The 125,970-nt window shown below is 48.8% G+C and overlaps 1 long non-coding RNA gene across 2 annotated transcripts; it reads left to right on the top strand.

Moving 5' to 3' along the window:
* Window positions 1-7,857: 7,857 nt before the first annotated feature.
* On the top strand, window positions 7,858-119,571 carry LOC132809403 (uncharacterized). 2 transcript variants are annotated; one of them, XR_009642291.1, is made up of 7 exons: window positions 7,858-8,275; window positions 8,540-8,646; window positions 15,114-15,220; window positions 17,052-17,142; window positions 21,170-21,375; window positions 72,931-73,143; window positions 119,293-119,571. It is a non-coding gene; the product is annotated as an uncharacterized LOC132809403 (long non-coding RNA). The 2 variants fall into 2 exon arrangements; XR_009642290.1 differs by lacking the exon at window positions 119,293-119,571 and adding an exon at window positions 80,881-81,820.
* Window positions 119,572-125,970: the final 6,399 nt, after the last annotated feature.

The raw sequence follows: 125,970 nt of genomic DNA, 5'->3' as shown, positions 1-125,970 counted from the left end.
GGTAGCGGGTGTAGAGGGAGTGGGGTAGATGAAGGGGGTGGGAGGGGCAGAGGAAAGAGGTAGATGGAGAGGGGGAGAGGAAGGGTGGAGAGGGAGGGGTTTGGGGTGTAAGGGATAGATGGAGGGGTAGAGGGAGGGGAGAATGGGTGCGGGGGGACGAATCAGTGTGCAAGGGGGACGAATCAGGGTGCGAAAGGGTGGCGCGGGGGTGTGGGGGGGTGATGGGGGTTGTGGCGAGGGGGTCGGGGGGGAGAGAGGGGTCGAGCGGGGGTGAGGGAGACGATTAGAGGGTGAGTGGGGGTGAGTGGAGACGAGGGGGTTGCGAGGGGGAGGTGAAGCGGGGGTTCGAGGGGGGTGCGAGGGGAGCGATTGGAGGGCGAGTTGGGGGCGAGGGGGATCGGGGAGGGGCGAGGGTGGCGATGGGGGGGGGCGAGCAGGTTTGAGGGGGCGGGGGCGAGAGGGTGTGAGGGGGGGCGAGGTGGGACAAGGTGAGCCAGTGGGGGCGAGGGGGGCGGGGGGAGGGGTGGGTAGAGGGGTGGGGCATAAGAGTGGTGTGCCGGGGGCCCGAGATGGTGGGGGTGGGGGTGGGAGTGGAGGAGAGGTTGAAGAGAGTCGGGGAGAGACAGAAGGAGAGTGCTGGCTGTGTCATTTCATCGTCTGTGAAACACATTAAGACCGGCGAAGTCCCTCATCCTGATAACGTTCTGGTCAGGACTCCAGTCACTAATTTGCTGCCAGGTTCTGATAAATAACCAAAAACACAACAGGAGTTGCACTTGCAGAGAATAAGGGAGCCACGGTTACATCAACATCAGAACATGAGGAGGCTATTTAGCTTCGTGAGCCTACTCCACCATTCACCCAAACCATGGTCATCTTCATCATCATGACAAATCCCTGTCTTTGTCCCATAATCCTTCAGCATTTTCATTCCAAATCTACCAACCTCAAATTTGAAATTTGCAAATAATTTCCAATCAATCGCTGTTTGTGGAACTTTATCAAACTATCCATTTCTGTGTATAAAAGTGTTCCCCGTTATCACACCTCAATGTTCTGACTCGAACACTTTATCTGTTTAATCTTTCTTCTTAAGTTAAACCTTGGAATCCAAGTATCACTTCAGTAAATCTACACTGCACTTCCCCTCAGAGGGATACTCTCCTTTAGCCATGGTACCCAGCCCTGACAGCTTGGTCTAACTAGGTTCAGATTTGCTGAAGCATGACTTCTAATCCTTTGGGATCTCGTCTTCTGTCGAGATCAATGTCAACATTCCACCGGCCCCTTGGTCACTTTTCTGAACCTGTTTGAGACATTTTCGTGAACTATACAGCTGGATCAATCCCACCAAGTTCCTTTGGAGTCCACTCTCTCTATTTTCACAATCACAAAATATCCGATTTTGATCCAGCCTCTCACTTGCCGACACAAACTCATCTGTTGTTGTTTTTTTTCATTTACTGAATCTATCAAGATTGCTTCCTAATGCTGTGCTTCCATCTACCGACACTTGGAATCGCTGTCATCTGCAGAGTGGCCCCAAATGTTGAATGTGGCTTTCCTTTCATTATGAATAGCGAATAATAAGATCTCCAACATCGATCCATGCAGGATATCACTAAACATATCCTTCCAATTAGAATACCTCTTACTATCTGCACAAATGTCTCTTGCTCAAATCAAATTCCTCTGCAAAAATATCTTTTGCATCTTATTACCTTTAATGAACAGTAGAAAGGTGTAAATTCAGGGACATTCTTCACAGTCAAATTTGCCTTGTGTTTATCTGATTGGGGGAGCAAGGAATCCCAGTAAATATTAATCGTTGTCTTCACTATGTGGGAACTCGATCACAAAGATTAACAATGTCAAGTATTTATTCTCCTTCATGATTTATAAACTCTGGGCACATTGTGACCGAGTGGTACTCGCTTTTTTTTTCAGAAACACAGGCCCTGCCCAACTGTTGGCTCACACTTGTTACACCATATGGTCCTTGTCCTCTCCATCTGAATCTCATGGCAAGGTACCTCGAACATGGAGAGGAGCAACTATTCCAAGCACTGAGATCCCTCTAATTGGTAACACCACTCACCCTAATCCATAAGAGAAGCCGACTGGTCCCACACTACGTCCTCATCTGAACCATCCTGCTGGCTGCGTTTCTTCCCCATATGAAAGTGGTGTTGGCTCTCTGATGGCAGAAGAGAACGGAAGGATTTCTCTTCAATCTCATCTTTAGTTATTGGCTCGTCAACCTTATGGGAGTACTCAGTGGCAACAGAAGCAGAGGCTGGAGAGGCAATAAATGACTGACATTGTTCTTTGTTATTTTCCATTGCTAACTGAAAGGTTTCGAACTTGAACTTGAAGTTAAGGGCTGAGCTAGAATCCTTGGATTAACTATCTGCTCAAGGAGCAGAGTGGGGTTACAATTATTGATTCAACACAACTTTGATATTGAATCATACATTGTTTAAGTTTCCTTGTGCACAACCACAGATCCAGGGGAAACAAGGAACTTGGATTGAATAGGTGAAGCTCATGACTGAATAAAGGAATCTTGAATTAATGCAGTGCAAGACATGTGCCTATTTGACCCACATACCCTTTGGGTAGGGAAGGAGTGCTCACGTAGCAAAGGATTTGATTGATTCAAATCATCTAACTGAAGAGACACATTTCCCTGCTTAAGTCATGAGATCATTGGAAGGACAAAACATCATTTCTGGTTAAAGAATTCACCTTTCTCACCAGGTAATGAAGGCACACTGTCTCTGCAGATTGAGTTGTTGGCCACTGTTTGAACCACCTCCTCAGTAGAGCTATTTCCCTTTTGTGTGGCCAGAGGTTCTGCTTTTCTCCAAGAATGGTAAGGGTGAGCTGTCTTGTTTACTGCTGCCGCTGCTGCTCCTAGAGAAATGGCACAGAACAACACAGATGCATCGTTTCAGGACACAAAAACAGGTTCTCAGTATCTGTGATTTACACAGGCTTCCTTCCCAACCTAAACCCATCAACATAGTTTTCTTTGATTTTTTGTATTCCAAGCTCCTCCTTGAATTCATCTGTTATTTGCTTCAATTATTCCTGATGAAGTAAGTTCCACATTCAAACGCCTTTTTGGTCCAGACTTTGTCGCCCTCTGCAAATTCCCTGTTAGATTTAATAGTGATTACAATTATATCCACAGATCCAGTGGATTCTGTCATTCGCAAGCAGAAACATCTTTTCCATGTCTACCCGATCAAACGTAACTGGACCATGTCACTCTTTTACAATGAGACAAGACTGCCCAATCTTACTTGATGAATTCAAATTCAGTTTGAATATAATTCCAGTAATTTTCTTTATCTTACCTACTGCCTCTACATCCATATTACAATATGAAGATCGGAACTGCTTGCAGTGCTCCAAGGGTGATCTGTCCATGGTTCTACACATATCGAACACATTTCCATTCTGTCGTCCCAGAAATAAACCCATGATCTACTTTTCTATTTAACCACACAAACTGGTGCCATTTGCTGCCAGTGATTCATTGCTATCTCCAGATCCCTCTGCTCTATTTAAGGACATATTTCCAAAGAGGAAGTGGTCTCTTTATTCTTTTGACCACAGTGTACTACCTCACACATGGGTGGAGGTTAATCTTCCACAGCTTTGACTGCAATATTCCCTTAACCAAATCTCCCCAACAGTAAGTCTTCCTAAAAACAAAACGCCAACATATTAATGTACTTAATCTCGTCAACTATTTCTTATTTGAAAAGCACTAACTGTCGAGCTCAGTTTTGAACAAACATCCTCTGCCACAGTTATCAAAATGCCACAAGCTGAACGACAACCACTATTTACATTCATATTCATTGCAGCCTAAGAATGAGAGGTGGTATCATTGAGGGTCTATAAAATGGTCAAGGGATTGACCAAGTAGAGGCAGAGAAGATGATTCAATCTACAATGAGTCGTCCTAAGTTTACAATGAAGGGAAAGTTGGAGGAATTACTTCTCTCAGAGGATGGTGAACCTGGGGAATTCCCCATCTCAGAACACTGTGGATTCTGGGACATGAAGTAAATTTAAATAAGAGACACACAGACGTTTAATCAGTAATGGGTTGAAGAGTTAAGGAGGGCTGGCAGGAAAGTGGTGTTCAGGCCAAGGTGAGATTCACAATCAAGCTGCCTAAATTTTAAACATGAACACTTCTTAATAGTTCACTCGATCCTAACGAAATATTTTGTGCAAAACAAATCACATGATACATAGTTATTCAGAGAACAAAACAAGTTTGTTCATTGAAGAACCCAGAGGAAAAGGTGATGAAACAATGTGAGTTTGATATACCTCAATCATCATTTCAAGTGCATTCTCGGCATAAATTCTCCTTTTCCTCCTCGAAGTATTCAACTTCTTGAATAATTGAGAGAATGAAGTCACAGTTGTACAATACATAAATCAGACCCTTCAGTCCAACTTGCCCACGCTGACCAGATATCCTAAATTAATCTCGTCCCATTTGCCAGCATTTGTTCCATATCCATCTTAGAACATAAGACCATAAGACATAGGAGTGGAAGTAAGGCCATTCGGCCCATCGAGTCCACTCCGCCATTCAATCATGGCTGATGGGCATTTCAACTCCACTTACCAGCGTTCTCCCCGTAGCCCTTAATTCCTCGAGGCAACAAGAATCTATCAATCTTAAACCCTCTCTACTGATTATCAGTTTATTTTACTTTATCAGCACTTGAAATACTGACTTTTTTTTCTCTAAACATTGGTGAAAGAAAACATAACTTCATTCATCCAAATTAATTTTGTAATCTTTCACGAGAAACAAGTGAGAACAACATATAGCTGAGTGCAAACCAAAATACTGCAGCTGCACGATATCTGGGAACACTCTAAAGGTGAGGCACTCATACTTTGGGGTAACTTGCAGTCTGGCCAAATTGCAGCAAAATGCTGTTCAATTTTATCAGCAAACTATTGAATAAAATCCTCCTTGCACAATAATGAGGCAGCATTTTGGGATGTCATTTTTAAAATATATTATTTTCAAAGTTACTCACAATTAAGAGTGATCACTTGGTGCAGTCTGCATAACACAGTACGAAAAGGAATGAACAGAAAAAAACACAATAACCCAAATTCAGTCACAAATTCATTGATGTTGCATGGGTCCAGCGTTTATAAGTAATCAATTTTTTAAAATAAATACAGATACATTTACTAACTATATTGGAGTACACTTCAGTTTCTTAGTGAACAGTGACGGGATTGGACAGAGTCCGCATGGATTTAAGAGAGGGGAATCATACTTAGCAAATTTACTCAAAGAATCTACAGAGTCGAATTTGAATATTAAAGTAAGAAATTGCAGGACAGTTAGAAAAGCTGATCATTAAACATGGTCGACTGGGTTTTGTGAAAGAGAAACTATATTTGACAAATTTGCGACAGTTCATTGAGGAGATAACTAGCAGGGCAATCCAATGATGTTCTGTATTTGGAATTTAAAAATGCAAATGATAAGGTGCTACATAAAAGTTAATTGCACAATTGAGGAGCTCATGGTATCGGGGTAATGTATCAGCATGGATTGAGGATTGATTAACCATACTGGCTGTTGCTGAGTCCTCACTTGCAGTGCTGTATACAATGTTAGCTCCCATATTTAATAAAGGATAAACCAACATTGGAGACCATTCAAAAAAGATTCACTTAGCTGCTTCGAGCATGAAAGGGTTGACCTATCAAGAATAGATAAGTGGGGTGATCTCATGGAAACAAGATCCTGAGGAGCTTGATAGGGTAGATGTTGACTAGATCTTCCAGCACCAGTGAAGTTTCAAACCAGGGGACATTACAGAGGGGAACATTCATTTTAGAAAAAGTCAAGATTTTTTTCTCTCAGTGAATGGCTAGAATTTTCTCACCCAAACTTTAGTGGAAGTTAAATGTGGGAGGGGAATGGTTGGGTTACTCTTCGGAGGGTTGTTCTGGCTTGTTGGGCTGAAGGGCCTGTTTCCACACAGTAGGGAATCTATGATTCTATCTCAAATTATTTTAAAAGAAGGCAGATAGATGTTTGAAATATTGAGCAGTTGAGGGCTATGGGGATCAAGCATAAAAGAGGTGTTGAGGCCTGGGTTGGCCCAGCCATGATCTGATAGAATGGGGGAACAAGTTGAAAGCGATGAATTGCCTACACCTGCTCCGATTCCTTGAGGCTCCATGTCATATTTTTTTGTCTCCAAAGAACAGCGTGATACAATGTGCTAAAGATTTTAGATGTTGTGAAAATGGGGTGTTTTTGTGCTAATTCAGATGGCATTATTTCATCAATCACAGCTATACAGTCATGAGTAGGAAGGCAATTCCCTCCATGAATAAAGGAAATCTACTGCAGAGCTCACGCAAAGGGAATTCTTACCCTCAGTAAACTCTCAAACCATCCTACCTCTTGCAAAAATGCCATCCCGTTTTCCAATTCCTCCACCTCCGACGTATCTGCTCCCAGGAGGACCAGTTCCACCAGAGAACACACCAGATGTCCTCCTTTTTTAGAGACCGCAATTTCCCTTCCAACGTAGTTAAAAATGCCCTCCAACACATCTCATCCACATTCCTCACCTCCGCCCTCCACACCCCACCCCTCCAACCGTAACAAGGACAGAACGCCCCTGGGGCTCACCTTCCACCCGATAAACCTTCGCATAAACCAAATTATCCACCAACATTTCCGACACCCCCAAAAAGATCCCACCACCAGGGATATATTTCCCTCCCCACCCCTTCCCGCCTTCCGCATAGACCATTCCCTCCGTGACTATCGGGTCAGGTCCACGCCCCCTATACCCACCCTCCCATCCTGGCACTTTCCCCTGCCACCACAGGAACTGTAAAACCTGTGCCCACACCTCCTCGCTCACCTCTAACCAAGGCCCTAAAGGAGCCTTCCACATCCATGAAAATTTTACCTGCACATCCACTAATTTCATTTATTGTGTACGTTGCTCCCGATGTGGTCTCCTCTACACTGGGGAGACTGGGGGAGCCTCCTAGCAGAGTGCTTCAGGGAACATCTCCAGGACACCGCAACAAATCCATCACACTGCCCCGTGGCCCAACATTTCAACTCCCCCTCCCACTCTGCCGAGGACATGGAGGTCCTGGGCCTCCTTCACCACCGCTCCCTCACCACCAGATGCCTGGAGGAAGAACACCTCATCTTCCGCCTCGGAACACTTCAACCCCAGGGCATCAATGTGGACTTCAACAGTTTCCTCATTTCCCCTTCCCCCACCTCACCCTAGTTCAAACTTCCAGCTCAGCACTGTCCCCATGACTTGTCCGGCCTTGCCCCACCTGCCTGTCTTCTTTCCCACCTATCCACTCCACCCTCTCCTCCCTGACCTGTCACCTCCATCCTCTCCCCCACTCACCCATTGGACTCTATGCTACTTTCTCCCCACCCTCCTCTCGCTTATCTCTCCACGCTTCAGGCTCACTGCCTTTATTCCTGATGAAGGGCTTTTTCTCTGCCCTTTGGATGCTGCATGAACTGCTGTGCTCCTCCAGCACCACTGACCCAGAATCTGGGTTCCAGCATCTGCAGTCATTGTTGTTACCTCCCATCACATGACCCAACATCTCAGCACAAGCAGGACACACTGCGCATGCTCCAACCAACAGTGATCCCGGGTGATTGATGTCAGCACCGGACCAATGAAAGGACGGTGGGCGGAGCTGGAGGACCTAGCAGGAGGTTGATCCTCCAACCAATCACAGTCAATGAGGGGCGGAGCTAAAGTAAACCATGTGATCACCCTCGCGCCCGTCACAGAGTCGCTGTAATTAAAGCTCGGGAAGTTATGGAGCGAAAGGATACGGTAAAAAAGAAATAAACAAGGAAACGGGAGAAAAACTGTGTTGCTATGAGCTGAAAGGTTTTATAAAAAAACTGTGCACGTCGGAAAACACAAATGTGAACGTCCCAGTCCCGTGTTTGCAGTAAATGGGGATTTGCCTCAGCGGCTGCAGGCCTGAGTGAGCGCCGCCATCTTTATTCGGGTCAACGATTCACTGGACACGTGCGGAGCCGCCATCTTTGTAGGGGGCAAGGTGCAGCCAGGCGCATGTGCAGCCTCTCTCTGGTACAGAGTCATTGTGATGACAGCAGCCAATCCTGCTCTGATTCACCTCTGGGCTCCCTCAGGACCACTTTGTCAATGTCTAGCTTCATCAGTCTCCAACCATGGGGGTATGTTTGGTCTGTTTAATACTGTATTATTACTGTTATAGACCCTTTGTAAATGAGTTTTTCACTGTGGCCCAGCCCCTGACCATGTGCTGCTCTATTATCAGATTACTTCTATCTTGAATATTTTTGACAGTCAAGAATTCTTTATTCCAATAAGCAAGTGTATTTTCCTTCCATTTCTGACTATCAAATTCTGCACCATTTTCATTCCCTGTAATCCGGTTTGCACTCCCTGAAACATCAACTGTGTTTCTCCTTCCACAGATCCCAGTGATTAATGCCAAAGCCCTGTTGCCTGGGGAGAGGGTGATGTTTGACTTTCTTGTACAGCTGCAGTTTGTGTGGTGAAGGTGCTCCCACAATGTGGTTGGGTAAGAGACAATACAGATTATTCATTACAGCAACAGTGATGATTTGAAGATAATGTCCAAATCAAGAACAGTTTGTAATTTTATTATCATGCTTATAATTTCACAAAAATACTATTGAGAACTTTAGATATAAGGCCAGAGATGGAGATATTAGGTCAGGTGATCAAAAGCATTGCCAAAAAGTAGGTTTTGAGGGATGTCTTAAAAGTGGAAAGCAGACCTGTGAGGTTTTGTCTGCAAATTCCAGACCATGCTGCTGTCGCAACTGTAGAATCAGCAAAACAATTGAAGTAATGAATTAACAAATCATTGGGAGTCTCGAAGAAAATGGGTTGTCGAGGTCTCAAAGGATGTGTGGTGAAGGGAGCTAGGGATGATCACAGCCAGGAATTATATAAAGAGTGAGTTTTCTAAATTGTTGTTGCTTATGAATAGGAGCCTTTTGATGGATCAACATGTTTTGGGAGAAGTGAGCACATGGGCGACAGTTTTCAATTTTTCTTGAGATTACAGGGAGGTTGAATTTGGGAGGTTGGCTAGGAGTGTGTTTGGATAATTAAATCTGGAGATAACACTCAATGGATGAGAGTTTCAGTATATGAGCTGAGACAAGGATAGAATCAGCTAGAAATAGTGGTGTTGGAGTGGGACTGGGCTGTCCCCCTCACCTCACCTCTGGGATTCAGCTGGTTGTCAGGTTGTGAATCAGGGCAGTAACACAATCGGGAGCTGAGTGGCCCTGGTGGAGCCTAAAATGAGTGTCACTCAGCTGGCTGTTGCTGAGCAGCTGCTGCTTGGTCATCCTGCTAATGACTACTTCCATCACTTTACTGCTGATCGAGTTGGACTGATGGAGGGAAATTGCCTGGATTGGATTTGCCCTGTGTTTTTATTTGAACATCACTGGGCAATGTTCCACATTGTTGGTAGATTCCAGTGCTGGAGCAGTACGTGGCTTGGTGGGTGGCAAGTTCTGGAGCACAAGCTATCAGTATTATTGCCAGAATGTTAGCAGGACCCTAGGCCTTTACACTACTTAACCATTTTGTTGATATTATTCAAACTAGATTGAACTGGCTTAAAGCTCACATCTGTGATGTTAGGAACCACTGGAGAAGGCTGAGATGGATCATCCCACTTTGCATCTGGCTGAAAATTGCTGCAAATGCTGTCATCTTATCTTTTGCATGGATGTGTGAGACCCCTCCATCAGTAAGGGTGGGGATATCTGCAGTGTTTCCTGCAACTAGTTGTTTAATTGTCCATTACCATTCACAACTGGGTGTGGCACAACTGCAGAGCCCTGATCCACTCCATTGGATGTAGGATCACTTAGCTCTGTTGCTTGCTGCTGATGCTGTTTGAAATGCAGATAGTCCTGCTTGGTAGCTTCACCAGGTTGGTACTTCATTTTTAGGTATGCCTGGTGCTGCTCAGGGCATGCCCTCCTTTCCTGTCCATTGTGATGGGTAAGTGCAGGATGTACAAATCCATGAGATTACAGATTGGGCTTGAGTACAGTTCTGTTGCTGCTGTTATCCCACAGTGCCTCAGAGAGATCCAGTTTGAGTTCCTAAATCTGTCCCATTTAGCACGGTGATAGTACCTCTCAGCACAAGGGAGGTTTTTCTCAACTTTAAGGTGAGTATTTGTTTCCAAAAGGACTGTGTGATGGTCGCTCTTACTGATACTGTCATGGACAGATGCATTTGCAGCTGGTAGATTCATAACGATAAGATGTAGTATCTTTTTCCCTCTTGCTGGTTCCCTCACCAGCTGCTGCAAACCCCATTTGAACAGTTCTGTCCTTGAGGACTGAGACAGCTCAGTCTGAGCTACTCCATCAGCTACTGAGTTAGACTCACCTTCCCAGAAGTCCTTCGCTCCTACCTCGCACCTCTAATATTTCATGTCTTTTTTTCACTGGAGAAGGATGTGGAAGCTAGAGAGCTTGGATAAAAGAATAGTGAGAACATGAAAAGTGTCTGTTACAGAGGAGGAGTTTCAGGATGTCTTAAAGGTGGATAAAGCCTTGGGACCCGATCAGGTGTATTCCAGAAATTTGTGGGAAGCTCGGGAAGTGATTGCTGGGCCCCTCCCTGACATATTGGTATTATCGTCCGTGACAGGTGAGGTGCTGGAAGACGGGTGCCATTTTTTTTATAAAAAGGTGGTAACAAAAGGCCAAGGAACACGAGAACAGTGAGCCTGAAGGCAGTGGCAGGCAAGTTGTTGGAAGGGATTCTGAGGGACAGGATTTACATGTATTTGGAAAGACAAGGAACGATTAGAGAGTCAGCATATCTTTGTGCGTGGGAAATTGTCACTCTAACCTGATTGAGGTTTTTTTTGAAGAAGTGCTAGGAAGATTGATGAAGACAGACTGTGGACATTGTCTGTATGGGCATTGAACAAGGTTCCACAGAGCAGACTGGTTAGCAAGGTTAGATAACATGGAATGCAGGGAGAACTATCTATTTGGATACAAAACAGGCTTGAAGGTAGGAGACAGTGGGTGGTGATGAAGGGTTGCTTTGTGGACTGGAAGCCTCTGAGAAGCAGTGTGCTGCAGGAATGGATATTGGGTCCTTAAATAAATGACTTTGATGTGAATATATGAAGTAGGTTTACAGAAAATACAAAATTGTAGGTGGAGTGGACAGTGAAGAAGGTTAGTTTAGAATACAACAGGATCTTGATCAGATGGGCCATTCGAGTGAGGAATGGCAGATGGAGTTCAATTTAGACAAATGTGAGCTGCTGCATTTTGGTAAGGCAAATCAGGACAGGACTTAATGTATTTAATGGTAAGTTCCTGGGGAGTGTTGCTGAAAAAAGAGGTACATTGTTCCTTGAATGTAGAGTCGCAGGTTGACAGGTAGTGAAGGTGGTGTTTGGCATGCTTATATTTATTGGTCAATGCATTGAATACAGAAGCTGGGACGTCATATTGTGGCTGGATAGGACATTTGACAATGAGAATCTTTTTCCACGTATGGAGTCAGCTATTAAGAGGGGGCATAGCTTTAAATTAAGGGGAGGTAGGTATAGGACAGATGTTAGGGGTAGATTCTTTAGTCAGCGAGTCGTGAGTTCATGGAATGCCCTGCCAGTAGCAATGGTGGACTCTCCCTTTTTATGGGCATTTAAACGGGCATTGGATAGGCAAATGTAGGATAGTGGGCTCGTGTAGGGTAGGTGGGTTTGGGTCGGTGCAACATCGAGGGCCAAAGAGCCTGTACTGCGCTGTATTTTTCTATGTTCTTTGTTCTATGATAAAGCCATTTCAGGAATTCCGTTTTCAGTTCGAATTTTCCTGTTCTGAGAAGGATGTTGTGAAACTTGAAATGGTTCAGACAAGATTTACAAAGATTTGCTACAGTTGGAGGATTTGGGCTACACAGAGGCTAAATAGGCTGGGGTTAATTTCCTTTGAGAATCAAAGACTGAGAGGTGACGTTTGGGAGATTTATAAAATCACGAGGGGTGTGGATATGGTGAACAGCTGGGGTCTTTTTTCCCCCAGGTTAGGTGAGTCCAAAACAAGACCACGTGGGTTTAAGTTGAGAGGGCAAAAGATTTAAAAGGGATCAAAGGGGCAACGTTTTCAAGCTGAGTGTGTTGTGTGGATGGAATGAGCTCCCAGATGGAGTAGTGGAGACTGATACAATTACAACATTGAAAAGGCATCCGATTGGGTACGTGATTAGGAAGGGTTTTGAGGAATTCAGACCAATATCCGGCAAGTGGGACTCCGTTAGTTTAGGATTCCTAGTTGGCATGGGCGAATTGGTCCAATGTTTCTCAGCTGTACATCTCAGCACAGATAATTCTTGGATCTGAGAAGGTTAAGCAGTGATTGCGACCAGGTGCAGATTTGTTTCTAGGATATTTCAATTTGCAGAGAGAGGGGAATTGTTAACAATGCCACAATATTAGTAACTACCTTAATTTAAATGGAAAATAATGTGAATATGTGACCTATATTTTACTGAGTACATTCTGAGCATCTGGAACAGTCTGAACAGCGGGTGGACACAGATTCAGCAGGTGTTCTCAAACAGATTTGCAATTTTACTTTTTACGGAAAGATTGGGAGGCTGTGGGTAAATGCGAGGGGAGTTGGGACGGATTTGCAGCATCTCCAGAGGGAGAGCATACAGCCTCAATGGGCTGAATAGCCCCCAGCCCCTGTGCTCTGTGATACTGCCCCATTCACTGTGAAGTGTGAAGCTCATCCCAAGGCAGAGAGAGGGGAGCCCACCACTCACCTCAATGGGGGATGGCTTGATTGATGGCAGCTCCAGACCAATGGGAGGAGAGTCTCTGTGTTCCTGCAGCCAATGGGAGTGCATGAGGGGTGTGGCCAGCAAGACGACACCTGTCCATGAGCTGTGCAGGTGCAGTGTCACTGGGGGTGGGTGGGATAGACAGCAGAGACTGGGACAGAGGCTGTTGGACCTGAATTATAAACTCCCAGTAAATTAAAACCAAAAGAACTGCAGATGCTGTAAATCAGAAACAACAACCAGGAGGGTCTGGAGAAGCTCAGCAGGTCTGGCAGCATCTGTGACGAGAAATCAGAGTTAACGTTTCAGATCCGGTGTCCCTTCCTCACAGCTGATGTTACTGTGTGAGCAAATGTTGGTTTATATGCAGAAGGTAGGGTTTAGGGAGGATGTAAGGAGTAAAGGGTAGGTAGGGATAGAGCGAGAAGAACGGTTAGATAAAGGAGTAGACAACGATCTGGCTGGGGGAGGGTGACTAGCTGTTAATGGAGACTATTAGTGGCTAACCATAGGTAGTGTGTAATGACAGGCTGTGAGAACAAGGTCTAGTGTGTGGGGTAGGGGGCTAGGACATGAGGTTGTTAAGCTATGGTTAACCACTAACTGTCTCCGTTGTAAGCTGTTCCCCACATACATCACTCCACGATTGGAGCTATAGATGGGTGGCACAGTGGTTAGCACTGTTACATCACAGCGCCAGAGACCTGCGTTCAATTCCCACTTCAGGCAACTGTCTGTGTGGAGTTTGCACATTCTCCCCGTGTCTGTGTGGGTTTCATCCGGGTGCTCCGGTTTCCTCCCACAGTCCAAAAGTGTGCAGATTAGGTGAATTGGCCATGCTAAATTGCCCGTAGTGTTAGATGTAGGGGATTGGGTCTGGGTGGGTTGCTCATTAGAGGGTTGGTGTGGGCTTGTTGGGCCAATGGGCCTGTTTCCACACTGTAAGTAATCTAATCTAGAAAAAAACTCTTGAATATCTTTCCTAACCCCCTCTGTCCTCCTTAAATATGTATCTTAAAGTTGTTCTCTTTAATCAGCATTCGTGAACCACTTTAGGAGAATTGTCAGTGTGAAAGGCTCCATAAAATGCAGGTAGTTGTTGTTAATGTCTGACATCAGGAGAAACAGGAATGAACCCTCACTCTTATACCTCTTATAAGAAGATGGGGCTGGGACTGGAAGACCAGGCAGTGCCTGTCGGTCCTCCAACCAATCGGAGTGAATGAGGGGCGTGGCTATAAGCAACCACGTGATCAGCTTCACTGGCAGCACAGTGTGTGTTGTGTCCAAGGCATTGGGAATGTGTGAAGGAGCAAGGCAGGGGGAAGGAAAGACATATTGACCAGGAAGGGAAGGAAATTTTAATGGAACGGGCTGAGACGTTTTACAGAACTTAGTGCACATCGGAAAACACAAATTTGAAAATCCCAGGACCGTGTTTGTGGCAAACGGGAAAATGCTTCAAATGGTGAATGGTGCGAGTGAGCGCCGCCACCTTTATTGGGGGCAGTGGTTCATGGGACATGAGTGTGGCATCCAACTTTGTGAGGGGCAAGCTGCAGGGGGACACATGCACAGCTTTGCCTGGCAGGGAGTGATAGGGCAGGATTTACAGAGTGTCAGAGTCAGGGTGTTTTCAATGTCAGAGTGTGATGCTGGAAAAGCACAGCCGGTCAGGCAGCAGCCAATCGGTGGGATGGAAGATGGACAAGAAGGTGGTGCCGAGTTGGAAGGCTGGATCTGGGATAAGGTGGGGGGAGTGGAAATGAGGAAACTGGTGAAATCCACATTGATCCCATGTGGTTGGAGGACCCGAACACAGAAGATGAGGCGTTCTTTCTCCAGGCATCAGGTGCCTGGGATTTGGCGGTGGAGGTGGCCCAGGCCCTGCATGTCCTTGGTGGAGCGGGAAGGGGAGTTGAAGTGTTGGGAAACAGGGTGTTTGGGTTGTTCAGTGTTTTACTGTTCCTTTCACACACCTTTTGTAAGTTAATTTTCCTCTGCTGCCCAACCCCTGACAACGTGCTGCTCTCTAAACGGACTGAATTTTCCACAATCACTTTGCCAGTGAATAATTCATTTTTACAACAAAAGAGGGCATTTTCCTTCCATTTCTGACCATCAAATTCTGCAACATTTTCATTCCCTGAAATATCAACTGTGTTTCTCCCTCCACAGATCCCAGTGATTAATGCCAAAGCCCCATTGCCTGGGGAGAGGGTGATGTTTGACTTCCTTGTACAGCTGCAGTTTGTGTGGTGAAGGTGCTCCCACAATGTGGTTGGGTAAGAGATGTTACAGATTATTCACTCAGCGACAGAGAAAAGTTGACAATGTATGTGCAAATCAACAACAGTTCGTATTTTTATCATTTTTATAATTTCACGAAATACTATTGATGATTTCTGACATTAGACAACAGATGGGTATATTAGGTCAGGTGATCAAACGAATTGCCAAATAAGCAGGTTTTCGGGGATACCTTTAAAGGAGAAAAACAGATATGAAAGGATTAGGATAGGAATTCCAGACCGTGTTGCCTTGACAACAGTAGAAACAGCCAATCCGGTGAAGCAATGAATAAACACATCGTTGGGAGTCTGACAGAAAATGAGTTGTTGAGGTCTCACAGGTTGTGTGGTGCAGGGAGACAGGGATGTTCACAGCCAGGAATTACATCAAGGGTGAGAATTTGAAGTTGCTTGTAAACGGGAGCCTTTTGTTGGATCAACAACTTATAGAACAAGCGAGCACTTGGGCAATAGAGTTTTAGATATTCTTGATATTATATGTAATTTGAATGTGGGAGGCTGGCCAGGAGTGTGTTTGGATAATGGAGTCTGGAGATAACACAGGGATGGAGCAAGTATTTCAGTAAATGAGCTGAGACTAGGGTGGGGTTGGGTGATCTCACGAATGGAGAAATAGAATGTAGAGTCAGGCTCCTCCTCATCATCATCATCATCATCATCATCATCATCATCATCACTCCCCCCTCACCGATTCACAGATATTGTTCCTTGTTCTGTCTGTCTTTTCTGGTTATGTCCTGCTCACACATTCTGCTACCAACTAATATTTTACTTCAAGGTTGTTGGAAAATCCTTCTCCATCTCCACTCTCCCTTTCCTTTCTGAAGTCCTTGTATTCGGTGTCCCTCAAGGATCTATCCTTGGTCCCTCCAGTTTCTCACCTACATACTGCCAGGAGGTGACATCGTCCAAAATCACTGTTAGGTTTCACATGTACACTGACCATGTCCAGCTCGACCTCCCCATCATCCCTCTCCATTGCTCCACTGTTATTCTGTTATCAAACTGCTAACCATGCTCCCACTACTCGATTAGCTGCAATTTCCTCCAATGAACCATTGCAATGGTTAAACCCATTGCCTTCAGTTGATGTTACAAATTCCTTTCCCTTACTGCTGAGCCCCCCTCTCTCACTGGGAACTGAGGCAGAGCTACACTCTTCACAATATTGCTCTCCTATTCTGACGCCAAGGTGCCCTTCTGATCAGACATCTACACAATCACAAGCACCAGGAATTCCAATCTGTAAAATGTTACTTGTCTCCCCCTCGCCCCAGCTCCATTGCTACTGAAACCCCTTACTCGTGTTGGTGTTGCATTAAAGTTGACAAAACTAAAACAGAACCCTTGATTCTGCGACTGAACCAGAGCCTGGTTCTAGGTTCCCTCATGCTGGGACACATCCTGTCAGTCTTTACCTTGTCAAACCCCTGTTTGGTCTGCCTGTTTGGTCAGAAAGGTGACAACTTGCCCCTGAAGCTGCATGAGCCTTTCACCCCCCCCCCCCCCATGTCTTATTGATGAGGCACAGCGGCAGCACAGAAGGAAAGAAGCAGCAGCAAATCCTGCTCTCCACATCTCACTAACACTTGGAACATTCTCTCCCATGTGTCAAAGATCTGCCCTGTTTAGTCACATGAAGTCCCAAGATGGAAACTGATAGAAACCCAAGTAGATTACCCCTTGTGGAGGTCAGCAGTCATTCAGGGGGCAATGTGTCCGGTCATCCTGGGCCAGGAGGAGGGGATGGTGTGAGTTTCTAACCTGATCTGACAGTGACGGATTTTATAAACTTGTATTACAGGTGGACATTCAGATGGTAACCTTAGTCATTGTAACACCAAACTCTGACAGAATTACTCAATTCATCAGGACCTGGATATTTGCATTTAGTTGTGAGTATTGTGTTCCAGCTCATTCCTATTTGATGCATAAAAGTTCTCCTTTGAATCAAACCATCCAGTCAACAGATCTCCCTCCAAGTCTTTCATATATGTCTTGTCAACAGTTTATGATGAGCTGATGAGTGTAAGGTTGATTATTCTAATGTATAATTTCTGTAAACCCCTCTGTCACAGGGCACCCACAATTTCCTCTGCTACAAGGAGAACAACCTCAGTTTCCCCAAACCCCTGATTCCCCAATGTCTGTTTGCTCTCTATAAGGCACACATCAGGATTGTGTTGGAACATTCTCCACTTGCCTGCATCAGTGCAGCCCTCAACAATATTAAAGAAAGTGAACATCCTCCAGGACAAGGCACTGTGCCTGAGTGGTGTCCCATCCTCCCCCCCTTCAGCATTCCCTCTCCCCACCCCCGGGGTACAGTGGCATCACTGTGTAAAAGGGAAAGGCAGCATTGTCCTCCCAGACCATAGGGCTGCTCTCTCATTAGGGAGAGATGGCTGGTGGTGGGTTTAACCTGAAGGTTACCACAGCCCAGGCAAGGGGAGAGGTTAGAAAGGAGAGTCCATCTATTGTAGATGGATATTTTCTCAGTATTAAAATCACCAATATCATAAAAATGAATAGTATAAAAAAAATCCAAAACACACTACAAAAATCCCCCATTCCTTGAACCATCCTGGTAAATCTCCTGTGCCCCCTCTCGGGGACCCTGCCATCCTTCCCAATGTGTGGGCGATCTCTGGTTTGCACAGACCCAGCTGCTCTGTGTTCCTGTGGGTGATGGCATCATCGAGCACCAGTTGCACTAAACCTCACTGTCTGTCAGGGTGGGAGACACAAATCCCGAAAATATTTGGGATGTATTTAGGTGCATGCTTGCGATGCCATGATAGATGATGCGAATGACTGTGTATTGGAAAATGGATTAGGATAGTTCGGTGATAGTTTTCTTTACTGAAATAGACTCAATGGCCCACAGGGCCTTTTTCTGTGCTGTAAACCTCGAGACAATTAATATAGGGATATGACAGGCCACATGGCTTGGAAAGGGTGGATACTAGGAAATTGTTTCTGTTAGGCGAGAAGACTAGGACCCGTGGACACAGCCTTAGAATTAGAGGGGGTCAATTCAGAACAGAAATGCGGAGACATTTCTTCAGCCAGAGAGTGGTGGGCCTGTGGAATTCATTGCCACGGAGTGCCCAGCCTGACCCTCACTACCACGCACTCACCGCACCCAGCCTGACCCTCACTGCCATCCACTCACCACACCCAGCCTGACCCTCACTGCTGTCCACTCACCGCACCCAGCCTGACCCTCACTACCACCCACACACCACCCCCAGCCTGACCCTCACCACCACCCACACACCGCCCCCAGCCTGACCATCACTGCCGTCCACTCACCGCCCCCAGCCTGACCCTCACTACCACCCACACACCGCCCCCAACCTGACCCTCACTACCACCCACTCACCGCACCCAGCCAGACCCTCACCACCACCCAAACACCGCACCAGCCTGACCCTCACTACCACCCACTCACCGCACCAGCCTGACCCTCACTACCACCCACTCACCGCACCCAGCCTGACCCTCACCACCACCCACACACCGCCCCCAGCCTGACCATCACTGCCGTCCACTCACCGCACCCAGCCTGACCCTCACTACCACCCAGTCACCGCACCCAGCCTGACCCTCACTGCCGTCCACTCACCGCACCCAGCCTGACCCTCACTGCCGTCCACTCACCGCACCCAGCCTGACCCTCACAGCCGTCCACTCACCGCACCCAGCCTGACCCTCACTACCACCCACTCACCACACCCAGCCTGACCCTCACTACCACCCACACACCGCACCAGCCTGACCCTCGCTACCACCCACACACCGCACCCAGCCTGACCCTCACCTCCACCCACACACCGCCCCCAGCCTGACCCTCACTACCACCCACTCACCGCCCCCAGCCTGACCCTCACAGCCGTCCACTCACCGCCCCCAGCCTGACCCTCACTACCGCCCACTCACCGCCCCCAGCCTGACCCTCACTACCACCCACACACCGCCCCCAGCCTGACCCTCACTACCACCCACACACCGCACCCAGCCTGACCCTCACTACCACCCACACACTGCACCCAGCCTGACTCACACCACCATCCACCCACTGCCCCCAGCCTGACCCACAACGACATCCACACACTGACCTCAGCCTGACCCTCACCGCTGCCCACATCCTGGCACCAGCCTGGTCCTCACCACCATCCACCCACTGCCCCCAGCCTGACCCTCACCTCCTGCTAAAACCGTCCCCAGCCAGACCCACACCAACGTACACACACCGCCCCAAGCATATCCCTCACCGTCGTCCACACACCCCCCCAAACCTGATCTTCACCGCCGTCTACACACCGCCCCCAGCCCAACCCTCACCAGAGGGCTGGAGGGAGGCAAATGTAGTTCCTCTCTTCAAGAAAGGAATTAGGGAAATTCTGGGCAATTACAGACCAGTCAGTCTCACGTCTATCGTCTGCAAGGAGTTAGAAAGGATTCTGAGGGATCGGATGTGCGACCATCTGGAAGAGCATGGTTTGATTAAAGGCAGTCAGCACGGCTTTGTGAGGGGCAGGTCATGCCTCACAAATCTTATTGAGTTTTTTGAGGATGTTACTAGGCAGGTTGATGAGGGTCGAGCTGTGGATGTTGTGTATCTTGACTTCAATAAGGCATTTGATAAGGTTCCCCATGGTAGGCTCATTCAGAAGGTCAGGAGGAATGGGATACAGGGAAATGTAACTGTCTGGATACAGAATTGGCTGGCCAACAGAAGACAGCGAGTGGTAGTGGAAGGAAAATCTTCTGTCTGGAAGTCTGTGGTGAGTGGTGTTCCACAGGGCGCTGTCCTTGGGCCTCTACTGTTTGTAATTTTTGTTAATGACTTGGATGAGGGGATTGAAGGATGGGTCAGCAAGTTTGCAGATGACCTAGAGGTTGGAGGTATCGTTGACAGTATAGAGAGGGATGTTGTAGGCTGCAGCGGGACATTGACAGGATGCAGAGATGGGCTGAGAGATGGCAGATGGAGTTCAACCTGGGTAAATGTGTGGTGATGCATGTTGGAAGGTCGAACTTGAAAGCTGAGTACAGGATTAAGGATAGGGTTCTTGGCAGTGTGGAGGAACAGAAGGATGTTGGTGTGCAGGTACATAGATCCCTTAAAATGGCTACCCGAGAGGACAGGGTTGTTCAGAAAGCTTATGGTGTTTTGGCTTTCATTAACAGGGGGATTGAGTTTAAGAGCCGTGAGATCTTGTTGCAGCTCTAGAAAACTTTGGTGAGACCGCACTTGGAATACTGGGTTCAGTTCTGGTCGCCCTATTATAGGAAAGGTGTGGATGCTTTGGAGAGGGTTCAGAGGAGGTTTACCAGGATGCTGCCTGGACTGGAGAGCTTATCTTACGAAGAGAGGTTGACTGAGCTCGGAGTTTTTTTCAGTGGAGAAAAAGAGGAGGAGAGGGGACCTAATTGAGGTATACAAGATAATGAGAGGCATAGATAGAGTTGATAGCCAGAGACTATTTCCCAGGACAGAAATTGTTAACACGAGGGGTCATAGTTTTAAGCTGTTTGGCGGAAAGTATAGAGGGGATGTCAGAGGCGGGTTCTTTACACAGAGAGTTGTGAGAGCATGGAATGCATTGCCACAGCAGCAGTTGTGGAAGCGATGTCATTGGGGACATTTAAGAGACTGCAGGACATGCATATGGTCACAGAAATGTGAGGGTTTGTACATTAAGTTTACGTTCCATAAGGATCAATGGTCGGCACAACATCGTGGGCTGAAGGGCCTGTTCTGTGCTGTACTGACCTATGATCTATGAAGTGTATCTGTACCTTTCGACCATCTGCACCCTGTACTGACAGATAGTGCTCCCTCAATACCTTAGAAACCATCCCCCAGTATGTTTATCCCCAGAACACCTCGTAAACCTGTTTGTCAACTTTCAGCAGAAGCAGCCGCAGGGCATTGAACACAGACTGAATGACTCGGTGACGCTTGGATCAGGTCAGATCAAATTCTCAAGCAAACAGATGGCTGGGGATATTCAGTAGCAACGTGAAGAGAGAGAGGAACAATTCACATTTCAAGTGACCCTTCCTCAGAAACGGCCTGTTCTGAAGGAACTTTCCCGCAGAAATCATTGGATTGAAAGGTGAACTCTGTCTGTCTCTTTTTCCCTCTCCCATCAGAGATGCTGCCGGACATGCTTAGCTTCTTCAGCAATCTCTGTATTGATGTTTCAGGTCTCCAGCGGGTCCGTACAGATTGGTTTTAGTGTTGAATTCTCAAGCTTGCTCTGTTCAAGGGATTGAATCCCCCCTGCTACAAAGGGGGGTCAGTTACATCAGCTAACTGGTTCGTGATGCCAACACTGTTGGCTCAATCTCTATCATGTCTGAAATTACCATGAAGGCCCCAGCTTCTCAACCTCGCCCCTCACCTGAGGTGTGTGACCCACCAGGCCTCTCTCTCTGACAGGACAGCAGCTCTCGGGTCCTCCTGGTCAATACTAACTTCCCAACTTTAAAAAGGTACTCCAGTAAGAGAGCTCTTTACATGGTTCAGGTCAAAATCCTGGAGCTCCCTCCCTAACATCACTGTGGGACACCCAAGGACTGCAGCAGGAGAGTACAGCTCACCCCCACCTTCCAGGTAACTATTAGAGGGGGTGGGAATCACATGCAAGCCCCATTTGAAAATAAGTGTATTACCGGGTGACGGTGGATGGTCACTAAGACTATTTCTGTCCCTGTGCTGAAATCAGCATAACGATGAAGCAAAGGGTGGGTTGAAGATGACAATGATAGCCTTTCGTAGGTTGGTGTTTATTGGAGTTTGTATTGACAGTATGAATGTTTGAGAACTTATTCAAGGGCATGCAGGTAGCTGCCAGAGGAAGTGATGGGGGCTGGTACAATTGTGACATTTGAAAGCCATCAGGATGAGTATGTGAATAGGAAGGGTTTAGAGGGATATCAGCCAAGTGCTAGCTAATGGAACGAAATGAGATGAGAATATCTGGTTGGTATGGTCGCGTTGGACAGGAAGGACTGTTTCCAAGCTGTGTATCTCTGTGACTCTGTGCCTCTGAATAGTCTATTACAGAGAGTTTCAGATAGGGCTTGGACTGTGCGTCTCGCTCATGCTTCCTCAGAATCTGCAAACCCTATGACTCTAAATTTCCACAACACTACATGAAATAGAAAAAAGAGGGTCAGTGCTGAGGGAGTGCTGCACTGTCGGAGGGTCAGGACTGAGGGAGTGCTGCACTGTCGGAGGGTCAGGACTGAGGGAGTGCTGCACTGTCGGAGGGTCAGGACTGAGGGAGCGCTGCACTGTCGGAGGGTCAGGACTGAGGGAGCGCTGCACTGTCGGAGGGTCAGGACTGAGGGAGCGCTGCACTGTCGGAGGGTCAGGACTGAGGGAGCGCTGCACTGTCGGAGGGTCAGGACTGAGGGAGCGCTGCACTGTCGGAGGGTCAGGACTGAGGGAGCGCTGCACTGTCGGAGGGTCAGGACTGAGGGAGCGCTGCACTGTCGGAGGGTCAGGACTGAGGGAGCGCTGCACTGTCGGAGGGTCCGGACTGAGGGAGCGCTGCACTGTCGGAGGGTCCGGACTGAGGGAGCGCTGCACTGTCGGAGGGTCCGGACTGAGGGAGCGCTGCACTGTCGGAGGGTCCGGACTGAGGGAGCGCTGCACTGTCGGAGGGTCCGGACTGAGGGAGCGCTGCACTGTCGGAGGGTCCGGACTGAGGGAGCGCTGCACTGTCGGAGGGTCCGGACTGAGGGAGCGCTGCACTGTCGGAGGGTCCGGACTGAGGGAGCGCTGCACTGTCGGAGGGTCCGGACTGAGGGAGCGCTGCACTGTCGGAGGGTCCGGACTGAGGGAGCGCTGCACTGTCGGAGGGTCCGGACTGAGGGAGCGCTGCACTGTCGGAGGGTCCGGACTGAGGGAGCGCTGCACTGTCGGAGGGTCCGGACTGAGGGAGCGCTGCACTGTCGGGGGGTCCGGACTGAGGGAGCGCTGCACTGTCGGGGGGTCCGGACTGAGGGAGCGCTGCACTGTCGGGGGGTCCGGACTGAGGGAGCGCTGCACTGTCGGGGGGTCCGGACTGAGGGAGCGCTGCACTGTCGGGGGGTCCGGACTGAGGGAGCGCTGCACTGTCGGGGGGTCCGGACTGAGGGAGCGCTGCACTGTCGGGGGGTCCGGACTGAGGGAGCGCTGCACTGTCGGGGGGTCCGGACTGAGGGAGCGCTGCACTGTCGGGGGGTCCGGACTGAGGGAGCGCTGCACTGTCGGGGGGTCCGGACTGAGGGAGCGCTGCACTGTCGGGGGGTCCGGACTGAGGGAGCGCTGCACTGTCGGGGGGTCCGGACTGAGGGAGCGCTGCACTGTCGGGGGGTCCGGACTGAGGGAGCGCTGCACTGTCGGGGGGTCCGGACTGAGGGAGCGCTGCACTGTCGGGGGGTCCGGACTGAGGGAGCGCTGCACTGTCGGGGGGTCCGGACTGAGGGAGCGCTGCACTGTCGGGGGGTCCGGACTGAGGGAGCGCTGCACTGTCGGGGGGTCCGGACTGAGGGAGCGCTGCACTGTCGGGGGGTCCGGACTGAGGGAGCGCTGCACTGTCGGGGGGTCCGGACTGAGGGAGCGCTGCACTGTCGGGGGGTCCGGACTGAGGGAGCGCTGCACTGTCGGGGGGTCCGGACTGAGGGAGCGCTGCACTGTCGGGGGGTCCGGACTGAGGGAGCGCTGCACTGTCGGGGGGTCAGTGTGGAGGGAGCGCTGCACTGTCGGGGGGTCAGTGTGGAGGGAGCGCTGCACTGTCGGGGGGTCAGTGTGGAGGGAGCGCTGCACTGTCGGGGGGTCAGTGTGGAGGGAGCGCTGCACTGTCGGGGGGTCAGTGTGGAGGGAGCGCTGCACTGTCGGGGGGTCAGTGTGGAGGGAGCGCTGCACTGTCGGGGGGTCAGTGTGGAGGGAGCGCTGCACTGTCGGGGGGTCAGTGTGGAGGGAGCGCTGCACTGTCGGGGGGTCAGGACGGGGGGATTGTTATGCAGTGAGAGAGTCAGTAATGATGAAGTGCGCACTCTCTGAGGGTCAGTGCTAATGGATGGCCATGCTGTCAGAGTGTCGCACTGTGAGAGGGTTACTACTGATGGAGCGCCACACTCTGAGGTGGTTAGTACTGAGTGATCACCGCGCTGTGCGGGGGTCAGTACTGATGGAGCGCCACACTATGTGTCGGACAGTCAGTACTGAGTAATTGCCGCATTGCCAGAGGGTCAGTACTGAGAGGGTGATGGACTGTCAGAGGGTCAGTACTGAGGGAGTGCTGCACTGCCAGATGGTCAGTGTGGAGGGAGTGCTGCACTGTCAGAGGGTCAGTACTGAGGGAGTGCTGCACTGCCAGATGGTCAGTGTGGAAGGAGTGCTGCAATGTCAGAGAGTCAGTATGGAGGGAGTGCACCATTGTCAGAGGATCAGTACTGATGTAATACTGCACTGTCGGAGGGTCAGTACTGAGGGAGAGCTGCACTGTCGGAGGGTCAGTACTGAGGGAATGCTGCACTGTCGGAGGGTCAGTACTGAGAGGGTGATGGACTGTCAAAGGGTCATTACTGAGAGAGTGCGACACAGTCAGTGTGTCAGTTCTGAGGGAGTGTTGTTTCAGAGGGTCAGTACTGAGGCAGTGCTGCACTGTCAGAGGGTCAGTGTGGAGGGAGTGCAGCAGTGTCAGAGGATCAGTACTGAGGGAGTGCAGCAGTGTCAGAGGATCAGTACTGAGGGAGTGCAGCAGTGTCAGAGGATCAGTACTGAGGGAGTGCAGCAGTGTCAGAGGATCAGTACTGAGGGAGTGCAGCAGTGTCAGAGGATCAGTACTGAGGGAGTGCAGCAGTGTCAGAGGATCAGTACTGAGGGAGTGCAGCAGTGTCAGAGGATCAGTACTGAGGGAGTGCAGCAGTGTCAGAGGATCAGTACTGAGGGAGTGCTGCAGTGTCAGAGGATCTGTCCAGAGAGTGCTGCACTCAGAGGTTCAGTACTGATGAATTGCTGCGCTGTCAGAGGGTCTGAACTGTGGGAGAGCTGCACTGTCGGAGGGTCAGTACTGAGGGAGTGCTGCACTGTCAGTGGGTCAGTACTGAGGGAGTGCTGCACTGTCAGTGGGTCAGTACTGAGGGAGTGCTGCACTGTCAGAGGGTCAGTACTGAGTGAGTGCCACACTGTCAGATGGGCTGAATGGCCTAATTTCTGCTCCCATGTCTTGTGGTCTACGAGGAATATCGGGAATTGTTCAGTACATTGCTGCTTCTGCTTCCTACAGACCCTGCTCAGCAATGATTCCCGTGTCCAGATTCCAGAGACTGTGTTCAAACAGACCGTCTTCATTTGGTTTTTGAACTTGAAGAGGTTACATCCTCTTTTCCCAGGGTTGGAGGTTTCGGTTCACGTGACTGCCCTGCCAGCTCAAAGGGATATTTTCATGCTGCAGGGCTGAGGTTTATTCCTCAGCTTCCGTCTGCTCATCCCAAATGGATCCCACTGCCCCACACTCAGCACAGTCATGTGTTCCTTATTTCTGAGCTTCCCAATGCTCATCCACTTCCAGAGTGATATCCCACACTCCTCCAAACCGTATCGCAGGGTAATTGCCTGGGAGAGAGGAGGGCTAAGAGGGGAAATAAAAACCTGAAAGTTCCTTACAGTGACATTAAGGGTGAATTGATAATGAGAGAAAGAGTAGGCTGTGGAAGACAGTGAGAGTCTGTGCATGGACCCAGAGGGTGTAGTGAATGGATGCATTTTGTCAGTGCTCACTGGGACAGGGTTGATAATAAATCGTGGAAATGCTCTGTGATATAATTAAATGAGTAAACATATATAGAGAGAGAGATGGTTCTGAGTGGTCTGGCCTTCTTACAACCCAATAAATCTCCAAAGACGGTGGAAATGTGTCTCAGTTTACCGAATGAGGTGATGGAGGAAGTAGCAGGTACACGAGCAAACATTTTCAATTCCTCTCTGGCCACAGGAGAGTTGTCTGCAGACTGACCATGTGGTACTGTTATTCAAGAGGGAGCATGGGATATACCAGGCAGCTCCAGGCCAGTCAGGCTAATATCGTGGGTGGGACGTCTGTTGGAAGCAATTTTGGGAGATAGAATTAATCAGCATTTAAAGAGACTGGAGTTCAGGAAGAACAGTCAGAATGGCTCTGTTAAGGGGAGGTCAGGTCTGACCAATGGGGTTGCACTGTTTAACGAGGTGACCAGGTGCGTAAATAAGGGCAATACTTTCCTGTCGCCTGCTTGGAGGTCAGTGAGGCTTTTATCAGGATCCATACCGGAATCTGATAGTGAACACAAAAACTCCAGATCCAAGGAATTTGGCGCAGAATGCTGAGTGGCAGGAAGGAGACAGTGATGGCCCAATGAGAAATCTCTGTCCGTTCATGTCTCACTGTTGGGGTCTTGCTGATGTGGCTGATAGAAAAGATGTAGGTTTGAATGGTGGATGGTTAATCATTGGGTTCATGAATGATATGAAGATTGGTTGGGTGATAAATACTGAGGAGGATAGCCTTAGGTTACAGAAGGATGGAGATGGCCTTGTCAGATGGACTGATCAGTGACAACGGGTGAGGTGCCTGAAGACTGGAGGGTGGTTAATGATGGGCCATTATTGAAGTAAGGCTGCAAGGTACAGTCATTGACCTATGGAGCTGTGAGCCTGATGGCAGTGGTGGGTCAGCTGTTGGAGGGCATTCTGAGAGACAACTTACATACATTTGGAAAAGCAAGAATTGATTAGGGATGGTCAGCTTGGCTTTGTTTGTGGAAATGATGTGTCCAACTTGATGGAGCTTTTGAAGGGATGACCAAGGAGACAGATGAGAGGTTTTCACATGGGAGATTACTTAGTAAAAGGTTAGATGAGATGACATCCAGGGAGAGAGGATAGCACGGTTCCTCAGTGGTTTGATTCTAACTCCCGGTGACTGTCTGTGTAGAGTTTACACATTCTCTCTGTATCTGTACGCGTTTCCTCCGGGTGATCCAGTTTCCTCCCACAGTCCAAAGATGCCATGGGAAATGCAGCATTACAGGAATAGAGTAGAGGATGTGAGTCTAGGTGGGATGCTGTTCAGACAGTCAGAGTGGGGCCAATGGATGGAATGGCTTGCTTCTACACTGTAGGAATTCTAAAATTAATCCAGAGAGACAAGTCATGTTCTGGGAACATGGGCTCCAATCTTGGAGAGGGATGGATGTGGGTCCTCACCGTCTGAAGGGGTTTGAACACAGTCTGAGGGGGGAGCTGGGCTGAGCCCTGAAGTGTTGAGGGTGTGAATGTTTTGTGGAGCTACTGTCTGAGGGACTTTGGGGGTTAAACACAACAAAGTGGCACTCTGAGGTACTGAGGGGGCACTCTCTGAGGTACTGAGGGGGCACTCTCTGAGGTACTGAGGGGGCGCTCTCTGAGGTACCGAGGGGGCGCTCTCTGAGGTACCGAGGGGGCGCTCTCTGAGGTACCGAGGGGGCGCTCTCTGAGGTACCGAGGGGGCGCTCTCTGAGGTACCGAGGGGGCGCTCTCTGAGGTACCGAGGGGGCGCTCTCTGAGGTACCGAGGGGGCGCTCTCTGAGGTACCGAGGGGGCGCTCTCTGAGGTACCGAGGGGGCGCTCTCTGAGGTACCGAGGGGGCGCTCTCTGAGGTACCGAGGGGGCGCTCTCTGAGGTACCGAGGGGGCGCTCTCTGAGGTACCGAGGGGGCGCTCTCTGAGGTACCGAGGGGGCGCTCTCTGAGGTACCGAGGGGGCGCTCTCTGAGGTACCGAGGGGGCGCTCTCTGAGGTACCGAGGGGGCGCTCTCTGAGGTACCGAGGGGGCGCTCTCTGAGGTACCGAGGGGGCGCTCTCTGAGGTACCGAGGGGGCGCTCTCTGAGGTACCGAGGGGGCGCTCTCTGAGGTACCGAGGGGGCGCTCTCTGAGGTACCGAGGGGGCGCTCTCTGAGGTACCGAGGGGGCGCTCTCTGAGGTACCGAGGGGGCGCTCTCTGAGGTACCGAGGGGGCGCTCTCTGAGGTACCGAGGGGGCGCTCTCTGAGGTACCGAGGGGGCGCTCTCTGAGGTACCGAGGGGGCGCTCTCTGAGGTACCGAGGGGGCGCTCTCTGAGGTACCGAGGGGGCGCTCTCTGAGGTACCGAGGGGGCGCTCTCTGAGGTACCGAGGGGGCGCTCTCTGAGGTACCGAGGGGGCGCTCTCTGAGGTGCCGAGGGGGCGCTCTCTGAGGTACCGAGGGGGCGCTCTCTGAGGTGCCGAGGGGGCGCTCTCTGAGGTGCCGAGGGGGCGCTCTCTGAGGTGCCGAGGGGGCGCTCTCTGAGGTGCCGAGGGGGCGCTCTCTGAGGTGCCGAGGGGGCGCTCTCTGAGGTGCCGAGGGGGCGCTCTCTGAGGTGCCGAGGGGGCGCTCTCTGAGGTGCCGAGGGGGCGCTCTCTGAGGTGCCGAGGGGGCGCTCTCTGAGGTGCCGAGGGGGCGCTCTCTGAGGTGCCGAGGGGGCGCTCTCTGAGGTGCCGAGGGGGCGCTCTCTGAGGTGCCGAGGGGGCGCTCTCTGAGGTGCCGAGGGGGCGCTCTCTGAGGTGCCGAGGGGGCGCTCTCTGAGGTGCCGAGGGGGCGCTCTCTGAGGTGCCGAGGGGGCGCTCTCTGAGGTGCCGAGGGGGCGCTCTCTGAGGTGCCGAGGGGGCGCTCTCTGAGGTGCCGAGGGGGCGCTCTCTGAGGTGCCGAGGGGGCGCTCTCTGAGGTGCCGAGGGGGCGCTCTCTGAGGTGCCGAGGGGGCGCTCTCTGAGGTGCCGAGGGGGCGCTCTCTGAGGTGCCGAGGGGGCGCTCTCTGAGGTGCCGAGGGGGCGCTCTCTGAGGTGCCGAGGGGGCGCTCTCTGAGGTGCCGAGGGGGCGCTCTCTGAGGTGCCGAGGGGGCGCTCTCTGAGGTGCCGAGGGGGCGCTCTCTGAGGTGCCGAGGGGGCGCTCTCTGAGGTGCCGAGGGGGCGCTCTCTGAGGTGCCGAGGGGGCGCTCTCTGAGGTGCCGAGGGGGCGCTCTCTGAGGTGCCGAGGGGGCGCTCTCTGAGGTGCCGAGGGGGCGCTCTCTGAGGTGCCGAGGGGGCGCTCTCTGAGGTGCCGAGGGGGCGCTCTCTGAGGTGCCGAGGGGGCGCTCTCTGAGGTGCCGAGGGGGCGCTCTCTGAGGTGCCGAGGGGGCGCTCTCTGAGGTGCCGAGGGGGCGCTCTCTGAGGTGCCGAGGGGGCGCTCTCTGAGGTGCCGAGGGGGCGCTCTCTGAGGTGCCGAGGGGGCGCTCTCTGAGGTGCCGAGGGGGCGCTCTCTGAGGTGCCGAGGGGGCGCTCTCTGAGGTGCCGAGGGGGCGCTCTCTGAGGTGCCGAGGGGGCGCTCTCTGAGGTGCCGAGGGGGCGCTCTCTGAGGTGCCGAGGGGGCGCTCTCTGAGGTGCCGAGGGGGCGCTCTCTGAGGTGCCGAGGGGGCGCTCTCTGAGGTGCCGAGGGGGCGCTCTCTGAGGTGCCGAGGGGGCGCTCTCTGAGGTGCCGAGGGGGCGCTCTCTGAGGTGCCGAGGGGGCGCTCTCTGAGGTGCCGAGGGGGCGCTCTCTGAGGTGCCGAGGGGGCGCTCTCTGAGGTGCCGAGGGGGCGCTCTCTGAGGTGCCGAGGGGGCGCTCTCTGAGGTGCCGAGGGGGCGCTCTCTGAGGTGCCGAGGGGGCGCTCTCTGAGGTGCCGAGGGGGCGCTCTCTGAGGTGCCGAGGGGGCGCTCTCTGAGGTGCCGAGGGGGCGCTCTCTGAGGTGCCGAGGGGGCGCTCTCTGAGGTGCCGAGGGGGCGCTCTCTGAGGTGCCGAGGGGGCGCTCTCTGAGGTGCCGAGGGGGCGCTCTCTGAGGTGCCGAGGGGGCGCTCTCTGAGGTGCCGAGGGGGCGCTCTCTGAGGTGCCGAGGGGGCGCTCTCTGAGGTGCCGAGGGGGCGCTCTCTGAGGTGCCGAGGGGGCGCTCTCTGAGGTGCCGAGGGGGCGCTCTCTGAGGTGCCGAGGGGGCGCTCTCTGAGGTGCCGAGGGGGCGCTCTCTGAGGTGCCGAGGGGGCGCTCTCTGAGGTGCCGAGGGGGCGCTCTCTGAGGTGCCGAGGGGGCGCTCTCTGAGGTGCCGAGGGGGCGCTCTCTGAGGTGCCGAGGGGGCGCTCTCTGAGGTGCCGAGGGGGCGCTCTCTGAGGTGCCGAGGGGGCGCTCTCTGAGGTGCCGAGGGGGCGCTCTCTGAGGTGCCGAGGGGGCGCTCTCTGAGGTGCCGAGGGGGCGCTCTCTGAGGTGCCGAGGGGGCGCTCTCTGAGGTGCCGAGGGGGCGCTCTCTGAGGTGCCGAGGGGGCGCTCTCTGAGGTGCCGAGGGGGCGCTCTCTGAGGTGCCGAGGGGGCGCTCTCTGAGGTGCCGAGGGGGCGCTCTCTGAGGTGCCGAGGGGGCGCTCTCTGAGGTGCCGAGGGGGCGCTCTCTGAGGTGCCGAGGGGGCGCTCTCTGAGGTGCCGAGGGGGCGCTCTCTGAGGTGCCGAGGGGGCGCTCTCTGAGGTGCCGAGGGGGCGCTCTCTGAGGTGCCGAGGGGGCGCTCTCTGAGGTGCCGAGGGGGCGCTCTCTGAGGTGCCGAGGGGGCGCTCTCTGAGGTGCCGAGGGGGCGCTCTCTGAGGTGCCGAGGGGGCGCTCTCTGAGGTGCCGAGGGGGCGCTCTCTGAGGTGCCGAGGGGGCGCTCTCTGAGGTGCCGAGGGGGCGCTCTCTGAGGTGCCGAGGGGGCGCTCTCTGAGGTGCCGAGGGGGCGCTCTCTGAGGTGCCGAGGGGGCGCTCTCTGAGGTGCCGAGGGGGCGCTCTCTGAGGTGCCGAGGGGGCGCTCTCTGAGGTGCCGAGGGGGCGCTCTCTGAGGTGCCGAGGGGGCGCTCTCTGAGGTGCCGAGGGGGCGCTCTCTGAGGTGCCGAGGGGGCGCTCTCTGAGGTGCCGAGGGGGCGCTCTCTGAGGTGCCGAGGGGGCGCTCTCTGAGGTGCCGAGGGGGCGCTCTCTGAGGTGCCGAGGGGGCGCTCTCTGAGGTGCCGAGGGGGCGCTCTCTGAGGTGCCGAGGGGGCGCTCTCTGAGGTGCCGAGGGGGCGCTCTCTGAGGTGCCGAGGGGGCGCTCTCTGAGGTGCCGAGGGGGCGCTCTCTGAGGTGCCGAGGGGGCGCTCTCTGAGGTGCCGAGGGGGCGCTCTCTGAGGTGCCGAGGGGGCGCTCTCTGAGGTGCCGAGGGGGCGCTCTCTGAGGTGCCGAGGGGGCGCTCTCTGAGGTGCCGAGGGGGCGCTCTCTGAGGTGCCGAGGGGGCGCTCTCTGAGGTGCCGAGGGGGCGCTCTCTGAGGTGCCGAGGGGGCGCTCTCTGAGGTGCCGAGGGGGCGCTCTCTGAGGTGCCGAGGGGGCGCTCTCTGAGGTGCCGAGGGGGCGCTCTCTGAGGTGCCGAGGGGGCGCTCTCTGAGGTGCCGAGGGGGCGCTCTCTGAGGTGCCGAGGGGGCGCTCTCTGAGGTGCCGAGGGGGCGCTCTCTGAGGTGCCGAGGGGGCGCTCTCTGAGGTGCCGAGGGGGCGCTCTCTGAGGTGCCGAGGGGGCGCTCTCTGAGGTGCCGAGGGGGCGCTCTCTGAGGTGCCGAGGGGGCGCTCTCTGAGGTGCCGAGGGGGCGCTCTCTGAGGTGCCGAGGGGGCGCTCTCTGAGGTGCCGAGGGGGCGCTCTCTGAGGTGCCGAGGGGGCGCTCTCTGAGGTGCCGAGGGGGCGCTCTCTGAGGTGCCGAGGGGGCGCTCTCTGAGGTGCCGAGGGGGCGCTCTCTGAGGTGCCGAGGGGGCGCTCTCTGAGGTGCCGAGGGGGCGCTCTCTGAGGTGCCGAGGGGGCGCTCTCTGAGGTGCCGAGGGGGCGCTCTCTGAGGTGCCGAGGGGGCGCTCTCTGAGGTGCCGAGGGGGCGCTCTCTGAGGTGCCGAGGGGGCGCTCTCTGAGGTGCCGAGGGGGCGCTCTCTGAGGTGCCGAGGGGGCGCTCTCTGAGGTGCCGAGGGGGCGCTCTCTGAGGTGCCGAGGGGGCGCTCTCTGAGGTGCCGAGGGGGCGCTCTCTGAGGTGCCGAGGGGGCGCTCTCTGAGGTGCCGAGGGGGCGCTCTCTGAGGTGCCGAGGGGGCGCTCTCTGAGGTGCCGAGGGGGCGCTCTCTGAGGTGCCGAGGGGGCGCTCTCTGAGGTGCCGAGGGGGCGCTCTCTGAGGTGCCGAGGGGGCGCTCTCTGAGGTGCCGAGGGGGCGCTCTCTGAGGTGCCGAGGGGGCGCTCTCTGAGGTGCCGAGGGGGCGCTCTCTGAGGTGCCGAGGGGGCGCTCTCTGAGGTGCCGAGGGGGCGCTCTCTGAGGTGCCGAGGGGGCGCTCTCTGAGGTGCCGAGGGGGCGCTCTCTGAGGTGCCGAGGGGGCGCTCTCTGAGGTGCCGAGGGGGCGCTCTCTGAGGTGCCGAGGGGGCGCTCTCTGAGGTGCCGAGGGGGCGCTCTCTGAGGTGCCGAGGGGGCGCTCTCTGAGGTGCCGAGGGGGCGCTCTCTGAGGTACCGAGGGAGCGCTTTCTGAGGTACCGAGGGAGCGCTTTCTGAGGTACTGAGGGAGAACTATCTGAGGTATTGAGGGATCACTTTCTGAGGTATTGAGGGATCACTTTCTGAGGTATTGAGGGAGAACTATCTGAGGTATTGAGGGAGAACTATCTGAGGTATTGAGGGAGAACTATCTGAGGTATTGAAGGGGCACTTTCTGTGGTACTGTGGGAGCACTTTCTGAGGTACTGAGGGAGAGGTATTTGAGGTATTGAGGGAATACGATCTGAGATATTGAGGGAGCACTTTATGAGGTATTGAGGGAGCACTACCTGAGGTACTGAGAGAGCACTATCTGATGTACTGAGGGATCACTTTCTGAGGTAATGAGGGAGAACTATCTGAGGTATTGAGGGAGAACTATCTGAGGTATTGAGGGAGAACTATCTGAGGTACTGAGGGAGCGCTTTCTGAGGTACTGAGGGAGCGCTTTCTGAGGTACTGAGGGAGCAACTGTTGAGGTATTGTGAGAGCAACTTTTGAGGTATTGTGAGAGCAACTTTTGAGGTATTGAGGGAGAACTATCTGAGGTATTGAGGGAGAACTATCTGAGGTATTGAGGGAGAACTATCTGAGGTACTGAGGGAGCGCTTTCTGAGGTACTGAGGGAGCGCTTTCTGAGGTACTGAGGGAGCGCTTTCTGAGGTACTGAGGGAGCGCTTTCTGAGGTACTGAGGGAGCGCTTTCTGAGGTACTGAGGGAGCGCTTTCTGAGGTACTGAGGGAGCGCTTTCTGAGGTACTGAGGGAGCGCTTTCTGAGGTACTGAGGGAGCAACTTTTGAGGTATTGTGAGAGCAACTTTTGAGGTACTGAGGGATCACTTTCTGAGGTACTGAGGGAGAACTATCTGAGGTATTGAGGGATCACTTTCTGAGGTATTGAGGGATCACTTTCTGAGGTATTGAGGGAGAACTATCTGAGGTATTGAGGGAGAACTATCTGAGGTATTGAGGGAGAACTATCTGAGGTATTGAAGGGGCACTTTCTGTGGTACTGTGGGAGCACTTTCTGAGGTACTGAGGGAGAGGTATTTGAGGTATTGAGGGAATACGATCTGAGATATTGAGGGAGCACTTTATGAGGTATTGAGGGAGCACTACCTGAGGTACTGAGAGAGCACTATCTGATGTACTGAGGGATCACTTTCTGAGGTAATGAGGGAGAACTATCTGAGGTATTGAGGGAGAACTATCTGAGGTATTGAGGGAGAACTATCTGAGGTACTGAGGGAGCGCTTTCTGAGGTACTGAGGGAGCGCTTTCTGAGGTACTGAGGGAGCAACTGTTGAGGTATTGTGAGAGCAACTTTTGAGGTATTGTGAGAGCAACTTTTGAGGTATTGAGGGAGAACTATCTGAGGTACTGAGGGAGCGCTTTCTGAGGTACTGAGGGAGCGCTTTCTGAGGTACTGAGGGAGCGCTTTCTGAGGTACTGAGGGAGCGCTTTCTGAGGTACTGAGGGAGCGCTTTCTGAGGTACTGAGGGAGCGCTTTCTGAGGTACTGAGGGAGCGCTTTCTGAGGTACTGAGGGAGCGCTTTCTGAGGTACTGAGGGAGCGCTTTCTGAGGTACTGAGGGAGCGCTTTCTGAGGTACTGAGGGAGCGCTTTCTGAGGTACTGAGGGAGCGCTTTCTGAGGTACTGAGGGAGCGCTTTCTGAGGTACTGAGGGAGCGCTTTCTGAGGTACTGAGGGAGCGCTTTCTGAGGTACTGAGGGAGCAACTTTTGAGGTATTGTGAGAGCAACTTTTGAGGTACTGAGGGATCACTTTCTGAGGTACTGAGGGAGAACTATCTGAGGTACTGAGGGAGAACTATCTGAGGTATTGAAGGGGCACTTTCTGTGGTACTGTGGGAGCACTTTCTGAGGTACTGAGGGAGAGGTATTTGAGGTATTGAGGGAATACGATCTGAGATATTGAGGGAGCACTTTATGAGGTATTGAGGGAGCACTACCTGAGGTACTGAGAGAGCACTATCTGATGTACTGAGGGATCACTTTCTGAGGTATTGAGGGAGAACTATCTGAGGTATTGAGGGATCACTTTCTGAGGTATTGAGGGAGAACTATCTGAGGTATTGAGGGAGAACTATCTGAGGTATTGAAGGGGCACTTTCTGTGGTACTGTGGGAGCACTTTCTGAGGTACTGAGGGAGAGGTATTTGAGGTATTGAGGGAATACGATCTGAGATATTGAGGGAGCACTTTATGAGGTATTGAGGGAGCACTACCTGAGGTACTGAGAGAGCACTATCTGATGTACTGAGGGATCACTTTCTGAGGTAATGAGGGAGAACTATCTGAGGTATTGAGGGAGAACTATCTGAGGTATTGAGGGAGAACTATCTGAGGTACTGAGGGAGCGCTTTCTGAGGTACTGAGGGAGCGCTTTCTGAGGTACTGAGGGAGCAACTGTTGAGGTATTGTGAGAGCAACTTTTGAGGTATTGTGAGAGCAACTTTTGAGGTATTGAGGGAGAACTATCTGAGGTATTGAGGGAGAACTATCTGAGGTATTGAGGGAGAACTATCTGAGGTATTGAGGGAGCGCTTTCTGAGGTACTGAGGGAGCGCTTTCTGAGGTACTGAGGGAGCGCTTTCTGAGGTACTGAGGGAGCGCTTTCTGAGGTACTGAGGGAGCGCTTTCTGAGGTACTGAGGGAGCGCTTTCTGAGGTACTGAGGGAGCGCTTTCTGAGGTACTGAGGGAGCGCTTTCTGAGGTACTGAGGGAGCGCTTTCTGAGGTACTGAGGGAGCGCTTTCTGAGGTACTGAGGGAGCGCTTTCTGAGGTACTGAGGGAGCGCTTTCTGAGGTACTGAGGGAGCGCTTTCTGAGGTACTGAGGGAGCAACTTTTGAGGTATTGTGAGAGCAACTTTTGAGGTACTGAGGGATCACTTTCTGAGGTACTGAGGGAGAACTATCTGAGGTACTGAGGGATCACTTTCTGAGGTATTGAGGGAGAACTATCTGAGGTATTGAGGGAGAACTATCTGAGGTATTGAAGGGGCACTTTCTGTGGTACTGTGGGAGCACTTTCTGAGGTACTGAGGGAGAGGTATTTGAGGTATTGAGGGAATACGATCTGAGATATTGAGGGAGCACTTTATGAGGTATTGAGGGAGCACTACCTGAGGTACTGAGAGAGCACTATCTGATGTACTGAGGGATCACTTTCTGAGGTAATGAGGGAGAACTATCTGAGGTATTGAGGGAGAACTATCTGAGGTATTGAGGGAGAACTATCTGAGGTACTGAGGGAGCGCTTTCTGAGGTACTGAGGGAGCGCTTTCTGAGGTACTGAGGGAGCAACTGTTGAGGTATTGTGAGAGCAACTTTTGAGGTATTGTGAGAGCAACTTTTGAGGTATTGAGGGAGAACTATCTGAGGTATTGAGGGAGAACTATCTGAGGTATTGAGGGAGCGCTTTCTGAGGTACTGAGGGAGCGCTTTCTGAGGTACTGAGGGAGCGCTTTCTGAGGTACTGAGGGAGCGCTTTCTGAGGTACTGAGGGAGCGCTTTCTGAGGTACTGAGGGAGCGCTTTCTGAGGTACTGAGGGAGCGCTTTCTGAGGTACTGAGGGAGCGCTTTCTGAGGTACTGAGGGAGCGCTTTCTGAGGTACTGAGGGAGCGCTTTCTGAGGTACTGAGGGAGCGCTTTCTGAGGTACTGAGGGAGCGCTTTCTGAGGTACTGAGGGAGCGCTTTCTGAGGTACTGAGGGAGCAACTTTTGAGGTATTGTGAGAGCAACTTTTGAGGTACTGAGGGATCACTTTCTGAGGTACTGAGGGAGAACTATCTGAGGTATTGAGGGAGAACTATCTGAGGTATTGAGGGAGAACTATCTGAGGTATTGAGGGAGAACTATCTGAGGTATTGAGGGAGAACTATCTGAGGTATTGAAGGGGCACTTTCTGTGGTACTGTGGGAGCACTTTCTGAGGTATTGTGAGAGCAACTTTTGAGGTACTGAGGGATCACTTTCTGAGGTATTGAGGGAGAACTATCTGAGGTATTGAGGGAGAACTATCTGAGGTATTGAGGGAGAACTATCTGAGGTATTGAAGGGGCACTTTCTGTGGTACTGTGGGAGCACTTTCTGAGGTACTGAGGGAGAGGTATTTGAGGTATTGAGGGAATACGATCTGAGATATATGAGGGAGCACTTTATGAGGTATTGAGGGAGCACTACCTGAGGTACTGAGAGAGCACTATCTGATGTACTGAGGGATCACTTTCTGAGGTAATGAGGGAGAACTATCTGAGGTATTGAGGGAGAACTATCTGAGGTACTGAGGGAGCGCTTTCTGAGGTACTGAGGGAGCGCTTTCTGAGGTACCGAGGGAGCAACTTTTGAGGTACCGAGGGAGCGCTTTCTGAGGTACCGAGGGAGCGCTTTCTGAGGTACCGAGGGAGCGCTTTCTGAGGTACCGAGGGAGCGCTTTCTGAGGTACCGAGGGAGCAACTTTTGAGGTATTGTGAGAGCAACTTTTGAGGTATTGTGAGAGCAACTTTTGAGGTACTGAGGGATCACTTTCTGAGGTATTGAGGGAGAACTATCTGAGGTATTGAGGGAGAACTATCTGAGGTATTGAGGGAGAACTATCTGAGGTATTGAGGGAGCGCTTTCTGAGGTACCGAGGGAGCGCTTTCTGAGGTACCGAGGGAGCGCTTTCTGAGGTACCGAGGGAGCGCTTTCTGAGGTACCGAGGGAGCGCTTTCTGAGGTACCGAGGGAGCGCTTTCTGAGGTACCGAGGGAGCGCTTTCTGAGGTACCGAGGGAGCGCTTTCTGAGGTACCGAGGGAGCGCTTTCTGAGGTACCGAGGGAGCGCTTTCTGAGGTACCGAGGGAGCGCTTTCTGAGGTACCGAGGGAGCGCTTTCTGAGGTACCGAGGGAGCGCTTTCTGAGGTACCGAGGGAGCGCTTTCTGAGGTACTGTGGGAGCACTTTCTGAGGTACTGAGGGAGAGGTATTTGAGGTATTGAGGGAATACGATCTGAGATATTGAGGGAGCACTTTATGAGGTATTGAGGGAGCACTATCTGATGTACTGAGGGATCACTTTCTGAGGTAATGAGGGAGAACTATCTGAGGTACTGAGGGAGCGCTTTCTGAGGTACTGAGGGAGCGCTTTCTGAGGTACTGAGGGAGCGCTTTCTGAGGTACTGAGGGAGCGCTTTCTGAGGTACTGAGGGAGCAACTTTTGAGGTACTGAGGGAGCGCTTTCTGAGGTACTGAGGGAGCGCTTTCTGAGGTATTGTGAGAGCAACTTTTGAGGTACTGAGGGATCACTTTCTGAGGTATTGAGGGAGAACTATCTGAGGTATTGAGGGAGAACTATCTGAGGTATTGAGGGAGCGCTTTCTGAGGTACTGAGGGAGCGCTTTCTGAGGTACTGAGGGAGCGCTTTCTGAGGTACTGAGGGAGCGCTTTCTGAGGTACTGAGGGAGCAACTTTTGAGGTATTGTGAGAGCAACTTTTGAGGTACTGAGGGATCACTATCTGAGGTATTGAGGGAGAACTATCTGAGGTATTGAGGGAGAACTATCTGAGGTATTGAGGGAGAACTATCTGAGGTATTGAGGGAGAACTATCTGAGGTATTGAGGGAGAACTATCTGAGGTATTGAAGGGGCACTTTCTGTGGTACTGTGGGAGCACTTTCTGAGGTACTGAGGGAGAGGTATTTGAGGTATTGAGGGAATACGATCTGAGATATTGAGGGAGCACTTTATGAGGTATTGAGGGAGCACTACCTGAGGTACTGAGAGAGCACTATCTGATGTACTGAGGGATCACTTTCTGAGGTAATGAGGGAGAACTATCTGAGGTATTGAGGGAGAACTATCTGAGGTACTGAGGGAGCGCTTTCTGAGGTACTGAGGGAGCGCTTTCTGAGGTACTGAGGGAGCGCTTTCTGAGGTACTGAGGGAGCAACTTTTGAGGTACTGAGGGAGCGCTTTCTGAGGTACTGAGGGAGCAACTTTTGAGGTACTGTGAGAGCAACTTTTGAGGTATTGTGAGAGCAACTTTTGAGGTACTGAGGGATCACTTTCTGAGGTATTGAGGGAGAACTATCTGAGGTATTGAGGGAGAACTATCTGAGGTATTGAGGGAGCGCTTTCTGAGGTACTGAGGGAGCGCTTTCTGAGGTACTGAGGGAGCGCTTTCTGAGGTACTGAGGGAGCGCTTTCTGAGGTACTGAGGGAGCAACTTTTGAGGTATTGTGAGAGCAACTTTTGAGGTACTGAGGGATCACTTTCTGAGGTATTGAGGGAGAACTATCTGAGGTATTGAGGGAGAACTATCTGAGGTATTGAGGGAGAACTATCTGAGGTATTGAAGGGGCACTTTCTGTGGTACTGTGGGAGCACTTTCTGAGGTACTGAGGGAGAGGTATTTGAGGTATTGAGGGAATACGATCTGAGATATTGAGGGAGCACTTTATGAGGTATTGAGGGAGCACTACCTGAGGTACTGAGAGAGCACTATCTGATGTACTGAGGGATCACTTTCTGAGGTAATGAGGGAGAACTATCTGAGGTATTGAGGGAGCGCTTTCTGAGGTACTGAGGGAGCGCTTTCTGAGGTACTGAGGGAGCGCTTTCTGAGGTACTGAGGGAGCGCTTTCTGAGGTACTGAGGGAGCAACTTTTGAGGTACTGAGGGAGCGCTTTCTGAGGTACTGAGGGAGCGCTTTCTGAGGTATTGTGAGAGCAACTTTTGAGGTACTGAGGGATCACTTTCTGAGGTATTGAGGGAGAACTATCTGAGGTATTGAGGGAGAACTATCTGAGGTATTGAGGGAGCGCTTTCTGAGGTACTGAGGGAGCGCTTTCTGAGGTACTGAGGGAGCGCTTTCTGAGGTACTGAGGGAGCGCTTTCTGAGGTACTGAGGGAGCGCTTTCTGAGGTACTGAGGGAGCGCTTTCTGAGGTACTGAGGGAGCGCTTTCTGAGGTACTGAGGGAGCGCTTTCTGAGGTACTGAGGGAGCGCTTTCTGAGGTACTGAGGGAGCGCTTTCTGAGGTACTGAGGGAGAACTATCTGAGGTATTGAGGGAGCGCTTTCTGAGGTACTGAGGGAGCAACTTTTGAGGTATTGTGAGAGCAACTTTTGAGGTATTGAGGGAGAACTATCTGAGGTATTGAGGGAGAACTATCTGAGGTATTGAGGGAGAACTATCTGAGGTATTGAAGGGGCACTTTCTGTGGTACTGTGGGAGCACTTTCTGAGGTACTGAGGGAGAGGTATTTGAGGTATTGAGGGAATACGATCTGAGATATTGAGGGAGCACTTTATGAGGTATTGAGGGAGCACTACCTGAGGTACTGAGAGAGCACTATCTGATGTACTGAGGGATCACTTTCTGAGGTAATGAGGGAGAACTATCTGAGGTACTGAGGGAGCGCTTTCTGAGGTACTGAGGGAGCAACTTTTGAGGTACTGAGGGAGCGCTTTCTGAGGTACTGAGGGAGCGCTTTCTGAGGTATTGTGAGAGCAACTTTTGAGGTACTGAGGGATCACTTTCTGAGGTATTGAGGGAGAACTATCTGAGGTATTGAGGGAGAACTATCTGAGGTATTGAAGGGGCACTTTCTGTGGTACTGTGGGAGCACTTTCTGAGGTACTGAGGGAGAAGTATTTGAGGTATTGAGGGAATACGATCTGAGGTATTGAGGGAGCACTTTCTGAGGTACTGAGGGAGAGGTATTTGAGGTATTGAGGGAATACGATCTGAGATATTGTGGGAGCACTTTATGAGGTATTGAGGGAGCACTACCTGAGGTACTGAGAGAGCACTATCTGATGTACTGAGGGATCACTTTCTGAGGTATTGAGGGAGAACTATCTGAGGTATTGAGGGAGAACTATCTGAGGTACTGAGGGAGCGCTTTCTGAGGTACTGAGGGAGCGCTTTCTGAGGTACTGAGGGATCACTTTCTGAGGTATTGAGGGAGAACTATCTGAGGTATTGAGGGAGAACTATCTGAGGTATTGAAGGGGCACTTTCTGTGGTACTGTGGGAGCACTTTCTGAGGTACTGAGGGAGAAGTATTTGAGGTATTGAGGGAATACGATCTGAGGTATTGAGGGAGCACTTTCTGAGTTATTGAGGGAGCATTATCTGAGGTATAGAGGGAGCACTTTCTGAAGAACAGAGGCAGCATTCTTGAGGTACTGAGGGAGCACTTTCTGATGTACTGAGGGAGCACTTTCTGATGTACTGAGGGAGCACTTTCTGAGGTACTGAGGGAGAAGTATTTGAGGTATTGAGGGAATACGATCTGAGGTATTGAGGGAGCACTTTCTGAGGTACTGAGGGAGAAGTATTTGAGGTATTGAGGGAATACGATCTGAGGTATTGAGGGAGCATTTTCTGAGGTACTGAGGGAGCACTTTCTGAGGTATTAATAGAGCAACTTTTGAGGAACTGAGGGATCACTTTCTGAGGTACTGAGGGAGCACTTTATGAGGTACGGGGGAGCACTGTCTGAGGAATTGAGGGGGCACTTTCTGAGGTATTGAGGGAGCACTTTCTGAGGTACCGAGGGAGAACTATCTGAGGTACCGAGGGAGAAATATCTGAGGAACTGAGGGATCACTTTCTGAGGTACTGAGGGAGCACTTTATGAGGTACGGGGGAGCACTGTCTGAGGTATTGAGGGGGCACTTTCTGAGGTATTGAGGGAGCACTTTCTGAGGTACCGAGGGAGAACTATCTGAGGTACTGAGGGAGAAATATCTGAGGAATTGAGGGAGAACTATCTGAGGTGCTATAGGAGCACTTTGTGAGGTACTGAGGCAGAACTATTTGAGGAATTGAAGGTGAACTACCTGAGGGACTGAGGGAGATCCATCTGAGGTATTGAGGAGGCAGTTTCTGGGGTACTGAGGGAGCACTCACTGAGGTGCTGAGAGAGCACTTTCTGAGGCACTGAGGAAGTACTTTATGAGGTATTGAGGGAGCACTTTCTGAGTTACAGAGGGTGCAATTTCAGATGTACTGAGGAATTGAGGTAGCACTTCCTGAGGTATTGAGGGAACACTTTCTGAGGTACAGTGGGAACACTTTGAGGTATTGAGGGAGCACTTTCTGAGGTACTGAGGGAGAACTATTTGAGGTATTGAGGGATGAACTACCTGAGGTACTGAGGGAGAGCCATATGAGATATTGAGGAGGCAGTTTCTGGGGTACTGAGGGAGCAATTTCAGAGGAATTGAGGTAGCAATTTCTGAGGTATTGAGGGAGCATTTTCTGAGGTACTGAGGGAGAACTATCTGGGGAATTGAGGGAGCATTATCTGAGGTATTGAGGGAGCACTTTCTGTGGTACTGAGAGAGCATTTTCTGAGGTATTGAGGGAGCACTGTCAGAGGCATTGAGGGAGCATTTTCTGCGGCACTGAGGGAGAACGATCTGAGGTATTGAGGGAGAACTATCCGAGGGATTGAAGGAGCACTTTCTGAGTGTATTGAGGGAGAAATATCTGAGGTACTGAGGGGGCACTTTCTGAGGTAGTGTGGGAGCACTTTCTGAGTTACTGAGGGAGCGCTGTCTGAGGTATTGAGGGGCACCTTCTGATGTACTGAGTTAGCACTTTCTGAGGTACTGAGGGAGAAGTATTTGAGGGATTGAGGGAATGCGATCTGATGTATCGCGGGAGTACTTTATGAGGTATTGAGGTTGAACTATCTGAGATATTGAGGGAGCACTTTCTGAGGTACTGAGGGAGCACTTTCTGAGGTACTGAGAGAGCGCATTCTGAGGTTATTGGGGAACACTGTCTGAGGTTATGGGGGAGCACTTTCTGAGTTATTGAGGGAGCACTATCTGAGGTATAGAGGGAGCACTTTCTGAGGAACTGAGGCAGCATTCTTGGGGTATTGAGGGAGCACTATCTGATGTACTAAGGGAGCACTTTCTGATGTACTGAGTTGGCACTTTCTGAGGTACTGAGGGAGAAGTATTTGAGGTATTGAGGGAATACGATCTGTGGTACCAAGAGAGCACTTTATGAGGTATTGAGGTAGCACTCTCTGAGGTATTAAGAGAGCAACTTTTGAGGTACTGAGGGAGAACTATCTGAGGTACTGAGGGAGACCTATCTGAGGAATTGAGGGAGCACTTCCTGAGGTGCTGAGAGAGAACTATTTGAGGTTTTGAGGGAGAACTATCTGAGGTACTAAAGGAGCACTTTGTGAGGTACTGAGGGAGAACTATTTGAGGCATTGAAGGCGAACTACCTGAGGTACTGAGGGAGATCCATCTGAGGTATTGAGGAGGCAGTTTCTGGGGTATTGAGGGAGCTCTTTCTGATGTGCTGAGAGAGCACTTTCTGAGGCAATGAGGAAGTACTTTATGAGGAATTGAGGGAACACTTTCTGAGGTACTGAGGGAGAACTATTTGAGGTATTGAGGGAGAACTACCTGAGGTTCTGAGGGAGAGCCATCTGAGATATTGAGGATGCAGTTTCTGGGGTACTGAGGGAGCACTTTCAGAGGAATTGAGGTAGCACTTTCTGTGGTACTGTGGGAGAACTATCTGGGGAATTGAGGGAGCACATTCTGAGGTACTGAGGGAGCACATTCTGAGGTACTGAGGGAGCACATTCTGAGGTACTGAGGGAGCACATTCTGAGGTACTGAGGGAGCACATTCTGAGGTACTGAGGGAGCACTTTCTGAGGTACTGAGGGAGCACTTTCTGAGGTACTGAGGGAGCACTTTCTGAGGTACTGAGGGAGCACTTTCTGAGGTACTGAGGGAGCACTTTCTGAGGTACTGAGGGAGCACTTTCTGAGGTACTGAGGGAGAAATATCTGAGGTACTGAGGGGGCACTTTCTGAGTTACTGAGGGAGCGCTGTCTGAGGTATTGAGGGGCACTTTCTGATGTCCTGAGGTAGCACTTTGAGGTACTGAGGGAGAAGTATTTGAGGTATTGAGGGAATACAATCTGACGTATTGCGGGAGCACTTTCTGAGGTATTGAGTTTGAACTATCTGAGATATTGAGGGAGCATTTTCTGAGGTATTGAGGGAGCATTTTCTGAGGTATTGAGGGAGCACGTTCTGAGGTATTGAGGGAGCACGTTCTGAGGTATTGTGGGAGCACTTTCTAAGGTTATTGGGGAACACTGTCTGAGTTATTGAGAGAACACTATCTGAGGTATAGAGGGAGCACTTTCTGAAGAACTGAGGCAGCATTCTTGAGGTACTGAGGGAGCACTACCTGATGTACTGAGGGAGCACTTTCTGAGGTAATGAAGGAGAAGTATTTGAGGTATTGAGGGAATACAATCTGACGTATTGCGGGAGCACTTTCTGAGGTATTGAGTTTGAACTATCTGAGGTATTGAGGGAGCATTTTCTGAGGTATTGAGGGAGCATTTTCTGAGGTATTGAGGGAGCATTTTCTGAGGTACTGAGGGAGCATTTTCTGAGGTACTGAGGGAGCACTTTCTGAGTTACTGAGGGAGCGCTGTCTGAGGTATTGAGGGTCACTTTCTGATGTACTGAGGGAGCACTTTCTGAGGTACTGAGGGAGAAGTATTTGAGGCATTGAGGGAATACGATCTGACGTATTGCGCGAGCACTTTATGAGGTATTGAGTTTGAACTATCTGAGATATTGAGGGAGCATTTTCTGAGGTATTGAGATAGCACTATCTGAGGTATTAAGAGAGCACCTTTTGAGGTACTGAGGGATCACTTTATGAGGTCCTGAAGGTGCACTTTATGAGGTTCTGGGGGAGCACTGTCTGAGGAATTGAGGGAGAACTATCTGAGGTACTGAAGGAGAACTATCTGAGGTATTGAGGGAGAACTATCTGAGGAACTAAGGGAGCACTTTGTGAGGTACTGAGGTAGAACTATTTGGGGTACTGAGCGAGAGCCATCTGAGGTATTGAGGAGGCAGTTTCTGGGGTACTGAGGGAGCACTTTCTGAGGTGCTGAGAGAGCACTTTCTGAGGCACTGAGGAAGTACTATATGAGGTATTGAGGTAGCACTGCCTGAGGTACAGAGGGAGCAATTTCATATGTACTGAGGAATTGAGGTCGCACTTCCTGAGGTATTGAGGGAATACTTTCTGAGTTACAGAGGGAACACTTTGAGTTATTGAGGGAGCATTTTCTGAGGTACTGAGGGAGAACTGTCAGGGGAATTGAGGGAGCATTATCTGAGATATTGAGGGAGAACTATCTGAAGTATTGAGGGAGCACTTTCGGAGGTTTTGAGGGAGCACTATCTGAGGTATTGAAGGAGCACTATCTGAGGCATAGAGGGAGAACAATCTGAAATATTTATAAAGCAATTTCTGAGGTATTGAGGTGGCACTTTCTGAGGTACTGAGGGAGAACTATCTGAAATATTGAGGGAGCACCATCTGAGGGATTGAGGTAGCACTGTCTGAGGTATTGAGGGAGCACTTTCTGAGGCATTGAGGGAGCACTTTCTGAGGCATTGAGGGAGCACTTTCTGAGGTATTGAGGGAGCACTTTCTGAGGTATTGAGGGAGCACGATCTGAGGTATTGAGGGAGAACGATCTGAGGTATTGAGGGAGAACGATCTGAGGTATTGAGGGAGAACGATCTGAGGTATTGAGGGAGAACGATCTGAGGGATTGAGGGAGAACGATCTGAGGGATTGAGGGAGAACGATCTGAGGGATTGAGGGAGAACGATCTGAGGGATTGAGGGAGAACGATCTGAGGGATTGAGGGAGAACGATCTGAGGGATTGAGGGAGAACGATCTGAGGGATTGAGGGAGAACGATCTGAGGTATTGAGGGAGAGCCATCTGAAAAAGTGCTCTCTCGGTACTTCAGATCGTTCTCCCTCAATACCTCAGATCGTTCTCCCTCAATACCTCAGATCGTTCTCCCTCAATACCTCAGATCGTTCTCCCTCAATACCTCAGATCGTTCTCCCTCAATACCTCAAAAAGTGCTCTCTCGGTACTTGAGGTATTGAGGGGGCACTTACTGAGGTACTGAGGGAACAATTTCAGATGTACTGAGGAATTGAGGTATCACTTTCTGAGGTATTGAGGGAACACTTTCTGAGGTATTGAGAGGGCACTTTCTGAGGTATGGAGGGAGACCTTTTTGAGGTATTGATGGAGAACTACCTGAGGTACTAAGGAAGCACTTTGTGAGGTACTGAGGGAGAACTAACTGAGGTACTGAGGGAGAGCCATCTGCGGTATTGAGGAGGCAGTTTCTGGGGTACTGAGGGATCACTTTGTGAGGTATGAGGGAACACTTTCTGAAGTACTGAGAGAGCACTTTATGAGGTAATGAGGTAGCACTGTCTGAGGTATTAAGAGAGCACTTTTTAAGGTACTGAGGGAGCAATTTCAGATGTCCTGAGGAATTGATTTAGCACTTTCTGGGGTATTGAGGGAACACTTTCTGAGTTACTGAGGGAACACTTTTTGAGGTACTGAGGGAGAAATATCTGGGGAATTGAGGGAGCACTTTCTGAGGTACTGAGGGATCACTTTCTGAGGTATTGAGCGGGCACTTTCTGATGTATTCAGGGAGCATTTTCTGAGGTACTGAGGGAGCACTTTCTGAGGTAATGAACACTTTCTGTTGGTTTTGAGGGAGCATTGCTGAGGTACTGAGAGAGCACTGTCTGAGGTACTGAGGGATCACTATCTGAGGTATTGTGGGAGCACTATCTGAGGTAGGACTTTCTGAGGTATTGAGGTATCACTTTCTGAGGTATTGAGGGAGCACTTTAACATGTATTGAGGGAGAACGATCTGAGGTATTGAGGGAGCACTATCTGAGGTATTGAGAGAGCACTTTCTGATGTACTGAGGGAGTACTTTATGAGGTACTGAGGGAGGAGTGTCTGAGGTATTGAGGGGGCACTTTCTGAGGTATTGAGGGAGCACTTCGTGAGGTACTAAGGGAGAACTATTTGAGCCTTTGAGGGAGAACAATCTGAGGTACTGAGGGAGAACCATCTGAGGTACTGAGGGAGCGCTTTCTGAGGTACTGAGGGAGCGCTTTCTGAGGTACTGAGGGAGCGCTTTCTGAGGTCCTGAGGGAGCGCTTTCTGAGGTCCTGAGGGAGCGCTTTCTGAGGTCCTGAGGGAGCGCTTTCTGAGGTCCTGAGGGAGCGCTTTCTGAGGTCCTGAGGGAGCGCTTTCTGAGGTCCTGAGGGAGCGCTTTCTGAGGTCCTGAGGGAGCGCTTTCTGAGGTCCTGAGGGAGCGCTTTCTGAGGTCCTGAGGGAGCGCTTTCTGAGGTCCTGAGGGAGCGCTTTCTGAGGTCCTGAGGGAGCGCTTTCTGAGGTCCTGAGGGAGCGCTTTCTGAGGTCCTGAGGGAGCGCTTTCTGAGGTCCTGAGGGAGCGCTTTCTGAGGTCCTGAGGGAGCGCTTTCTGAGGTCCTGAGGGAGCGCTTTCTGAGGTCCTGAGGGAGCGCTTTCTGAGGTCCTGAGGGAGCGCTTTCTGAGGTCCTGAGGGAGCGCTTTCTGAGGTCCTGAGGGAGCGCTTTCTGAGGTCCTGAGGGAGCGCTTTCTGAGGTCCTGAGGGAGCGCTTTCTGAGGTCCTGAGGGAGCGCTTTCTGAGGTCCTGAGGGAGCGCTTTCTGAGGTCCTGAGGGAGCGCTTTCTGAGGTCCTGAGGGAGCGCTTTCTGAGGTCCTGAGGGAGCGCTTTCTGAGGTCCTGAGGGAGCGCTTTCTGAGGTCCTGAGGGAGCGCTTTCTGAGGTCCTGAGGGAGCGCTTTCTGAGGTCCTGAGGGAGCGCTTTCTGAGGTCCTGAGGGAGCGCTTTCTGAGGTCCTGAGGGAGCGCTTTCTGAGGTCCTGAGGGAGCGCTTTCTGAGGTCCTGAGGGAGCGCTTTCTGAGGTCCTGAGGGAGCGCTTTCTGAGGTCCTGAGGGAGCGCTTTCTGAGGTCCTGAGGGAGCGCTTTCTGAGGTCCTGAGGGAGCGCTTTCTGAGGTCCTGAGGGAGCGCTTTCTGAGGTCCTGAGGGAGCGCTTTCTGAGGTCCTGAGGGAGCGCTTTCTGAGGTCCTGAGGGAGCGCTTTCTGAGGTCCTGAGGGAGCGCTTTCTGAGGTCCTGAGGGAGCGCTTTCTGAGGTCCTGAGGGAGCGCTTTCTGAGGTCCTGAGGGAGCGCTTTCTGAGGTCCTGAGGGAGCGCTTTCTGAGGTCCTGAGGGAGCGCTTTCTGAGGTCCTGAGGGAGCGCTTTCTGAGGTCCTGAGGGAGCGCTTTCTGAGGTCCTGAGGGAGCGCTTTCTGAGGTCCTGAGGGAGCGCTTTCTGAGGTCCTGAGGGAGCGCTTTCTGAGGTCCTGAGGGAGCGCTTTCTGAGGTCCTGAGGGAGCGCTTTCTGAGGTCCTGAGGGAGCGCTTTCTGAGGTCCTGAGGGAGCGCTTTCTGAGGTCCTGAGGGAGCGCTTTCTGAGGTCCTGAGGGAGCGCTTTCTGAGGTCCTGAGGGAGCGCTTTCTGAGGTCCTGAGGGAGCGCTTTCTGAGGTCCTGAGGGAGCGCTTTCTGAGGTCCTGAGGGAGCGCTTTCTGAGGTCCTGAGGGAGCGCTTTCTGAGGTCCTGAGGGAGCGCTTTCTGAGGTCCTGAGGGAGCGCTTTCTGAGGTCCTGAGGGAGCGCTTTCTGAGGTCCTGAGGGAGCGCTTTCTGAGGTCCTGAGGGAGCGCTTTCTGAGGTCCTGAGGGAGCGCTTTCTGAGGTCCTGAGGGAGCGCTTTCTGAGGTCCTGAGGGAGCGCTTTCTGAGGTCCTGAGGGAGCGCTTTCTGAGGTCCTGAGGGAGCGCTTTCTGAGGTCCTGAGGGAGCGCTTTCTGAGGTCCTGAGGGAGCGCTTTCTGAGGTCCTGAGGGAGCGCTTTCTGAGGTCCTGAGGGAGCGCTTTCTGAGGTCCTGAGGGAGCGCTTTCTGAGGTCCTGAGGGAGCGCTTTCTGAGGTCCTGAGGGAGCGCTTTCTGAGGTCCTGAGGGAGCGCTTTCTGAGGTCCTGAGGGAGCGCTTTCTGAGGTCCTGAGGGAGCGCTTTCTGAGGTCCTGAGGGAGCGCTTTCTGAGGTCCTGAGGGAGCGCTTTCTGAGGTCCTGAGGGAGCGCTTTCTGAGGTCCTGAGGGAGCGCTTTCTGAGGTCCTGAGGGAGCGCTTTCTGAGGTCCTGAGGGAGCGCTTTCTGAGGTCCTGAGGGAGCGCTTTCTGAGGTCCTGAGGGAGCGCTTTCTGAGGTCCTGAGGGAGCGCTTTCTGAGGTCCTGAGGGAGCGCTTTCTGAGGTCCTGAGGGAGCGCTTTCTGAGGTCCTGAGGGAGCGCTTTCTGAGGTCCTGAGGGAGCGCTTTCTGAGGTCCTGAGGGAGCGCTTTCTGAGGTCCTGAGGGAGCGCTTTCTGAGGTCCTGAGGGAGCGCTTTCTGAGGTCCTGAGGGAGCGCTTTCTGAGGTCCTGAGGGAGCGCTTTCTGAGGTCCTGAGGGAGCGCTTTCTGAGGTCCTGAGGGAGCGCTTTCTGAGGTCCTGAGGGAGCGCTTTCTGAGGTCCTGAGGGAGCGCTTTCTGAGGTCCTGAGGGAGCGCTTTCTGAGGTCCTGAGGGAGCGCTTTCTGAGGTCCTGAGGGAGCGCTTTCTGAGGTCCTGAGGGAGCGCTTTCTGAGGTCCTGAGGGAGCGCTTTCTGAGGTCCTGAGGGAGCGCTTTCTGAGGTCCTGAGGGAGCGCTTTCTGAGGTCCTGAGGGAGCGCTTTCTGAGGTCCTGAGGGAGCGCTTTCTGAGGTCCTGAGGGAGCGCTTTCTGAGGTCCTGAGGGAGCGCTTTCTGAGGTCCTGAGGGAGCGCTTTCTGAGGTCCTGAGGGAGCGCTTTCTGAGGTCCTGAGGGAGCGCTTTCTGAGGTCCTGAGGGAGCGCTTTCTGAGGTCCTGAGGGAGCGCTTTCTGAGGTCCTGAGGGAGCGCTTTCTGAGGTCCTGAGGGAGCGCTTTCTGAGGTCCTGAGGGAGCGCTTTCTGAGGTCCTGAGGGAGCGCTTTCTGAGGTCCTGAGGGAGCGCTTTCTGAGGTCCTGAGGGAGCGCTTTCTGAGGTCCTGAGGGAGCGCTTTCTGAGGTCCTGAGGGAGCGCTTTCTGAGGTCCTGAGGGAGCGCTTTCTGAGGTCCTGAGGGAGCGCTTTCTGAGGTCCTGAGGGAGCGCTTTCTGAGGTCCTGAGGGAGCGCTTTCTGAGGTCCTGAGGGAGCGCTTTCTGAGGTCCTGAGGGAGCGCTTTCTGAGGTCCTGAGGGAGCGCTTTCTGAGGTCCTGAGGGAGCGCTTTCTGAGGTCCTGAGGGAGCGCTTTCTGAGGTCCTGAGGGAGCGCTTTCTGAGGTCCTGAGGGAGCGCTTTCTGAGGTCCTGAGGGAGCGCTTTCTGAGGTCCTGAGGGAGCGCTTTCTGAGGTCCTGAGGGAGCGCTTTCTGAGGTCCTGAGGGAGCGCTTTCTGAGGTCCTGAGGGAGCGCTTTCTGAGGTCCTGAGGGAGCGCTTTCTGAGGTCCTGAGGGAGCGCTTTCTGAGGTCCTGAGGGAGCGCTTTCTGAGGTCCTGAGGGAGCGCTTTCTGAGGTCCTGAGGGAGCGCTTTCTGAGGTCCTGAGGGAGCGCTTTCTGAGGTCCTGAGGGAGCGCTTTCTGAGGTCCTGAGGGAGCGCTTTCTGAGGTCCTGAGGGAGCGCTTTCTGAGGTCCTGAGGGAGCGCTTTCTGAGGTCCTGAGGGAGCGCTTTCTGAGGTCCTGAGGGAGCGCTTTCTGAGGTCCTGAGGGAGCGCTTTCTGAGGTCCTGAGGGAGCGCTTTCTGAGGTCCTGAGGGAGCGCTTTCTGAGGTCCTGAGGGAGCGCTTTCTGAGGTCCTGAGGGAGCGCTTTCTGAGGTCCTGAGGGAGCGCTTTCTGAGGTCCTGAGGGAGCGCTTTCTGAGGTCCTGAGGGAGCGCTTTCTGAGGTCCTGAGGGAGCGCTTTCTGAGGTCCTGAGGGAGCGCTTTCTGAGGTCCTGAGGGAGCGCTTTCTGAGGTCCTGAGGGAGCGCTTTCTGAGGTCCTGAGGGAGCGCTTTCTGAGGTCCTGAGGGAGCGCTTTCTGAGGTCCTGAGGGAGCGCTTTCTGAGGTCCTGAGGGAGCGCTTTCTGAGGTCCTGAGGGAGCGCTTTCTGAGGTCCTGAGGGAGCGCTTTCTGAGGTCCTGAGGGAGCGCTTTCTGAGGTCCTGAGGGAGCGCTTTCTGAGGTCCTGAGGGAGCGCTTTCTGAGGTCCTGAGGGAGCGCTTTCTGAGGTCCTGAGGGAGCGCTTTCTGAGGTCCTGAGGGAGCGCTTTCTGAGGTCCTGAGGGAGCGCTTTCTGAGGTCCTGAGGGAGCGCTTTCTGAGGTCCTGAGGGAGCGCTTTCTGAGGTCCTGAGGGAGCGCTTTCTGAGGTCCTGAGGGAGCGCTTTCTGAGGTCCTGAGGGAGCGCTTTCTGAGGTCCTGAGGGAGCGCTTTCTGAGGTCCTGAGGGAGCGCTTTCTGAGGTCCTGAGGGAGCGCTTTCTGAGGTCCTGAGGGAGCGCTTTCTGAGGTCCTGAGGGAGCGCTTTCTGAGGTCCTGAGGGAGCGCTTTCTGAGGTCCTGAGGGAGCGCTTTCTGAGGTCCTGAGGGAGCGCTTTCTGAGGTCCTGAGGGAGCGCTTTCTGAGGTCCTGAGGGAGCGCTTTCTGAGGTCCTGAGGGAGCGCTTTCTGAGGTCCTGAGGGAGCGCTTTCTGAGGTCCTGAGGGAGCGCTTTCTGAGGTCCTGAGGGAGCGCTTTCTGAGGTCCTGAGGGAGCGCTTTCTGAGGTCCTGAGGGAGCGCTTTCTGAGGTCCTGAGGGAGCGCTTTCTGAGGTCCTGAGGGAGCGCTTTCTGAGGTCCTGAGGGAGCGCTTTCTGAGGTCCTGAGGGAGCGCTTTCTGAGGTCCTGAGGGAGCGCTTTCTGAGGTCCTGAGGGAGCGCTTTCTGAGGTCCTGAGGGAGCGCTTTCTGAGGTCCTGAGGGAGCGCTTTCTGAGGTCCTGAGGGAGCGCTTTCTGAGGTCCTGAGGGAGCGCTTTCTGAGGTCCTGAGGGAGCGCTTTCTGAGGTCCTGAGGGAGCGCTTTCTGAGGTCCTGAGGGAGCGCTTTCTGAGGTCCTGAGGGAGCGCTTTCTGAGGTCCTGAGGGAGCGCTTTCTGAGGTCCTGAGGGAGCGCTTTCTGAGGTCCTGAGGGAGCGCTTTCTGAGGTCCTGAGGGAGCGCTTTCTGAGGTCCTGAGGGAGCGCTTTCTGAGGTCCTGAGGGAGCGCTTTCTGAGGTCCTGAGGGAGCGCTTTCTGAGGTCCTGAGGGAGCGCTTTCTGAGGTCCTGAGGGAGCGCTTTCTGAGGTCCTGAGGGAGCGCTTTCTGAGGTCCTGAGGGAGCGCTTTCTGAGGTCCTGAGGGAGCGCTTTCTGAGGTCCTGAGGGAGCGCTTTCTGAGGTCCTGAGGGAGCGCTTTCTGAGGTCCTGAGGGAGCGCTTTCTGAGGTCCTGAGGGAGCGCTTTCTGAGGTCCTGAGGGAGCGCTTTCTGAGGTCCTGAGGGAGCGCTTTCTGAGGTCCTGAGGGAGCGCTTTCTGAGGTCCTGAGGGAGCGCTTTCTGAGGTCCTGAGGGAGCGCTTTCTGAGGTCCTGAGGGAGCGCTTTCTGAGGTCCTGAGGGAGCGCTTTCTGAGGTCCTGAGGGAGCGCTTTCTGAGGTCCTGAGGGAGCGCTTTCTGAGGTCCTGAGGGAGCGCTTTCTGAGGTCCTGAGGGAGCGCTTTCTGAGGTCCTGAGGGAGCGCTTTCTGAGGTCCTGAGGGAGCGCTTTCTGAGGTCCTGAGGGAGCGCTTTCTGAGGTCCTGAGGGAGCGCTTTCTGAGGTCCTGAGGGAGCGCTTTCTGAGGTCCTGAGGGAGCGCTTTCTGAGGTCCTGAGGGAGCGCTTTCTGAGGTCCTGAGGGAGCGCTTTCTGAGGTCCTGAGGGAGCGCTTTCTGAGGTCCTGAGGGAGCGCTTTCTGAGGTCCTGAGGGAGCGCTTTCTGAGGTCCTGAGGGAGCGCTTTCTGAGGTCCTGAGGGAGCGCTTTCTGAGGTCCTGAGGGAGCGCTTTCTGAGGTCCTGAGGGAGCGCTTTCTGAGGTCCTGAGGGAGCGCTTTCTGAGGTCCTGAGGGAGCGCTTTCTGAGGTCCTGAGGGAGCGCTTTCTGAGGTCCTGAGGGAGCGCTTTCTGAGGTCCTGAGGGAGCGCTTTCTGAGGTCCTGAGGGAGCGCTTTCTGAGGTCCTGAGGGAGCGCTTTCTGAGGTCCTGAGGGAGCGCTTTCTGAGGTCCTGAGGGAGCGCTTTCTGAGGTCCTGAGGGAGCGCTTTCTGAGGTCCTGAGGGAGCGCTTTCTGAGGTCCTGAGGGAGCGCTTTCTGAGGTCCTGAGGGAGCGCTTTCTGAGGTCCTGAGGGAGCGCTTTCTGAGGTCCTGAGGGAGCGCTTTCTGAGGTCCTGAGGGAGCGCTTTCTGAGGTCCTGAGGGAGCGCTTTCTGAGGTCCTGAGGGAGCGCTTTCTGAGGTCCTGAGGGAGCGCTTTCTGAGGTCCTGAGGGAGCGCTTTCTGAGGTCCTGAGGGAGCGCTTTCTGAGGTCCTGAGGGAGCGCTTTCTGAGGTCCTGAGGGAGCGCTTTCTGAGGTCCTGAGGGAGCGCTTTCTGAGGTCCTGAGGGAGCGCTTTCTGAGGTCCTGAGGGAGCGCTTTCTGAGGTCCTGAGGGAGCGCTTTCTGAGGTCCTGAGGGAGCGCTTTCTGAGGTCCTGAGGGAGCGCTTTCTGAGGTCCTGAGGGAGCGCTTTCTGAGGTCCTGAGGGAGCGCTTTCTGAGGTCCTGAGGGAGCGCTTTCTGAGGTCCTGAGGGAGCGCTTTCTGAGGTCCTGAGGGAGCGCTTTCTGAGGTCCTGAGGGAGCGCTTTCTGAGGTCCTGAGGGAGCGCTTTCTGAGGTCCTGAGGGAGCGCTTTCTGAGGTCCTGAGGGAGCGCTTTCTGAGGTCCTGAGGGAGCGCTTTCTGAGGTCCTGAGGGAGCGCTTTCTGAGGTCCTGAGGGAGCGCTTTCTGAGGTCCTGAGGGAGCGCTTTCTGAGGTCCTGAGGGAGCGCTTTCTGAGGTCCTGAGGGAGCGCTTTCTGAGGTCCTGAGGGAGCGCTTTCTGAGGTCCTGAGGGAGCGCTTTCTGAGGTCCTGAGGGAGCGCTTTCTGAGGTCCTGAGGGAGCGCTTTCTGAGGTCCTGAGGGAGCGCTTTCTGAGGTCCTGAGGGAGCGCTTTCTGAGGTCCTGAGGGAGCGCTTTCTGAGGTCCTGAGGGAGCGCTTTCTGAGGTCCTGAGGGAGCGCTTTCTGAGGTCCTGAGGGAGCGCTTTCTGAGGTCCTGAGGGAGCGCTTTCTGAGGTCCTGAGGGAGCGCTTTCTGAGGTCCTGAGGGAGCGCTTTCTGAGGTCCTGAGGGAGCGCTTTCTGAGGTCCTGAGGGAGCGCTTTCTGAGGTCCTGAGGGAGCGCTTTCTGAGGTCCTGAGGGAGCGCTTTCTGAGGTCCTGAGGGAGCGCTTTCTGAGGTCCTGAGGGAGCGCTTTCTGAGGTCCTGAGGGAGCGCTTTCTGAGGTCCTGAGGGAGCGCTTTCTGAGGTCCTGAGGGAGCGCTTTCTGAGGTCCTGAGGGAGCGCTTTCTGAGGTCCTGAGGGAGCGCTTTCTGAGGTCCTGAGGGAGCGCTTTCTGAGGTCCTGAGGGAGCGCTTTCTGAGGTCCTGAGGGAGCGCTTTCTGAGGTCCTGAGGGAGCGCTTTCTGAGGTCCTGAGGGAGCGCTTTCTGAGGTCCTGAGGGAGCGCTTTCTGAGGTCCTGAGGGAGCGCTTTCTGAGGTCCTGAGGGAGCGCTTTCTGAGGTCCTGAGGGAGCGCTTTCTGAGGTCCTGAGGGAGCGCTTTCTGAGGTCCTGAGGGAGCGCTTTCTGAGGTCCTGAGGGAGCGCTTTCTGAGGTCCTGAGGGAGCGCTTTCTGAGGTCCTGAGGGAGCGCTTTCTGAGGTCCTGAGGGAGCGCTTTCTGAGGTCCTGAGGGAGCGCTTTCTGAGGTCCTGAGGGAGCGCTTTCTGAGGTCCTGAGGGAGCGCTTTCTGAGGTCCTGAGGGAGCGCTTTCTGAGGTCCTGAGGGAGCGCTTTCTGAGGTCCTGAGGGAGCGCTTTCTGAGGTCCTGAGGGAGCGCTTTCTGAGGTCCTGAGGGAGCGCTTTCTGAGGTCCTGAGGGAGCGCTTTCTGAGGTCCTGAGGGAGCGCTTTCTGAGGTCCTGAGGGAGCGCTTTCTGAGGTCCTGAGGGAGCGCTTTCTGAGGTCCTGAGGGAGCGCTTTCTGAGGTCCTGAGGGAGCGCTTTCTGAGGTCCTGAGGGAGCGCTTTCTGAGGTCCTGAGGGAGCGCTTTCTGAGGTCCTGAGGGAGCGCTTTCTGAGGTCCTGAGGGAGCGCTTTCTGAGGTCCTGAGGGAGCGCTTTCTGAGGTCCTGAGGGAGCGCTTTCTGAGGTCCTGAGGGAGCGCTTTCTGAGGTCCTGAGGGAGCGCTTTCTGAGGTCCTGAGGGAGCGCTTTCTGAGGTCCTGAGGGAGCGCTTTCTGAGGTCCTGAGGGAGCGCTTTCTGAGGTCCTGAGGGAGCGCTTTCTGAGGTCCTGAGGGAGCGCTTTCTGAGGTCCTGAGGGAGCGCTTTCTGAGGTCCTGAGGGAGCGCTTTCTGAGGTCCTGAGGGAGCGCTTTCTGAGGTCCTGAGGGAGCGCTTTCTGAGGTCCTGAGGGAGCGCTTTCTGAGGTCCTGAGGGAGCGCTTTCTGAGGTCCTGAGGGAGCGCTTTCTGAGGTCCTGAGGGAGCGCTTTCTGAGGTCCTGAGGGAGCGCTTTCTGAGGTCCTGAGGGAGCGCTTTCTGAGGTCCTGAGGGAGCGCTTTCTGAGGTCCTGAGGGAGCGCTTTCTGAGGTCCTGAGGGAGCGCTTTCTGAGGTCCTGAGGGAGCGCTTTCTGAGGTCCTGAGGGAGCGCTTTCTGAGGTCCTGAGGGAGCGCTTTCTGAGGTCCTGAGGGAGCGCTTTCTGAGGTCCTGAGGGAGCGCTTTCTGAGGTCCTGAGGGAGCGCTTTCTGAGGTCCTGAGGGAGCGCTTTCTGAGGTCCTGAGGGAGCGCTTTCTGAGGTCCTGAGGGAGCGCTTTCTGAGGTCCTGAGGGAGCGCTTTCTGAGGTCCTGAGGGAGCGCTTTCTGAGGTCCTGAGGGAGCGCTTTCTGAGGTCCTGAGGGAGCGCTTTCTGAGGTCCTGAGGGAGCGCTTTCTGAGGTCCTGAGGGAGCGCTTTCTGAGGTCCTGAGGGAGCGCTTTCTGAGGTCCTGAGGGAGCGCTTTCTGAGGTCCTGAGGGAGCGCTTTCTGAGGTCCTGAGGGAGCGCTTTCTGAGGTCCTGAGGGAGCGCTTTCTGAGGTCCTGAGGGAGCGCTTTCTGAGGTCCTGAGGGAGCGCTTTCTGAGGTCCTGAGGGAGCGCTTTCTGAGGTCCTGAGGGAGCGCTTTCTGAGGTCCTGAGGGAGCGCTTTCTGAGGTCCTGAGGGAGCGCTTTCTGAGGTCCTGAGGGAGCGCTTTCTGAGGTCCTGAGGGAGCGCTTTCTGAGGTCCTGAGGGAGCGCTTTCTGAGGTCCTGAGGGAGCGCTTTCTGAGGTCCTGAGGGAGCGCTTTCTGAGGTCCTGAGGGAGCGCTTTCTGAGGTACTGAGGGAGCGCTTTCTGAGGTACTGAGGGAGCGCTTTCTGAGGTACTGAGGGAGCGCTTTCTGAGGTACTGAGGGAGCGCTTTCTGAGGTACTGAGGGAGCGCTTTCTGAGGTACTGAGGGAGCGCTTTCTGAGGTACTGAGGGAGCGCTTTCTGAGGTACTGAGGGAGCGCTTTCTGAGGGAGCGCTTTCTGAGGTACTGAGGGAGCGCTTTCTGAGGGAGCGCTTTCTGAGGTACTGAGGGAGCGCTTTAACATGTATTGAGGGAGAACTATCTGAGATATTGAGTGAGCATTTTCTGAGGTATTGAGGGAACACTTTCTGAGGTGCTGAGGGAGCACTTTCTGATGTATTGAGTTGGCACTTTCTGAGGTATTCACGGAGCACTTTCTGAGGTACTTAGGGAGATCTATCTGAGGTACTGAGAGAGCGCTTTCTGAGGTTATTGGGGACACTATCTGAGGTGATGAAGGAGCACTTTCTGAGGAACTGAGGCAGCATTCTTGAAGTATTGAGGGAGCACTATCTGAGCTATTGAGGGAGCACTACTTGAGGTATTTAGGGAGCACTTTCTGAGGTACTGTGGGAGAACTAGCAGGGGAATTGAGGGAGCATAATCTGAGGTATTGAGGGAGCACTTTCTGAGGTACTGAGGGAGCACGGTCTGAGGTATTGAGTGAACACTGCCTGAGGTATTGAGGAAGAAATACCTGAGGTACTGAGGGAGAACTACCTGAGGTATTGAGGGAGCACTTTGTGAGGTACTGAGGGAGAAATATTTGAGGTATTGAGGGAGAACTACCTGAGGTACTGAGGGATAGCCATCTGAGGTATTGAGGAGGCAGTTTCTGGGGTATTGAGGGAGAACTTTCTGAGGACCTGAGGCAGCATTCTTGAGGTATTGAGGGAGCACTTTCTGATGTACTGAGGGAGCACTTTCTGAGGTACTGAGGGAGCACATTATGAGGTACTGAGGGAGCACTGTCTGAGTTATTGAGTGAACACTGTCTGAGGTACTGAGGGAGAACTATCTGAGGTACTGAGGGAGAACTATCTGAGGTACTGAGGGAGCACTTTCTGATGTACTGAGGGAGCACTTTCTGAGATACTGAGAGAGCACTGTCTGAGGTATTGAGGGAGCACTGTCTGAGGTATTGAGGGAGCACTGTCTGAGGTATTGAGGGAGCACTGTCTGAGGTATTGAGGGAGCACTGTCTGAGGTATTGAGGGAGCACTGTCTGAGGTATTGAGGAGCACTGTCTGAGGTATTGAGGGAGCACTGTCTGAGGTATTGAGGGAGCACTGTCTGAGGTATTGAGGGAGCACTGTCTGAGGTATTGAGGGAGCACTGTCTGAGGTATTGAGGGAGCACTGTCTGAGGTATTGAGGGGGCATTTTCTGAGGTATTGAGGGAGCATTTTCTGAGGTACTGAGGGTGCATTTTCTGAGTTACTGACGGAGAACTATTTGAGGTATTGAGGGAGAACGATCTAAGGTATTGAGAGAGCACTTTGTCAGGTACTGAGGGAGAACTGTTTGAGGTATTGAGGGAGAACTATCTGGTGCACTAAGGGAGCACTTTGTGAGGTACTGAGGGAGAACTATTTGAGGTATTGAGGGATAACTACCTGGGGTACTGAGCGAGAGCCATCTGAGGTATTGAGGAGGCAGTTTCTGGGGTATTGAGGGAGCACTTTCTGAGGTACTGAGGGAACACTTTCTGAGGTACTGAGGGAACACTTTCTCTGGCATTCAGGGAACATTTTCTGAGGTACTGTGGGAGCTCTTTCTGAGGTACGGAGGGAGCACTTTTTGAGGTTATTGGGGAGCACTGTCTGAGGTTATGAGGGAGCATGATCAGAGGTACTGAGGGAGAACTATCTGAAGTACTGAGGGAGCAGTATTTGAGGTATTGAGGGAGCACTATCTGAGGAATTGAGGGAGCATGATCAGAGGTACTGAGGGAGAACTATCTGAAGTACTGAGGGAGCAGTATTTGAGGTACTGAGGGAGCACTATCTGATGTTCTGTGGGATCACTTTCTGATGTTCTGTGGGATCACTTTCTGATATACTGAGGGAGCACTTTCTGAGGTATTGAGGGAGCACTGTCTGAGGTTTTGATGGGGCACACTGAGGTATTGAGGGAGAACCATTTGAGTTATTGAGGGGGACCTATCTGAGGTATTGAGGGAGCACTTTCTTAGGTAATGAGGTAGAGCTATCTCAAGTATTGAGGGAGCACTGTCTGAGGTTTTGATGGGGCACATTCTGAAGTATTGAGGGAGAACTATTTGAAGTATTGAGGGAGAACTATTTGAAGTATTGAGGGAGAACTATTTGAAGTATTGAGGGAGAACTATTTGAAGTATTGAGGGAGAACTATTTGAAGTATTGAGGGAGAACTATTTGAAGTATTGAGGGAGAACTATTTGAAGTATTGAGGGAGAACTATTTGAAGTATTGAGGGAGAACTATTTGAAGTATTGAGGGAGAACTATTTGAGGTATTGAGGGAGAACTATTTGAGGTATTGAGGGAGAACTATTTGAGGTATTGAGGGAGAACTATTTGAGGTATTGAGGGAGAACTATCTGAGGTATTGAGGGAGTACGTTGTGAGGTACTGAGGGAGAATTATTTGAGGTATTGAGGGAGAAATACCTCAGGTACTGAGGGAGAGCCGTCTGAGGTATTGAGGAGGCAGTTTCTGGGGTACTGAGGGAGCACTTGAGGTATTGAGGGAGCATTTTCTGAGATAGAGGGAGACTTTCTGAAGGATTGAGGGAGCACTTTCTGGGATATAGACGGAGCACTTTTTTTTAGATATTCAGAGAACACTTTCTGAGGTATTGAGGGATCATTGTCTGAGGTACTGAGGCAGCACTTTTTGAGGGATTGAGGGAGCACTTTCTGAGGTAGTGAGGGAGCACTATCTGTGGTACCGAGCGAGCACGTTATGAGGTATTGAGGTAGCACTGTCTGTGGTATTAAGAGAGCACTTTTTGAGATACTGAGGGGGCACTTTCTGAGGTACTGAGGGAACAATTTCAGGTGTACTGAGGAATTGAGGAAGCCCTTTCTAGGGTACTGATGGAGATGTATTTGAGGTATTGAGGGAGAACTATCTGAGGTATAAAGGGAGCACATTGTGAGGTACTGAGGGAGAACTATTTAAGGTATTGAGGGAGAACTACCTGAGGTACTGAGCGAGAGCCATCTGAGGTATTGAGGGGGCAGTTTGTGGGGTACTGAGGGAGCACTTTCAGACGTATTGAAGGAGTACTTTCAGACGTATTGAGGGAGAAGTATCTGAGGTACAGAGGGAGCGCTTTCTGAGGTACAGAGGGAGCGCTTTCTGAGGTACAGAGGGAGCGCTTTCTGAGGTACAGAGGGAGCGCTTTCTGAGGTACAGAGGGAGCGCTTTCTGAGGTACAGAGGGAGCGCTTTCTGAGGTACAGAGGGAGCGCTTTCTGAGGTACAGAGGGAGCGCTTTCTGAGGTACAGAGGGAGCGCTTTCTGAGGAAATGAGGCAACACTTCCTGATGTATTGAGGGAGCACTATCTGAGGTACTGAGGGAGCGCTGTCAGAGGTATTGAGGTGGTACGTTCTGAGGTATTCAGGGAGCACTTTCTGAGTTACTGAGGGAGAACTACCTGAGGTAGTGAGGGAGAGCCATGAGAGCTATTGAGGAGGCGGTTTCTGGGGTACTGAGGGAGGTCTTTCTGACGTGCTGAGAGAGCACTTTCTGAGGTCCTGAGGGAAAACTTTCTGAGGTACTGAGGGAGCACTATCTGAGGTACCGAGAGAGCACTTTATGAGGTAATGAGGTAGCACTGTCTGAGGTATTAAGAGAGCACTTTTTGAGATACTGATGGAGCTCTTTCTGAGGTACTGAGGGATCACTTTCTGAGGTACTGAGGGAGAGCTATCTGAGGTACTGAGGGATCGCTATCTGAGGAATTGAGGGAGCACATTCTGTGTTTTGAGGGAGCAATTTCTGAGGTACTGAGGGTGCACTATCAGAGGTACTGAGGGAACACTATGTGAGGTATTGAGGGAGCACTATCTGAGGAATTGAGGGACCATTATCTGAGATATTGAGGGAGCATTTTCTGGTGTACTGCGGGAGCACTATCTGAGGAATTTGAGGGAGCATTATCTGAGGTATAGTGGATGAACTTTCTGAAATATTGAGGGAGCAATTTCTGAGGTACTGAGGGAACACTATCTGAGGGATTGAGGAATCACTTTCTGAGGTATTGAGGGAGACTATCTGAGGTATTGAGGGAGCACTTTCTGATGTGCTGAGGAAGAACTTTCTGAGGTATTGAGGGATCACTTTCTGATGTATTGAGGGAGCACTTTCAGAAGTATAGAGGGAGCACATTCTGAGGAATTGAGGGAGAATTATCTGAGGTATTGAGTGAGCACTTTCTGAGGTACTGAGGGAGAACTATTTGAGGTATTGAGGGAGAACCATCTGCGGAACTGAGGGAGCACTTTCTGATGTCCTGACGGAGCATTTTCTGAGGTGCTGCGGGAGAACTTTCTGAGGTACTGAGGGAAAACTATCTGAGGTACTGAGGGAGCACTTTCTGAAGTATTGAGGGAGAAATATTTGAGGTACTGAGGGAGAGCCATCTGAGTTATTGAGAGAGCACTTTCTGAGATAGTGAGGGAGCACTTTCTGAGGTATTGAGGGAGCACTTTATGAGTTATTGAGTTCGCACTGACTGAGGTATTAAGAGAGCACTTTTTGAGGTACTGAGGGGTCACTTTCTGAGGTACTGAGGGAACACTTTCCGAGGTACTAAGGGAGAACTATCTGAGGTACGAAGGGGGCACTTTCAGATGTACTGAGGAATTGAGGTAGCACTTTCTGAGATTGAGCGAACACTTTTTCTGAGGTACTGAGGGAACACATTCTGGAGTACGGATGGAGAACTTTCTGAGGTATTGAGGGAGCACTTTCTGAGGTACTGTGAGAGCACTGTCTGAGGTATTGAGGGGCACATTCTGAGGTATTGAGGGGCACATTCTGAGGTGTTGAGGGGCACATTCTGAGGTATTGAGGGAGCACTTTCTGAGGTACTGAGGGCACATTCTGAGGTACTGAGGGAGCACTTTCTGAGGTACTGAGGGAGCACTTTCTGAGGTACTGAGGGAGCACTTTCTGAGGTACTGAGGGAGAACTATCTGAGGTACTGAGGGAGAACTATCTGAGGTACTGAGGGAGAACTTTGAGATACTTAGGGAGCACTATCTGAGGTACTGTGAGAGCACTGTCTGAGGAATTGAGGGAGCACTGTCTGAGGTACTGTGGGAGCACTATCTGAGGTACTGTGGGAGCACTATCTGAGGTACTGTGGGAGCACTATCTGAGGTACTGAGGGAGAACTATCTGAGGTACTGAGGGAGAACTATCTGAGGTACTGAGGGAGAACTATCTGAGGTACTGAGGGAGAACTATCTGAGGTACTGAGGGAGCACTTTGAGATACTAAGGGAGCACTATCTGAGTTATTGAGGGAGCACTGTCTGAGGAATTGAGGGAGCACTGTCTGAGGTACTGTGGGAGCACTATCTGAGGTACTGTGGGAGCACTATCTGAGGTACTGTGGGAGCACTATCTGAGGTACTGTGGGAGCACTATCTGAGGTACTGTGGGAGCACTATCTGAGGTACTGAGGGAGAACTATCTGAGGTACTGAGGGAGAACTATCTGAGGTACTGAGGGAGAACTATCTGAGGTACTGAGGGAGAACTATCTGAGGTACTGAGGGAGAACTATCTGAGGTACTGAGGGAGAACTATCTGAGGTACTGAGGGAGAACTATCTGAGGTACTGAGGGAGAACTATCTGAGGTACTGAGGGAGAACTATCTGAGGTACTGAGGGAGCACTTTGAGATACTAAGGGAGCACTATCTGAGGTACTGTGAGAGCACTGAGGTATTGAGGGAGCACTTTCTGAGGTATTGAGGGAGAACTATCTGAGGTACTGAGGGAGCACTATCTGAGGTACTGAGGGAGCACTATCTGAGGTACTGAGGGAGCACTATCTGAGGTACTGAGGGAGCACTATCTGAGGTACTGTGGGAGCACTATCTGAGGTATTGAGGGAGCACTATCTGAGGAATTGAGGGAGCACTTTCTGAGGTACTGAGGGAGAACTATCTGAGGTACTGAGGGAGAACTATCTGAGGTACTGAGGGAGCACTTTGAGATACTAAGGGAGCACTATCTGAGTTATTGAGGGAGCACTGTCTGAGGAATTGAGGGAGCACTGTCTGAGGTACTGTGGGAGCACTGTCTGAGGTACTGTGGGAGCACTATCTGAGGTACTGTGGGAGCACTATCTGAGGTACTGTGGGAGCACTATCTGAGGTATTGAGGGAGCACTTTCTGAGGTACTGAGGGAGAACTATCTGAGGTACTGAGGGAGCACTTTGAGATACTAAGGGAGCACTATCTGAGGTACTGTGAGCACTGAGGTACTGTGAGAGCACTTTCTGAGGTATTGAGGGAGCACTTTCTGAGGTACTGAGGTAGCACTTTGAGATACTTAGGGAGCACTGTCTGAGGAATTGAGGGAGCACTGTCTGAGGAATTGAGGGAGCACTGTCTGAGGAATTGAGGGAGCACTGTCTGAGGTACTGTGGGAGCACTATCTGAGGTACTGTGGAGCACTATCTGAGGTACTGTGAGAGCACTGTCTGAGGTATTGAGGGGCACTTTCTGAGGTATTGAGGGAGCACCTTCTGAGGTATTGAGGGAGCACTATCTGAGTTATTGAGGGAGCACTGTCTGAGGTACTGTGGGAGCACTATCTGAGGTACTGTGGGAACACTCTCTGAGGTACTGTGGGAGCACTCTCTGAGGTACTGTGGGAGCACTCTCTGAGGAATTGAGGCAGCATTTTTGAGGTATTGAGGGAGAACTATCTGAGGTACTGAGGTAGCACTTTGAGATACTTAGGGAGCACTTTGAGATACTTAGGGAGCACTTTCTGAGGTACTGTGAGAGCACTGTCTGAGGTATTGAGGGGGCACTTTCTGAGGTACTGAGGGAGAACTATCTGAGGTACTGAGGGAGAACTATCTGAGGTACTGAGGGAGAACTATCTGAGGAATTGAGGGAGCACTATCTGAGGTACTGTGGGAGCACTATCTGAGGTACTGTGGGAGCACTGTCTGAGGTACTGTGAGAGCACTGTCTGAGGTATTGAGGGGCACATTCTGAGGTACTGAGGGAGCACTTTCTGAGGTACTGAGGGAGCACTTTCTGAGGTACTGAGGGAGCACTTTCTGAGGTACTGAGGGAGCACTTTCTGAGGTACTGAGGGAGCACTTTCTGAGGTACTGAGGGAGCACTTTCTGAGGTATTGAGGGAGCACTTTCTGAGGTATTGAGGGAGCACTTTCTGAGGTATTGAGGGAGCACTTTCTGAGGTATTGAGGGAGAACTATCTGAGGTACTGAGGGAGAACTATCTGAGGTACTGAGGGAGAACTATCTGAGGTACTGAGGGAGCACTATCTGAGTTATTGAGGGAGCACTGTCTGAGGAATTGAGGGAGCACTGTCTGAGGTACTGTGGGAGCACTGTCTGAGGTACTGTGGGAGCACTGTCTGAGGTACTGTGGGAGCACTGTCTGAGGTACTGTGGGAGCACTGTCTGAGGTACTGTGGGAGCACTATCTGAGGTACTGTGGGAGCACTCTCTGAGGTACTGTGGGAGCACTCTCTGAGGAATTGAGGCAGCATTTTTGAGGTATTGAGGAGAACTATCTGAGGTACTGAGGTAGCACTTTGAGATACTTAGGGAGCACTTTCAGATACTTAGGGAGCACTATCTGAGTTATTGAGGGAGCACTGTCTGAGGTACTGTGGGAGCACTGTCTGAGGTACTGTGGGAGCACTGTCTGAGGTACTGTGGGAGCACTGTCTGAGGTACTGTGGGAGCACTGTCTGAGGTATAGAGGGAGCATTATCTGAGATATTGAGGGAGAATTTTCTGAGGTATTGAGGAAAAACCATCTGAGGTACTGAGGGAGCACTGTCTGAGAAATTGAGGGAGCACTGTCTGAGAAATTGAGGGAGCACTGTCTGAGAAATTGAGGGAGCACTGTCTGAGAAATTGAGGGAGCACTCTCTGAGAAATTGAGGGAGCACTCTCTGAGGTAGTGAGGGAGAACTATCTGAGGTAGTGAGGGAGAACTATCTGAGGTAGTGAGGGAGAGCCATCTGAGGTATTGCGGAGGCAGTTTCTGGGGTATTGAGGGAGCACTTTCTGAGGTACTGAGGGAGAACTATCTGAGGTACTGAGGGAGAACTATCTGAGGAATTGAGGGAGCACTTTGTGGTACTGAGGGAGAACTATTTGAGGGTTTGAGGGAGGACTATCTGAGGTACTGAGTGATAGCCATCTGAGGTATTGAGGAGGCAGTTTCTGGGGTATTGAGGGAGCACTTTCTGAGGTACTGAGGTTGCACTGTCTGAGGTATTGAGGGAGCACTTTCTGATGTACTGAGGGAGCACTTTCTGATGTACTCAGTTAGCTCTTTCTGAGGTATTGAGGGAGGACTATCTGAGGTATTGAGGGAACACTTTCTGAGGAACTGAGGGAACAATTTCTGAGGTATTGAGAGAGCGCTATCTGAGGAATCGTGGGAGCATTATCTGAGATATTGAGGGAGCATTTTCTGATGTACCGCGGGAGAACAATCTGAGGAAGTGAGGGAGCATTATCTGAGGTATAGTGTGTGAACTTTCTGAACTATTGAGGGAGCAATTTCTGAGGTCCTGAGGGAGCACTTTCTGAGGTATTGAGGGAGAACTATCTGAGGTATTGTGGGAGCTCTTTCTGATGTACTGAGGTAGCATTATCTGAGCTCTTGAGGGAGCACTTTCTGAGGTATTGAGGAATCACTTTCTGATGTACTGAGGGAGCACTATCTGAGGAATTGAGGGAGCATTATCTGAGGTATAGTGGGACAACTATCTGAAATATTGAGAGAGCAATTGCAGAGGTATTGAGGGAGCACTATCTGAGGAACTGATGAAGAACTTTGAGGTATTGAGGGATTACTTTCAGAAGTATAGAGGGAGCACTTTCTGAGGTACTGAGGGAGCACTTTCTGAGGTATTGAGGGAGCACTTTCTGAGGTATTGAGGGAGCACTTTCTGAGGTATTGAGGGAGCACTTTCTGAGGTATTGAGGGAGCACTTTCTGAGGTATTGAGGGAGCACTTTCTGAGGTATTGAGGGAGAACTATCTGAGGTACTGAGGGAGAACTATCTGAGGTACTGAGGGAGAACTATCTGAGGTACTGAGGTAGCACTTTGAGATACTAAGGGAGCACTATCTGAGTTATTGAGGGAGCACTGTCTGAGGAATTGAGGGAGCACTGTCTGAGGTACTGTGGGAGCACTATCTGAGTTATTGAGGGAGCACTGTCTGAGGTACTGTGGGAGCACTGTCTGAGGTACTGTGGGAGCACTGTCTGAGGTACTGTGGGAGCACTGTCTGAGGTACTGTGGGAGCACTGTCTGAGGTACTGTGGGAGCACTGTCTGAGGTACTGTGGGAGCACTATCTGAGGTACTGTGGGAGCACTCTCTGAGGTACTGTGGGAGCACTCTCTGAGGAATTGAGGCAGCATTTTTGAGGTATTGAGGGAGAACTATCTGAGGTACTGAGGTAGCACTTTGAGATACTTAGGGAGCACTTTGAGATACTTAGGGAGCGCTTTCAGATACTTAGGGAGCACTATCTGAGTTATTGAGGGAGCACTGTCTGAGGTACTGTGGGAGCACTGTCTGAGGTACTGTGGGAGCACTGTCTGAGGTACTGTGGGAGCACTGTCTGAGGTACTGTGGGAGCACTGTCTGAGGTATAGAGGGAGCATTATCTGAGATATTGAGGGAGAATTTTCTGAGGTATTGAGGAAAAACCATCTGAGGTACTGAGGGAGCACTGTCTGAGAAATTGAGGGAGCACTGTCTGAGAAATTGAGGGAGCACTGTCTGAGAAATTGAGGGAGCACTGTCTGAGAAATTGAGGGAGCACTCTCTGAGGTAGTGAGGGAGAACTATCTGAGGTAGTGAGGGAGAACTATCTGAGGTAGTGAGGGAGAGCCATCTGAGGTATTGCGGAGGCAGTTTCTGGGGTATTGAGGGAGCACTTTCTGAGGTACTGAGGGAGAACTATCTGAGGTACTGAGGGAGAACTATCTGAGGAATTGAGGGAGCACTTTGTGGTACTGAGGGAGAACTATTTGAGGGTTTGAGGGAGGACTATCTGAGGTACTGAGTGATAGCCATCTGAGGTATTGAGGAGGCAGTTTCTGGGGTATTGAGGGAGCACTTTCTGAGGTACTGAGGTTGCACTGTCTGAGGTATTGAGGGAGCACTTTCTGATGTACTGAGGGAGCACTTTCTGATGTACTGAGGGAGCACTTTCTGATGTACTCAGTTAGCTCTTTCTGAGGTATTGAGGGAGGACTATCTGAGGTATTGAGGGAACACTTTCTGAGGAACTGAGGGAACAATTTCTGAGGTATTGAGAGAGCGCTATCTGAGGAATCGTGGGAGCATTATCTGAGATATTGAGGGAACATTTTCTGATGTACCGCGGGAGAACAATCTGAGGAAGTGAGGGAGCATTATCTGAGGTATAGTGTGTGAACTTTCTGAACTATTGAGGGAGCAATTTCTGAGGTCCTGAGGGAGCACTTTCTGAGGTATTGAGGGAGAACTATCTGAGGTATTGTGGGAGCTCTTTCTGATGTACTGAGGTAGCATTATCTGAGCTCTTGAGGGAGCACTTTCTGAGGTATAGTGGGACAACTATCTGAAATATTGAGAGAGCAATTGCAGAGGTATTGAGGGAGCACTATCTGAGGAACTGATGAAGAACTTTCTGAGGTATTGAGGGATTACTTTCAGAAGTATAGAGGGAGCACTTTCAGAAGTATAGAGGGAGCACATTCTGAGGTATTGAGGGGCACTTTCTGAGGTATTGTGGGAGAACTATCTGAGGTACTGAGGGACCACTTTATGATGTACTGAGGGAACACTATCTGAGTTATTGAGAGGCCCTTTCTGAGGTACTGAGGGAGCACTTTCTGAGGAACTGAGGAACACTTTGAGGTTTTGAGGGGGCATTTCTGAGGTACTGAGGGATCACTATCTGAGGTATTGTGGGAGCACTATCTGAGGTAGGACTTTCTGAGGTATTGAGGTATCACTCTCTGAGGTATTGAGAGAGCACTTTCAGATGTATTGAGGGAGCACTTTAACATGTATTGAGGGAGAACTATCTGAGAAATTGAGTGAGCATTTTCTGGTTTACTGAGGGAGCACTTTCTGAGGTACTGAGGGAGAACTATCTGAGGTGCCGAGGTAGCACTTTATGAGGTGCTGAGGGAGCACTGTCTGAGATATTGAGGTGGCACTTTCTGTCCACCCTCCCTGTCCCCTGTCTTCTGTCCCCCCCGTCCCCCTCTCTCTGTCCCCCCTTTCTCTGTCCCCCCCTCTGTCCCCCTGCTCTCTGTTCCCCTCTCTTTGTCACCCTCACTCTGTCCCCCACTCTCTCTGTCCCTCACCTCTCTGCCGCCCCCGCCCCCGCCCCCACGTCTCTCTGTCCCCCTCTCTCTGTCCCCCTCTCTCTGTCCCCCTCTCTCTGTCCCCCTCTCTCTGTCCCCCTCCTCTCTGTCCCCCTCCTCTCTGTCCCCCTCCTCTCTGTCCCCCTCCTCTCTGTCCCCCTCTCTCTGTCCCCCTCTCTCTGTCCCCCTCTCTCTGTCCCCCTCTCTCTGTCCCCCTCTCTCTGTCCCCCTCTCTCTGTCCCCCTCTCTCTGTCCCCCTCTCTCTGTCCCCCTCTCTCTTTCCCTCTCTCTCTGTCCCTTCGCTCTCTATTTCCCCCTCTCTCTCTGTCCCCCCCTGCCCCCCCCTCTCTGCCCCCCCCTCTCTGCCCCCCCCCGCTCTGCCCCCCCGTCTCTGCCCCCCCCTCTCTGCCCCCCCCCTCTCTGCCCCCCCCCTCTCTGCCCCCACTCTCTCTGCCCCCACTCTCTCTGCCCCCACTCTCTCTGCCCCCACTCTCTCTGCCCCCACTCTCTCTGCCCCCACTCTCTCTGCCCCCACTCTCTCTGCCCCCCTCCTCTCTGCCCCCCTCCTCTCTGCCCCCCTCCTCTCTGCCCCCCTCCTCTCTGTCCCCTCGCTCTCTATTTCCCCCTCTCTCGGTCCCCCTCTGCCTCCCCCCTCTCTGCCTCCCCCCTCTCTGCCTCCCCCCTTCTCTCTGCCTCCCTCTCTCTCTCTGTTTCCCTCTCTCTCTCTGTTTCCCTCTCTCTCTCCACATCCCTCTCTCTCTCTCCACATCCCTCTCTCTCTCTCCACATCCCTCTCTCTCTCTCCACATCCCTCTCTCTCTCTCCACATCCCTCTCTCTCTCCACATCCCTCTCTCTCTCTCCACATCCCTCTCTCTCTCTCCACATCCCTCTCTCTCTCTCGCCACATCCCTCTCTCTCTCTCCACATCCCTCTCTCTCTCTCCACATCCCTCTCTCTCTCTCCACATCCCTCTCTCTCTCTCCACCTCCCTCTCTCTCTCTCCACATCCCTCTCTCTCTCTCCACATCCCTCTCTCTCTCTCCACATCCCTCTCTCTCTCTCCACATCCCTCTCTCTCTCTCCACATCCCTCTCTCTCTCTCCACATCCCTCTCTCTCTCTCCACATCCCTCTCTCTCTCCACATCCCTCTCTCTCTCTCCACATCCCTCTCTCTCTCTCCACATCCCTCTCTCTCTCTCCACATCCCTCTCTCTCTCTCCACATCCCTCTCTCTCTCTCCACATCCCTCTCTCTCTCTCCACATCCCTCTCTCTCTCTCTCCACATCCCTCTCTCTCTCTCTCCACATCCCTCTCTCTCTCTCTCCACATCCCTCTCTCTCTCTCTCCACATCCCTCTCTCTCTCTCCACATCCCTCTCTCTCTCTCTCCACATCCCTCTCTCTCTCTCTCCACATCCCTCTCTCTCTCTCTCCACATCCCTCTCTCTCTCTCTCCACATCCCTCTCTCTCTCTCTCGCCACATCCCTCTCTCTCTCTCTCCACATCCCTCTCTCTCTCTCCACATCCCTCTCTCTCTCTCCACATCCCTCTGTTCCCCCCCTCTCTCTGTCCCCCACGTCTCTCTGTCCCCCACGTCTCTCTGTCCCCCACGTCTCTCTGTCTTTTCTCTGTTCCCCCTCCTCGTCCTCCCCTCTCTCAACCTCTCCCTCTGTCTCACTTCCCTCCCTCTCCCCCTCTCTCACCCTTCCCACCCTCTCCCCATCTCTTGCCCTCCCCCTCTATTGCCCTCCCTCTCACTCGTGTTCCCCCTCTTACCCATCCCCTCTCTCACCCATTTTCTTCCTCTCACCCTCTCTCGGTCCCCGGTTTCGCTGTCCCCCTCTCGCTGTCCCCCTCTCGCTGTCCCCCTCTCGCTGTCCCCCTCTCGCTGTCCCCCTCTCCTTCCGTCCCCCCCTCCTTCCGTCCCCCCCTCCTTCCGTCCCCCCCTCCTGCCGTCCCCCCCCCCTCCTGCCGTCCCCCCCCTCCTGCCGTCCCCCCCCTCCTGCCGTCCCCCCCCTCCTGCCGTCCCCCCCCTCCTGCCGTCCCCCCCCTCCTGCCGTCCCCCCCCTCCTGCCGTCCCCCCCCTCCTGCCGTCCCCCCCCTCCTGCCGTCCCCCCCCTCCTGCCGTCCCCCCCCTCCTGCCGTCCCCCCCTTCCTGCCGTCCCCCCCTTCCTGCCGTCCCCCCCTTCCTGCCGTCCCCCCCTTCCTGCCGTCCCCCCCTTCCTGCCGTCCCCCCCTTCCTGCCGTCCCCCCCTTCCTGCCGTCCCCCCCCTCCTGCCGTCCCCCCCCTCCTGCCGTCCCCCCCCTCCTGCCGTCCCCCCCCTCCTGCCGTCCCCCCCCTCCTGCCGTCCCCCCCTCCTGCCGTCCCCCCCTCTCGCCGTCCCCCCCTCTCGCCGTCCCCCCCTCTCTCAACCTCTCCTCCCTCTCCCCGTCTCTTGCCCTCCCCCTCACTCGTGCTTCCCCCCTCTCCCGTCACCCTCTTTCTTCCTCTCAGCCTCCCCTTCCTCCCTCATCTCTCTCGCCCTCCTCTCTCGCCCTCCCCTGTCTCACTCCTCTCTCTCGCCCTCCCCTACCTCTCCCCCCTTGTCTCGCTCTCCCCTCTCTCGTCCTCAATTTCCTCCCCTCTCTCGTCCTCCTCGCTCTCACCTTCACCCTTCTGTCGCCCTCCCCTCCATCCCTACCCTCTTTCGGCCGCTCCCTCCCTCTTGCCCTCCCCTCTTAACCCTCCCCGCTGTCTTGCCCTCCCCTCTCTCGCCCTCTTCTTCCCTCTCACACTCACCTCCTTCACTCCCCTCTTTCGCCCTCCCCTTTATCGCCTTCCCTCTCACTCGCACTCCCCTCTCTCGCCCTCCCCGTCTCTCACCCTCCCCCTCTCTCGCCCTCCCTACTTTCTCGTCCTCCCCCTGTCTCGCCCTCCCCTCCCTTCCCTCTCCTCACTTGGTCACCCCTCTCTCGCCATCTCCTCTCTCGCCCTCCTCTCTCTCGCCCTCCTCCTCTCTCGCACTCCAGTCTCTCGCCCTCCCTCCTCTCTCCCCTCCGCTCTCTCCCTCTCCCTCCCTCTCGTGCTCCTCTCTCTTGCCCTCCCCTCCCTCACTTCCCTGTCTCATCCTCCCCTCTCTCAACCTCTCCCCTCTCTCTCCCTCCCCTACCTCCCTCCCCTCTCTCGCCCTCTCCCTCTCCCTTTTCCTCGACCTCTCTCGCTCTTCCTCTCTCTCCCGTCCCCTCTTTCACCCTCTCCCTCCCTCTTGACATTCCCTCCCCTCCCTCCGTCCCATCTCTCGTCCTCCCATATCTCTCCCTTGCCCCCTCTCTCTCCTCCGTTCCTTCACTCTCCCTCCACCTTCTCTCACTCTTGACCCCCCTCAATCAGTGTCTCTCTCTCTCTCTCTCTCTCTCTCTCTCTCTCTCTCTCTCTCTCTCTCTCTCTCTCTCTCTCTCCCCACCTTCCTCCGTTTCTCTCTGACTGAATCTCTCTCCCTCCTTCCCTCCCTCCCCCTGTCTCAGACACATTCTGTCTCCCTGGTCCTTCCCTCTCCCTCTGACCCAGAGACTGGGGGGTGCGGGGTTGGTTGGTCGTGAGGCTGCGTGTGGGGTGGGGGGGGGGTGAGATGTGGGAGGTAGGAGGAGGGGAAAATGGGGTAGAGATGGAACTGCTGGAGGGAGACAGAGACAGCAGGACAGAGAGAGTGAGGGTGAGGGGATAGGGAAGATGTGGGCAGGTGGAGAAATCGGGGTTGGGGGGATTGTGTGTGTGAGGGGAAACGAGGGAGTGTGAAGAGGAGAGGTGATGAGAGAGAGAGAATTGAGCAGAAAGTGTAGGGGAGAGGTAATGGGGAGGCCAGGCTGCAGTGGAGGGACAGAGGGAGTTAACCACAGCTCCTGAGCTCAGGGCGCGGTGCCCTTCCCTGAGGACCAGGACTTGGGGCTGAGTCTGTCTCTCTCCAGCTCAGCTTCTCCAACACAAAGACACACAACAACATCGGTCCCTCTGCTGCTCGGCATGCTTTAATCCACATTTTTATTGGTTACAAATGGAAGTGATGGATACAGTCAGTGGGATGGTGCCTTTTCTCACTGGCCCCTGAGTTGTGAGAAACATTGAAATGTTTCCCTGTAACCCCCCTGTGGGATAAGGATGGACAAACCAGCGCTCCCCTCAGTCTGTTACCATAGCGACAGGCTGCTCCATCGCTGAAACACTGAACTGAAATGAGAAAATCCCGGATGGTGTGATTAATGCGGGAATTTGATGGATGGATGGATTTGGGTGAAGGGATATTTCAGCACATTCTTCAGCTGCTGCCTGAACTTAGTCTGGGTCACGGCATAAATCGCGGTGTTTGTGCAGCAACTGAGGAGCTGCAGCATGAAGCCCAATTCCACCACAAAGTCATGGAGATACACAGGGGTATACACAATCCAATCCATCCGGTACCATATAGAATACAGCATTAACGTTGACCATAACAGGATGAAATTGGCCGAGATCACAAACAGTAAAATGATGGATTTTTTTCGGTTTCTCATTTCAGTGTCAGACTGAGCGTCCCCATTGGTGTGAGCGCGGAGTCTCCTGCGGGCTCTGCTGGTCACTAAAATGTGTCTGACGGTGAGAACATTGAGCAGCAGAATCAGGAGAAATGGGACCCCCGGGGTTAGAATGTGGTGGAGGAACTCGATTGTGACCCAGACACTGGAGGATAGAACAGCGTCTGTTACATCACAAAACCAGGGGGCGTTCCACAGCGAATACCGAGCCGTGAGCATAAAATACCAGAAAATGTTCTTTAAACAGCTCAGCACAGTCACTGCTCCCAGAACCACAGCCGCCGTTTTCTCACTGCAATATTTACTTTTCAGCTTCTGGCAACAAATGGCCACAAACCGATCAAAGGTGAAAGTGACGGTGAACCAGACAGAGCAGTCAGTGGCTGCATAAAGCAGGACGGCGTGGATATTACACACGGGGACGGAGTACAGGAAATCAAACTGTTCCCGATAAACAATGGGAATGTGTCTCAGGATCAGGTCGAGGATAATGACCAGGAGATCCGCCGCTGCCATGGCCCCCAGGTAACGTCTGACACATGGAGACAATCCACAATCTTTATAAAGCAGGACGTAGATTGTCACTACGTTAACTGTGAGGAAGGAAAACAAACCCATTATCCATCAGCCTGGAGGCAAAGGGACCCGTTTGATCGGGGACCCAGTGAGATTTTCAAATGTGTCCCTGTATTCAGGGATTTATTAAAATAATTGGAGCTGGAATAACAAATGGGAAGGTCGGAATTACTGACAAAAATGTGACATAAACCACAAGAAACCCTCCCTCCCCAAACACACAGAGACACATCCATAAGGACAGATGGTTTCTAGAACATTCCCACGCACTGGATCACTCGAGAGCAGACAGAGGTCACTCCTTCCCAGTTCCTAATATGGAGGGTGGGAACGTTGCTGTCCTGAAGGATTCTCTCCCAGGTTCCTGAAGACAAACGGAGTTTGGGAATTTCTGTATTTTGGTCTAAATTGTGGTCGATCCTGTGTCGTGGAGAAATGTAAACACAGGGAAAACGTATTCCCCCCTTTAACTGCCTGAGGGGCCTTCGGAACAGTGTCTCCTTCTCCCTGGAACGGGATCTCTTCCCTCGGGATCTTATCGTTTGTTCAATTCACTGACGTCCGGCCGTTCACAAACAAACAACGTCAGGGACAGAACGTTCCGGGGAATGTCAGTTATAGAATGTCAGGGATAGAACGTTCCGGGGAGTGTCAGTTATAGAATGTCGGGGACAGAACGTTCCGGGGAATGTCAGTTATAGAATGTCAGGGACAGAACGTTCCGGGGAATGTCAGTTATAGAATGTCGGGGACAGAACGTTCCGGGGAATGTCAGTTATAGAATGTCAGGGACAGAACGTTCCGAGGAATGGCAGTTATAGAATGTTGGGGACAGAACATTCCGTGGAGCTCCATGACCTGTCCATCACCTCTCACCTCTAACCACCACAACAATGTACTTTGTACAGGTTACAGATCTGTCCAGTACCGGGAGCTACACAGAGCAATGTATGAACCTGGAAAAAATATCCATCCAGCACGGGGAGCACCACATCCCACATCATTGTATTATCTATAAACCTCAACCAGACAGTCTGACCAGCACAGAGACCTGTGCAGTGATCACCCGTGAATTCATCTGTAACCCAGGAGCAGTTACCCTCCCAGCATGTAGGACTGTGTACACCACCCCAGTGCATTGATCTGTAACCCAGGAGCAGTTACCCTCCCAGCATGTAGGGCTGTGTACACACCCCTCTGCATTGATCTGTAACCCAGGAGCAGTTACCCTCCCAGCATGTAGGGCTGTGTACCCCACCCCAGTGCATTGATCTGTAACCCAGGAGCAGTTACCCTCCCAGCATGTAGGGCTGTGTACCCCACCCCAGTGCATTGATCTGTAACCCAGGAACAGTTACCCTCCCAGCATGTAGGACTGTGTACACACCCCTCTGCATTGATCTGTAACCCAGGAGCAGTTACCCTCCCAGCATGTAGGGCTGTGTACCCCACCCCAGTGCATTGATCTGTAACCCAGGAACAGTTACCCTCCCAGCATGTAGGGCTGTGTACCCCACCCCAGTGCATTGATCTGTAACCCAGGAACAGTTACCCTCCCAGCATGTAGGACAGTGTACACCACCCCAGTGCACTGATCTGTAACCCAGGAACAGTTACCCTCCCAGCATGTAGGACTGTGTACACACCCCTCTGCATTGATCTGTAACCCAGGAGCAGTTACCCTCCCAGCATGTAGGGCCGTGTACACCACCCCAGTGCATTGATCTGTAACACTGTTAGTTCCCTGCCCAGTGTGGGGAAGTGCCAGGATATACAGCGCCCACCCATTTACAGTTCCATATCTATGTTGTGCCATGACAAGGGGGTTCTGTGGGTGTGAACATCACTGCCAGAGAGAGATGTTGGGGTAATCAGTTTAAATATCACCACATGGGAGTGGTTTGGGGTATAGACAGAGAGGAGGAGATTGAGAGACAGTGCTATGGAATGATGTGTTCCCAGGTTTCGGAATGCTGAAATGTAGACACTTCGATAGCATCCGTTAACGTGAGCCAGTCTTCCCAGGAAAGATGGGAAAAGGGATATTGGTGTGAGGTGAAATGATGGAGAGTTTTGGATGAGCATTTGTTCTACAGCTTTGTAAATGGGAGTAGTTTCAACAGAATCTATGACTCACTGAGCTGATTCTAACAATAATTTGTCTCAGTGCCATTTTCATTGAGTGTGACAGAGGGATTATCTGTACGAGGCCAAGCTAGGTTCCTGGTGCTATCTTATCAAACTCAACTCATTGACTACCCCCACACCACCCACAACCCCCCCCACCCCACAAACCCCCCCACCATGGTGTCCCTCTCATTCAGAACCAGCCTGATTCTCCCACTCGTCATGGCTGGAGGGACTCCCAGTCGCCTGGGTTCCCCTAGATTTTCCATGACCCCTGGCACTGGAGCCATCTTTGAAAGGCCATTGGGCACACAGTTGAGCTTTCTCTGCTTGGAGCTGCCCTGCACAGTTTACCCCGAGCATGGCAGATAAGGGGTAATTACACCACGGTTTGTCGACAGGGGCACGGAGGTCCATGGGCATGTACAGAGGGTGACCATTCTCTTCCCAGAGGGAGCCACACCACCAGACCCACCGAGTATGGTGTGAGCTCTCCACCCAGCTCAGTGCAGTATCTGGGGTCTGAGGAAATGTCCAGCATTACAGGACAAGCATCAATAACCTTCCCCGCTCTGTCAGGATAAGGGCCATCGTATTCTCTCTACTCCCCCACACTCACAGTATATCTGTAAGCATCAACCCCTGAATAAGGCTAATGCTCCAACACTGTCACTGCCACATGCTGCACCTTCTCTCTCTCTCCGTGTCTGTATCTTTCTGTCTGTCTCTTTCTCTCGCTCTCTCTCTCTGTCTCTGTTTTTCTCTCCCTCTCTCTATCTCTGTCTGTCTCTCTCTCTCTGTCTGTCTCTCTCTGTCACACCATCCACTTTACCCCCCACATCAATTACACTGTATGGATACAACACTGTCGACAGACTCCCTCTGAAAACCTCACGATTAGCCATTTTCCTCACCTGCACCAGCACTAACAGCAGGGCCACCCACCTCCACCATCCCTCCCTCCCTAACAGCCTGGAATAAGTCAGAAAGGGCCAAGCCGGGTGGTGGAGTGTCCGATATCCGGTCCCTCACCCCCCTCCCCTTCCCCCGTCATGTGGGGAGGACCCTGGTATGAGCCGGAGAGGACCAGGATGCCTCGTGTGGGGATTCTCCCCCCGGCACAACTTAGAAGCTGTGGCCCTGATGCCATCTCCCTTCTGTGTCGAGTTGGTACAAATGGAATCCCCACGGTCTCGGGGGGCAGGAGGGTGGGCTCACAACACATCGTCACCACCACCTCCCAGGAAGGGAGCACAGAGGCTCCCTCCTACACCTCCCCCTGTAAACAGCTCAGATACTGAAACTAATCTGTGATAGTCACTGCTCTCCCCACTTGTCCTGATATCTTCAACAGTCTGTGCTCATATACACGCAGCGTTCTCTGTTCCTGCAGCCCCTTTATAACGGCACAGCCTGTTTTAAACTGTCTTTCTTTATCTTTCATACCAAAGTGCATCACCTCACACTGTTCTGCATTGATCCCCGTCTACCGGCGTGTCACTGTCCTGTTAGAGTTCCACACTGTCCTCCATAGACTTTACAATCCTTGCAGGTTTGGTACCATTTACAAACATTAAGATTGTCACAGTGTCCCAGTCCCCATGAAACAACTGAAATACTGCCCCACACACAGGAGTGTGAGCAAGTGAAATACTGATATATTCCCATGGACAGAGTCGAATAATGACATACTGTCAATGGATCAACAAAAATCCTGACACATACGAGACAGAGTAGATGAAATATTGACAAACCACAGAGCAAGAGAAATCCGGATTGGTTCCACTTATCTATATTCACCAGGGTATAATGGGATGAAGGTGAAAGTGTGTACTGTACCTTTGAGAGAGGGAATGCTGTTCTGAACTGAGAGCTTACAAGTACCTGTGATATGAGAGGATGGCAGACCCAGAAACAGTATATCGCTATAGAGCTGGAGTCGGGTTATAAGCAGTTAAGAGATAGAGGGTCTTTCAGATTACTTTCAGTGTTAAAAAATACATTGTTGTTTTTATTTAAACAGTGGGAGTGGAATTTGGGAGTTCTCTCTCACTCATATTTTAACAGTTTACGAGGCGAATTGAGCATTTATTTATGTTTAGTTTAAATTACCAGATGGGATCTATGCCGTGCCCTAACAATTGCTGTGTGTGTATCTGTGTGTCTCTGTGTGGGGCAGGTCTGGCTGTCTCTGTGGTGCTGAAATTAATGCAATGCCACCCTCTGCTGGCCTGCCCACGCCACTGCACAGGCATTGGCAGAGGGTGAAAACCAATAGGGATTCATTCAGAGAGGGGGAGGGGGAGGGCAGCTGCTCACGGCACCATCCAAACTGATGTCTTATCCGTGTACTCATCTAAATATCTTTTAAACGTTGTAACTGTCCCTGCTTTCACCACTTGCTCTGCAAGTTCATTCCACACACAAGCCAGCTTCTGTCTAAAATAATTACCTCTCATCACTTTGGTAAATTTTTTTTCCCCGCACCTTAAAATATCCCTCAGTTTTGAATCCATAACTCTAGGGAAAAGAATCAGCCCTTCAGCTTATCTGTACCCCTCACTATTTTATAAACCTCTGCAAAGTTACCCCTCCATCTCATACTCTCCAGTGAAAAATGTCCCAGCCTATTCAGCCTCTCCTTATAGCTCAATCCCTCCATTTCCAGCAACATCCAGGTTAAACTCTTCTGAACCCTCTCCAGCTTAATAATATCAAGGTCAATAATATCAAAGTGAATAGTCAATGTGTTTTATAAGGGGGTAGTGGAGACCAAAACTAGAGGACATAGTTGTAAGGTAAGAGGGGAAAAATTTAAAAGTGACCTAAGGGCAGATTTTTCACCCAGAGGGTGGTGTGCCTATGGAATGAGCGGGCAGGGTGACCAGACTGGACATAGTATTCCAGAAGAGGTCTCACCAATGTCCTGTACAACCTCAACATGACGTCCCAAATCCGATACTCAAAGGTCTGACCATTGAAGACACGTGTGTTAAACACCTTCTTAACCACATTATCTATATGAGATGCAACTTTTAAAGAATTATACCTGATGGCCGAGGTCTCTGTTCTATAACACTGCCAAAGGCCCTGCGTTTAATTGTATAGGTCCTACTCTTGTTGGATTTACCAAATCCAATACCTCACTTTAATCCAAACTAAATTCCATCTGCCACGCCTCGGCCAGTGAGTGATATTACCACCTCCTCACCTTCCCAGTTTAATCTTAAAATGCCCTCCCCCTCTCCAGGAGGCCTGCACACTGCGGCCTTGATTTTCACAAAGACCCTGAGCTTGGTTTGCCTTGTGTGGTTAGAGGGAGGAGGGACAGATTGCAGACACAGTCAGTGGGGAGGAGAGGCTGGACAGTAATCAGCGGCCTGGTATCATTTTATGGTTTTAGGCAGAGGGCAGACACACGTGAGAGTTGGGTTCTACTGATCGGTGTTTTGGGACCAGAAATTATGGTCTTTCTCCGTGTCTGGTGTTCAGTAATAAATATCTATTTGAGACCCTTCATTGGGCAGAGTGTGTCTGCAGGATTTCTTTCCCTAATATTGCAGACTACAGATAATAGCGATTAAAGATGGTCATAGTTAATTTCGATCTTGCACTTGTTTAACAAAACAAAGTGTTTTGTGTAGCTCAGTAATGGTAACCTGATTATAATAAATCCACACCGAGCTGAATGCTGCCCCTTAAAATGTGACCCAAAATCTGGGTACAGTAGTGTAGTGGGTAGTGTCCCTGCCTCTGAGCCATGGCTCTGGGTTTGATTCCAATTCCTGAAATTGTTTGGTAGTGTTCCTAGCTCTGGACCAGAAGGTGTGGATTCATGTCCTGCCTGTTGCAGAGGTATGTCACAGCATGTCATAACAGGCTGATGAACAAACACACAGGAGAATAATGTTACAGCTTTATGGGTATTGCCAAGTGGTGCTCGTGTCCCTACCTCCGGGCACAAAGGTCTAGGTGTAAATCCCACAGAAGTGTCTCCTAATATAGCTGAACAAACTGATTAAACTGGTTTTAGAATTGTGACTTGATGGAGAAAGAACAGGTGTGGGTGTTGAATGTCAGCATTTATCCCGGGATTATTGAAAGTACAGCCATTTGTGTTGACTGAAGTCACATTTCGCAGCAGGAAAGGTTTATAAAATCAGAACGGTCATGGATAGGGTTTGTAGTCAAGGTTTTTCCCAGGTTAGGGGCGTCCAAAACTAGAGGACATTGGTGGAAAGTGAGAGGGGAAAGGTTTTGAAGAGGCCTAAGGGACACCTTTTCACACAGAGGGTGGTGTGCGTATGGAATGAGCTGCCAGAGGAAGTGGTGGAGGCTGGTACAACTCCATCATGTAAAAGGCATCTGCATGCTGACAGACCTGCCGAGCCTTTCCAGCAATTTCTGTATTTGTTAAAACAAAACATTAATTTCAACACACGTATCTGTGTTAGCTGTTTGGATACAGAATTGGCTGGCCAACAGAAGACAGCGAGTGGTAGTGGAAGGAAAATACTCTGCCTGGAAGTCTGTGGTGAGTGGTGTTCCACAGGGCTCTGTCCTTGGGCCTCTACTCTTTGTAATTTTTATAAATGACTTGGATGAGGGGATTGAAGAATGAGTCAGCAAGTTTGCAGATGACACGAAGGTTGGAGGTGTGGTTGACAGTATAGAGGGCTGTTGTAGGCTGCAGCGGGACATTGACAGGATGCAGAGATGGGCTGAGACGTGGCAGATGAAGTTCAACCTGGATAAATGTGAGGTGATGCATTTTGGAAGGTCGATTTTGAAAGCTGAGTACAGGATTAAGTATAGGATTCTTGGCAGTGTGAAGGAAGAGAGTGATCTTTGTGTGCAGGTACATAGATCCCTTAAAAATGGCCACCCAATTGGATAGGGTTGTTAAGAAAGCATATGGTGTTTTGGCTTTCATTAATAGGGGGTTGAGTTTAAGAGTCGTGAAATCTTGTTGCAGCTCTGTAAAACTTTGGTTAGACCGCACTTGGAATACTGCGTCCAGTTCTGGTCGCCCTATTATAGGAAAGATGTGGATGCTTTGGAGAGGGTTCCGAGGAGGTTTACCAGGATGCTGCCTGGACTGGAGGGCTTATCTTATGAAGAGAGGTTGACTGAGTTCAGACTTTTTTCATTGGAGAAAAGGAGGAGGAGAGGGGACCTAATTGAGGTATACAAGATAATGAGAGGCATAGATAGAGTCGATAGCCAGAGACTATTTCCCAGAGCAGAAATGGCTAACACGAGGGGTCATCATTTTAAGCTGGTTGGAGGAATGTATAGAGGGGATTTCAGAGGCGGGTTCTTTACACAGAGAGCTGTGAGAGCATGGAATGCATTGCCAGCAGCAGTTGTGGAAGCAAGGTCATTGGGGACATTTAAGAGACTGCTGGATATGCATATGGTCACAGACATTTTGGGGGTGCACACATGAGGATCAGTGGTCGGAACAACATCGTGGGCTGAAGGGCCTGTTCTGTGCTGGACTGTTCTATGTTCTATGTATTCTGAATACATTAAACATTTTATTTTTTAATGACGCAGGGAATATAAACATATCTTCAAATCGACCGAGACCATTTTCTGCTGAGGGTACGGCTCTGTGTACGACAGCAGCAATGATGCACCGACATGGAACAGGGAATGTGATGGAGACATAGTTTGGACAATGTACAAGGAGACCTCACATGGTCCAGTTTGGGAGAGAATGACATTATTGTGTGATTCAACTCAGAGAGGAAGACAATGTCATCTGCCGGAGAAGAAACGGCCTATTGCGCACTCTCTCCATCATTATTCCTCATCACAGTAACGTGTACGAGCTAAAACAAAACTCTACTGTTATTGTTACCATTCTTATTTTTATAGAATCCGTGCAGTGCGGAAACGAGCCCTTCGGCCCAACAAGTCCATACTAACCCTCCAAAGAGTAACCTTCCCATGCCCTCACAGTTACCACTGACTAGTGCACCTAAAGTAGAAATCTCTGAACACTATGGGCTATTTGACCAATCCACTTGAATTATACAGCTTTGGAACGGGAGCATCCATGAGAAGCTCACACAGACAAGGGGAGAAGATGCAAATTCCACGCAGATAGTCGCCCAAGGCTGGAATTGAACTCATGCTCCTGATGCTGTGATGGAACAGTGCGAACTACTGAGCCACTGTGCTAACCTGGAACCTCCTGCCAGCCTAATGCAAAGGGAATTCAGCAAAATCCAACTCTCCCAGGATAAAATCCCATTGCTAGCAGCTGTGTGAGTAGAATATCTTCAGAAGCAGAATCACATTTTGGACAATCTCTCAATTTTTCAATTTGTCATGAGTTCCAATAATATCTGGACAAGGTTCTTTCAACGTGAAGTTGCAGAGATTTTGTTTAGTGAGTGTGTGTGCGCGTGTGCGTATCAATGTTTTTTCATCATAGTTGGAGTAACATTGCTCTGGATCATAAACGTGCTATTTGAGCAGATTAAAGAAACCAGCCTGACTTGTTCCTAAAACTGACCCTGACCCAGTCTGAGACCAATATCATCGGCCACATCACCGACCTGGTTACATTTAACATTTGTTGTGAGCAGTGGAGCAGTGGGACTAGAAAAGGAAACAGTGACCCAAAAAGCAGGGGAACTATAGACCGGTGAGCCTGATGTCACTGGTGGGTGAGTTGTTGGAGGGGATTCTGAGGGATAGCATTTACATACATTTGGGAAGGTAAGGGCTGATTGGGGTAGACAACGTGGCTTTCTGCATGGGAAATCATGTCTCATTAATTTGGTTGAGTTTTATGAAGAGGTGACAAAGAAGATTGATGAAAGCAGTTGGGTAGACATTGTCTATATGGACCTCAACAAGGTGTTCATAACATTTTGATTAGTAGGCAGATTAGTAAGGTTCGGTCACATGGGATACAGAAGAAGCTCATCACAATTGGCTTGAAGGAAGAGGGGTATTTTTCAGACTGGAGGCTTGTGAGCAGCAGTGTGCTGTAAGAATTAGGACTGAGTTCACAAAACATTTCATCACTTATGTCAAGGATTTAGATGTGGATATTGGAACCATAGTTAGTAAATATGAGGTTACTCATTTTGGGAAGGCAAATGAGGACAGAAATTATACACTTAATGGGAAGGACCTGGTGAGTGTTGTGAAACAAATGGACACAGGGCTGCAGGTACATTGTTCCTTGAAAGTGGAGTCGAATGCAGACAGTGCAGTACAGAACACCTTTTACATATTTGCCTTAATCAGTCGGAGCACTGAGTATAGGAGTTGTGATGGCATGTTGCATCTATACAGGATTTTGGTGAGGCCACTTTAAGAATACTGTGTACAACTCGAATTTCTGCAGAAAAGATTGACACAGATGTCCCAGGACTGGAGGTTTGAGCTTTAGGGAGAGGTTGATGAGTTTGAGGTGTTTCCCCCTGGAGTGTTATTCTGAACAGCCATGTTCTGCTCCCCAGGATCCCAGATCAGGAGAGCATAGGTTGGAGGGGAGAGGACGAATAATTTGAAAGGGACCTGAAGTTAAATGTTTCATAGAGAGAGTGGTGTGTGCGCAGAAAGTGCTATCAGAGGAAGTGCTGAAGGCGGTTACAATCGCACTTTTAAAAGGTATCTGAAAGAGGAGGGATATTGGCCAAATGCCGGCAAATGAGACTAAATCAGATATGATATCTGATCGGAGTGAACAGATTGGACTAACGGGTCTGTTTCTATTCTGCATGACTCTGATTCTATAAGAGGGATGATGAAAAATTCAGAAAGTAGCATTCAAATCCGAATTCTATTCACTGAAAGTTTATCATGCCTCTATGTTCGCATTGATTGAAAGCTGCGTTAGTGAAATATTTGACAGGGAACTGAGTCATGGATAATGGGACGCAGACAGGAAAGTGGGGCTGAGACGCCAACCTGATCAGCCACAATCTTAGTGCCTGGTGGAGAAGGTTCAATGTATCTTATGACTCACTCCTGTCCCTCAATCCCGTGGTCCTATGTTCCATTCAGGCCATTAAACCTGATAGGCAGTAGCATTTAGAGACTACTTACTTCTATAACCTGGTGCACAGAAACAGAGGAGATCATTCGGCCCTACAAGACTGTCCCACATGCTTTGAGGTGATTTGAGAAATGTGATTGTAAAACCCAGGCTGGGTATGAAAGAGGCCCCTCATCTCTCTGTACAGAGCTTCCCCTCTCTGAAACTTGTGCTCCATTTGTTGGTCATGTTGTAGACCCAAATTCACTATGAATACAGCTCCCATACCACACCCAGCGATGGCTCACAAAATCCTCTGGTCTCCCTGACGGCAACATTCAATAACAGAACATACATGAAAATAACACCCACCACCTTTCCAATAACACAATGTGAGAACATCAGACACAGGGGCAGGTCGTTCACTCCACAAACCTGCCTTGCCCTTCACTAATATCATGACTGATCTGCTCTTGGTCTCAAATCCTCTTTCATACCCAATTCTTCATCGCCCTCAACACTCTGACAGGTCAATATCCATCTACAAATACTTCAAATACTTTGAGTCATCCGGCTCCCCGAACACTCTTGAGAAGAGAAATCCTGACATTCAATGCCATCTGTTTGAAGAAAACCCTCGCTGCTCCTATACCATGGCCTATTGATACAAACAAAAGAGGTTGACTCAAGGATTCAGGTAAAAATGACTGACCCTGATATCAAGGCTTCTGTTGACATCAAGGAGCTTAACAAATCTGAACTTAATGGGAATCAGAGAAAACTCTCTAGTGTTTGGAGTCAAACATGGCACAAAGGGAGATGTTCATCATCTCAGTCCTGGGTCACCTCTGTGGGAGATCCTCAGGGTAGCTTCCTCTTCACAAACATCTTCAGCTGCTTCATCAATGTCTCCCCGCCCCCACCCTCCCAACCATCAGATCCGAAGTGGGGATGGTCATTGAGGATTCCACAATGTTCAGAATAATTTGACGCCCCCGTCAGCTTCTGAACTGGACTGTGTCCATGTGCAGCAAGACATGGACTCCATTGAGGCTTGTGCTTTTAAAGAGTCCGTAACATTCATATAAAGGACTGTATGACACTGCATTTTCCCACAGTAAAATAAGAGATCATTCCGCACCTCACACTGGTTTCACAGGAATATGAGGAAGTCGTTCAGCCCATTGACACTATTGGAGAAGAACAGGGACAGCCCATTCAGTGCCTCCAACATATTACTCAGGAAGAGAAGGATTCTAGTGTGATGGGCCACACCAGAGCCCCTCGACAATATTTGAACGTGGTAGCCGAGACTCTAATGTTTTCTTCTGTAAAGGAAATGTAAAGTGTCTGTTCCAGATGCAATGTGACTGGTCAAACAACTCAGTGTGAAGCATAACCCCATTGACTTAAACACAATAGATTAAAAAAAAACAAAAAAAGAGGAATTTAGAATAACGTAATTATATTGGAGAAGTTAACAGAATAATAGATCTAGGAACTAATACCAATGAACTGTTCCAATACTGGAAAATCACATGAACACAGCCCTTGGCAAAAAGGAATATTCAGACACTGAATGACACAAATATTTCTACAATTTAGGATTTAAAAACAGCACCAAGAGAAAATTCATAGAGAGAGTAGCTGCCAGGAGACATTCACTAAAACTTTCAACTCAGTGGAGCCCCCAATAATTTCTGATGTTACTGAGGAACCAAAACCCAGAAATCCTAATCTGTGAGAGCTGACCACACCCATTCCATCTGCATTAAAATAAACCTAAGGCCTCACCAGTTATTTACTCAAGTGGTATTAACTATCCAGCTTGAATTCAATCTCTCTCTTAAAATAAACCAGAAGAAAATAACGTCTTAAAGCTACAGCATCATCACACTAGTCAGCACATCGAGCTGTCTTACAGGAACCAGAGGTAACCAATCAGGCCCTTGGCCCTGTCCAATCGGACGGTGAAGAAGCCAGTTAGTCCCTTGAGTCACTTACACAGGAACAGTAGGAGACCATTCCCACCTCATGCACTTACACGGGGCAGAATGAGGTAATTGATGTGGATTCCTGATGAACGGCTTATGCTCGAAACATCGATTCTCCTGCTGTGCTTTTCCAGCAAACCACTGTCTACTCTGATCTTCAGCATCAACAGTCCTCGCTGTCTCCTAGCTGATGCTCTAACATGATGACCAACTGGAGCACAAGCTGCACAGACAGACTGCTCCAAGTTGTTCCTCGTAGCTCCGTCTGTCATGATACACACGTGGGACTTTAACGCGGTTTTCTAGCGGTGAGGAGGGAAGCCAGATGTCTTGTGTGAAGTCACAAGAAGGCACCTTCCATCTCCGAGAAGACAACCTGGTGTTTTCTATGTAGGATGGAAGCTGGTGGGAATGGCTACCTGTTTCAGATGGAAGATATTGTGGTTGGTGTTGGGGATTGTGAACAACATGACATTCAGTACAGGTTCACGCACCAACTGCACAATAACGTGGGGAGAGTTAATTTAGGCATATAAACTATTAGGAAATTCACGTTAGACTGATGAATGGACTCTCTAAGATCAAATAATGCTGATCTTGTTCATGTTGATCTTGTCTAGTGCACGTCCTGTTCAGTGTAACCTGTATGCCTTACTCTGTCCAAGTCTATTTCCACCCTATGATCTGTCTGGCCATGTTGACAATAACCTGCCTCCACTGCTCATAAATAACGTGTTTCCCTGTACTGAGGTACACGTGACAATAAATCAAACCAATAACTCCTGGGTAAAGTATGGAATTTCTGTTTTGGAAATAAGAGACCCCTGCCACTCCTCATGTTTCAGCATCACCATTTCTTCGTCTCTCACACTCTACAGATTAAACACTCAGTTTCTTCACTCTATCCTCATGTTACCATCATCCGTGTCTGTGGTACGGGAACCATTCCTTACAAAGGACATCAAATCTGTACAGAATGCCCCAGATGCTCTCTCAGCAAGGTTCTACAACAGCAGGAAGATGGCTTTACTTATGTACTCGAATTATCTTACAATGAAGGACAGCATGCCATTGACTGCACCCATTACTTACACAGGGTTTGATTCGGAGCAGTCAGCATAGACTTCTTAAAGTCCTTTGATGAGGTTTGATAAGTTTCCACATGGCAGGCTGCTCAGGAAGGTGACAACACGTAGAATGTGTGGGAACTGTCCAATTGGATCCACAGTTGGCTTGATGGGAGGAAGCAGAGGGTTTAGTGGAAGGATGTTTGTCAGGCTGGAGGCTGGGTCCATTGCTGTTTGGTATCTATGATTTGGTTGAGAATGTACAAGGTATGATTAATAAGTTTGCAGATGACACTAAAGTAAGTGGGAGCATGATCAGTGAGGAATATTATCAGAAATTGCAGCAGGACCTTAATCAGTTGGGGAATTGGGCCGAGAAATGGAATTTAATATTGAAGCGTGAGGTCTTGCATTTTGGAAATTCAAATCAAGGTAGGAGTTTCATGGTGAATGGGAGGGCCTTATGGGGTGCAGGGGGCAGAGAGACCTTGGTGCTCAGGTGCACGGTTCCCTGAGAGTGGAGTGACTGGTAGACAGGGCAATGAAGAAGGCATTTGGCACAATGGCCTTCATCAGGCAGGATATTGAGTATAGAAGATGGGAATTTATGTTGCAGTTATACAGGACTTTGGTAAGGCCGCACTTGGAGTATTGTGTTCAGGTTTTGTCACTTTGTTTAAGGGAGGATGTTATTAAATTAGAAAGAGTACAGAAGAAATTTACAAGGATGTTGCCAGGACCCAATGATCTGAGTTATAGGGAGAGGTTGGACAAGACAGGACATTTTCTTTAGCGTGTAGGAGACTGGGGGAGTTGTTATAGAGCTGTATAAAATCACGAGGGGTATGGATAGGGTTAATGGTCTCAGTCTTTTTCAAGGTGTAGAGAATCAAGGACGAGAGAGGATCAGTTTAACGTTAGAAGGAAAGGAATAAAAGGAACCTAAGGGGCCACTTCTTTCCACAGAGGCTGGTACGTGTATGAGCTACTCGCAGATGTAGTTGAGGGGGGTACATTAACAACATTTCAAATGCATTTGGATAACTATGTGGATAGGAAAGGACTGGAAGGATATGGGCCAACTGCAGGGAAATAGGGTGAGCGTGGATGGACATTTACAAGGTGGAGTCGAACCCCTCTGTTAATTAAAACCAAACACCCAGAAAAGCTCACCTCACATCGTAATCTGTTAAAATATGAGTGACACAGACCTCCTTTTAAACAAAAATTAACACGTTAGTTTCTTAACCTTAATAGTGAACATTAAACAACAACTTAGGGGCGGCACGGTAGCACAGTGACTGTGTGGAGTTTGCACATTCTCCCCGTGTCTGCGTGGGTTTCCTCCGGGTGCTCCGGTTTCCTCCCACAGTCCAAAGATGTGCAGGTCAGGTGAATTGGCCATGCTAAATTGTCCGTAGTGTTAGGTAATAGGGGTATGGGTGGGTTGCGCTTCAGCGGGTCGGTGTGGACTTGTTGGGCTGAAAGGCCTGTTTCCACACTGTAAGTAATCTAAAATAAAACAACTATTCACAAATACAAGTCCCTCTTTTCTTAGCTACTTACTATCTGACTCGAACTCTGTAAAAATATGCTGTTCCAACAACCCACATATTAAACATTACAATCTCAAGACCATACAGTCTCTATCTTCCCCGTTGTCTTCACTCTTTCAGCTGCATCTCCCTGGGTCATTTTTTAATTGCAAGTAGGGTTGACATGAACATGTGTCTTTGAGAGAGTGTGTTTGAGATGGTCAGTTAGCACTCCTGCTCTACAGCAGTTGCTCTCCTGTTGGATGGAAGTAGCTCTCCCTCCAGTGTTCAAAATGCTGGGTTCATATACTCCCTATGATATAATAATTAGCGTAATTTGATTGCTTTCCAGGTGTCCAAACAATAATATCAAATTCTGTTGGCATCTGGTAACCTGAGTGTTATTTAAACTCTTTGGTTACGTTTGAATGGCTGTCAAAAAAGCAACCAAAACTCAGGAATCCATTTCTCCGCTAATGGTGACATGTGGAAGAGTGTGACCTTCAGCTGGCATCTGTGGCTTTAATTTCTATTCAGCAAAACCCGATCTGTCTTAAAGATTCCATACATGTTTTTGTCTTCATAACATCTCCCCGCTTCAGAAAATAAAATGAACGAGCAGAATGAAAAGATGGTTACATTTGTTTTCCTCTAATTCTTAATCCCAATTTTATGAAATGCCAAAGTGTTAATCTCAGTTATATCATTCATATTAATTCTGTACACCAATACAACACTGGAATAAGTCAAATCTTATCTACATTTTTTCCTTTAAATCCACGAAAACACATCTGCTATCACATTGTAGGAGCCACAGCATGTATATTTTGTAAGTTTAAAGTCGGTAAGGTAAGACTCCAATGAAATAGTCTCATATTCTGGTCTTTAAATATTCCAAAAAATGCGAGAGATTTGTCGTTGTCCACAACTATCTCCGATAATTTGTTTGTCATATGCACATTAAAATATTGTCAGGCCAGTGTGGAACTTAATCATTCTTGTTCAATAAGTAACCTATCAGGGTCTCCATTTTAATTTTATGATTTTATCTTTAAGTTAATAACGTTCAACAATATATTCTGATTCATTTTCTGTGTGTGTGCATGTGTATGTGTGTGTATATATCTCTGTTGTACATCCATTAGCCTTTCAGGACGGAACACCTCTGCCTGTTCAGGTTTTTCCTGCACCGTCACATCAAACAGGGTGTCAGTTCACTGAGCATCAACTCATTTGTCTTTTTAACTTATGACAGTGGGATCTTGTTACTAAACAGTCTGGAAAAAGTCCTGGGTAATTTTCTTTTAACTCACCAATTCCCTCATCTTCCTTTGGCTTCTCCACCACAAGGGGTGCCTCTCCTACCTCGCCTCCTGCTAAATCGTTCCCAAGAACAAACTGTATTCCTAGAACAGACACTCTGTTACTCACTGTCACTGTTCCTTCCCCAACCTTGATTTGGCACTCCAACCTGATGTTACACAAGGGAATGCTTAACTTCTGTCCTCATTTCACAAGTTATAACGCTCTAGATGAACATGTCAGAAAGAGTGAAAAAACTTTCATCTCGTACTATTAGAGGGTGAGAGAACGTGAGGGCGGCAGATGCTGGAGATGAGAGTTGAAAAGTGTGGGGCTGGAAAAGCACAGCATGTTGGCAGCATCCAAGGGGCAGGAGCATTGACGTTTCAGGCATAAATCCTTCATCAGGAAAGTGGGGCGTCAGGGAGGGGGAAGGAGGTTGTGAAATAAATGGGTGGGTGGGGGTGGAGCTGGGTGAAAGGGAGCTTGGAAGGCGATTGGTAGATGCAGGTGGGGTGTGATGGTGGTATGTTGGAGAGGGGGGTGATAGGACACCTATCGGTGGTAGGACAGCTGGAACCCTCAACCTGTACAGCATCAACGTTGACTTCATCAAATTCCAAATCTCTCCTCCACCAACCTCTCCCAGATCCAACCGTTCAACCTAGCACCGCCCTCTTGAACTGCCCTAACAGGCCATCTTCCTTTCCACCTATCGACTCCACCCTCCCCTCCGACATATCACTATCACTCCCACCGACATCATCTTATTGCCTTCCCAGTGACCCTCCCACCAGCTCAGCTACTACTCTCGTATTTATCTTCCAGCCCCCTTGTTCCCCCACTACGTTCCGGACGATGGGTTTCTGTCTGATATGTCGATTGTCCTGCTGTTCGGATGCTGCCTGATCTGTTGTGCTTTTCTGGAGCCTCACTTCTCAACTATTAGAGACTGAGTAGATCCCTTATCTCATAAAATTATAATTTATTGTCCTTCTCCCCCTGTTCTTTCTGAGTAAACTTTATCCACAGAGGCGAATTCTTTACAGAGATCAGGCACTGCCTCCATACCCAGCCCTTGCCTAGGCTGTGCAATGTCCTGCAGCTCCTCGGCTGCACTTGGGGTTTCCTTTACCAGTTTCACTAATGCCACTGGGCTTAACCTCTTCTACCGCAATTTTCCTCAAATTGTCTTCTTTAATGCCCAGCACGGTGTGTCCCAGCTTACTGCAGTGAAAACAAGTTTTTCCCTGTGCCCTTCTTAAACCATCAGCACTGTAATATTATGTGTTCCACTCCCTTACAGCGAGAGCACCTGAGGCCTTTCACCACCTTTCAACCCCCTTCTTTCTTCACCTGTGGTAAACTATTATGAGCTACTGTTCGCTGTGTAATGTGTGATCTTCCCTTCTCCCAATTTCTATACCTCACAGGATGAAATTCCTGCCAGAAGCTAAATTTCATCACATGCCTCAATGCGTATTTACCTGCCATTTCTGCCGCACTTCTCACTCCTTGAACTTTCTATTCATTCACATGAATTCTTACTATCTCTGGAAGTGAGTCTTTTAACTTCTCCAGTTGATTAATCTTCCTTCAAGCCTCACAGGTCTTATCCATTTTTAAGGCCATTACCTACCTATCAAAATGACTGTGGTTAATTCTTTCAAAGTCAATATAAGTCTGACCTGGTTCCGTCTCTATTTTTCCGAATTTCTGTCTGTATGTTTCTAGTACCAATTCATAACGAATCAAAGTAGCCAGTTTGACATCTTGATAATGTCTTGATCCCTCATCTGACAGCGCTGCACATACCTCACTAGCTGTGCCCATCAGCTTAGTCTGAACTAGCATTACCCACAAGTTCACTGGACACGTCATCTGCCGAGTCATTTTTTTCAAATGAAATAAAAAACGTTTTGACATTTTTCTCACCGAAATATGACAAGTTACTAACCTAGTTGTATATATCCCTACGTTCTCCCTTCATCTCCATTCTGTTCATTTAACTTTCTTACCTAATTCCCAACTTCTGAATTTCAAATCCCCTCTCTCTTTCTTTCTCTTCTCTTTTTCTTTCGTCTCTCTCTGTTTCCGTCCCTTTACTTATCTTCTAACTCCAGTTGCCACGTTTGCAATTTAAGTTTTTATAACTCTACTGCAGTTGCCTATTTCTCTGATACATCAAAGTGCTTGACCAACTCCATTACAATTCCAGCTTCCCTTTTCTCCCAGGTTAAACCCAATTCCAACCTATTGGCTAATTCTAAAAAATGTTCTCCTTCTGTCTTTCTAAATTTCCTTGGAAAATTTGGGAACCTCTCTAGTAATGTTAAAAGTCATTTTCCTCACTTTTCATTTCAACAACCACAAGTAACAAAATTAAACGAATTTTCCCACTGGTTTTATTTGAAGATCAAAGTCACTAATTGCAATGAGTTGGAATTTGCTGGGACCTGTTATATCTCCAATCTGTTCAGGTCGGTCCAAGTTTCATACGGAAAGGCCCTAAACTGTCATAACATCAATGTCGAACCCCTCTGTTAATTAAAACCACACACCCAGAAAAGCTCACCTCACATCATAATCTGTCAAAACGTGAGCGACGGAGAACTCCTAAATTCCACTAATAAACAAAAAAATAACAATTTATATGTATGTAAGTTAGTTCGCTGAGCTTGAAGGTATGTTTTCAGAAGTTGCGTCACCATGACTAGGTGACATCTCAGTGAGAGTATCTGCTGAAGTGCTGGTGGTATGTCCCGCCTCTCTATTTATAGGCCTTGGTTTCTTAAAGTGGGTGATGTCATTTCCGATTATTTTAACCAGAGAATGTAGACAGAATCTAAATTGATGAGTTTATTGATGGACTTCTGGTTAGAATACCATTCCTCTAAGAAGGTCCTTGAGTGTCTTAGTATGTGTGTGTGCTTTGTCCCAGTCAAAGTGGTGCCCTTCTTTGTCTGTATGTATGGAACATAGTGAGAGTGCGGCATGTCTTTTGGTGACTAGTTGGTGTTCATGTATCCTCGTAACACAACAACAGGACAGTTTCAATGGTGGAAAAAAGATTTTATATACACTGCATAATCAATGCGTGTGTGCAGATAAGTCGCATATGATGTATAAAATTGATATAATATTAAAACATGATTTGATCCTCTCAACCTTCCTCCTTTTCTGGGATTCCCAACTCTAATTTCTCATTCTTACCCGGATGTGTGCTCCAAATTCTTGATTCTGGTGTCCCAACTTATTTCAATATGTTGGCCTGCTGGGTTCTTTCCAAAGCTAGTGTCTGTCATATCATTGCAGACAAATATTCTGGCATCAGACTTAGCATTTGAACATAATACTCTGCTGTACATGCACTGTACAAAGGACCACAGCACACAGGAATTGCCAAAATATTGGAGGATGTTCATCTGCTTCTTTCGAGAATGTGGTTTTCTCATTTTCCATATCTCCATATCTATATCCTCTCTCTCTAGTTCTGCCTTTGTAGCTGGTTTAGAATTCCACCAATTATTCTTCGTGTCCCATCTCTCAAAGCTCCTTCTTTTAGTTTACATCTCTTCAAGATGTAATGTGGTTATAATTAAGCAATGTAACTACAAAGACATGCAGGCGTAACAGGCCAGAGTTAATTGGAGGGGAGCTGAGCAGGAAACACCATGGAGCAGCAATGGGAGGAGTTTCTGGGGATAATTTGGAAGATAATACAAGAAATGCAACCCCAAGAACATGAAACATACTCATGGGAGGACAAGGCAGCCATGAGTGATAAGGCATCAAATCAAAAGAGAAAATATACAATGTGGTGAAGATGATTGGGAATCCAGAGAATTCATTGGCTCTGAAACTACATAACTCTGGCATCACTTACACCACAGAGCCCTTAATCATGGTCAGGGAAAGAAACAGAGGAAAAACAATCACTTTAAACACAGAAGATGGCATTACCCAAGGAAAAAAGATTCAGGTGAATTAAACATTTGAATTAAGATCAGTTAAATGCTTTTACGGAATGTGTCAGATTGGAAGCAAGACCCGGGGAGACAGACCCTCAGCAGAATGAGAGTTTGAAATTGAAGTATTACCACATCAGAAACCAGGTCAGGTCACTGAGTGCAGGGCTGATGGGTGAATGGGTCTCAGTGAGAATTGGGGAACAGACAGCAAAATTGCATTGCAGATATTGCAGCTCCAAACTGTGTATTCATGTAGTGCTGGAGACCACAGCAGCAGGAGAAGCAGAACAGCATCCAACCACAACCTGTAACTTTTTGTCAGGATAACACTTCAGTCTGTCATTACCATCAACACCATCTATTGCTCAGTGACGAGTGTGGGGGAACATGTCAGAGTCAGAATCACATGATCCTTAACCTGATGCTGACTCATTAAAGCTACCGGACTTGACCAACAGATCTGAACGAAGCCCTGCAGTCCTGCCACATTCAGTTATAAATGGTGATGGACGATTAAACAAATGAATGGAGGAGAGGGCTCCACAAACATCCCCATTCTAAATAATGGAACAGACCAGCACATCAGTGTAAAAGAGAAGGATGTTTTATCTGCACCATCCTCTGCCAGAAGTGTTGAGTCGATGATAATCATCACCCACGCCATGATGCCCACAAAATCACAGATGCCAGTCTTCAACTAATGTGATTCGCTGCACGTGACATGAAGAAACAGCTGAACACAGTAGATATGACACAGGCAATGGGCCCTGACCCCATTCCTGCAATAGGACTGAAGACTTGTGCTGCACAACAAGCCGTGTCCATGGGGAAGCTGTATCATTCCAGCTCCAACTCTGACATCTCCCTAACAATGTTGAAAATTACTCAGCTAAGTCCCGTTCCCTAAAACGGGAATAATTACAATCTGATATTTTACCAACACCTCAGTCCCATCACCACAGTCAAATTGGTGGGAGTTCTTTTTGACAGAGCTGTCAAGCAGCACAGAAATACCCTGCTCAGTGTTCTCTCTGACAGGTCCCCATGTGGAGATGGTGCTGTTGTGGAAATGTCACTGGATTACTAATCCAGACCAGGCTAATGCTCTGGCAGCGGGTGGAAGTTAAAGACAATTAATAAAATATCGAGATCTAAAATCTGGGGTCAGTAACAGTGACCTTGAAGTCAATATCGATTGTAAACAGAACTTCCTTCTCCAATGTACTTTTAGGGAGTGAATCTCCTGTGATTTCCTGGGCTGGCCTAAAACTGACTCCGAAGACCCTGACATGTGATAAACATTTCAATGGTCTCTGAAACGGCCAATCAAGGCACTCACTTGTATCAAACTGCTCCGAGGTCTGAAAGGATGAAACCGGACAGAATATCCGGCCTCAGCATCAGTGTCGGAAAAGGGAATGGGAACACAGTCCTGTCGACTCTGCAGAGACCTCCTTCTTAACATCTGAGAGCTTGTGACAACATTTACCGATCTTTCCCACAGACTGCACAGAAACAGCGGGAAAGGAGTAGGTCATACAACACATTGAGCCTCCCCCATTCTAGTTCATGGAAAAACATCTCCTCAATGCACTTACCCCACACAATATACATATCCGTTAATGTGAGTAACCTTGGGAAAATTTAAAATAGGAAATGCAGTAGTACGTTTGGTCCATTGAGTTTGCGAACCAATTCCATGTAATGATGGTTGGCCCTTCATTTCCACCCCGTACTCCTGCTTTCCCACCATCCCTTTACTGTCTCTGAATCCTTATTTATAATCAGTGTCTTGGTTTCCAGGTGCGAGCCAATTCCCCATGTTCCCCAGTCAGTGAGTGCAGACATTTATTCTCATCTCATTGCAGAGTGACCTGCCTTACCTAATACTGTGGTTCCTTGTTTTAGTCATCCCAGCCAGGGGAATATCATCCCTGCTTTTAATCTGTCTCACCCTGGCAGAGTTTTGTATATTTCACGGAGATCTCCACTCATTTTCCTAAACCCCATGGAATATTGGCCCAGTCACCCCAAACTCTGCTCCCACAACAAGCCCGTCATCCCAGAGATCAGTCTGGTCATCCTTCACTGCTCTCCCTCAATGTCAGGTTGGTCCTTTATTAGGTAAGGAGACCAAGCCTGCACACAATACTACACAATGCTCGAGATGGGATGTCTCCAAAGGTCTGTACAGCTGCAGTAAGACACCCTTTCTCCTGGACTCACATCCCCCTGAAATGAAGGTCAACACACCATTTATCTTCTTTACTGCTATCTCTGTTTCTGCAATATTGCTTTCAGCGACTGGTGTACAAGGATATGCAGATCCTTTTCCGTGTTATGGCTCCCCACTTGGTGGGTCTGTGTACACTGGTCAGCGTGTCAATGCCATGCCCAGTATTGACTTCTGGTTACAGAACTCACTGCGCTGCAGGGACCTCAGAGGTTGATGCAAAAGGAAACAACAAAAAGGAGCATATGTCCCTTTGTAAATCAACGTGTTTCAACCAATCCTTTTCAAATTGTAGGATTCCAGTTTATCATTTCCACCAAAGGGCACACCGTCACCTCTATCCACATTGTTCTCCATCTGTCACGTATTTACCCATTCACTCCACTTGTTTTAGTCTTCTTGGTGCTTTTTTACATCCTCCGCACCCACTCACAATCCCACATCCATTAGTGCTGTCAGCAGGCTGGGATGTATTGCATCTGATTCCAGCAACCAAATATTTAAAGGACATTGTGTACAGCTGGGCCCCAAACACCGATCTCTGTGATACCTCAGCAACCGTCCTCTGTTAATTTCTATTTATGTATTTCATCAATCTGGGTGTCACTGGCTGTGCCAGCATTTATTGCCTGTTCCTAGTTGCCCTTGAGAAGGTGGTGGTGAGCTGCCTTGTTGAACACTGCAGTCCACCTGCTGTCTGGCCTCCAATTCCATTAGGGAGAGAATCCCAGGATTCTGACCCAGCGACTGTGAAGGAGCTGTGATATATTTCCAAGTCAGGATGGTGAATGGCTTGGAGGGGAACCTAAAGATGATGGTATTTCCATACATCTGTAGCCCTTGTCCTTCTAGATAGAAGTGGTCATGAATTGGGAAGATGGTTTCTGAGGATCTTTGGTGAATCATTTCATTGCAGCATATGGATCGTAAAACACTGCTGCTGCTGCGCGTTGATGGTGGAGCATTGTGAATGAAGGGACAGTCAAACTGGCTGCTTTGTCCTGGATGGTATAAAGCTTCTGGAGTGTTGTTGGGGCTGCACTCATCCAGGCAAACTGGGAGTCTTCTTTCACACTTCTGACCTATATTGTATTGACATGCATTGTAGATGATGGACAGAATTTTGGAAGTCAGGATGTGAGTTACTCGCCGCAGCATTCCTAGCTTCGGACTTGCTCTTATAGTTACAGTGTTCATGTGGGGAGACCAGTGAGGTTCTGAGCAATGATTACCCACCAGGACTTTGATACTGGGGGATTCAGTGATAGTAACACCATTGAATGCCAAGGGGCAGGTTAGATTGTATTTTAGTGGTGATGGTCATGGTCTGGCATTCGTGTGGGTTGAACATTACTTGCCACTTGCCAGCCTGGATACTGTCCAGATCTTGTCGTGTTTGAACATGGACTGCTTCAGTATCTGAGGATCCACAAATGTTGCAGAACATTGTACAATCATTGGGGAACATCCCCACTTCTGACCTTAACATGGAGGGAAGGTTATTGATGAAGCAGCCCTGAAGGAGTTTCTGTTCATTGTTCGAGGGACTCCTACAGACATGGAGCTGAGTTGACTGTCCTTCATCAACCATGACCATCTTCCTACGTGTCAGGTATGATTCTAACCAGCCGGGATTTTGCCTCTGATACCCATTGAATCCAGTGTTGCAAAAGCACCTTGATACCACACAAGGTCGAATGCAGCCTTGAAATTAAGGGCTATCACTCTCACCCCACCTCTGGAATTCAGCTCTTTTGTCCATGTTTGAATCAAGGTAATGAGGTCAGGAGTTGAGTGGCCCTGGTGGAGCCCAAACTGGGCGTCATTGACCAGGGTATTGATGAGCAGGTTGCTGCTTAAAAGCACTGAGACCTTCCACCACTTTACTGATGATCGAGAGTAGACTGATGGAGTTGTAATTGGCCGGATTGGATTTGTTCTGCTTTTTATATACAGGAGATACTTGGGGTAATTTTCCACATAATCAGGAAAAGCCATTGTTGTAACTGTATTGAAACAGTTTGGCTGGGGGAGTGGCAAGTTAAGGAGCACAAGTTTCCAGTACTATTGCCAGAATGTTGTCAGAGTATGGGTCCCATAGAGTATCCCGTATCTCCAACCGTTTCTGGATATCGCGTGGACTGAATCGAATTGGTTGATGACTGGTAACTGAAACGCTGAGGACCACTGGAGGAGGCTGAAATGGATCATCCACTCAGCATTTCTGACTGAAAGTTGTTACGAGTGCATCAGCCTTATCTTATACACTGAAGTGCTGGGCTCTTCCATCATGGAGGAAAGCGTTATTTGTGAAACCTCTTCCTCCAATGAATTGTTTAATTGTCTCCAACGTTTCTCGACTAGATGTGGAAGGACTGCAGAGCTTAGATCTGAACCGTTGCTTGTGGGATCACTTAGCTCTGTCTATCACTTACTGCTTATGCTGTTTGGCCCACGAGTAGTCCTGTTTGGTGGCTTCACCAGGCTGACACTTCATTGTCAGTTTTGCCTGGTGCTGCTCCTGCCATCCTGCACATCCATTGAACCAATGTTGATCCTCTGGATTGATGGTAATTGTTGCGAGGGGGATATGCCAGGTCATGAGGTTGTGTGGCTGTATAATTCTGCTCCTATAGATGAACCACAGCACCTTATGGACACCCAGACTTGAACTGTTAGATCTGTTCGAAGTCTGCCCTATTTCGCACTGTGATAGTACCAGCCAAAATGGTGAATGTTATTCTCAATGTGCAGGTGTGACTTTTTCTCCACAATGACTATGCGGTGGTCACTCTTACCGATACTGTCATGGACAGATACTTCTGCAAGTGGCAGATTAGTAAGGCCGTGGTCAAGTGTATATTTTCCTCTTGTTGGTTCCTTCACTGCCTGCCGCAGAACCACTCTAGCAGTTACATCCTTTAGGACCCAGCCTTCTCGATCAATAATGCTGTAGCTGAGATACTGTTGGTGGTGAACATTGAGATACCCCACCCAGAATGCTACCCTCAGTGCTTCCTCCAAGTGTTGGTCAGCATGGAGGAGTACTGATACATCAGTTGAGAGATGCTGGTACTTGGTAATCAGCAGGAGGTTTCCTTTCCCAAATGCAAACTAATGCCATGGGATACGGAGACACTGTTGAGGACTCCAAGAGCAATTCCCTTCTAACTGCATCCCACTGTGCCGCCACCTCTGCTGTGTCCATCCTGCTGATGAGACAGGACATATCCGGGGAAGGTGATGGGGTGTCTAGGTCATAGTCATACTCAGAGAATCATACCTTACAGACAATGTCAGGCTGTTGCTTGATGAGTCTGTTTATTTCTATTCACTGTTTACTGCCAGCTGTCCCATTCTCGAAACATGTCCATATATTCGCCCCAATCCACTCAGATTTGATATTGCAAATTGGGCTTGGAGCTTTACCAACATTTTCCTAAAAATCAAAATGTTTTACATCCATTACTGTTCTTTCATTTGTCAGCCAGTCTGCTTCTCAAACATAATTCCCATCTCATAAATCTATGTTAGTGTTATCTATGACTATTACTTTCAGCCACAATAACTTCTGCTAAACCATTTACTTACTATGTTCTGTGTTCCACGTACTCTATCATTTTCCCACACCAGACTTGGTTTTTCTTATATTGTTAGAAAGTTTTGTGAAGACAGAACTGAAGTAGTGGCTTCATAGTTCTGCCATTTCCCTGTTCCCCATTCTCCATTCTCTGGTTCCAAACTGTAAGGAAACTACACTTGTTTTCTCATATTTCTCACATTGACATAATTTAACATGCTATTACAGTTCACACTTATAACCATTATGAATATAACTCTTCAGAAACCCATCAATTCCTGCCTTAAAATGCTCCAATAATTGACCTTCCACATGGTACACTCACAGGAGCAAAGACTCTGTGCCAACAGAAGTACAGCACGATCTATATTAGTCCCACTTTCTACAGCAGTCCCATAGCCTGGAATGTTATGACACTTCCAAGTGCTTGTCCAAGTACTTTTTAACGATTGTGAGGTTACTCGTGATAATTTCCCTCTCAGGAAGTAATCCCAGAAGCCCACACCTCGAGGTGAAAAAATGTTTAAATCATCTCTGAACCTCAAACTTTTCACTTTAAAAGTGTGCTCCTTTGTTCTTGAGCCTCTGACTAAAAGGAACAGTTGCTGTCTATCCCCCTGTCCGTGTCGCTTATAATCTTATCCTTCTGAATCCCTGAATCCTCAGCTTTCTCTGCTCCAAAGTAAACAACCCGAGCTTATCCAGCCTCTCTCCATAGCTGATGTGTTCTACCCGAGGGAACATCCTGGTGAATCACCTCTGCACTCCCTCCAGTGCAATCACATCCTTCCTGGAATGTGGCTCCCAGAGCTACAAACAGTACTCCATTTTGGCCGAACCAAAGCCCTGGAAGGTCTTATGTCTACACCCTGATTAGGAAACACATTACTCAAGGTCCAATTTTTAACTAGTCCATTAACCTGCCCAGCAGAAAGTGAGGACTGCAGATGCTGGAGATCAGTGCTTTAAAAATGTGTTGCTGGAAAAGCGCAGCAGGTCAGGCAGCATCAAAGGAGCAGGAGAATCGCCGTTTCGAGCATAAGCCCTTCTTCAGGAATCTGCCCGAAATGTCAATTCTCCTGCTCCTTTGATGCTGCCTGACCTGTTGCGCTTTTCCAGCAACACATTTTTAAGCATTAATCTGCCCAGTCACATTCAGGGATGTGTGGAGAAGCACAATCTGAGCTTCCCAGTGTGCTGCCATTCATTGAGTCCTCCCCTGCCTGGTTCCTTCTCCCAATGTGCTTCACCTCACATTTATCAGGGTTACATTCCATCTGCCATTGATCTGCCCATCTGACCATTTCATCTGCATCTTCCTGTAACTTAAGGCCTTCCTCCTCACTGCAAACCAACTGGTCAATCTTTATGTCAAACGTACACTTACTTATCACACCTCCCTGACTCTCCACCGAGCCCCCTCCACATTCAAATTTGTTTTTGTTATGAATAACACAAATAATAACGGACACATCACTGATCCCTGTGGTACACCAGGGGACACTGGTCTCCTGTCACACAAACAGCCTTCTCTCACTACCCTCTGCCTCCTGCCACTAAGATAATTTTCGTTGTAACTTGTCAAGTTATCATTTATATTGTGAGATTTTACATTATTTTTCAGTTTCCCAGCTGGAAATTTGTCAAAGGCTTTCTTACAAAGCTAAAGAATCGTCCTCCTCAAACGAATTCAATCAAATCCATTAGATGTCACTTCCTTCTGATAAAGACATGATGATTATCCCTGATCAGACCTTGAGACTCTGAATGGAGTTCAATTTTCTCCTTCCCTATTTTCTCCAGTAGTTTCCTTAACAGTGACCTAATACCCGCTCGTCTATAGTTCCCTGGTCTATCTCTCCCACCCGAACTGTGAAGTGGAATCGTGTTAGCAGTTCTCCAGTTCTCTGGAACCTCCCCTATGGTCAGATCCTAATTAAAATATTCAGTCAGGGTCTTTCCTCCATTCACCCCAACAGCCGCCTGTGATACAACTCATTCAGACATGGAGATAGGTCCAAATTTATACAGAACAAAGCCTCAAATCCTTTCTCGTATTTTACATCAATCTGTTCAAGAGTTTCCTCATCCATCTCCTTGAATTCTGTACTTGTCTTCTCCGTCTCTAAAGTAAAATAGATGTGAAGGTCTCATGTAACAATCCATCAATGTTCTCCAGCTTGACACACAGATTGCCCCTTTGGTTTCTAATGGACACTAACTGTTTGCTGATTATTCTGCTCTACTTGTCCTTGTAGAATATCGTGGGATTCTCCCAGATCTCGCCTACTTGTACTTCTCCATGTCCCTGTTATTCAGTCCCCTCTGTGTTTCTAAGTTTCACTGCAACCACCTCTCATGTTTCGAAACTCGAGATCACAGGGTGAGTTTCCACATCAGAAAATCTTGCCGTTTTAGGGATGAATCTGAATAATACCTTTTGCAGTTCCTCTGTAGTCAATACCTTATTTCTTAGATTGGGACTCCGAACAATACAAAATACTCTCTCATGAACACTCGATACAACTGGTGCATGACGTCTTCTATATTCCAATTACAATCACCTGAATGTAAAACTAATTTTTTCTTTGCAATTTTCATATGTTCTTCCTAATACCTCTCGCTTTAACCTTTCTTATGAGCTTACTGTGTGAGTTTTTAAAAAAATCTCATGAATATTCAACTCTACGTTATCCATTGTTTCTTCATTGCCTATGTCCACAAGAATCATCTTCAAACCATTCCAAAAAAAAAATGTGTGCCTCTTCTGGTTTTCCTTTCATCGGTATATTTTCACAATCCCAAGTTATGTTATTATCTTCTACATATGTAGTCGCATGTTCTTTGTAATCGAGTCCAACAGACAGCCGACTGCGGATGACAAGATAACTGCTCTGTAGTTCACCCCTCTCCATCTTCATCCTTTCTTAAACTGTTGGATAATATTTGTAACCTTTGCCTTATACAGATTGGCTAAATGACTTTCGAGAATGTGTCGGAAGATAAAGTAAAAATCCGCGATGCAATTGCTGCTTCCTCATAAATCCTTGTATGAAGTACATCTAGTCTGTCAGATTTATAAATATTCAATGCAGCTTTCTTTTCAAAGATGACCTCAACATTGATAAGAATAATCTTAGACTTTACTTACACAAGTCCCATGGTAACTTGGTATTTCTGGAAGAATTTCTGGACATTCTTCCAATGAAGATAGACGCAAATAAACTGTGTCTTTTCCTTGAGATTTCTCTGTTCTCTGCAATAAACTATCCTGAACGCACATTTGACCTTGTTTTTATTTTTTTTCATACCTTGATAGACTCTTTTTAGCAGTTTGTATGTATTTCTTTCGTTTGCATGTTTTTTCTCTTTTCGATTTTCTTCTCAGTTTCTTGGTCATCCTTTGCTGGGTCCTATATTTCTCTGAATCCACTGGACTACTACAACTTGGCATTTTTCTAAGCTGCTTCCTTTCATCAAATAGGTAAGTGAAGGTGGGGTTGAAAGTGATACTCGGAGAGGAGGGTGGACCAGATTGATAGCAAGGAAGGTGGACGCGTAGGAATGTACAAAAGGGCGGTGCTGATTGGAGGGTTGGAGTGGGATAGGGTGGGATTAGGGGAAATGGGGAAATCCACTATGATCCCCTGTGTTTGGAGGGTCCCAAGGCAGAAGAGGAGGCTTCCTTCCTGCAGGCTTCTGGTGGCTCGGGTTTGGCGATGGAGCAGCTCCAGGCCCCTCATGTCCTTGGCAGAGTGGGAAGGGGAGTTAAAGTGCTCAGCCACAAGGCGATGGAATTGTTTAATGAGGCTGTCCCAGAGATGTTCACTGAAATGTTCCACAAGTTGACCTTCTGCCTCGCCAATGTAGAGAAGATCACATTGGGTTCAATGGATGCAGTAGATGAGGCGGTCTGTCTCCCTTCATCACCTATCACATTCAACCCTACCTTCATCTACCTACCGCAATCCCTGCTAACCTCCCCCCTGCCTCACCCCCTTCTCATTTATCCCTCAGCCACCTTGGCCCATAAGCTTCATTCCTGATGAAGGGCTTATGCCCCAAACATCGATTTATCTGCTCTTAGTATGCTGCCTGGCTGTGCTTTTCCATCACCACACTCTTCGCCTCTGATCTCCAGCATCTGTAGTCCCGACGTTCTCCTCACACCTTGATGGCTTGCATGACTCATATTTATAACAGTTACTTCAAATAAAACAAAAACTGTTGTGTACTCAAACAGCATAAAAGAAAACCAGTACATTGTGATCACTGTTCCCAAAATGTCCTTTCCTTCAAATATTTCAATTAGCTCTTCTGATCACTCAACACCAATTCCTAAATCACCTGATCTCGAGCTCAGTGCTTAACATAATGCTCGTGTAAAACATCTCACACGTGGTCTTGAAATCCATTTTTCCCAGCATTAGCATTCAATTGGGTTAACAGAGTTTAGATATAACTTAAACAGTACATTATCACTGCAGTAGCCACAAATGTGTATATCTCAGTTCCTGTTTTATAACATACCCAACATTTGTGTTGCAGCTTCCACTTTGATATATAACACCTATCAATGTTTGCTCCTCCTTGCTATTTTTTTAATCTCCACCTTACTAGATTCTGTGGAATCTGAGCGATGTGGGCTCTGGGGAGATTGATGGTAGAGATCATCTCGCCACATCATTTATGATCTTCTCAAACTTTAATTACTCCAGATCTCCCGTTATGCTGATGGAGTAGAGAAGGGCAATGATCTTCCAACAATGCTCTGTATTCCCTCAGAGAGCTGAGACTGCTCTATCCTGGTGGGAACCTTCCAACAAGCCGGTAAGGCGTTGCTGCTGCTGTACAGGCTCTTAGTGAGATCACATCTAGAGTAATGTGTACAGATTTAATCTCTTCAATGAAGAAAGGATGTTGTTATATTGGAAGCAGCTCAGAGATGGTTCCCTTAACTGATTCCTGCAATGAAGGCGCGAACTTATAATGAAATGATGATCAGGTTGACCCAGTAGCCATTGGAGTTTACAAAGATTCAAGATGATCTTATTTGAACATAAATGGCAGAAGGAGTGAAGGAGTGAAGTGAATTACACAGATAGTGGAGGAATCCATTCCGTTCTCCAGCCTGTTACACAGGAACAACAGGAGGATATTCAGACCTTCGACCCTGTTACACTAAAACAGGACGAGGCTATTCAGCCCCTGGAGCCTGATATACATTTAGAGAAGGAGGCCAATCAGCCAGTCGAGCCTATAACAGTAGGCCATGCTGCACCAGTATCCTGTTAAACAGCAACAGGATCAGTCCATTCAGCCTCCTCAAGTCTGTAACATAGGAACTGGAAGAGGTCACACAGTGACTGGAGATTGTTACACTGGGATAACAGGAGGCCATTCACACCCACCGAGCCTATTGCAAGGGAATTGGATAAGGATTAAAAACTATCTGACACTTCTTTCATGAGAAAGGAAGAGGCAATTTAGACACGTGTCTGTTGTATGGGAACAAGAGAAGACCAATCAATCACTCGGCCCCATCTCCGGGATACATGAGGAGACCGTTCAGTATTTCCACCTGTTATAGAGAAGTATGAGAAGACCCATCAGCCCCTCAAAATGTTACACAGCAACAGTAAGATTCCATAATCTCCCAATCCTCTAAAGCATCAACAGGAGGATGTCATTCTGGCCTTGGAGATGGTAACATGTGAACACCAGAAAGACGTCAGCCCATCGATTTTGTACACCAGCAGGATGATGAGTCCATTCAGCCACACGTGGCTCTTACACAGCATTTGGAACAAATCTCTTAAAAACGTGTGCCTTTTAAACAGGAATTCAAAGAAAACATAAAGCTTTTCGAAAGGGAAGAACTTGTAATAATGGTATACATTAGGGACGAAAGTGTAAGAATAAACTATTGTAATTTAAGGCAAATTGTTAGAGTCCATTGTTCAGGATATTTGCAAAGTTAAACCACAATCCATCAGAGTCAACATGGTTTCCCGAAGGCTAAACCGTGTCCGAATTGTTTGCTGGAGTTATTTGAAGATGTCACAAACAAGGTGGGTCGTGGGAATCCTGGAGATGGAACATATCTGGCCTTCCTGAAGGCATTGGATATGTTGCTTCTCCAAAGAGTAAGTGGTAAGATCAGACAACATGGGTCTAGGAGTAATTTATTAGCTTGGATGGAGGATTGGTTAACCAACAAAATTGAGTCAGATGGAATAAATGTATAATTTTCTTTTGGCAAATGCAATTTGTGGGGTGCCATTGATTTCAGGACTCATGCCTCAACCATTTGCGATCGATGGAATGACTGTACTCTGTTGATGGGATCGAAAATACGATGCCACATTTTCAGATGACACTAACATCGGTGGGAAATTACTTCAGAATGATGATGCAAGAGATTTTAAAACTATGTGGTAGGTTGGGTGAATGGGCCAACATTTAGCAAGGAAAATTAAAGTGAAGAAATATGGGGCTTTTAGGGTGTATGTTTGCTCGCTGATCTGTGGGTTTGATATCCTGGCGAGGTAACATCACCTGGCGAGGTAACATCATCAGTGGCGACCTCCAAGTGAAGCGAAGCCGTTGTCTCCTGCTTTCTATTTATATTTTTCTCCTGGATGGGGTTCCTGGGGTTTGTGGTGATGTCATTTCCTGTTCGTTTTCTGAGAGATTGATCGATGGCATCTAAATCTATATGTTTGTTTCTGGCGTTGTATTTTGAGTGCCACCACAAAGAAAAACCACCATTTCGACTGGGACAACACATCTATCCTGGGACAGGCTAAACAAAGACATGCCAGAGAATTCCTAGAGGCCTGGCACTCCAACCACAACGACATAAACAAACACATAGATCTAGTTGCCATCTATCAACTCCTCAGAAAACGAACCGGAAATGACATCACCACAAACCCCAGGAACCCCATCCAGGAGAAAGATAGAAATAGAAAGCAGGAGACAACAGCTTCGCTTCTCTTGAAGGTCGCCACTGATGATGTTTCCTAGCCAGGTAATGAAACATCTGGATATCAAACCTACAGCTCAGCCAGCAAACCAACAACCTAAATCTCAACCTGAGCTACAAACCATCACAAACCTTGCAAAAGCCATGAGCGCAACACGCTATAACTTGCCCGTAGATGGGAAAAGAATGCCATCAGAGAGAGTTCCACCCGCGAACAACTGTACTCTCTGCATGAATGTTTAAGAAAACAACTACTGCCAAAATGTCTGCGATATAAACGCCGATAAAAACATCTCAAGCCAAAAGTTTAACAGAACAAAACGGCCGCAGAATGCTCCGAGAATTAATCAATGACGCCCACCACAGACTCTGAAAATACAAACGGGAAATTGCGCGCCAAAAGCCGTTATTCAAACAAGCAACAAACCAAGTATGGTCAGACGTGATAGAACAAGCCATCAACACCAAACACCGACAAAGACAGATAAAGAAAAATCGGGACGTGAAGAAAAAACTGGACAAACTCACAAAAAAAACACAAAACCGATAAGACAGAGGCATGGATAAAGAACTTATCAGACCGGACCCTATCAGACACAGAAAAAGCGGTACTAGTCAAAGGATTAAATTTCAATTACCGAGACGCTGACAAGAAGGAATTACTTGCGGCATTAGAAACCACATTGAAGGACAACAATCTCATGGAAGAAACACAACAAACGATCAGACAGACAGTTGCACCTATTCTCAGCCGAAAGAGGGAAGGAAACAAACTGACCACACAAGAAAATAAAGCCCTAGAAAACCTCAAAAAAGACAAAGACATCATTATATTACCTGAAGACAAAGGTCGCTCACAGTCATCCTGAACAGAAGGGACTACATAGAAAAAGCTAATGCACTACTCGCAGGCACCAACACTACCAACAGGTGGCGCTTGACCCGACCACACAACTAGGAAACAAAATTACCTATCTCCTAAGAAAATAACACAATTCCGGACAATTAAACAAGACAGAATTCCAGAAAATGAAACCCAAAGGGACCAATACCCCACAATTCTACGGACTACCAAGAATCCATAAACCAGGAGGCCCCCTCAGACCTATAGTTGCACTACCTGGAACACCAATTTACAGACTAGCCAAAGAACTACACGCAAGACTAAAATACCTAGTAGAAGATTCACAACACTCCATCCACTCCACCCAGGAAGTCCTAAAAATCATCAAAAACGCCAACATAGAGGAAGACGAAGCAATGATCTCATTCGACATAACAGCACTGTTCACCTCCTTTAACATCGACCTGGCAACAGAAACACTTACCACACTTTTAGAAGAGACCATCACACACACCAACCACCATCAATCACATTACCAACGAAAATATCATGAAGCCAATGGACCTGTGCCTCACCACCCACTTCACCTTCAAAAACATAGTCTACAAGCAAACCAACGACACACCCATGGGATCTCCACTTTATCAGGATTCATAGTAGAAGCGGTAATGCAAGGACTAGAACAAACAGCCCTACCAATCATCAAACCAAGTATCTGGGTTCGCTATGTAGATGACATTTTTGGCATCACAAAATGAAACAAGACAGAAGAGACATTTAACATCATCAACAACACTCTCACAGGCATAAAGGTCACCAAGGAGGAAGAAACCGACAACAAACTCGCATTCCTGGACGTCACAGTCGAAAGAAAGGACAATGGAGAACTACAAACCTGCATATAGAGAAAACCGACAAACACTGACCAAATACTTAACTACACCAGCAACCATCCCAACACACACAAACGAAGCTGTATCAGGACACTATTCCAACGAGCCACCACACACTGTGGCTCAGACGAGATACGCAAAACAGCGGAGAACCACCTATACGACGTATTCAAGATGAACGGATACTCAAGAAGTACAGTGCGCAGATTCCTCAAGGACAAACCACGACAATCAGACCAAACACAGCCAGAAACCCTAACCACCTTAACATACATCAAAGAAGTTTCAGAAATGACAGTCAGACTACTGAGACTCCTCGGAATCCTAGTAGCACACAAACCCACCAACACTCTCAAACAAAAACTAACAAACTTAAAAGACACAGTACAACCCATGGACAAAACCAATGACATCTACAAAATTCCATGCAAGGACTGCCACAAACACTATGTAGGACAAACATGAAGAAAGTTAACCACCAGGATACACGAACACCAGCTAGCCACAAAAAGACACGACTCTCTCTCACTCATAGCCCTACACACGGATGAAAAAATCCACCATTTTGACTGGGATAACACATCTATCTTGGGACAGGCTAAGCAAAGGCATGCCAGAGAATTCCTAGAGGCCTGGCACTCCAACCACAACGCCATAAACAACACATACATCTAGATGCCATCAATCAACTCCTCAGAAAACGAACCGGAAATGACATCACCACAAACCCCAGGAACCCCATCCAGGAGAAAGATATAAATAGAAAGCAGGAGACAACAGCTTCGCTTCACTTGGAGGTCGCCACCATTGATGTTACCTCGCCAGGTAATGAAACGTCTGGATATCAAACCTACAACTCAGCCAGCAAACCAACATCCTAAATCTCAACCTTAGCTCCAAACCTTCACAAACCTTGAGAAAAAAAAGGTGCTATTCAAGTTGGCCAGTATTAATGGAGAGACAAATTATTGTCTAAATGGCGAGAAAGTTCAAAGTGCTTAGGTGCAGAGGGATCTGGATGTCTGCTTGCATATCACAGAAAACCTGCATGCGGGTAGTGCAAGTAATGAGAAATGCAAGCATAATTTCAGTGTTTACTTATAAAAGGATAGAGTAGGGAGTGTTGGTGTAGCTATGCAAGGCATTTGTGAGGATGCAACTGAAGTACAGTTTGGGTGTCCTGCAGAATGAATTATTTCCCTTGTAGGCAATTAAGAAGAGCTTCATTACATTGATTCCATGTTTGAAGTGTTTGTCTTATGAAGAGAAATTGAGCACTTTAGGCCTACACGCTCGAGTTTATAAGAATGAAAGGAAATCTCATTGAGTTCTGTAAAATTCGAAAAGTAATTGAAAGTGTAGATGTGGGTGGATTTTTTTTTCATGTGGCGCAATTTACAACAAGAGACTAGAGTGTTAGGTTGGAGAGATGGCACGAAAAAGGAATAGAGGCCGAGTTGACATCAGCCTCATCGAACGGTTGGATTCCTCACAGATGCGCATTGTTCTTATTCAACTCTTCAACTGTGTTGTACAGGAATGAGGGAGGATTGGGTATAATACAGGAAGCAGGCGCTCAGGATAAATCAGTTAGAGAGAACGTAACCAGTTACGCCACACAGTGACCAGCGCTGGGTTCTCAACTATTTACATTCTATATTAATGATCAGGAAGATGGAACAGATATACAGATGCTGCGTTTGGTGATGTCGCTGTGATAAGCAAGAGATTAAATTATCAAGAGAGGGTGGAGAGTCTGCAAATAGATTCAGAGAGGTAAAGACAATAGATAATAGTTTGTCAGGTGGAATCTAACATGATATAACTTGTCATTTCATTTACAGAAATAATGGAAGGCAGTATGTTACTGAAATGGAGAGGGATTACAGGACTTAGTAATACTGTGTACTGGGAGGTTCACTCAGACCCGTTCAGAAATGGCAGGTTTTGCTCCATCCCTGTTTGTCAGCTCCAGACACTCCAAGTGAACCCATTGCTCTCTGTACAAATGGAATACTTTGATGTGGTTGATTGGTGGTGGGGATGGTGTTTTGAAACCTGCATCAAGCGGATGTCCTTTATCCAAGATATATTCATTTCTTTCCACGTGGAGACCCCATGACGATGAAAATGGCTGACTGCTTCTGAATGAAGAGGCCATGACTGCTACCAGGACAGTGGGTATTCACCAACATGATATACTGTGCATGCGTTACATTAATAGAGAGAGAAATTCTCTCCCCATTGACGTGGGTACTCTGCAGATGCACTGTACACCATCGGAAATCCCACTATACTGGATATACCTGGAAGTGCCCTGCTGTGGGAGAAACAATGTATTCACCTCATCCGCCATGTATATCCTCCATCACCGAATGGTGACATTGATGTTGAGATATTGGGAAATGATGGATGTGTCACCTTGTCCAGCCTGGAATGTTCTGGATCATAGAAGCTGTATGAGAAACAGTAACCCTAACAGCCACTGCCAGCACCATCCTCCCCCTGGTGTGAAACTGCAGGTCGTGTTGAAGGAGGTGGAGGTGATACCATTCTGTGACCAGCTCCTTGTTCAATCAGTGTCCCCTCACACGCTGCTCCTGGGTTAAGTGAAGCTTGGGAAGCTGTACCTGGAAAACCCAATGTGGATCCAGCAGATCCCTTTCCCCACACACACTCACTGCGTGGTTTCAGAGTTCCCCTCTCTGCAGCCTCTGCTCCATTCGTTGTTCATGTAACAGACTCAGATGCTGCATCCAAATCCTCAGGTCTCCCTGCATGTCTGAGGCAGCTCACATCACATCCTCCAGCAAACCATCCGCAGCCCCTCCAATTAATTTTCAATTACAGGATTCATCACAAATCCCTTGGCTACAAGTGTTGTGGACCAGTCCAGATCTCCCCAAAATATTTTAAGAAGGCCGCTTAGACCCAAACCTTTCCTTATTTTGAATATAGATGGGAGGTGTGCATTCCAGATATGTTGCGACTGGTCAAACCACTCACCATTAAGCAAAATATAATCTATTCAAATGCTTTAGTTAAAATAAAATCAAAGAAAAGAATATTTTGGGAGAGCTTATATGTTGGAACACTTGCACAAACAATAGATACCGCTCCTTCTTGGTTTACACTGCTTTGCTTTGTATATTCAAATACAGATCCTTACAGCAGTTTGCCAATCCCGGAGGTTACAACATCAACAGAGATCTCAGAGAGAAAAGCAGCTGTGGATCATTTATTGAAACTTCCAACTCTTCTAGGATCCCCAGTAGCTTCTGAATGCTGCAGCTAAAAACAAAATGAGGAAACCTGGTCTGGGAGAGCTGGCCACTGCCCTTCCATTGTAACCACCGTTTTAATGAAACCTAAAATCTCAGTTATTTACTTAAACTGTTTTCAGACAGCAGTTCTGCACGTCTGCCTTTAAAACCTCTCTTCAAAAAAAAACAAGAGAAAATAAACGTTTTACAATGATAGTATCTTCACAACTCATTCTTTAATAAAATAATCCATCAATACACAAATGTGGATTCATTTTAGACCTCCTAATATTCCTCTATTAGTAGACGGAAATGTATATATATATTACATTGACTCTGAGCATACAAATGTTCACAACTATTTCGATTTCAGTCATTTTACTCCTGCCACAGAATGCCTTTGTCTTTCTTCATCCAAGTCTCCACAAGGTGTCAAAATTTAGGTTTTCTCGCCCTGTCACCTGTGTAGTTTCAAATTGAATGGTAGCTAAAATAAGCTCAATCGAAACAGACTGGTATTTTTCTCCCTAAACTTCTCCAAAAACTTTAAGGGGTCACGATCAGTGAAAAAGATTTGTCTTATGCATGTTATTGGCAATGTAAATCTGAAATGTTGTAACGCCAACACCAAGCTGAAGGCCTCCTTCCCCATTGTGGAATAAATCTGTTGATGTTTCCACTGGACTCTCCAACCACGCGTTACATAATGGAGCACTTCTCATATTTTCAATAGTCCTTCTGAATGACATAGCTCCCCATGTCTCAGCATAAAATACTTACATGTTTCCGTCCCTCTTAATGCTCTACCCTCTTTACCTGCTACTACTGGCCTATGCCAGTAAACCTTACTCTCACAGGTATATGTTTTAAGAAGATCTCACACATTCTTCAATCTCTCACAGAAACCAAACTTTGATTTCTGAACTCAATTAGCATAATCAGCCATTTCAGCTTCTCACCTTGCCATTTTAACTCTCAGCTCTTCCACACGAGTTCTCACGACTGCAGGAAGTGAATTGTTGAACTTCTTCAAAATAAGAATCTCTCTAAGAGTGTCATAGGTTTGCTCTGTTTTTAATACCTTTACCCACTTTTCAAAATTACTTTGTTTGATCCTTTCAAACACAATGCGCGTTTAACCAGAGACCTTTTTTTAGATTCCTGTAATGCTGTCTGTCAGGTTCTGGCACAAGTTCATATGCACTTCGGATGGCTTTCTTCACCTCCTCATACTGGCCAGATACCTCCTCCGATAGGGAAGCAAATACCTATCAGCTTTGTTTGGATCAACTAAATCCACATGGTCACTGGTGTCTGCATTTGTTCAGTCACTTCTCAAACGAAATTCAAAAGGCTTCCCCATCCTTCTCATCAAATTTGGAGAATGCCTGGATGCATTTAAACAGAACCCCATTAGGCCATTGTTTACAATAGGGTTGCTCAACCTCACTAACCTCCACATCCAGCCGACCGTCTACCTTCATCACCGCCCTCTCTGTCAACTTTCCTCTCTAATTGCTAACTTTTTAAGTTGAAACTCTCTGCTTTTCTTCTGTCCTTTTCTCTTTTTCTTCTTCATTTCCCTTTCTTTTATTTCTACTTTTCACCATAATTCAAACTGTTTCAATTCCTTCTCATGTTCAAAGTGCCTCATTTGAAATTGAATTCCAGCCATTTCCAAAGAGCCTGATGGCGTTTCCACCAAATGTAATTGCCGAGCTATCGCTGTAATTATCTCACATTTTCTCACAGACAATCGCAACCCCAACTCCAGCTTGTCTGTCAATTCCTACAGTTTTGCCTTCATTACCTTTTGCAAAACACCCAACTTCACTTTTCCACATCCAGAGAACTCTTGGTGACTGAATGTTTATACATAAAATGCCAACCGAATTCAACATCGTGAAAAAAGACACTGGCAACTACCATACGCGACCTTTGAACCCAATACTCTCCTGGTGCATTCTCTCCAGTGTCTGCATGAGCTTATTCTGGATGCTTTGAATTCCCCCACAATCCAAAGATGTGCATGTCAGGTGTATTGGCCATGATAAATTGTTCATAGTTTTCAGGAATGTGTGGGTTAGGTGCCTTAGTCGGGGTGGATGTGTAATAATAGGGTAAAGGAATGGGTCTGGGTGGGTTACTCCTCGTAGGGTCGGTGTGGACATGTTGGGTCGAATGGCCTGTTGGCATACTGTATGGATTGTAATTCTAAACCCAATTTGGTATTATCGACTTAGAACCAGACAAGAGACCCCAGTTTGCTATAGACAACCAGACCGCCTCAAACTATTTTAAGAAGGTAGCTTGGATGCCGATCTTTCCTTATTTTAATGGTAGATGTGAAGTGGGAGTTCCAGATGTGATGCTACTAGTCAAACCACTCACCATTAAGTAAAACGCAATATACTTAAACACTCTAATGAAAATCCAGACAAAATGAAGAGGAATTTAGAATAACTTAAATATTGGAAATCTTAACCGAATAATGGATGCAGTACCTTCTACAAATGAACTGTTCCAATATACTAACATCACCTAAACACACCCCTTGGTAAAAAGGAACATTCAGACATGTGTTCTTGCATACGGTTCTCCAATCCAGGAGGAAACAGCATCAAGTGAGGTTCCAGAGAGAATAGCAGCTCGGGATAATTTACTAAAACTTCCAACCTCCTGGGACCCCAAGCACCTGGTGATTGTTGTAGCTACAATAAAAAGAAACCTAGAAAGCCTGGTCTGTGCCAGCTGGCCACTGTTACTACAATTTATTTTTTAAAAAACCCTAAAAGCCCCGTAATTTATTTACTTGAGCCGTTTTCAGTAGGCAGTTTGGCCTTTAAGATCTCTTACTTAAAAAAAAGGATAAAATAACCTTTTATTAAAAAAAAAGTGACAGCATTATCAGGCAATTTAGATGCCTGGTCCTTTACTCAGTGGGCTTCCTCGTGTTACTGATCGCAAGATCACCAGAGAGGGACAGCCACAGGTACTGACCAAGTTACAAGGATGTTTCTCATAACTTCTGAAACACGCCTGACCATGGACCATCATATGGGACATACCAGGAAGTGAACAACCGCTTATCACACCCCATTTCATTATTTCTGAGCAACACAATGCCAGCACTCGATACACTAGGGAGCCAAAACCCAAGGCCAGGGAAAGATACAAAGGGACAGAGAGATTCACATTAAAGACTGAAACAGACAGTTAATTAACTGAAAAGATGTTGTGGAAATATGGGGAAAAAGTCAGGGCAGTGGGACTAACTGGAGAAGTGAGATCTTCGTGAGTAAAATTACAAGAATGAGAACATTCAAGAAAGGCATTGCCAGATTAGGTGAAATGGTTTGTTACATCAAATTCTGAGTCTGCTTCACAGAACACCACAAACAACATTAACTGGGACAAGATGACAGCCCTGTATGGAGAGCTCTGCAGATCATGCTCGCGTGTTGCTCAGTAAATTGCAGTATCTGCCCAGGGTAGGGGAAGGTTTGCTCTCTCTTCATGTGTGTGTGTGTTCATCAGAGAGAGAGAGAGAGAGAGAGAGTGTGCATGTGTGCGCGTGATTGACGTGGTTAAATGAGAAACTCATTGTCTGAGAAAAAAACGCACATGAGGAAAACAATTTTAAATACGAACAACTGGCAGGCTTTTTGTTAATCAACAGAGAGAACGAGGGAAGTTTCATGGACAGATAAGGTAAAGTGTTTGAGAATGTTAAAATAAAGGCATTCCCAGACACAACAGCAATATACGTCAGCGTGCATGAATGACAGATGGGTGGGAGTTTGGTGTGAGTCTGAATCAGATTTGTTTGGGCAGGTTTGAAGCCGGGAGCATCAGCAGCAGATTCTTGCCTTCATTAAGACTGCATTTCATATCTCAAGATTCAAACAGCAGATGGAATCAACCAGTGAGACATATTCTGGAGTGATGAGTATTTCAAGTTAGAAATGGTCAAGGAATGGTGTCAAGAATCCGCTCAGTGTCAAAGGGATCTCCCACATTTGTGACGTGTCTGCTTCTGCTGCAGATATTGTCCAGGGATGGGATGGAAACAGTAGAGGAAGTGAAATTTGTAACCAGAACAGTAGACAATGGCCTCCATGCTCTTAACAGCAAAGGCAATGATATAATGAATTGTGGTTCTGCCCTGAAACAGAATAGGTCAACATAGAGACCCGGAGTAACACTGCCAGAGCAGAGAGCGAGACAGTAATTGAACACCTTCATTGATGTCAGTTAGTAGTGGTCTGTAAAGTGAATATTTGGATTGAGAGATTCCACAGGAACAATAATTTTGGCAAGAAGTGTAGACTATATGAAATAACAGTAATACAGTCATAACTGGTTTATAGAAAACAAAATCTGGACAGTGACACTCACCAGGAACACCAACGATAGCCAGGAAGGGATAATAGAAGTATTTAAAAATGAGAAGAGCGTAATAGATCCGCCATGATAATGACAACCAATCAACTGCAGAAAGATACCAAACATAATATGATAAGCTCCTGTCTATTGTTGGAATATTCCAGTCTAATGTTCTCAAACTCTGATCCATTGTTGGAACATTCCCGTCTAATGTTCTCTCCTAAGAGTCTGATCTCTCCTCCCCCACTCTCTGGATCTGCTGATCCCCGGCAGTGCTGTCGGTGATGGTCCCGCTTATGTTGTGGGTTGACACATTGTACGGAGGCTATTTATCATTAAAAGATGGAAACTCTCCACTGTGATAATTAGAATCCATGGAGGTTGGCATTAATCACAGTCACTGAACAAACAGACTCAGTTAACAAGTTCCATACATCACTTTTCATTTATTGGTTTTGGATGGAATAGTTGAAGGTTGCTGAGGGATGGACCATAAATCTTTCAATCTTTTTAATCTTTTTTTTTCCTTGTATATGAGAATATTAACAGAACACTGCAGCAGTCTATATATGTCCCACTCTGTTTATGAAAGGAGGCGGTTATAAATAAAAACAGATCGGCTGCATAATAAGAAGTCGGGTGGGCAAGTTTCTAGATACCTGAACACAAAGTGCGGTACTTATTGACCAGTGTGAGGCTACTCATGGTTTTAATGCCCTGTTATCAAATCCTTTCATAACTTTGAGACAGAGCATTGAGACTGCTACTCAGGAACTGGCCAAAACAATTCTGTTCCAATGGGCCTTACAGAGGGATAAGAGAAAGCCATTCAGCCCATATTAGTCTGTTGCTACTTGAAAAGGTGGAAAACTGGAATATTGGCGCATTTTGCCAACAGAATCATTCAAAACAAAGAGATGTGTCACTGCAGCTGTATGAGGTGTTACTGAGAGGGCACGTGGAGTACATTGTGTTCTCTGTGTTTCTGTAACTGAGAATGGTTGGACCACCATTAGATACAGTTTACCGGCAGTGCGTAATCCACGGGTTGCTGTGTCATTTGATGTCTCGGGTCTGTTACACAGGGACAGGAGGATGCCATGAAGTCTCTTGAGTCTATTTCAGAGGGACATGAGGAGGTCATTCAGCCTCTCCAGTCTATTACAGAGGGACAGGAGGAGCCTATTCAGCCTCTCGAACCTGTTCCAGAGGGGCAGGAAGTGTTTATTTAACTTTCAAATCTGTTACACATAAATATTAGTTTCAAACTAGTTGTGGAATAGAAACGACCAGATGTAAACATTAAAGTTCCTACTTTGAATAAGGTCAATTTTGAAAGTGTTAGGTGAGCCCTGTGAAAGGTTAATTAGGATACCCTATTCGCAGGTAAAGGGATGGTTGGAAAATGCAAGGCGATTACAACTTGGTGTCAGAGAGTCCAGAACCATCGTGTTCCTATTAGTGAGATGGGCAAGGCTGGTGGGTGCAGGGAGTGCTGGATGGCTAGATATATTGATGCTCTGGTCAAGGTAAGGAAGGAGGCATATGTCAGGTAAACAGAGCTGAGATCAAGTGAGTCCCGAGAGGGGTATCAGGGAAGTAAGTGTATAGTCAATGGGGAACTCCAGCCAGAAAAATATGGACATGAGATGGCTTTAGAAATAGGGTTAACGAGGCATTGAAGCAACAGTACACGTCTTTTAATGGCAAAATATTAACTAGGGAGAGAATAGGGCACCTTACAGGTCAGTAAGGCTACCTATGTGCGTAACCATAGGAGATGGGAGGGTCACTAAACAAGTATTTCTCCTCAGTATTTGATGTAGAGGAGATTACAACAGTGAGAGAAGGAAGAAATATATTTTAAATAGTATCTATATTACAAGGAGATATCGGACATTTTAAAACATACAAAGGTGAACAAATCCCTGGGATCTGATCAGTTGTATCCCAGAAGTTTGTGGGAAGCTCGGAAAGAGTTTGTTCACCCTTTTGCTGATATATCTGTATTATTGATTTACACTGGTGAGGTGTCAAAAGACTGGAGGGCTGCTAACATAGTGTCATTATTTAAGAAAGTAAGGAAAATACAGCTAACTATAGATTGGTGAGCCTGACGTCAATGGTGACTAAATTGTTGGCGGTGGGGGCGGGGGGGGGGCGGTGTTGAGGGAAAAGATGTATATGCATTTGGAAAGACAAGGACTGAAGAGAGCTTTGTACATTTGAGACCACGTCTCAATTTTTTGAGGAAGTGAAGAAGATGATTGATGACGGCAGGACAGTGGATGTTGTCTTTATGCAATTCAGTAAGAAAACCAAAATGTTCTACATGGTAGACTAGTTATCAAGGTTAGACTGCCGGGAATCCTGGAGAGCTCGTCATTTAGGCCCAACTTTTTCTTGAATATTGGAGACAGGGCGTGACAGTGGACATTTGTTCATTGATCTTGGAGACCTGTGACTAGTGGCGTGCCACAAAGATCAATAGTGAGTCTTTTGTTGCTTATGCAAATCAGTTGTACTTGAGTAAGTGAAGTATGGTCAGTAAGTTTGTAGATAATTCCAATTTTGGTGGTAACGTCGACAGTGAAGAATAATGTCTCAGAATATAATGAGGCGTTGATTAGGTGAGCTGAGGAGTGGCAGATGGAGTTTATTTTAGATAAATGTGAGGTGTTGCATTTTGGCAAGAAATATCAGAGGAAGAAATATAGGTAGGGTCCTGTTGAAAGTCGCCAATCAAGGATAACTCCATAGAAATTATGGAATCCCTACAGTGAGGAAACAGGCTATTCTACCCATCGAGGCCACACCGACCCTCTCAACAGAATCCCACTGGACAAACCCCTACCCTATCCGTCTGAGCCTGCATTTCCCATGGCTAATCCACCTCGCCCACACATCCCAGGGTACCATGCACAATTTAGGATGGTCAATCTACCCGTACCTGTATATCTTAATACTGTCAGAGGAAAACATAGTACCCGGAGGAAACTCACACAGACACGGGGAAAATGTACAAACACCACACAGTCAGTCATTCACGGATGGAATTAAACCCAGATCGCTGTCCTGTGAGGCACCTTATGGTGCAGGTTTTCAGTTCCTTGAAAGTGCCGTCATAGGTAGACAACATAGTGAAGAAGGCACTTGGTGATCTTTCCTTTATTGGTGTGTGCTTTGACTCTAAGCATTTGCATGACGTGTTGGATCTGTACAGGATATTTGGCCACTTTTGTAATATTGCCTTTAATTCTGGTCTCCCTGCTGTCGGGGAGATGTTGTCAACATTGAAAGGGTGCAGAATAGTTTAAAAAGAATGCTGCAGGTGTAGGAGGGTTAGAGTTACAGGGAGAGTTTGAATAGGCTGGGGCTACTTTCAAGTATTGAGGCTGAGGTGTGACGTTAAAGTGGTTTATAAAATCATGAGGGTCATAGATAAGGTAAACAGTCAATGTCTTTTCCCAGGATAGACGAGTCCAAATATAGATGACAAAGGTTTAAGGTGAGAGGAGAAAGATTTAAAAAGGGACGCTAAAACAACATTTTCACACAGACACTTCTGTGTGTAAGGATTGAACAGCCAAAAGAGGTAGTGGGGGCAGGTACAGTTACACCTTTTAAAAAGGATTTGGATGGATACATGCATGGGAAGTGTTTAGAGGGAGATGGGCCAACTGCTGGCAAGGGGGAACGAGATTAATTTAGGATATTTGGTCTGTATGGATGACCAGACCGCAGGATCTTTTTCTGTGCTGTACATCTCTGAGAGTCTATTGACCCTTGAGTGTTTAACATGGGAACAGAAGGTGGTTATTCCGCTTCTGAATACTGTCAGTCAGCTTGTTTGCTCAATTACTGACAGTCAAATACAAAAATAAATCATTCAGATTTTGATGGTGTTTTACAGAAACAGGAGAAGGGCTTTTACTCAAGAAAAACGGTAAAGAATGTGAAGAGGCTTCAGTCCCTCAACTCCATTCCACAGAAGCAGCAGTTGAGCACAGACCTATTGGAGCCTGTTACTGTGGAGCAGGAGGAGGACATCTACTTTCACACAACATCGATTAGGGACACAGGAACAGGAGGCAGTGACTCAACATGCTCGAGACTGGGACACAGGAACAGGAGGCAGTCATTCAACTGCTCGTGAATGGGACACAGGAAAAGGAGACAGTCATTCAACTCCGTGAGACTGGGTCACAGGAACAGGACGGGGACACAGAAAGAGGAGGCAGTCATTCAACTGCTCGAGGCTGGGACACAGGGTCCAAACACAAGATTGAAAACAAAAAATAAAGGTATTGCCAGATGTTTAGCTCTCTCACATTCGCAATCCAACTCACATAACCACTCCATCCATTATACTTTCAGGATGGAGCATTGAGTAGATCCGACTACCGTACTGCTGAATGCAACCCAGCAATACCCAGAATGGAACTCTGTGCAGCCCACACCAATGCTTGATCTATTATCATGGGCTACATGTCCAGCGTGGGGTGCTGTGCAGACTGCACTTGTTCGTTCTTATCTCAATCCAGGCATGTAGCATTGTTCGGTATCACTGTATTAGGTCGCTGCCCAGTGTGGGGAAACTTGCAGCCAAATGTTGGAAGTGACAGAATGTGCAGCTCCAATCCATTTACAGCTCCATATCTCCACTATGCCTGCGATGGAGAAACGTCAATGGAAACAGTTTAAGGTGAGTATCACATCAGTATTTAAAGTTGAAATAACTGAGATAATATCCAATGATGTTTCGTGAATGGTACAAAGTCGTTAGAGGGGGATGGTAATGTTATAGCGGTTGCAATATAAGCCTCCAAATTAACAATGGGAATTAAGGAAGAAATATACAGGGAGACTGGGGAGACTTGCAGGAGAAACAGGATTGTTATAATAGGTGATTTCAATTTTCCGAACATAGACTGGGACTTCCAGATGGTTAAGAACTTAGATGGAACGTAATTTGTTAAGTGTGTTCAGGAAAGTTTCCACAATCAATATATAGAATAACCTACTCGGGAAGGAACAAATTCGACCTACTGTTGGGAAATAGGGCAGGATAGGTGGAGATAAAGTGGGGGAGCATTTTGGGAAAAGTGGTTAGAGTTGTATTAATTTTAAAATAGTTATGGGAGGGTCAACATTGATCCACAGATTCAACTTTTAAATTTTGGCAAGGCGTATGTTGTTGGAATTAGACAGGGGATTGCAGGGGATGATTGGAGTTGTTTGTTTCGAGGTAAAAGGATTTTGAGCAAGTGGGAGGGCTTTAAAAGTGAGATAGCTCGAGTTCAAGGTTTCCATTTTCCTGTGAGGGTGAAGGCAATGTGAGACTGGAAGAGAGAACCCTGGATGTCAAGAGATATTGAGGCTCTGACCAGAAAAAAAGGAGGCGTGGCTCAGGTTCAGGCAGCTCGGATCAAGGGAATCCCTGGAGGTATACAGGGGATAGAGGAGTTTACTGAAGAAGGAAATCAGCAAGGTGAAAGGGGGTATGGGATAGCCTTGGCTGAGAAATTTAGAGTGAATCCAAATTCAGTATAGTAAAGATAAAGAACAACTAGGGAGAGAATAGGATGCTTTAAAATACAAAATAGGCATGCATGTGTAAAACCTCAAGAGATTGGTGAATTCTTCAATTTCCCCTCTGTGTTTACCATGAAGAAAGACATGAAGACCTGTGACCTTTAGGAGGTTAGTTGTCAAATCTTGGTACTGTCCATATCACAGTAGAGTTTCTGTTGGACATATTAGAGACAAATCTCTTGGTCCTGACCAGATACATCCAAGAGGACTGCAAGAGGCTAGAGATAAAGCTTACGGGCCAAGATACCGGAAGTCTGGGCGGTAGCAAACGTTGTGACTTATTCAAGAATGGCTGCAAAGAAAAGCCCAGGAAAGATAGACCAGTAAGCTTCACACCTGTTTTCGCTAAACCACTTGAGAATCTTCTGAAAGATAAAATGTGCATGCATTTGGAAATACAGAGTTTGACTTGGAGCAGTCAGCATGGTTTTGTGCGTGGCAGATCCTGTCTTACAAATTTTGTAAGAGGTTTTTGAGGAAGTGACCAGGGGCGTTGACGAGCGCAGGGTGGTAGACATCTTCTATTTGGATTTCAGTAAGACCTTTGATAAGGATCCACATAGTAGGCCGCTCTAGAAGGTTAGATCGCATGAAATCCAAGGTGAACTGGCAAATTAGCGACACACTTGGCTTGACGTTATGAAGCAAACGGCTATGGTGAAGGTATGCTTGTCGGACTGGAAGCCTGTGACAATTGGAATACCTCAGGGGTCGGTCCTGGGCCTATTGCTGTTTGTTATCTATATCAATGATTTGGACCAGAGTGCACAATGCAAGGTTAGTATGTGTGCAGATGACACTAAAATTAGAGACATCGTTTATAGCGAGGAACGTTATCAGAAATTGCAGCAGTACGTTGACCAGCTGGGAAAGTGGGACGGAATTAGCAAATGGAGTTTAATATAGATAAGTGTGACGTCTTGCATTTTGGAAAGTCAAATCCAGGTAGGAGTTTAATGATGAATGAGAGGGACTTAAGGAGTGTAGTGGAACAAAAGGACATTGGAGATCAGGTGCATGGTTATCTGAAATTTGAGTCACAGATACACAGGACAGTGAAGAAGGCTGTTGGCACACTGGCCTTCATCAGGGCATTGAGTATAGAAGTTGGAACGTTATGTTGCAGTTGTACAGAATGTTGGTAAGGCTGCAGTTGGAGTATTGTGTTCAGTTTTGTTCACCTTGCTCTAGAAAGGATATTATTGAACAAAAAAGAATGTAGAAGGAATTTACAAAGATGTTTCTTGGCCTAAAGGGTTGAGTTATAGGGAGAATTTGGACAGGTTAGAACTTATTTCTTTACAGCGTAGGGAACTGAGAGGGTTCTTATAGAAGCATAGATTTTATCAAATCATGAGAGACGTGCTCAGGGGTGAATACTTCAATTTTTTGCAAGGTTGGGGAATCGAAGACGAGAGGACATCTGTTCATATTTGGAGAGGAAAAAAATAAACAGGAACCTGAGGGTCATCTTTTTTACGCAGAGTGTGGTACCCACATGGACTGAGCTGCCAGGGGAAGTGATTGAAGTGGGTACAATAACAACATTGAAAAGGCATTTGGACAAATACACAGATAGGAAAGGATTAGGTGGATACAGAGCAAGGACAGGGAAATGGCAGATTGGCAGATAAGGGACAATTACACATGGTTTGTTGACGGAGCATGGCGGGTGTATTAGATGGGCGAGGACAGAGGGAGAACATTCTCTTCCCAGAAGGAGCCACAGCACTAGACCCACCAAGCATGGTCTGAGTTCACCGTCCAGCTCAGTGCAGTATTTGAGGTCTGAAGAAATGTCCAGTAATACAGGACAAGCAACAATAACCTTCCCTGCTCTGTCAGGATGAGTGTCACCGTATTCTCTCTGCTCCCTCACATCACTGTATATCTGTGATCACAGCTACCCCTGAAAAAGGCTCATGGTCCCCCACTCTCACAACTGCATGCAACGCTTACTCTCTCTCTCTATCTCTCGCCTTTGCAAAACATCCCACACAGTTATAGAATATTCTGGCGAATGCCGATTATGGAATGTTCCAGATAATGTTCCAAATGATTCCCAGTTTCAGGAAAATGGCAGTGTCCCAGTGTGTAACACATAAGAGGAAGGAGTAGAGAAGTACGTTTTTCAATCACAAACAATTCAAACCATGCTGAGGCCATTCAGCCCTTCAAACGTGGTCTAGCATTTAATAAGGTCCCCGCTGAACTGATGGTCTTCTCAGCTCCATGTTACAGGAACTTTCAACCATTCAACCCCCTGGGTCCTGTCCATGGCCAGACAGCACTCAGGCACTTTTATCCTGGGTTTTTTGAAGCGCCTGTTTGAGGGCATTTCCCATGGTTACGGAATCCTAACAATATATTCCATCATTTTATACTTGCATGCAACGGTCAGCATGCTGTACACAGACCGAACAAAAATATACACTTATTTTATGTTTATAGATATCCAATCACACTTAGTAATTCTGGTTATGTCACTTGACTCACCTTAATGATATTAAACCAAAAAGAGCTTCTAAACACGTCTTGTTATAAAATACAATTTCGAGCAGAGAACGTTTTTACCCTCAGCCTTTATCTTGACCGATATCTGAATTGTACTACCTTCCTTGTTATGAATGTTTCTCTTACCCTTTGTCTGTGATTTTTTCTCTCTGTAACAGCTACATAATTCTCCCACTCAGTTGGCTGGACGGCTGGTTTGTGATGTAGAGGGAGCCAACAGCGCAGGTTCAGTTCCTCACACTGACAGAGGTTACCATGAACGGGACGCTCTCTCACCCTCACCCCATCACCCGAGATGAGGTGACCCTCAGGATAAACCACCATGAGTGGTCTCTCTAATGAGTTTCCTCTGGGAGACTATTCTATCAATGTTAGCATTTTAAATTAAAAATATTTTTATTGATAAAGAAATTTTTAATATTATAATAAACCAATAACAACACAACTCAAATAACTGAAAAAAATTCCAATTGCATGTACATACAAAACAAGTTAAAACACTACACAGACAGAAGAAAAAAACAAAACTAAATAATAAATAATGAATAAATAATACAGCTCAGCATAACATAAAGATAGCTCTCGTTCATCAAGAGCATTAGCTGATGCATACTTTTATGTTCATAGTTTTTCGTCTCTGGATATTAGATTCATTAAACAATATCATCATGTCTGTATAAAAGCCCTTCTTAGAGTGGCAGATAAGCCTGTATCGCAGTAACCCAAAAAGGGCTGCTGTGTCTTATATATAGCTATGTTTTTGGTGCACCATACTGGTGAGAAAGTCCAAAGGGATATTCTCCATGGAGAGCTTACGACGAACCAACAGACACGGTTGGGTGGGTGGTTGTGGGTGGGGGGGTCGGGGATCAGACATCCAACACAACACATATTTGTCCTAGCACGGAAAGTAAGGATATGATTTCTTTCACATCTACATCTGTGTAAAGTACCCTGGGCAGGCCCAGGAAAGGAGAAACCAGGTCCATCTCCAATTCAGTCCCCAAGACCCATTCTATCACACCTGACACAGTGCTCCAACATAGATGAAGCCTGCAACAGGACCACAAGCAATGAGTAAGAGTGCCTCTAGTCATTCTGCATTTAGAACATGATGAAGATAATCCCACTATGCATTTTGAGAGACAATCTGGAGTCAGATAGACCCTATGAATAATTTTCAACTGCATGGAATGGGTCCTATTACAGATCAAAATCCTTCCAGCATTTTCATAAATATCCTCCCTTGTCTCCGAAGTGTTGTGAACCCACAAGTCTCTCTCGCAGACAACACAAAGCTGTACAGACTCGTCTGAGGGGACACTTTCCAACCAATGATAAAGGGTGCAGACAGAAAGTGTATTCTAAGCAATAGACACCCTCTTCCCTCTATCAGATCTGTAAGAGTCTTTTTAAAAGTGTGTGTTTTTCACAGCAATTCTCTGATCTGGAACAAAATACAGAAGAGGACTCTACTAGGTAGTCCATACTTACGAGTTATTTGATCAAATGATATCATTCTTTCTCCTCAAATGAAATGTGGTGGCTCAATAGATAGTACTGCGGCCTCACAGCACCAAGATCCAAGATACGCAGGTTAGATGAATTGGCTGTTGATAAAGCACCCATAGTGTTCTGGGATGTAAAGGTTGGGGCATTAGTCAGTGTAAATATAGGATGGTAGGGGAATGGTTCTGGGTGGGCTACTCTTCAAAGGGTCGACGTGGACTTGCTGGGCCCAAGGGCTTGTATCCAAACTGTAGGGATTCTACCAGTTCTAAATCACTCAAGCAAGGTACACCCCTGGCTGCCCACAGTTTAAATCTGGAATCCATTATCCCAGTTGACAACTTGGTATGCCATCATAGGGGTAAGAAACATGGATATGGCTGTATTGTCCTCGAACTGATGCATTGTCATTCATGCTTTAACTTCATTGATACTTTTTGGATTATGACAATGCTCCATAACTACTGTCATTTTGTCTCAGAACAACAGACTAATAAGGGTTCACTTTGTCTGAGAGGGTTCAATATCTAACCGTATTGACGCGGAGTCCTCAGCGTCCCAGACACTAATATAGGATAATTAAAAGCTTAATTGATAGCTTTTAATCTGGGACATCTACTCCCCACACTCTGTGGGGTAGTTGCAATTTGGTTAGCTTGATAAAGAGTCGCTTATGATGCCAAATAAAGAGCTAACCTAGCCATTAAGTCTCTTAATATCTGCCTGGGAAACATCAAATGAAGCATGCACACGGGGTATAGCAAATAAGGAAGGACATTCATTTAAGAACAGCTATCCAACCCAGCCAGGATGTTGGAAGTGCATCCCATCTTTGAAGTTCTTGTATAATTTTGTCAAACAAATGTACATAGTTCACGTTAAATACATTTTCAAAAACGGATGTAATCAATATATCGAAATAGAGAAACTCCCCTCTCCCGTAACCACTTAAAAGGAAACCAGGGATTTACCT

The sequence above is a fragment of the Hemiscyllium ocellatum genome, unplaced genomic scaffold, assembly GCF_020745735.1.
Source record: "Hemiscyllium ocellatum isolate sHemOce1 unplaced genomic scaffold, sHemOce1.pat.X.cur. scaffold_1171_pat_ctg1, whole genome shotgun sequence".
NCBI lineage: Eukaryota > Metazoa > Chordata > Chondrichthyes > Orectolobiformes > Hemiscylliidae > Hemiscyllium > Hemiscyllium ocellatum.
The sequence above is the reverse complement of the archived record's forward strand: the minus strand, read 5'-3'. Positions and strand labels throughout refer to the sequence as shown.